Source organism: Bos taurus, chromosome 8 (genome assembly GCF_002263795.3).
Source record: "Bos taurus isolate L1 Dominette 01449 registration number 42190680 breed Hereford chromosome 8, ARS-UCD2.0, whole genome shotgun sequence".
In the NCBI taxonomy this organism is placed as follows: Eukaryota; Metazoa; Chordata; class Mammalia; order Artiodactyla; family Bovidae; genus Bos; species Bos taurus.
The window spans coordinates 60,758,288-60,902,466 of record NC_037335.1 but is presented as its reverse complement, the minus strand read 5'-3'; the positions used below and the strand labels follow the sequence as shown (position 1 = coordinate 60,902,466).

Genomic DNA, 144,179 nt, shown 5'->3' with positions numbered 1-144,179 from the left:
CAGAACACAGAGTGTGCCCAGACAGGAGAGGCCAGTACTGTACCAAGCCCAACCCCCCAGCCCCATGAGGTTTCCTGAAGCCCTGACAGCATGGCAGGGCATCCAGAAAATTCTCTCGGCTCCCAAGTAGGGCACTCAGCTTGTCTGGAAGGAGTTGGGTCAGAATTTCATGGCCAGGATGGCCCTTGGGGGTGGGTGTATTGGTTTCAGCCCAAAGAGACCCACACAGCTGTGCCAGAAGGACATGGGACATCTGGACCATGGAGATCAAGGCAACATATCAGCACCTTTCCCACCACTTAGAGTCAATCCAGAAGGTGGGACAGAGGAAACCCTGACGGGGGAGCAATCCTGAGTGTGATAGAACTCTAAAACCTCAAATCACTGAGAAGCCCCTGAAAATAAAAACTTCGGTAAGAAATCACTAGACTGATTTTACTGCATCAGGCAGAACAGGGGCATAAGAAAAAAAAAATCCCACTCAGAGGGAAAATAAAAGTACTTCTGGGTACATCTACCTTGAAATGTGTAAATTTCTTCCCACAGAACACATGCACACTCCCATCAGGCTAGAAGACCTGGCCTGAAATGCAAAATGCTATTAACAACACCCGGGGTGGTGGAGTGCCCAATTGTCTTGATGTTCTTCAGTGATTTTTTCTGAATTGCTGAGACCCCCTCAGTAGCTTCCCTGGAAATCTACAGGGTGTGATGTCAGGAGAGACTGGCCTGGTTGTCCAATCCCAGGCCCCAGGAGCAGGTGTGGTCACCCCCAAGGTCAACTCCCAGGAATGAGTTTTCCAGAAACGTTGTCTAGGCTTAACCTCTCTCTGAGCAATACCATCTCTCCTAGCACCCACCTGCCACCCTAATAATTCACATCTTATAGTAAGCGATGGGAGATATTAGCAGGGGAAGCTGGAGGAGTAAACCTACAAATGTGACCTTCATCCCTGATTCAGAGATGTTGGCTTCCAGGATCTTGGCTGGTGACCTTATGTGATCACATATCACCTCATTCCATCATGGTCAGAGGGCTTCATCAGGATCATTCTCAAAGCCCAACCTTAGGAGAGAAGTCAAATACCAGCACTGTGTAAAATATGCATGTGTGAAAGGTGAGGAATCCCAGCTCTGATCATTTTTATTCTCCCTCTGTCTCAAAAGTAGGCCACAGTGGTTCCTAAGATGAAGAGAATGCACAATAAGAGTAAAGCTCTTATGCTGAGAACTTGGACTCAGCTCTGTGCCAACAACCCATGAATAGCTACCCCTCTTACCACGAAGTGCCTGTACATCAAGTGCCTGTCCTGGTATTCCAGGACAGCCCTGGTTTACACCTGTGTCCCAGTCCAGATGACCTCAACAGTCTCCCTAATTATTATCTCCCGTTTTACAGATGAAGGTAGAGAGGCTCAGAGAAGTGAGCTAACTTCTCTCAGGTCACACAGCTAGAACACAGTGGGGCTGAGAGTTGGGCCCTGTCTATCTGACTCTGGAGGGTGCAAGTTGTTAGTGAGCTAGAGAAGAACATGGTCGGGAGAAACAGGCAGAGAAAGGACGACCAGACAGATGGGAAAGACAGGTGAAATTGCCCCCCTTTCTGCTTTATTTTTCCAACACTTCAAAATAGATATATATCCCTTTTACAAACCTCCCCATAAAAACCAAAGCCTACACCATTTCTGATGAGGATATTCCTGCAGAAAAGAAGAGTGCTCGTTAGAAGGACACTGCCTCCCTCTGCCCTGCTCAGGGAGGGTCTGGGCAGGAGCCCTGGAGGCCTGTGCATCTGGGCAGCCCCTTCTGCACCTGCTGTTTGAGGTGGGGTGGACAGAGATGTAGGAGAAGGCCCCACAGGTCAGCTTCTGGTCCCCTCCATTATCCCTTTCTGAGCCACATTTCTCATCTGTAAAATGGGTATGATAATCCAGGTCCTATCTTCCCAGAGTTCTGCCAAGTGAATCTGAGGGGACAAGCTGGGGCCCTGGGCACAGAGGCCAGACAGGCTGTCAGCATCCATCCACCCAGTGAACATTGCCCAACTCCTGTGATGTGGTCATGGGGCTCCAGGCCGAGAGCAGGCTCAGCCCACAGCTGAGGGGTCCTGTTTGGATGGAAATTCCCCGCCCCATCCTGTACTTTTCATCCCCTCATAGGACTTTCAAGTAAACTGAGCTGTAGTCCTCACCTTGGAAGAGAAGAAAACTGCAGCACTCAGCCCAGGGTGTACTGACCAGGGACCCCAGACTGAGCATGGAAAGTGGAAATGGAGCTGAAAGGAAGCCACTGACAAGGAACCCCATGGTGTAGAGATGGGGGTCAGGGTGATCCCACTTGCAGACCCTCCACAGAGCCTGGCCAAGGGTTGGGGCAGTACACACACAAGCAGACAAATCTTCTCCAGGCAACAGAACCTTTCACAGCGGGTGCCTTCCCCGCTTCTTTTTGCCCCCAAAGAAGAAGCCTGACAACTCCTGAGGAACCCTTGCACTGAAATGGTGGCGGGACAAAGAGGGGGCTCAGGGTCTCTGCTGGGGGAGGACCACATGGGACTGCTTGTCCCACAATTTCTGTAAACAGCAGGCAAGGCTGGGTAATGGACAGAGCATTGGGTTATCCAAAGACCCAACACTAGAACCCAGAAGTTGCATAACCTCTGAGCCTCAGTTTCCTCATCCAAGAAATGGAACTGTTAAAGCATGCTTTCTATCCCGGAATGTGGAGGGTTCGATAACCCACTAAGAGGTAGGGAAACTAAGGCCCATAGGAAGGGATTGACTGATTCATCTACTCACTGGCCCAGCACCTTCTCCTTTATCTCTCCTCTTTCCATGCTTTTAAAAGAGATATTCTGTTACTTTATCCCCAGAACACTATTCCAGTCATATCTGACTCTAGATATTCAAATTAATTCACACAGAAAGTCTTGGGAGCCATTTTTTGTTCCCAAAGACGGATGCTTAGTTCCTGTCCTCCCTACTCACAGATCCCTCACAGCCATTCAAGCACCAGTCTACCCTGGATCTCTCTTTCTCATCTGAGTGACCTGAGGTCAGACTTCGCAGATTCCAGAGCCACTGCAAGGGAGTGGCTCAGAAGCAGCCTGGGGCTCTTCCCCACCTAGCTTCTCAAAGGTGCATCTTTCTCCCCGCAAAGAAGCCAGGAGAACAAGGGGACGCCTCCAAGGGGACGCCATTTACAGACAACCCTGAACAGCGACAAGAGCAGGGCAATGACCTTCATAGGAATCCCTCGTAGTAACATTTCAGCCCTGGCCTGCGACAGGCTCCACTGACTCCTGGACATAAATTACTTGTTCATTATCAGGCCCCGACATGGGGAAGGATGTCGGCAGCTTGATTGTGTTTGCGTCCTGTGGCAGGCGGTTGCAATCTGGGCTGCCACTGTTCATGGTGCTGTTTTACATGGGCTGGTGCTGCTGCCTTCATTTCCAGGCAGGCTCAGGCCTCAGGCTACCCACCAGCTTTGTGCTTCAGGGAAGGAACCCTAGATTCCGGGCTGGGTGGCAGAGAGAGTGCACAAGTCCTCATGACAAGACGGCCAGGTGTAAATGTAGATGGAAATTCCGCACCGAGGTCAAGCTGCACAGAGCCTAACTGAATTCTGAGAGCTACCACTTACCGAGCCCTTGCTATAAGCCAGGTGCTGCACTACATATATTAATAAGAGTTAGAATCCTTTGGTTGCAAGTGGCAGAAACCCAGTTCCAAACAGCTTAACCCAAAAGGGAAATATGGGCATTCACTCAAAAAGTGAGACCAAAATAAAGACGCCCGACTAAGAGATTGTTGGAGCCAAGGATTCAAGTGCAATCAGGGCTCTCTCTCTCCAAGTAGGCTTTTTCTGATGAGTCAGCTGTTCCCCCAAGGCCAGAACCACAACTGCAGGGAACTTCTAGCTTACATTTTATGTCTTTACAACAGAAAGGAAAGAGGTCTTCTTTCAACTAGAGTATAAAATCCCAAGGACAGACTCTGATTAGCTCCACTAGTCTGAGCTGAGCTGCCCATGCTGGGTGTTTGCTCCCAGATCTAGGAAGGTGACCCTCTAAAGTGAAGAGCCCCCACATCCTGGCTTCAGAGCAGATCTGATGCACAGAAGCCCACAGATGCCTGGGAGGCACAGAGGCTGGGACACTAAAGCCACGGCTGTGCCTGTCATCATTCTGCAAGGTGAACGCCTCCACCCAGCAACCACCAGGGGCAGTGAGGCTAGAGGACTGCCTGATCCAATCTTGGATAAATCTGTGAGCTCCTCATCTTGAGGACCACACCTAATTCCTGGGGCCAAGCCCAGCACCTGGCACACAGGAAGAGCTCCATCACATTTGCAGAATGAATAAAGAAATACACCAAAGGACAACAGAATCAGTGAGGGAGAAAAGCAACATCAATTGAACAGCTTGGACAAGCTGATGCTCCTTGTAGATTACCTCACTTAACCCCCAGCCAGCCAAGCCCCAAACAAGATGATCCAACAGACAAAGTTCGAGTGAAGCTTCATAGCCAGTGACAGGTGGGGCTGTCTGGTCCCAGGCCTCCCCTCACCCAGAGTCTCCATGGAGAGTGCTGTGAGGAAGGTCTGACTCTCTAGTCTGGCTCGAGGGAGATGCCCAGCTGGCTCGTGGGGTGTCCCCTGGTGCTGTAGCCACCTTAGTGTCCCCTGGTCAGCAGCTGGGGGAGACTGAAGCAGGCAAGGCCCAGGTGGAGACCAGGCCAGGACGCCTCAGAGGCTGAGCCCCTCCCCACTCCCCGCATTGGCCCTCCTAGGAGAGATGCCCACCCCGCGTTGCTAGCAGAAGGCTTCAGCAGACAGAGTCCCTGGGCCAAGCAAACCCCGAGGTCCCCAAACTTTCCACTTCCATAAAGTGCTCTGATCTTGTCAAATTGCTACCAGAGGAGTCATAGCTGAGTGAGCACTTGCGAGGTTCCCGCAGCTCTCCCGAGAGCTGTCACTGTCCTCATCCATCATAATTGAAGCAGTCCACCTGCTCCGGGCCCATCTTTCAACTGCAATGATGGCTGAGATGCGATAGATGTGTCTTGTCATCACCTTGACTCTTTTTTTGGAGAATGCAAAGGTCAGAAAGGGTCCTGGGGCGGGTGAAGCCTTGATCTCAAGGTAGAGAGCTGACCGCCTCTCCCACGGAACGCCAGTCCTCACCATGGCCATCTGCTACAGCCTTCCGGCTGCCTCCCCACATCAGGTCGAGAGGAGAGCTGGAGATTCTCTTCACCCCAAGACCCCCATTTGCTGCATCTGCCTGCCATCTCTAGTTCTGCAAAGAGACAGACTCCAGCAGGCCCACAGAGTTTGGCACTGCCTTCCATGATCCCTAGACCCAAGATGACCCTAAGATTCCAACTTTTGCCTGTGCCTCCACTCAGTCCATATCCATGACCACTGGCCTTGGACCTGTTTGTCTGGTAAGAGAAATGGTTATCACTGGTTATCTGCCCTCAAGTCTGCTAATGAGCGCAGTGGGTATGAGTAGGTGCAGAGAGACTGACAGCACATTGCCCTGCCTCGGCCCCAGCCCAGCCAGAGTCTTCTTTCTGAAGCAAAGTTCTGCATTCACCGTCCTCTTGACTTGGAGGCCTCCAGGGATTCCTCTGCCTGGGGAATAAAAACCACACCCCTAGGCCTGGCACTCAAGGTACCAAAGAAGCAGACAGTTTGAGGATCAGTAGGGGCCCCTAAAAGAATCAGTACCCACTTATTTTAAGATTTCATTAAAAAGGAATTCTTTTTTTTCAGTCAGAGATATTCTAAGACACAAAGCAATGTCAAGGGAAGAATGAGCTCTCTGTCTCTAGAAGCATTCTAGTCCAGCCAAGTGGTCAGAAGTAGGTCCCGCAGCTCCCAGGTCCTTAGGCCTCACCACCTCTCATCTGGACGTGGCAGTAACTTCCTGCCCACCTCCTGCCTCCCCTCCAGCCCTTGCTCCACACACAGCCTGCCCTCTTCCCAAAGTTCCAGACTGCCCCTGATCTTGTCATTTCCCTACTGAGAACCCTTCCACATGGGCTGCACCCATTGACCACAGGGCCAGGCATATCTGGCTCCCACCAGCTTTCCCACATCATCTGCACCCCTCTCTACCACACGACCACCTTCCTGTCCCTAGGCTGTTACCTTGCTATCCCCTGTGTCACCCTTCCCCAGCTATTCCAGTCCCCTGCCTCCTGAAGCCCAGCTGGTCCCCAAGGCTGGGGTGGGGGCTGCTTCGTTCCTTTCTCCTAGCACGTTAGTCACACCTTTGTCCAGCACTGACTTCCTCTGGCCTGGGGCCTTAGCCAGTGTCACCACATCTGTGCCCCCCACAGCCCCCCGCAAGCCTGTGAACCCAGCCTGAGGCTTAGCCACCTCTACTTCCCCAGCACCTAGCATTGAGGGCAATCAATATTTTAGGAAAAATCTCATGGTAGTAATTCCACCTTAATCTTGTATAGTACTGTACTTGTAAAAGTATGTTCTATCAATTACTTCATTTTACCCTTAAATTTCTCCTCCGGTGATGGAAGACTAAATAATATTCCCATTTGATGGATGAGGAAACTGAAGTTCAGCGAGGTTAAATATTCCCCCTGAGGTCACATGACTAATCAGTATCGGGGCCTGACTCAGCCACAGGTGCTCTGAACCCCATTCTGCTGATATGTTCTGCCTTGCCAGCATTTTCTAGGCATGGTTAGAAATCCCTGAAAAACACCAAGGCATAGGAATGTTGCCTGATGACTGTGGCTTGGAAAACGTTATTCTGGTTTTTTGAAAGAGAAATAAGGAAGATGGCCCAAATCAGAAACCAGTGACCTTGACATTGACCTAGGCAAGATTGGTGGGTTGTGAGCAGCCAGAAAGCACAGGCATCAGTAGCGGGTGAGGGGTTGGGTGAGACCTCAGCATCCACATTTACCAAAGTGAAGTGCTCAAAGTCAATTACAATCAACCACAAAAATCTACAATTCTACTAGGAAGCAGAATTTGATATATTTCCTGGCCAACAACCTTTTGTCTGTACAAGTTCCCTGAGTTCTTTTCCCAACTGCTTGCTGAATGTTCAGTGCTTGTCTTAGCTGATTTCTTTTAGTCACATCTGTGTGTGTGTGTGTGTGTGTGTGTGTGTGTGTGTGTAAAATCCTCTAAATTACCTAGTACCAGCAGCCCCATCCAGGGACTCAGGTCCTGTTTCTTAATGATGATTGATGGCTTTGAAGATGCAGTGGATCAATAGGGTCTGAATTCCTAAACTCTTGACAAGTGCTGGAGAGAACACACATCTCAATGCCTACCACACAAAGCAGAAGGGGGCCCTGTCCTTCACCCTCTTCCTCCTTCCATGGTCAGATCAACAAGAAATGGAGCCTCATGGGGTCACTCAGAGAGATGGCACATCATACTATGTCCACACTGTGGCAGCAGTTCCTTCCTTCACTCAAGTACTTAACCATCTTATCTGTAAAAGATTGTACTGAGCTCTGCTCTGTGCCAGGCATCACTCCCAGCTCTTGAATGTATCCTCTCATTTTTGTCCTCGTGGCAACCCAATGAGGAACTTACAGTTATCATCTTGTTTTATAGAAGGGGGAAGCCAGGTAAGGTCTCTTGCCCAAGGTCCAAGCTAGGAAGTGTTGGAGGCATGATCCCAGGCTAGAGTCCACATCCTGGCACAGACAAAGTTTCACAGGAGGGAGAGATGACCTGGCCGTGGAAGAAGGGATGTAATGAGGGAAGATGAGGTTTGTGAGCCAGAACTCCAAGGACAAATTGGATTTAAAAAAAAAAAAGAGCATTCTAGCCAGACCCCAAACTGGAGCAAGGGCAGGGACAGCAGGCAGGAGTGCATTCCAGGAATTGAGGCAAGTAGCTGGGTTTGCAAAGAGCAGAGACTCCAAGGAGAGGGACCAAAGCAGGATGGTGCTAGGAAGGTGGATCAGGGTCAAATGAGGCAAGACTCAGGAGCGGTATTTTCCTGAGTACGGAATAGGGAGCCACAGAAGGCAAGTTTTCCACGCAGGAGAGGGTCACCATCAGGACTGTGAATCCTGAAAAGCAACCTGGAGGTGAACGCCACACCAAGACAGACTCAGAGAGCGGACCGGGCGGGCCAAGGAGAAAAAGGAGAGACTGGCACGCCTGTCGCCTGAGCCCAGGCCCGGGCATGGGCAGCGCGCGGTAGGGGTCCCTGCCCCGGGGCCGGCCGCAGCACCCAGCTCTGGAGCAGGCAGGTAGCAGGGACCCCGCGGGCAGCGGGGGAGGCCGGTGCGGGGCGGCGGGCGGGAGGCTCCCCTTCGACAGGTAAGTGATTGGATTAAGAGGCCGGTCTGACAGGATGTCCGTTCAGCCGCGGAGGCTAATCAACTTCCCCATCCTGTCTGCTAATAAATCCTGCTCCGGGGACCACTCTGCCTGATGATCTCTCCTCGGGGACCGCCGCAGACTTCTCCCGGAGAACGCTCGCGCAGTCTATTAAAGGGCCGCCTCGCGCCTGTCAGGCCCGCCGTCCCGGGGAGTCTCGGGAGGTGCCCATCACCCAGGTGCGCCCGCTCCGAGACGGCCGCCGGGACCGCGCGGCCCGCGGCCATACGAGCCATTGTTCCGCCGCCGCGGGGCTGACAGCCCGTCCGGGGCCGTGGGGGCCTCCGCTCCTTCCCGAGGGCGGCGGCCGGGACCCGCGCTCTGCCTCTGCGAGCCGCGCGTGCTTCTGGAGGGGTCCGCGTGCATAAATTAGGAGGCGGCAATTGTCGGATCTGTAATATCTATAGAGAAGACGTATAAATAAATTAAAGCTTTAATTATTTTCTTGGATTCGCCGCAGCTCAAGAGGGCTAACAGAAAGCTGTCGGGGAAGGCCTGGCTCTTTCCAGAAGCTGCTCTAGTTTTGCTTAGCTGCAGTCATTTCTTTTTTCCTTTCTTTCCCCTACCCGCCAGAAGGTACCAGGGGGGCTCAGAAACAATTTCCTTTGTTACTCAAGATAAAAAATCCAAGCCTTTGGACTTGTAGACCCAGCTGCTTCCAAAATAGGATGGGTCCCCATCCCCAACACACACACACACACACACACACACCCTACCACTAGCTTTTTTTTTCTGTGAATAGTGTCAATGGGCAGAGTTCAATTCCACATTTTCATCAGATCTGGAAGAACCTCTAAGGGCGTTATTAGATATGTGAAATACGCCAGAAATATTCACGCAATCCCCATCTGGCCCTGGGAGGAAAGAAGGGACTGGGAAAGTAATAAAGTGTGTTTATTTTTTAATATAGATGACATATTTTACATCATTAAAAAGGACAATTATTTTAAAAATTCAGCCTGCGTGCTTCAATGGTTCAGGAGGCCTGCCACCATGAAATCCATCAGAACCTCCCTCCACAACCAGGCCTGGGTCCATCCTCCAGGCCAAGTCCCATTCTTAAACACTCAAAACCACAGAGGCAACTGAGAGTCATGTAAAAAGCCCTCATCTCTGAGGCACCTTTCCAGGGGACGGGGGTCTCTGATCTCACATTTCAGAGGATCCTAAGCTCAGGCAAAGGAATTTCAAGGATGACAGAGGACAGACAGGGTTCAGAATGCCCAAACCACCATTATCTTTGCAACAAAGCAGCAGTTGCCCCATTAAGGAAGCCCTGCTGCAGGCCTTCCAGATTACATCTGACCTCTGCTGTTACTGGTCCAGGGTCACATCCTAGTGAGGGATGCAGCTGGGACTTCTACCCCCTCATCTGGGGCCAAGCCCAGGCTTCTCTCCAGGACACCCAACAGCCAGCTCCAGAAATTCTCCCTCAGCCCTTTCCCTTGGGTTCTTGTTCTACATCAAACATAGGCCAGAGGTCAGTATATTAAAGTGCATTAGTCACTCAGTTGTGTTCGACTCTGTGACACCACAGACTGTAGCCCACCAGGCTCCTCCGTTCATGGGATTTCCCAGTCAAGAATACTGGAGTGACTTCCCATTTCCTTCTCCAGGAGATCTTCTTGACCTAGGGATTGAATTTGAGTCTCCTGCATTGCAGGCAGATTCTTTACCGAATGAGGCACCAGGGAATCCCTTAAAAGCATGCATCTCTTTTGACTCAGCAAATGGATTATTCTAAGAATGTCTAGAAACACAAGCAAGTCGCCAAAAAAATTATGTGAAGATCAGTCTTAACGACGCTCATCATGGTGTTATTTATGTTTGGTTAAACCCTATGAAACTGCCATCTCTTAGGTCAAGAATAGCCAAATGTCAGAAATTTCATATTGTTTACTTTAATAATGTAACAAAATTAGAAACACTTAAATGCCCATTAATAGAGATGGTTGGCTGCATTTCAAGGCCCACTGGAAAACTACTTAGCTGTCTGAAATGGTATCACAGAACTATACTTGGTAGAACAGAAAGATTTCAGAATTATTTTTGATAAAAAATAGTTCCCTATTGTCTGATTCCTCTTCCATAAAAATGAAAAAAATAATAATGCAGAGATAAGGATAGACTGCAAGATGTTAAGGAGGGTTATCCCTTGATATTGGGATTGTACATGATTTTTATTTTCTTCTTTTTGCTTATCCATATTTTCTGATTTTTATAACAAATGTGCATTGCTTATATAATAATAATAATAATAAAAAAGAGAAACAAATGGTTTAACACACTCACACATACACACAATAATAAAATAAATTGTGTGTCTCAGATTTGAATCTGAGATGCTGACCAAAGCTGAAGCCAAAGACCCAGGTCTGGCTATGGAGGGAGGTTCTGCCCTGCCACAAATGGGACCTGAGGGTGGGCCTCTGCTCTTGTTGCAGGCTGGAGGCAGGCAGAGGAGGCCGAACAGGGTGTTGGAGAAGGGGCAGTGGACAGGGGTGGTGCCTATTGCGCTCTTAGGTCAAATGATCTGGACAGCTGCCAGCACCATGGGCACTCCCTGGCTGTCTCGGGCCTGGCCTTAGGGCAGAAGAGGAGTAGGAAACAAATGTTCAAGGATGTGTTCTACTTGAACAAAAACTGAATTTCTAGTATCTGAGCTTGGCTCCAAGAAAGGCAGAGTGGACAAAGCCAGGTGCATCCTAGATTCACCAAGTGCTCTGTCTCAATGAGGCCAGATAACATTCTGGCCATTTGCTGGGGTGTTTGCTTCCATATTTCCTAGTAACATTTGTTTTTGCCTTGCTCACATTACAGAAGAGGCAGAGGTGATTTCAGTAGAAGCAGAGAGCAATTAAACAGAACAAGGTGAGAATAAGGTGGGGACTTCCCTGGTGGTCCAGTGGCTAAGACTCCATGCTCCCAATGCAGAGGGCCTGGGTTCAATCGCTAGTCAGAGAACTAGATCCCACATGCTGCAACTAAAGATCCTGCCATGCTGCAATGCTCCCACTAAGATCTGATGCAGCCAAATAAATAAATATTGGGCGGGAGGGGGGAGGAGCAAGGGGGAAATGTTTAAAACAAAAGGACTGGGACTGATGTCTTATTTGTCAGTCATTTTTTTCTACTCCAAAAGACATTAAAAACTCCCTGGACTGAAAGAGAAGAAGATCAAAGATTAGATACTGGAGGGGTCCTTGAGAAGGGCCCAGAAGTCTGCCTCTCCCCTGGCTGAGCCCATGGTTACAGAGATAACAGAAATCTCAGGTGAGTTTGGAGAGATCTGAAAGTTGGGGAGACCTGGGCCTCTTCCCCGGAGAAGGCCAGGCAGGCACAAACCTGGGCGAGAACCCATGTTCATGTGTGGGCAGGAGGGACAGAGAGAGAAAGCTGTGGGTGGTGTGCCTGAGCAGAGAGGGTCTTAGGGAGTGTCGAGGAGCTCCCTATCATGGGAGAGAACAGCGGGATTTTCCCATGTCCCTTAGCAGCCTCTCATGTAGCTGAGATTGCAATACTCCTGGAAAGGTCTGAATTGGGAGGGAGGGATGGTGGAATCAAAGGCTGAGGGCATCAGCCACAAGGGCCGGCAGCACTGATTGTCTCAAGGGTTGACAGCTACAGTGGGTGTCTCCCAGAGCACAGACAGCCCCAGGATCATTTTGCAAAGACCCTAAGTGAACTCCCACCCAAAATTTAGACAGTTCAGCAGCTAAAGAGTAGGGAGAGAAACCCCAAACTAATGAGATCACTTGGAATTCACTGAGACTACCTTCTTGCTTTGCAGCTGAATGACAGCTCAAAAGGGAAAGCATGCCCTGTGAAGAAAGACAAAGTCTCCTTTCTTGAAAACCCAAGCCTGTGGCCTGAGACTGGTGAGAGGATAATAAGGTCCCACTGAGCATCATGTCCTATGGATCTGCACTTTCTCGGGTGTTCAGGTGGCCAGCAGAAAAGGCCAGGGTGGACAGGAGTGGAGAGATGGAGAGAGTAGGCTAACCAAGACTCAGAAAGGCCGTTGGCTGGAGAGGGACAAAGTGAAGCAAGGGGCTTCTGAAGGCACCAAATAAGCTCATGGCAGAGCCAGGTTTGGGACTCAGCTCTTTCTAACCCCAGGCTTTGCAAGTGGCCACAAGACGAACAGAGCAGAACAGGGTGGATAGATGGGAACTGTAGAGCCATCCTGGGGGACATGGCTGGGTGGGCAGACAGTCTCCCAGTCCAGGCAACTCTCAGAAGACAGCCCGTGACTGGGGTTTCTAGGACCTCAGGTGCATGCTGAGCCAGCTGTCTCCAGCCATGGTGTCCTGTTAATAACTGTGCTAACTGTTCTCACACACGTCAGTGCTAATATCCCACATAGCCTTCCAGGACCTGATTTATCAGGATGGAGGGCACGCTCTTAAAGGGTCATAGCCCACTGCGGATCTCTACTCCTTTAGCGGTAAGTGGTGGAACATATTTTCTCTGCTAACACGACTGTGTTAGAGGATAGATTATTTTAAGAATCAAGACTAAATTGAAAAAAGGCAGGCCTGATTTTCTTCCCCCAGAACCATAGGAGAGGGTCATCTATCAGCGTGACATAGTGGGCACAGTACTAAAGAGTGACTGCTAAGCTCAGGGTGGAGGACTCCGTTCCAGCACTGATTTGCCAAAGTGACCTTGGGCAAGTCACTTACCCTCACTGAACCTCAGCTTCCTCATCATCAAAGTGAGGAACCCTATTGATGATGGGGAACCATTTTATCCTGGTGCATAAAATGGTCTTACAAATATATCAGGGAAACACAAACTGGACATTTTACCAGGAAGTACATGTACACATATACATGGCTGGTAAACACTGAAGAAATGTCCAAAATTTCTAATCAACTTAGAAATATAGATTAAATCAGCTAGAGGACATTTTTGATTATCATATTTACAAATATTAAAATGTGATAAGAGCCAGCATCAGTGACTGTGGAGAGATACAGGCACTTTCAAACACTGTTGCTGAGAATATAAATCAGAACAACCTTTGTGGAGGGCAAACTTGGCTGTTAAAATGAGCTTACCCTCTGACACTGTAACTTCAAACCCAGGCATTTCTCTGGAGGAAATAATAACTATGTGAACAAAGATGTAAGAACTTTAGGAATTTTATCCCTATAATTTTATCCCAATTATAGGAATCTGCTTATAATAGTGGGGGTTGGGGACAAATTATCTAAATATCTGATCTTTAGGGATTGGGTAAAGGATGTTCCAACCATCTGATGGAACATTATGTATCCAATTTAGCTGTCAAAACAATTAGTGACATAAAATTATTCCTTGTTAAGGTATTTTTTTTTTTTAAGCAGGCTATAAGACAGAATCTAGAGTAAAATCTATGGAAGAAAAAATACTAGAAGAAAATACACCAAAATATGGACAATGGCGAGTCACTGGCAATGGGCTTCTAAGAGATTTTTATTTTCTTCCCTTTGTTTATTTGCATTGCCTACATATTCTTCAGTGGCCTTTACACTCTTAATTTTACAGCAATAAAAGTTATTTAGTAACTATCTTTACTCTGTCTCCCAAGGGATGGAATGAGGATCAAGCTGGCGATACTAAGGAACTAGGACCACATAGAGGCTCAGGATTCCACTGCCCTTCATGAAACCCCCGCACTGGGTCAGAGTTGGTCATGCTCTTCTCGGGCCTCCACTCACTTATTTGTGTTCTTCTCTTGGTACTGACCACATGCTGTCTTCTCTTAGATTATGTACACACCCATTTCTCCTTGTGATCTGAGAGGTCACTGGTGCAGAAGCCACCATGTTTTGAGTTTGTCACCTGGTCAGGGCTTGTCCTAGAATTACTACCCAGTGAATGTCTGTTGAGATAAATAAAATGGCCATCAGCGAGAGCTAGGTCACCTTGGACGCACATCCTGCTTGCTGCCTTCCAGAGGGGCCAGTTGCCCTTGCCTGTGCCAGTCCCAGGAAAGCCGTATGCAGCACCTTCCATCTCACCAACCTTCTTCCTGGAAGACTGTTCACAGCTTGCTGATCCAGTGAAACCTTACCTATAGCACCTCCTCTGTGGGCAGCAGGGGTACCAGGCCATCCCAGACACGATTTCCTTGGGACCTCGCAACAACTCAGGAGGGAGATCAAGGGCTCTCAATCCCAAGCACAGGCTCTGAGAATTAGAATGAGTTGCTCATAGAACTATTTAGAAGAGGAGCCTATGCTTCCAGACTCGAATCCAGTGCTGCAGGCCTGTGCTCAGGGTAACAGAAACCCAGACCCCAGTGGGTATTCCTAAAGTCTTCACATAGTAACAGATTCAGATCCAACACTACCCTTCACTATCTGTGTAGCTTTAGGCAGGGCCCTTTGCCTCTCAGAGCCTGTTTTCTCATTTGTAAAGTGGTGCTAATAATCTCTGTCTCAGAGGGTTATTGGGGAGTTTACATCAGAGAGGGAAGCGCCTCACACAGGATCTAGCTCAGTGTATACAAGTTGCCTCCCTGGTCAGGTGAGCCTTTGACAGAGGGCTGCCTTCAGACATGGCTGCCCAGGTGGGCTTTCTTTTGTGCTTCTCCATGGTAATGACTTTGTTCTTCATGTGCCCTGAGATCAGAAGGCACTGCCCAGGAAACTGATGGCAATGTCTCCTCCTCTACCTCTCACCCAAAAAAGGGCTCCAAATTCCTTCTACAGCTTCTTTACTGGGCATAGGTAGGGGGTGGCAATAATTAGAAAAAGAGAGTGGGAGACTGAAAGAATACATTTCTGCCACTGACTCATTGTGAACATATCACTTCTGGAGTAGAATGACTCATATCCCTCCTAAAATATCAGATCCTAATGCCAGGTAAATCTTACCTTACATGGCAAAGTAGACTTCGTAGACATGATTGAATTACAGACCTTGAGATGGACAGATTACCCTCAATAATCTGAGTGGGTCCTAAATGCAGTCACAGAGATCCTTATATGAGAGAGGCAGAGGAAATTTAACACAGATGATAAGGCAATGTGAACACGGAGGCAGAGATTGGAGTCATGTGACCACGAGCCGAGGAGTGCAAGCAGCCACCAGGAGCTGGAAGAGGCAAATGATGGATTCTCCCTTTAGAGTAGGGAGTGTGGCCTTGTGGACACCTTGATTTTGGCCCCGTGAAACTGATTTTGGACTTCTAGTTTCAAGAACTGTGAGAGAATACATTTTTGTTTGAGGCCATCAAGTTTGTGGTTAATTTGTTACAACAGACATGAAAAAACAAATGCACTTACTTGAAAAGTTCTGTGATGACAGTATAAATAAACTCCCAGGGTTTATTAGGTCAGGTCAAACAAAGCTTTCAGTTAAATAATGAAGAAAGTGACTCATTTCTGAGTGGTGGTCTGCAATAATCTGATGTCAAATGTCACCCTTTTCAATGCCAGAGGCCAGTGCAGGACTGAGCACAACCTGACACTCTAGAGTGGGTCAGGAGTTCTCAGAAGCGCTCCACGCAGCCCCAAGATCCTGCAACTGGCCAAGTTATAAACTGTGTACTCTTCTATGTAAAGGGCATTATGGTTACTTTTGTTTGAGAGAAAAAGTTCTGTTTCTCAAAGAAAGAAAAAAGAAAAGAAAAAAATCTTGGCATAGTCTCTAAGAATGTAGTTTTAGGAAGTGAAACAGCAGAAGAATGAATTATTAAAACCACCAGTCTAGTCCAATCCTTCCTATACAGACCAAGAAACCCAATGCCCAGAGAGGAGACAGGGTCTCACCCAGGGTCATGCCAGCAAGCTAGGAGAGGTGGAGAAGTGGCTGTTGTTTCATTTCTAGAATTACATTATTTAGTCTGTGCCTCTAGCACAGTCGGCAGCTGGACTAGGGGTACAGCTCACTCCTTCCGGCTTCCCACACTTACACACACTCATAACACTCACACACTACTAGATTCCTAGCACTCCATGGTGTGCCAACTTCCGTCCTCAGGAAGTCACCATTGCACTAGTTTCCTGGGCTTGCTATAACACATCACCAAAAACTGGGAGGCCTAACACAACAGAATGCATTCTTTCTTGGTTCCGGAGGCCAAAAGCCCAGAACCAAGGTGCCGGCAGGGTCATGCTCTCTCTGAAGGCTCTAGGCTTTCAGCTTCTTCTGACAATCCCTGGCACTCCTCGACTTGTGGCTGCATCACTCCATCTCTGCCTTTATCATCACAGGGCCCTCTCCCCTCTACATCTCTGTGTCTGTTTCCTTTTCTTGTGAGGACATCAGTCATTGGATTAGGGTCCACCTGTGTGATGCCATTTTGACCTGACTACATCCCCAAGGGCCCTCTACCCCATGACAGGTCTAGGCAGACATGAATCTTAGAGGGACACTATTCAACCCAGCACAGCCATTTGGGCTCTTTATCCAAACAAATGAAGAGCAGAGGGTTGAGAGCCTAGCCTTAGCCAAATTCTTAAACATCTGAAGGATTTTCTGTATACCTCTCTTTCTGCTCTGTATGGGAGTAAAAGGAGGCCCATTCTACTCTTTCTAGATTGTGCATTCAAGGGTGAAAAACGAGTTCCCAGTCCCCTCACAGAGCCCTGGCACAAAGGAGGAAGCTGGGAACATTTGTTGCGCAAATGAACAAGAAATCGAGGACACAGCCTGAAGAGTGCCATTCCTGGAGATGGAGCACTAGCCACTTCTTCTTGCTTGCTGGTGTCACAGCAGGCAGCTGAGTTGCTGAGAGTCCCCAAGATTCAGGGTTTCTGCCTGAAAGAGGCAAGAACAAGACTGGCATCTTGCAACCAGCCAGCAGGGGTCAGAGTGGTCTTATGCCTGCAGCTTCTGAGGATTGAGTTTGGCTCCACTCATCCAGCAGACTCTCAGAATCAGAACATTTCTGATTGCAAGGGCTGAGGAAATATCTAGTCCAACTCTTCTTTGTGTAGATGGAGCAACTAACACCCAGATAGGAAGGGCCTTGCCCAAGCTCACACACAGTTGGGATCCAGGTCTCCAGACTCCACTCTTTGGGTCAGTCTAGTGCTGCCTGCCTTATTGGTCTGCCTGGAATCAATCCTTAACAAGTTAATTCAACAATGAACTTTTAAAGGGATCCCTTCTTCATTGAATTTGATGTTCACAATGTATATCCTCTTTGACCTAATGATAGCTCTTCCAGAAATGGACCTTAGATATGCATAAGGATGTTCACTGTGGTGTTGTTTGTAAGAGGGAAAAATACATTTCAACAGTATAGGTCTCAGAGGAGCCTGGTGGGCTACAGTCCAAAGGGTTGCAAAGAATCAGACATGACTGAGTGACTAAGCACACTCAGTTTAATCACTGATGGCATATTTGGTTTTTGAATATTCTGAAATCATTAATGGAGAAGGCAATGACACCCCACTCCAGTACTCTTGCCTGGAAAATCCCATGGATGGAGGAGCCTGGTAGGCTGTGGTCCATGAGGTCACTAAGAGTCGGACATGACTGAGTGACTTCACTTTGACTTTTCACTTTCATGCACTGGAGAAGGAAACGGCAACCCACTCCAGTATTCTTGCCTGGAGAATCCCAGGGACGGGGGAGCCTGGTGGGCTGCCGTCTGTGGGGTCGCACAGAGTCGGACACAACTGAAGCGACTTAGCAGCAGCAGCAGCAGCAATCATTGAAAATAAATTTTAAGAAGACACAAAGAGAATGTTTATGATATATAAAACTGGGGAAATAATACCTATAGTTTGTTCCTGCTGCTGCTGCTGTTGCTAAGTCGCTTCAGTCATGTCCGACTCTGTGTGACCCCATAGACGGCAGCCCACCAGGCTCCCCCATCCATGGGATTTTCCAGGCAAGAGTACTGGAGTGGGGTGCCATTGCCTTCTCCGAGTTTGTTCCTAATATTCCAAAATTATCCTGATACCTAACCAAAAATGGTCCTTGTTTAGGGTCACAATTTAGGGCATTCTACACTCTACATTTCATAAACACACTCACACGTGAATAGATATTCCAGAAGACACGGGCATTTCTGTTGCCTGGGATCTGGTGCTTGGTGATACAAAGCGTAACCTTAAACACCGACTTGCAATTAACATCATTTAAGCCCTAGGAACTACGTCTGCATCTCCCACCCTCCATTTTTAAAACAAAAAGGGACTGAATCCCAGTGCCACAATACTGCATGGGGTGAGTTGCTGCTGGCATCAGAGACAGACACTGCTTCAAAGTGGAGGCAAGATTTGAGCAGTGGATGTGCTTAAAGAAAAGACAAATTAATTTGTCAAATACTTCCTCTCAGATAGCATGAAATGCAATCTTTTCTTGCATAACAAAGTATCATCTCCCAGTAGTGCCAAGTGTCCATTTCCTTGCTCTTCTTCTTGTAATTCGTGGTTCCAGGAGTACTCACTAATTAACACATTTGCAACAGCTGCACATAACAGCTGAGGAATGTTCTACAATAGCAAATAATTCATTTTACTCTTAAATTTGTATGCATGTAGGTCTAGATATAATATGCATGAAGCATGATGCCAATTCTTTATATTGACAACTAGATGGACCTTGGCCATTAAAAATAGCATCAAGTTTTACTATTTTGAATATTTAATTTACTCAAACATCTGAAAATTAATTAAAGTTTTCTGCTTTATTGGAATAATTTTATCTAAATTTTCAATATTTACTAATTATAATTTGAAGTTCGCCTTCTCATCTTAATAATTTTGAATATTTTAGAAGAAAACTCCTTTAGGAACATGGTTTAAACATGTGGTATATGGGACTCCAATAGTATGCTTGCCCTTGTCCCTCAAGTGTACAGATTAGGCCTGTGTTTAGAAAAAGACCCTGAGGAAAAATATTCCAGAATTTTAAAGGAGGTTGAATATAGATTGCAAGACTGCCATGATTTTTATTTTGTTCTTTTATCTTTTATTTGTATTTTCCCAAATTTTCCACAATGAAAAAATTTTACTTGTCAAGTCAGAAAAGGGGCTTCCCTGGTGGCTCAGCAGTAAAGAATCCACCTGCCAATGCAGGAGATATGGGTTCGATCCCTGGGTTGGGAAGATCCCCTGGAAAACAAAATGGCAACCTATTCCAGTATTCTTGCCTGTGAAATCCCATGGACAGAGGAGCTTGGCATGCTACAATTCATGGGGGTCACAAAAGTGTTGAACATGACTTAGCAACTAAACAACAACAAAGTTGGAAAAAACACAGTATATTTTCAAGTGATGCGTATTTACCAGACCAGCTCTCCAACTCCACCTCAACATGGAATTTCCACCCTCAACCAGGATCCGGGAAATGTTTCTAATTGTACCCCTCTACTCCCATGACCACCCCGGACTTCCAGCAGGAGGGACCCCAGGGTAGCTCTACTTCAGACCACTCAGCGTTTTCCCCCTCAGCCAACATTGGAGTCAGATAATGAGACACATAAAGGAGCTCCTGAATGCCCCGTGGACCACACTCCTGGCACAGCATTCTCAGCCCAAGGTTTCTCCAGAGCAGTTAACGCAGTGCGACTTCTGGGCCCTGAGTAGAAACCAGCACCCTCCCCAGAGTTTGCAGTGACCACACCTCCCCCCTAACAGGGCTAAAACCCCCACACCTGACCTTACAGAATTCTCCTCTGACCTTACAAGATTATCCCTGGAAGATGATCAAATGATCAAGCATACAAGGGGTGAGGGGAGATGCTATGATGGTCCTATTCTCAATTCCCCAACAGATGGAATTTCCCCATATAGGAAATTAACAATAACAGGGGAAACACGTTTCTTCAGAGAAAACAGCAATGGGATGCTCTCCCTGGTTCCCATCCAATCCCACTCTCTGGCACCTGCAATTTCCCTTGCCCACTCCCGGGCACCCTCACCACCACCCCACCACACCCCACCCCCACTCCCAGTGAACTTAAGTGAGGCTATGTTCCCTTGTCAGGCCACCTAACTTTGAGGAAATGCTTCCCAGAATTGGAAGAGGAAGCATTTACACCTTAGGGTCCAAAGGGCAAAGCTTAGAGGACCTCAGAGCTGAATCAACCCCTCTTTGCATACATGAGGCTCAAATTTCCACCAAACACTGGCCCTAAGTCGCAAAGCAATCAAGTCCCAAGGGGAACCCACGAAGTTTCTCTTCTGGCACACTGGACAGCCTAAAACTTGCCTTCACATTGTGATGTTTGAACCCTGGAGACTTCCCTGGCCACCCAGTGGTTAAGACTCTGTGAGTTCAATCCCTGATTGGGGAATTAAGACCTCGCACGCCACACAGCATGGCCAAGTAAATAAATAAATAGAATACCTGCCACATTCTTCAAGAAGATGTGTTTACATTTCAGGGTGTTTGAGAAAATTATCTCAGGATGCTTGCCCTGAGCTACAAATTGAGCAAAGGCAGAGACTACAGTGCCTAATTCACCACAGTGGCCTCAGGGGTTTCCAGCATGCTACCTGGTTCGCTGAATCTAGATGGGCCTTTCCTCATATTTTCACATCTCTGAAAGGGGGTTACAACTTGCAATCAACCAACCACAGGTCAAAAGTTTAATTGGCAGCATTTTTTTTTCCTTAATAGATCCATCATTGTGCACCAGACAACTGATGCATCTTCGATTCAAAGAAATATGGTAAATATGACAATTGTGGCCAAAACATATTTGTCAAATGAATAAATGTACCAAGCACTATGCTAAGGGTCTACACATATTTCATTCACTTTTGCTCAAAAATCCTCCTATGAAGGAAGCAATATTATTCTCAGTTGACAGGTCAGAAAACTAAAACCTAGCACAGTTAAGACACTTGCCCAAGATCACACAGTAATGGTGGGCCTGCAATCACCCCAGAAGAATGCAATTCCCTTGTCGACAAGTGGGGTGACCAAGCAGCTGGGTTGGCCCTGGTCTGAGGGGTTGCTTGGAACATGAGGATTTCAGAGCTAAAAACTAGCAAAGTCTTTGACAAACCAGGATGCTTGATCACCTTGCCACCAAGTCCAAGAGTCCTCCACCCCTCTTCCTCCATCTCCTCCAGGGCCTGACCCTAAATAGGTCCCTAGAGCCAGCAGGATTCCCACAGCTGAGTCCCCTCTGAATCAGTGGCCCCTCCATTCTTTGGTACTAGGGAAGCCACCTATGTCTCCCCTTCCCTTAGTGTCTGCTGTCAACAGGCAGAAGATCCAGATGTTCACTGGACTGCCTGGGCCGTTCCCACAGCTGATGACGGCACATCTGACTTGGTTCTTGAAGCTTCACTGAAATCAATTACCAGGCTCAGTTCAGTTCAGTTCAGTTCAGTCACTCAGTCATGTCCGACTCTTTGCGACCCCATGAATCACAGCACACCAGGCCTCCCTGTCCATCACCAACTCCCGGAGTTCACCCAGACTCACGTCCATCGAGTCAGTGATGCCATCCAGCCATCTCATCCTCTGTCATCCCCTTCTCCTCCTGCCCCCAATCCCTCCCAGCATCAGAGTCTTTTCCAATAAGTCAACTCTTCGCATGAGGTGGCCAAAGTACTGGAGTTTCAGCTTCAGCATCAATCCTTCCAATGAATATCCAGGACTGATTTCCTTTAGGATGAACTGGTTGGATCTCCTTGCTGTCCAAGGGACTCTCAAGAGTCTTCTCCAACACCACAGTTCAAAAGCATCAATTCTTCGGTGCTCAGCCTATTGTCTCCTTAATTCCCACTTCATGCTGCTATATGAATTTTGACAAGAAGCTCAGTGTTTTCAGGTTCTGAGAAGGTGATAATATTAGCACATTCAGACCCAAGAAAAAGGATCCATTCCTTTGAAAAGCCTCCTAGCCTTGCTGACCAAGGTTGCTGGAATCCATGTAAGGCCCAAGTTTGTTTAGAAGGTCAAGTTGCCCATGGGCAGAACTTCTCATTGGTGGGGGGACCCCAACCTGAGGCACTTATTATTGGATTGGCCAAAGAGTTTGTTCGGGGTTTTCCATACACTCTTAGAAAAAAACCAAAATGAACTTTTGGGCCAACCCAATACAATGCAGACTCCAGGCCTTGGCCCAGACTTGATAAATCAGCCTCCAGGGATGGAGGCCAGATATCTACATCTGAAATAAACTCCCCTGGTGGTTCTGATATATGCCAAAGTTTATGAACCACACTAGAAGATAGTATCGGAAAATCTTGTGACCTCATGTCACCTTACTCAGATTCTCATGAAGTTGGGCCCCCATTCAGGTGGGTCCAGACACTGGTGCCCCAACCACAGGGACCCTTGACCCGACCCTTGACCCTAGATCCTTCCTTCTAGGTCTGTCACTGCTGTCCCCACAGCTGGACTGGAGGTATTAAACAGCTCTGTTCCCCCTCAGGGGGTGACGGCTACAGGACCTGGGAAGACTGCAGTCACAGATCAAGTACTCATGGGCACAGCTGCCCAGAGCCGAGTGCTTCTTTGGCATCTTTGGTGCCTTCTCCCAACCAGCTTCACAGGGAACCGGACTCCCCCTCCTCTCTGCCCCAGCCACCCCTGCCTCTGCTCACCACTGTTTCCCCCTCTCCTGACCTGCTGACTCCCAGGGCTCCCCAGTGCACTTCAGGGACTCTGTTGTGGTACTGGTGGATTTTACATGAGAAATGAATATATCAATCTAGATCATCCCACCCTGACCACAACTCCAGCCATGGAGCCACTGGGTCTGGGCTTTGCCCTCAGCTATATCCTTGGGGCTCAGCCTGGCACATTGTAGGAACCAGTAAATAACTGAATAAATGGACTATGAATAAATCCCCACATGGCCCTGTGAAGCAAGAACTATTTTTATCCCCACTTTCACAACTAAGGAACTGAGGCAGAGGTGAAGAGATGTACTGCCCAATGACTTTCTGGCAGAACAGAGCCAAAACCCATTCTTTGGGTCCCAGATCCCCAAGTTCTACCTCCACTTCTGAGAGGGTTCAGGAGTAGACAGACCTGGGCTAGTTTGGCAACGGGTTTGCTGTCTGTCCTGAAACCTGGCAATGTCATTTAAAAATCTCCCCTCTTCTTTCTCCTAGATTTCAGTTTCTGCTTCTCTTTCTCCCCTCTCTCCCTTCTCAGACCTCACCTGCCCACTGTGTTCTCAGCCTAATAGAGTCACAAAGACCCAGTGATCTCTTAATGAGGGACTTCTCTTTTTTTCACATTTCTTTATTTATTTGGCTACTCTGGGTCTTAGTTGTGACATTTGGGATCTTTTTTAGTTGTGGCACATGGGACCCCCGACCAGGGATTGAACCCAGGCCCCCTGCATTGGGAGCGCAAAGTCTTACCCGCTGGACCACCAGGGAAATCCCTCTTAATGGGGAACTTCTCAAAATGAAGTCAGAGTCATGCTGAATACTGAGAAAGCCCATAATCAGGCTCAGGTGATTCACTAGCCACAGTGAGTTGGAGAAACAGAGGTAAATAAATGTTGAAAAGAACTAGTGCTTTTAAGTCTGTCCTCAATATGAAAGAAAAATAAATTTTAAAGAAACAGCTCCTGAAGATGACGAAAAAGAGTATTTGGAAAACTTAGAGAAACAGATATAATAATGATAATTGGAAACTGGCTTCCACTCTTTAAAACAAATCCTGATGAGATGCATCCTGAAGTGTAAACAGATTTGAACAATAAACTTATTGAACCATATACAATTATTTCTGGAGAGAAATGGATGAGCGGTTGGTTAGACAAATGGAAGAGGTGTGAATGATTCTTAACACTCTGATCTGGCAAAATGGTCCTTGGAAATTAATGGAACAAAAAATTATACCGGGGAAGAGAAGCATCATCAGGAGAAGGCACTAAACATAGGAACCATGAAATGAAAACGCGTTCTTATGAATAAGAGAATTAATGAAATGAATTTAAGAAAAGGTCAAGTCAGGGAGAATATCGGATGGGCTGCAGTTCCACAAAGCCCCTAAATTTACTGTGGCATTTGAAGCACAGGACTTTGGAAGTTCAAAGTCCCAGAGAAAATCATCCATTCCATGCTTTTTCTTTATACGAGGACCTCAGGTCCAGAGAGGTTAATGACTTGTCCAAAGCCACACAGCAATGAGGGTACCAGTCCTTTATGCTACACTGATGCTACATGTGGATCAAGGAAAGTCATGCTTCCATTTACTCTACACTGCAATTTAGCAACTGAAACTACACTTCAGAAGGTGCTGACAGGCATGAGACAGGCCTAGATGAGCCGGCTCAACAGTCTCCATGCAGAGAACACGCTCTCTAGAGTCAGAGAAACCTGGGTTCAAATCCTGACTTTACTACCCAACAGTTATGACCTTGCAAGTCACTCTACCTTTCCAAACCTCACTCTTCCCGTCAGTAAAATGGGGCCAACACTGCCTACTTTGCAGAATGAAATGAAATATCCCAGGAAAAGCACCTAGTACTTGGTAGGAACTCAAGAAACAGTGCTGATGTTATAGACATGACCAGAATTCATTGTCTTGAGATTCAAAAGTTCACCAAAAAGGTTGGGGGGGAACCTTTTAATGGCAATAGAAGGAAAGTAAAGCATCATGACAGATTGTCTGATTTCCGCACCCCCCCCCCAAAAAAATGAGAAATGGACTGTGTCTCAAAAGCTTGCTAACTTTCCTCAGAGAAACCAAATGGCCAAGGATTGCAGAAAAAAATACACTCAGTCAGTGTGCACCACCTGGGGAAATGCTAGCATCTCTTTATAGTTTGGTTCTTGAGATACTCTTGAGGATTTGGACTGCCCTACCCCAGCTCATACCCTGAGGGTCCCTCTGCAGAACAATGCCCCTATGACTAGTGGTGCCCACTCTGCAGGAGAGTAGGGTCATTTGTCAGGCCCTCCACCCCCATCACTGGGTGCGGCTCAGGGAAAAAGGCCAAGATGGGCCCTGAGAAGAGACTCCACTTACTATCACAGGAGAACACCAGGGAGGCACTATCCTCCCAGAGCTGTCTCAGGAGCAGTCAGGAAGGGGCTATCTGTCTAGGCCACAGGATTTTGCAGAAGTCAACTTTGAAAAATACCCACAGAGCTCCTGAGGTCTGCAGAGTCTATAGGGGACTCCACTCAGCAGCCCTGTTTGCAAGGGAAATATGTGCCTGGCTAAGAACTAACTCCTGATCTATTCCTATGAGAAACCAAGGTGTATTTAGCTAGAATTATTTTCACAAAATGCTACTATAATGAGTTTAACAGCTTATTGCCCAGTCAACTATCATGCTTTAGCTCTGTACAGATGTGAACTAAGAACTTGCAATCCGCAGGACAGACAGACTCAGGCACTCCAAGCTAAGACCATATGGCCATAGTTCTCTAGATCCTTCAGAATAAGCTGCCTGTTGTGACTGAATTAACTCAACAGCAATGACATCCAGTTCAAATTCCACCATATTCATAAAGCTTCCTAGATCCCCCATCAGAATCAGTTTCTTCCTCTAGATCCCGGGGCTCTGTGTTGACCACTGTCTTTCTGGAATTTAAGAAGACATGTCAAATGACAGCAACTGAAGTCAGGAACCATCTTTTCCTTCATCCCCAATGCCTTTAGCAGCATCTAGGTGGGTACCTGGCACATGGTCAGGCCTAAGAAGCATTCTAAGAATTAAATGAAATGAAATAATTGTGGAAAATGTAAGGCTGGGCCAAAAGGACTCAGAAGCCAAATTTTCCAATGGTGAATTAATTGTTTTTATTTCCCTTATTCTTGGTAGGGAAATTCAAGGTAGTTTATACCAAGGGACTTATAGTAAAAGGTAATGGACTCTATGTTCAGTTATGGCTGGAGAGTTGACATCCTAGCTCAGTAAGCTGCCTAAGGGAGGGCAGATAAGACTGTTCTTTGACCCAGGGTCAAACTCTGACTCTACTGCTTACTAGCTTGGGCTTCATTTTCCTTATCTGTAACTAAAAGATAACAGTGTTTGCCTTGTATGATGTAGTGAGACTTAAATGTGATAATGTGAAAAGCTCTTAGCTCACAGGAGGCCATAAGCACTATAGTCCCCTTCTCTGTTCGTGTTTTAAAGACACATGGTGGGATAGAAAAGGGTGCAGTCTTCAGAGCTTCACTGCCCTGGACTAGGTTTGAAACTTCCGTTCCCCACATGTACTTGTGTGATTTTTGAGCAAGTTATTTACCTTATGCAAGCCTCTGTTTTCTCATATGAGAAACACAGTATGTATTTTATGGGTTTGAGGGAAGGTTAAATGAGATTACTTAAATGCTGAGACTAATGCCTGGAACTTATTCAGTCCTAAACAAGTGGGTGCTGTTATGTTCTTAGGCTGCTTCAATGCATTTATCAGGCCCACAGTCAGAGCTGGACTTTGTGGTGGGCTCTGTGGATTTGATGGTCCTGGCTGAGAGGGCCCGCCGAAAGGCAAAGGAGCTAGCGAATGGCAGAAAACCTCCAATCCGGTCAGGACCACGGACAGCTCCACAGGCGCTGCAGGCTGGACAGTGGCAGTACCCCCAGAGCTTCACAGTTCCTGACGGTATGTCTTTCCAGGGGATAACTTTAAGGGAATCTATTTCCTGGTCCTCAGCTTCCATAGGAAACATTTCCTAAAACTGATCTGCCTGTGGTGGAAGCATCATGCCAGTTTTCATTTTCCATCTTCCTTTTTCTATAAAACCCCTTCTACTGTACAGACTCATGCATCTTTTCACCCTGAATCTTATTATGATGCACTGTCCATTGAGTCCCAGCTTCTGAGACATCAAATACAGGGATAAGCCAACAAATGGTGTTCTCAATGTCACCTTTAATCAAGGCTCTACAAATATCCCTCACCAGGTCCACCATATATAGTTGTGCAGGTTGTCCACTGCATAATTTCTGGAGTTGCCATCTACATCATAGTCTATGTAAATGGAGACACAGATTGAGTGGCTGTATGATGTGGTCTTCCCCGATCCATCTCATTAAAAGGAACATTTTCAGTAAAATTTAACTGTTTAATAATTATCAAAATTTGCAGTACATTCATGTTATTTTTATTGTTTGTATTACTAATACTTGAAGTAATAGTTCAGAAGAATTTTTTAATTCTTAGAAGCTTATGGTCACAAAAAATAAAAGAATTAAATTTATATACATCTTTTTGCTGCAGAGAAGTATGATAGGAAAATCAATAAAAGACTTTCAAGCATAAAAGTACATTACATTAGAATAAAATTCTGTGGAGGAAGTGGATTGGAAACATAATTTCCTACTGTTAAATAAGAGCTCATTCGTGTATTTTTTAAGAGGATGGTCATGGGTCTCAAATTGCTATGATATTTGTATTTTATTGGATACATTCAAAATTGCAATGTGAGAGTTTTATCTTACAATGTCTATATTTAAAGTATATCACACATTACATCTTTTGTAATTATTTTTAATTGTTTATTTTAAAGTATTTAAAATTGCTTCAGATATTCTAGATGTCAACTTTTAAATGCTCAAGAAAGGATATAGATTTTAAAAATTATTTTAGGGAGTATTGAGGAAAAAGTGGCTAATTCCATTGATGTTACCCCTACTTTAGACACTGGCCTGTCCCAGCAAGTGGATGCCTCCTCTGCACAGAGAACAGGTATCCCACACTGGAAGCACTAGCTCTTTGCTTTTCTTTAGGCCAAGCTCTGGTTCAGGGCCTGGGACATTACTATGTGAAAAGGATGGTCTTTGGCTACCAGACCAGGTTTACCTGGGTATCTGCTATCATTTCTTTCCTCACCACAGAACTTGGGTTTTCTTCTGTGATTCTGGGCAAGTGTTCACCTTGCTTTGGGTTCCAGCAATCTGGCTGTCAGGAAGGGGTTGATCAGACTCTCAGATTCATTGGTTTGGGACTCTGGGTTCTCTTCCACCAACGCTCCCTCACTGAGTGCCTGATACCATACCTGGTACATTGTAGGCTTACAGTTAATATGTCTACCCATGTGACAGCCTCAAATATGGAGAGATCTGCCTTTTCCCAGTAGAAAATTCCAAAACAAAGCTTTTATTAAAAATTAAAAAAAAACAAAACTTCCTATTTCGTACTGGGGTATAGCCAATTAACAATGTTGTGATAGTTTCAGGTGGACAGCAGAGGGACTTCAGCCATATTTATACATATATATTAATCCATTCACCCCCAAACTGCCCTCCCATTCAAGGCTGCCCCATAACATTGAGCAGAGTTCCATGTGCTATACAGTAGGTCCTTGTGGGTATCCATTTTAAATATAACAGTGTGTACATGGCCATCCCAAACTCCCTTACTATCCCTTCCCTGCATCCATCCCCCTACCCCAACCCCCACCAACACCCCCACCACAACCATAAGTTCATTCTCTAAGTCTGTAAGTCTGAGTCTCTTTCTGCCAAAACAAAGCTTTTGACCTATTTGTATGTATAAACTTTTAGGAATATAGATGAGCTAGAATGTTACTTATTTAATAAATTTTAAAACTTAATTTCACATACATGTAAAGTAACTTACACAAGACATATTACTATACCAATATATTAACCATAAATTGATATGTTAATTTAAAATTAGCACATTAATATAAAGCCTTACAAGTTACAAATATATTTAGAAATATTGTTTTTCCATGTTTACATTTAATTCATGAAACAATTATATTCATTCTCTTCACATACATCTTTGACATTGGTATCTTTGTCACCACTAGAACCACTTCCCAAGTCATCTGACACAGCTTTCCAGAGAACATCATCTTCACTTCCATTCAAGTCATTTAGGATACAGGCCAGTTTGCATCTTAGGATGATGCTGTCACTGGAAAGTATACTCCTAACCCCAAGTACCCATTCTCTATTCATGAGCTCTGCAAAGTAACCACTTAGAGTATATTGTCTTTTAAAGCAATCTTTAAAGGGCTTGTTTACAACATTCAACACTTGAAATTATAAGGAAAAAGGACTAAATCTACACTTAGTGTTTTTGTCTCCATTTCTGCCCGAGTGACCTTCCTAAGCATTTGGAGCACAGCACTGGTTGAAGTTATCAGGAGCTAATATGTCATCCCCAAATAGTGCTTTGTGGGTTAAAATTAAGTGTTTGAGAGAGAGCCCTGTAACAAAAGAGACTTAGTAAGGACTTGAATAGAAGGTAAATCTCTCTTTTCTGAGAGGTAATGGGTGAGTGACTGAGTGGTGGATGAATAACTGGGTTTTGGAGTCTTTGGCTAAATTCAGTACCCTCTCTCCCAGGTTTGGGCTTCATAGGGGCTGCCCCCCGCCCAGGTCCCTAGAGTTCTTAATTGGACTCTTGCCCAAGACTGACCCACCAGTACAATGGGTTCCAGTTTAGGCAGAGAGGCTGACAACAGCCTCATTTTAATCCAGACCCAAGCCCAAGAAAGGAAGCTATGTTTATCACATGATTCTTTGGTATAAACTGCGCCTTGGAGCCTTCTCCTCTGCTACCCTGTTCAGTCTCCCAGCCAGGCTGAGAGGTGGCTGTTTAGCCATGAGGACACTGAAGCTCTAGCCTTTTTAAACTACATGTATAGAGACATGAAAACTTGGCCAATAATTAATCTCCCAAGTGGTTACAAACTTAGCCCAGTGGCTCAGAGTTAGACATCCCAGATTTAAATCCTGTTCTTCCACTCCAGAGACATATGACCAGTAATGAAACACTTAATCCTTCAAGGCTTTGCTTTTCTTACCTATAAAATGGGGATAATAATGTCTGCCTCAAAGGGCTGTCATAAGAATTAAAATAATGGTACCTAGCCCAGAACCTTGTACATCTGTAAGAACCTCAAGCTTCAAGATGCAAGCTCTGAGGGCAGAGAACATAATATAAAAAGAACCAGATGCTCCTTGGGACAACACAAGTTTTCCCTGGGCAACAAGTGGCCACACTGCTTACCTTTGCATGTATGAAATGCAAAAAAGAAGATAGCAAACTGGCCACCCACCCAGACACACAGCGATTCTAGCAGGGGACTTGGTGTGTGACAACTATGTTAAAAATCATGTTTGCAACTTGATTTTCTTATTACAGAAATGATACAGTTCATTATATAATTATACAGAGGAACAAAAAGAAAATTACAATCACCTCTAATTTCCAGAGATAACATTAGTTACTATTTTGGTATCCTTCCAATTCTTTTTTGTTTGTTGGTGGTTTTTTGTTTGCTTGCTTGCTTTTCCTCTCTGAATTGCAAACAGTACATCATACCCTCCATATTATTTTGCAACTTACTTTTCTCACTTAACACCCTGTGAACAGCTTCCTATAGGTGGCGCTAGTGGTAACGAACCTGTCTGTCAATGCAGGGGACGCTAGAGACACAGGGTGGATCTCTGGTTTGGGAAGATCCCCTAAAGGAGGGCATGATATCCCACTTCAGTATTATTGTCTGGAGAATCCCATGGACAGAAGAGCCTGGCAGACTATACTCCATAGGGTCGCACAGAGTCGGATGCGACAACAGGCATGCACATCATTTTAATGATACATAACCTACTAACTGACATGCTCTAAAAAAGAACAAAAAATTTTTTGGAGGCTTTTGAGTTGTTTGTAATTTTTCCCATCACTAAGAAGTCCTCTTAGAATTTTACAATGCATAAAGCACTTACTCCCATCACTTTAAATCTTCTCATTAACTCGAAAAGAAAACAATGTGATCATAATTCTCTCCACTTGACAGGTGAGAAAACTGAAACTCACAAAGAAAAAAAAATGGCTTGCCCAAGGTCACTCAATAACTGATAAAGCAGCAGCCAGCCTGGGTCTTCTGGATCTCCAGCCTGGCCAAACTCCTGACCCTCCTCCCCACCACTCCTCCCGGCGCAGAGTAATGAATCCTCCAAAAGATATGCATCTTCTGCCTCCTCCTTTCCAGGAGCAGTGGGTTTAGGGGCACCGCTTCACCCAGACCAGAAACCTTGACCCCCTAATCCAAAGGAGCTCCTCAAATACTCTCCAGCCTCTCACCCAGCTTTTTTTTTTTTTTTATTCATTTGTCTGTTCTGAGTCTTAGTTGCAGCATGTGGATCTACTTCCCTGACCACAGATCAAACCCAGGTTCCCTGCACTGGGAGCATGGCGTCTTAGGCACTGGACCACCAGGGAAGTGCTTTACCCAGTTTTATTTTGATCATTGTATTTATCACTAGTCATTATTTTCTTGTTTATTTACTTGTCTTTTATGTAGTTCAGCGATTTTCAATAGGGCAGAGCTAACCCTCAGTGTGTGTGAAACAAGGCATGGGTTGTCTCACACCGTTATAGCATCTGAACTTCAACCAGACATCCGAGTGAGTCAAAAACCACTCAGAATTATCTAAATCTAGACTCAGGCTCCCTCTTACACCCAAAGGCTCGTATGCTTGGTTTAACTGATGCTGACTTTTCCCATGGAAAGCAAGAGATTACTTGCCTTTCTTCAACTTGGAGTCTCCTCAGTTCAGAAAATCATGTCATCAGTGGCATTCATGGTATTTGAGTCACTGTTACTATACATGTATCAGTTTGTATTTGTAGCTGTCATATTCAAAGCAATTCTAAGTATATTTACCAGTATCTTTTTTTAGTCCTTATTTCAAATTGTCAAAGAGAAAATGTCAACACTCAGTTAGACATTATCCCTTTTTTTATTCTTAAATTCAAACATTCATTATAAGTAAGTGAGCTTCATGGTGCTTTCTGGTATATCCTTATGATCAAACATTTAAATATTGAAATACATATTAGTTTGCTTCCCTAGTGGCTCAGATGGTAAAGAATCTGCCTGCACTTCAGGAGACCTAGTTTTGATCCCTGCATTGGGAAGATCCCCTGGAGAAGATTAGAAATGGCAATCCACTCCAGTATTCTTGCCTAGAGAATCCCATGGACAGAGGAGCCTGGCGGGCTACAGTCCATGGGGTCACAAAGAGTTGGACACGACTGAGCGACTACCACTTTCACTTTCACGTTAGTTTGATTAAAATTCCTTTCCTTTTATTTCTCTATTACATTATAGTGAAGTGCTATATTGATTTTTTAAATTATGTGAATAAGTAGAATGTGTTATCTGTGAATTTAATTTCAGAAGGATAAAGGAGTCATTCAAGAGATTTGAGTTCCAAAGAAGTCTTTAGGTCTGATTGTGTTGAGAACCGCTGGTGTGGTCTGTCTCCCCTACTAGAAAATCAGCTGCATGAAGGCAGGACCTGGTCTGACTGAATCCCCACACTGACTCCCGGCATCCAGAAGAGAAGGGTACTCAATAAAGACCAGCTGAATGAACAATGGAAACATTCCAGGCATTATAAAAATTTGGGGTGGGGAAGATATTTATGGGCACAGGTCAGCCTGTGACAAGTTGATTTGGTAACATTTCTGAAATTCTTTTTCCCCAAGAACCAGTCAGGGTAGGAACCCTAATCTGCCTGGATGTTGAGAAGATTCAAAGAGATCATGGATTTGCAGCCTCCTGGCACAGGGAAGGACTGAGTAATTGATTGCTGGTGTTGTTTTTGTTGTTAGATTTCCCAGACAGTAAAACCGTAATTCTCTATTCTCAGCTACCTGGCATCCTTCTCTGTTCAAAATCTGGTAGTTGTTATTAATATATTTTCCTAAGAACCTCCTCTTCCTATTCATTCCCTCCCACCTCCCCCACTGCAGGCCTGCACTACCTTCAATAATTTCGCTCTAATTGGAAATTGGGGCTGTCAGGATGCCCTTCCTCTCCCCTCCCCAGTTCCCACCTTGCTCACAGATGCAAAGGTCCCCGTGGCTCCAAGCAAAAGCCATAGACCAGGAGGACGAGGAGAGAGGCAGACTCCCCGTGGGCGCCATGGCGGGACAGACCCGGCGCCCCAGACTTCAGCTGCCATGCCGGGCCTGGACCTGCTCCCTCTGCCGACTCTCGGTGATGAAATGCCGCCGCCCCCCGGGAGCCGTCTCCAGCCTTCCACAGTGGCTCGGCGGCAGGTTTATCACACTCGCTGAGAGAAGACATAATCAATTCCCCAGCTGGCACTTTGCGCTGAATACCCACTTTTTCAGCTTGATAGCAGGACTAAATTAGTTATTTAGCAACTAGGCCCTAATTTAGAGCAAGCGAGAGCCTTGACAAGGATCATTGTTCAAGGCCATCCCCCCTTTCCCTTCAGATAGGAGGCCCACAAATCCCCAGAAGGTGATAAATAGACAATTAGAAAATAGATATATTTGGTTAGATCTACAAGGCTCCCCGGTGCTGTCAGGCTCACAATGAAGGGGGCCGGGGTAAATTGGTGGCCAATGAACGCCAGCTGCACGGCCATCCGTCCTGCAGACACTCAGCCATATGTGGCCATTTACAGGCCGTCCTGAAGAATAGATCGGACCAATAAGACCAGAGGGAACTAAAAATACTTGACAAAGTTGGCTGCTCTTCATTTAACAAGAATAAAATATCTAATGGGGTGTAATGGAGGCCATCAATCACCTACTGCCAGACCCTGCTGTAATACCACACTTTTAACTATTAATGCTACTTTTTTTTTTTTCCTCTAATAAGTGGGACAGGCACAACCACTTTGTATACAGGGTGGATGTTTGGGGAGTGGAGATGAATGGAAGATGCTGGAGAGCTGTGGCAGAGGATGAATTTCGGCTGAAAAACAGAAAGAATGGTGGGACTGGAAAGTGGTGCAGCCATTGTTGAAAACAGTAGGGTGGTTCCTCGGAAACTTAAACGTAGAATTACCACATGATCCAGCAATTCCACTCCTAGGTTTATACCCAAAAGAAGTGAAAGCAGGGACTCTAACATCTACTTGCACACCAATGCTCACAGCACCATATTTGCAATAGCCCAAAGGTGAAAGCAACCAAGGGTCCAACGAGGGATGGATGGATAAATAAAATGTAGTGTATACACACAATGGAATATTATTCAGCCTTAAAAAGGATGGAAATCCTAACACCTACTCCAACTTGGATAAACCTTGAAGACATTATGATAAATGAAGAAAACAAGACATGAAAGGGCAAATACTGTATGATTTCTTTTATATCAAGTACCTAGAATAAGCAAATTTGCAGAGATAGAAGGCAAACTGGTGGCTGCCAGGGGCCAGAGAGAGCAGGGAATGGGTAGTTGTTGATTAATGTACAGAGCTTCAGTGAGCTATGACCAAAAAGCTTATGAACTGGATAGAGGTGATCATTGTATTAATACAACATTGAATGTACTTAATGTCATGAATTTTACACCAAAATGGTTAAAATAATAAATTTTATGTGATATATATTTTACCACAATTTTTTCTAATTTCAAATAGGAAAGGCAGAGCAGGAGAAACATTCTAATTTGCTTTAAGAACAGAAAAATCTTGTGAATTCAATTAACCTAGGAGTATCTTTTAAAGTCACCCTAAAAGATTGGTCTTCTCTTGGCAAATCGTGTTTTCTTGTTGGGCGGGGGGTCTCAGTATCCTTGTCAACAGATAATAGATAACAACCCTTGACCCCTCTACTTCCCAGAGCTATGGTGACATCCAAATGAGATAAATGAGACATGAGCATTCTTTGTAAACTGTTAAGTGCTGTTGTCTAATTTGTCACCAGTACAGCTAAGAAACACTTCAGGAAACCTACTAAGGGTACTTCATCCACATGGACTGATCCATCAGTCTGAAAAATCCCATGGATGAGAAAGTCAGATCCCCACAGATGGAGACCAAACCCTGTCCTCAACCCACCATCCACTTGGGGAGGCTCCCCCTTGCCCACTGCTGGTTTCATGCATTATTCAGTCACCAGAGTCACCCTACGGTGGCCCTGATGGTGTCCTTCACAAAGTCTGAGAGTGTCTCCAGGCAGGGCAGACAAGTAACAAAAAGCAGAATGACTTTGAACACACCTGCAGAGAGCAGACGAGCCAGGTGCTGTGGCAGCGTGGGGCTGAGTGCTCTTTGCAGGGAAGCAGGAGAGGTCTGGGCATTAGAGGGGATGGTGACGGCTGCAGAACGACGGCCATCAGGTATCATGGAGACGCTTGTGGTTTGGGGTTTCCGTTCTCTTTTTGCCACCTTCTATCACCAGAATGCATATTTTGGTTTTATTGAAAAGATTCCTTCTATGTCACTTTTAAAGCACCTTTATACCTTTTAACTCATCTGATCCTTGAAACCACTGTGTGCATAAATAGATTGAATATTTCTTTCTCCTGAATCTGAGCATGCTCTGCTTGTGTCCTAGTTCACCAAGTCTGAATTCAACTCAATCCCTCTGCTCACTGTTTTATATACACTCATGAACCCAGAAGCCCTATATCCCCTTTCTTTTTACATCTGACCCATGTTCAATAATTATTAATAATTCATTTAGCAAATTATACTATTAATGTTTAGGATTCACAAGAAGCAGAAAATCAACTCAAATGAACTTAAACAAGGAAGAGGAAGTTAGTGTAAGGATTAAAGAGATTCTCATGAAGCCTAGGAATAGGAATGTGCCTAGGATCCAGGAAAAAAACCCAGAAGCTCAGTCTTGGTCATCATGCTTTTCATCTCCCTTCTCTGGTTGGTTATCTATGATTTTCTCTCTCTCTCAATTTCCATAGCAGTTTTCTATAATTCTCAGGTTCAAAGAGAAGGAAATATGGTTACCAACAGTTCCTGACCTTCACCTTTTCTGTGTTTAACCACTAGAAGGAAGAAATCTGGCCCTTCTTCCATCCCAAAGTGTAAAAGCCCCAGGAGGAGGCTTACTGGCTTAGGCACCCGCTCCTGGACCAACTGTCAGCAGGAACTACTATATGAATAGAATAAGGGGCAGGGAGCAATCCTAGAAGAAAAGGCTGGGGGATTAGTGCTAGGAAACAAAACACAAGGTTTCCATTACCAAGACTTCTATAGTCCACCATGTGGGAAGCATTCATTCATCCAAAAATAAGTCCTAAGTGTCTGATATGTGCTAGCCACTGTGGTAGGCACTGGAGACAGAGCACTGAACAAGAAACTACCCCTGTTCTCAGGGAGCTTACAGGCTATTTGGTAAGGTTGATCATACATAATCATACCTGATAATTTATTGCAACTAGGGGGTATAAAGGAAGAGGACAGGATATATTCATATAGGACATATACCAAAGTAGATTAGGAAATATAGATAGATAAAATTTTATATATGTATATATCTATACGTGTGTGTGTATGTATGTATGTGTATATATATATATATATATATATATATATATATATATATCTTCCAACCTAGTTTGATGGATGAGACATCTTCCCTGAGGAAGTGAGACTGAAGCTATGAAGGATGAATGGCAGTTGTCTGGACAGACTACTAAGTACTCTGGGAAATTTAAAGATGAAGATCCTATCTTCAAGAAACTTCAGTCTAGCAGGGGAATGTTTCCTGAAAAGCCCCACAGAATACTGGTTGCATATTAACAACTGTCTGATTTAAAAGAAAAGGTTCTATGGTCAAATATATTTTGGAAATGCTGGGTTGGACAGTTAAACTGTTGTCTTTAGTGCAGAACTTGTTAGAGATTTTTATATGCCAAGGTACCCTGAGAATCTCCAAAGAGATTCTCTTTCCCAATTAAGACAAACCTTTATGAGTAACATCTTCAAATTCAAGCAAAAGTGCTCTTTCAGAAAACTCTGTCAATTTATGGAGGGTAAGAGACCTGCCCAAGGACACACAGCTCATTAATGGTAGAATTGGATTCTACTGACCTTCCCACTGGGCCTTCCTCTCCCCTATCTTCCTTGCATGATAGAGGCTGCAAATGCAAGATAACCACTTCCTCAGCCTTCTTTTTAGCTGTGGATGGCCACATAACCCATTTAAGCTAATAAGATGATAGAAGAATTCTGCTTGAAGGCTTGTGAGAAAGATTTTGCTCCTGATGTAAGAGAAACTTAACAGGATGAGTCCTCTCACGGGCTTCCCTTCCTAATCTTGTATTCTGTTGGTAGAAGACATGGACCTCTGAGCTGCTGCAGCCCTCTTGTGTTGTTGAGGGGAGCTATCACCAATGCCATGAGAGCAGAAAAGTGTAAAGCAGGTGGGAATAGCCATGGCCCTTGATCACAATAAGTTGCTATGACCATCCACCACTCCACTTCTTGCCATGAATACCTACTTTAATGGGGGAGAATGTTATGTTACTTGCTGCCAAAAAAAAAAAATTCTTATCAATTTAATTCTCATCCCTGCTCATCCAACTTGGACTTTTAAAATATACAATGTCTCGTTGTCTAACATTATTCTGATAGAATGCCTCTTCAAATAAAAATACCCAAATTTCATAAAACATTCATATCTTTCAATATATTTCAGTCAGTATTCATAAAGGAAAAAATTTAATTAAAAATTAATCACAAAAATTCATCATGACATTATTAACAAAAGGATAAATGAGAAGTCTCCAGTTGTTTTTTTTTTTTAATATAATTGGTAGATCATCAGAATGCCATACAAAATTTTAAAAAGAAGATCAGGAGACAACAAAAAGGAGGTGTGTCTCAGATGGAGTGGCCCTAATAGACGCCTTGTCCCTCTGCACAACCATATCATATAATGTTGTAAGCATTTTTACATCCTAATATAATCATTTGTAACTTAAATTTAAACAGGCAGTTGACTGTGTTTTACTTATGTTTTAGTAAAATTTGGTTGAGAGGTTTGGGTTGCATATGACACACTGAATTTTTTTCCCACTGAAAATGATGGAAAATTAAATCCCAGTTGGTGTTTGTGTGTAAAATGTCTGATTTTCGGGAATGAATTCCTGAAAGCACAGATGTGGTAAGAAAACTGAATTTGAATTGCTTTATAAATGATTTCACTGAATTACAAATCAATACCCCTCTTGTATTAAAAATCAATATGATAATTGGTTGTATTAAGTGTTTCTGCATCTTCTGCCGAACAGTGATTACTCATTTGTTCTCCTTAAGTTTCTGCACCAGAGAGCCCCAGGCCTAGCTGTGCCTTAGATACACCTGGGGATCTTCTAAAAAATATAGGTGCACGTGTCCCACCCCAGTTGGATTAAACAGAATCTCTAGAGGCAGGGTTCATGCATCAGTATTTTTTTTAACATCCCGGATCATTATTAAGTATACTCAGTTTGAGAACCACTGCTCTAAATAACAAATTCTTCCAAGAACTTAGGAATAGGAAAACACTGATATAACAAGACTTATAAAACCTACTAGGGTCCTTTTTGTCTTGGCTACCAGGAAGCTCAAACAAATAGTAACTCTCTTGTCCCTGTTCTTACTTCAGTTAATTCTCTCCTTCCTTCAGATGTTCAGAGGCTGATTCTTTTAAGTCACTTGTATTACAATAAAATCCAAAATCTTCTGTGCTGTATCATCAGAACCCACCCACTGTAACCAATCATTCTAGCATATGACCACACAGGAACACACACACATAGCAGGGCTTAGCCTACTCCAGGAAGCCACACCTCTTGCTTTTGACTTAATCTTTTTTCCCTCTTTAGAAGTTAGATTGCCTTAAACATGTTCTACAGTGGTTAAAACCTTGACTAATCCAATTTTCTATGAATCAGTTATCAAATATTAATATCAACCTACTTTCTGTGGCTTAAAAAATATTTTACTTTGGGAACAAAATATATGGCCTCATTTATGCCTGAGTTCATCAACCAGTTAAAATTTTTTGTGTTGTTCTTTTCATCAGCTCTGACAAAATGATATGGAATTAGACACCCTGTGAACTGTTTCTTTGCTCTAATGTGTGAGCTGCGCTTCACTAGAGGGAATAAAATAATCCACTGTCATTTCTGTTTTTATCATATTCATTTTTTTGGCATAGAATTTATTCACTCTTCACTATATAGTTATTTATGTGCTACAATCTCGCATTTTTGCATTCCCCAGAGAATGCACCATTAAAACTCTTAATGTGACACCTCATATTTTTAGTAGACTAGAAAATAGTTACAATTTTAATTTAAATTGAAATGACTATGTAATAGCTGGACAAATCAGTTTGAGATCCCCAGAGCTCTTAATTGTAATTCTCCATTGTTTTCTATGCATAAATTTCTTTTCCAAAGTGTTCATTTTGAAATACTCACTCATTTTTTTTCAGCTGTTCCATGCTCATTCCAAACTCACTTATTTAATAATTTTCTATGGTTAACAACTTCACGATTAAACTTTAATGTTAAATATAAATGGTTGAAATAATAAGCTTATTAGAGTGTTTAGAAAAGAGAGAGGATTGGACATTTAAGGATTGATGAATTGAAGTACAAAGTGTAAGAATAGGAGAGAAATTCAGTCTGGCCAAGAACAAAGCAGAGACAGATTTTTTGCGGGGGGGTGTATGTATACATATATACATCATACCAAATATATATGCTGCTGCTGCTAAATCACTTCAGTCGTGTCTGACTCTTAGCGACCCCATGGACTGCAGCCCATCAGGGTCCTCCATCCATGGGATTTTCCAGGCAAGAGTACTGGAGTGGGGTGCCATTGCCTTCTCCGACAAATATATATACATCTCATATATATATATGACTCTTGAGACCCAATGGACTATAGCCTGCAGGCTCCTCCGTCCATGGGATTCTCCAGGCAAGAATACTGGAGTGGGTTGCCATTCCCTTCTCTAGAGGATCTTCTTGACCCAGGGATTGAACCTGGGTCTCTTGCATTGCAGGCAGATTCTTTACCATCCTAGCCACTAGGGAAGGGTATATATATATATATATATATATATATATGATATGAATGTCCAAGTCTGCTCCAAGGATTGGACAGAGGAGTCTTCTCTGATGGAATTCAGAGCTAGAAGCAGCTATGAGAGTATATAGCCTAACCTACTCATTTTGCATAAGAGGAACACAAAGTTGCAAAAAGAGAATGATTTTTTTTTTTCAAAATCAAATGATGTCTTAGCAAGACCAGGGTAAGAGAAGAATCAGAAGTGAACTAAAAAAGAGGGTAAGAATTCTACTAAAGGCAGTCAGATAACCTCTTTTCTAGAATCCCCACATCCACCAACACAAAAGTCAGAGCAGTAAAGGATATCACAGCCTCCCACTTGCTGTGCTGAGGATATTTCACAGCATCTGATTCTCAGTTTAAAAACACAAACAAAAGACACCACCTGTGCTCCTGTCAGATCAGATTTTATTTTCACTTGGTCTGGCAATGTTAAGAAGGTAAAAATGTCTCCAACAGAAAACCGGTGTAATGCCTCTCAAATAAGCCTTGAAAGGTCTGCTCAGCTGTTCTGAACATTATTGGAAGTAAGAACATCTATACTTGTCCCTCCATGCGTGCATCTGTGCTTAGCTGTTTCAGTCGTGTCCGACTCTTTGCAACCCCATGGGCTGTACGTTGCCCACCAGGCTCCTCTGTCCACAGGATTCTCCAGGCAAGAATACTAGAGTGGGTTACCATGCCCTCCTCCAGGAGATCTTCCCCACTCAGGAATCAAAGCTGTGTTTCCTGCATCTCCTATATTGCAGGCAGATTTTTTGCCACTGAGCCACCAGAGAAGCCCTTGCCCCTCCATGCCACACCCCAAAGCCCTAGAATACACACAGAGGACCTAATGAAGGTTGATTGCTAAGTTGTCCCTCTATTTAGTGAAGAAAATTTAAACAACCTAGACAAGAGCCTTAGATAAATTCTGACAGATATGGAATCTAACACTGACCCTGCTACTAATTGGCCATGTGACTTTGGTCAAGTTTATTGACCACACTGGGCCTCAATTTACTTATATAAAATGAGAAGACAAGTCTAAAGGCCTATCCGTTCAACTCTGATATTCTATGGTTCCAATTCTATCCCTTAATTTCATCTTCATGGTCTTTCTGTGTTTAGTCACTCAGTCATGTCTAACTCTCTGTGACTCCGTGGCCTGTAACCCGTCAGGCTCCTATGTCCCTGGAATTTTCCAGGAAAGAATACTGGAGAAGGTTGCCATTTCCTACCTACTCCAGGGGATCTTCCCAACCCAGGGGTCAAACCCAAGTCTCCTGCATCTCCTGCATTGGCAGGCACATTCTTTACCAGTAGCACAACCTGGGAAGCCCTCATGGTCTTCACTTGACATTTATTGAGTGTGTTCTATAGGCTAGACTCTCATTTGACACTGGGAATATCAAAGTGAAAAAGACACCATCTCCATTCTCCAGAGTCTCAGTCTACTGGAATGAGATGAACAATAATGTGTAAATTAATATTATCTAATAATTAATGTTATTAAATATTATTAATATGCTGGGGCAACAGATTTAAACTGAGACTATCCCAGGCAACTTGGGATGTATGGTTACTCTAAAGACGGGGATTATAGGAGAAAATAGAGTTTGTGGAGATAATAAGTTTAGGTCTAGAAATGTTTCCTTTTAAGTGCCTATGGGACATCCAAATGGAGGACAATGGAAAGTTGGACACAGAGGCTGGGAGCTGAGGAAAGAGGACTGGGCCAGAGATTTAGATGTGGGAAGCATCATGAGCCACAGGACAGATGAGAACATCTAGAAACGTGTGAAAAGCAGAAAGAGAAATGGCCAAGCCAGAAGCCTAGAACTAACATCTAACATCTAAGGGACAGACAGAGGAAGAGGCTGGAAAGAAGATTGAGGAGTGGTAGGAAAACCAGAAGAGAATATAATCAAAAGCAGGAGGGGGTTCCAGATGGAGGAAGTGGTCAACAGCGTCAGGGAGCAGGAATAAGGTAGTCATTGAATTCAGCAGTGGTGTTCAGTGGTGGTGTGCTTGGGGACTCTACCTCTGGGCAGTTTCCTCCATAGCCACACTCTAATATCCCCTTCTGACCATAGCATTTCTCTTTAAACTCATCCCATCTGCTTGGAGTCTATTTGTGGGTATGAAAAAATGGAGATGATATCCGAAGACTGTAGAATACTATTACTTAAAAGATAGAATTGCATCAAGAATTGCTATTTGTAAAGCACTTTGCAAACCAGAAATATCATACTGAAATTCTCTTTTTCTCCTACCCAACATCCTTTCTGCCTCCAAGATTCACTACTTGTCCTCATCTTCATCCTCCTTCCCTTGTGCCTTCAATCTTCATCTTCATAGGTCTTACCTGTCTAGGCTCCATCCAATTGTTGCCATCAAATCCATGAGCATGTGGTCTGGATTTCTTGCCTCTACTTCTCATCAGTGTTCCTGTGGCCCTGAGGTCAAGCTTCTGCCCCACCACACTCTTGAAGCTGCCCCTGGTTCCTCCTTGACAAATCTAACACCCTCTTTTCATTCCTTAGCATCCTTGTCCTCTCTGTAGCATCAGGCACCACTGTTTATCCCTCTTTCAAAGGTCTTCTCTCTTGACTTGAATGGCTTATTGTTTCTTCTCCCATAGAGAAGTAGTGACAGTGGCTAGATCCAGCTGCAGTTTGCCTGGGGTGAGACAGTATCACCCTGAGGCCTGGGGATATGCTGGGCCATTGAAAGAGCCATTTCTTCCTTCCTAAAGCCAGATCCTAGACTTGAACTCTCTACCAAGAAAGCCCTGGGGCTCCCATTCTGCAACATAAAAATCAGATCCTAGATTCTCCTGTCAAGAACCACATAGAATTATTGCTTCTCAGGGTTACAAGGGATTCTCAAATGATTTAGTTCAAAAGTCACCAAATGTTTATGAGCCTTCCTCCACAGTCCCAGCTGAGGGCTCAGTGGGTAAAGAAGCTGCCTGCAATGCAGGAGATGCTGGAGAGATATGGGTTCGATTCCTGGGTTGGGAAGATCCCCTGGAGGAGGGCACAACCCACTCCAGTATTCTTGCCTGCAAAGAGTCAGACACGACTGAAGCAACTGAGCACAGCACATCGTTCCAGCTGAGGGACTGTCTTGTTTCTCCTGGAGCACTCCAGGGATAGGGAACTGGCCATTTCTAGGCAAGCATCTTTCCTTCCCAAATAGTGAAGGAGAAAGGCCTCCCTCATAGCAAACCTATAAGGATTCCCCTGTAGTTCAGTTGGTAAGGAATCTGCCTGCAATGCAGAAGACCCAGGTTCGATTCCTGGATCAGGAAGATACCCCTGGAGAAGGAAATGGCAACACTCTAGTATTCTTGCCTGGGAAATCCCATGGATGGAGAAGCCTGTTGGTCTACAGTCCATGGGGTTGCAAAGAGTCAGACATGCCTGAGCAACTAAGCACAAACCTGTGCATTTGGTAGTATTCTTCTTTATACCCAATGGGTCCATCCATAAAAGTTCAAATCTCTCTTCCATAAATCTTCAGATTTCTGAAGATACCTGTTACATCTCATTCCTGTCTCCATGAAGCCTGGCCATTCCTTCCCCCATTCCTCACATCACATAGCTTCAATTCCCCTCATGACCCTGACCCACTTATCTGAAAGTAACCATTTCCAATAGTAAAGTGTGCATGTGTGTGTGTGTGTAAGTGAATAAAAGGAATTTTTTTTAGTTTTCCTTTAAGTAGTTCATTTTTGCAAACATCAGGGAACAATTTCCGAGAGGCAGCATGACATATGATGACATAGGAACAAGGTTACCCAGAGCCCAGCACATCAGACAGTCTGGAAAACCCTTAAGTGAAGAACGCTTGTCTCCATGAAACCTTGATAATTTAAAAGGGACAATGACTATCTGAAGCAGTCAAGGTCTCCATTAAATTCTGCAAAGCTAGACGACTGGAAGGGGGGGCTTCTCACGCAAGGGGACCCTTTGGTCTTTAGCGACATCATTATCTGTGGGTTATTACCATTACTACAAATACTAATACACTTTTATTAAGCACTGGCAATGACCCAGGGCAAGTGAGTTTAAGTTCATATTATATCCATTTTCATTATCGAGAGAAAAGAGGAGAATGAACAAAGGACTGTAATGTGAAATTCTAAAGTAGGAAAAATGAAAAAAGTTTAATTAAAAAAAAAACCCACAGAGTAAAGAGAAAGGCGCCAACTGTTCGTGGTCAGGAGTCATGATGGATGGTGGATCTTGTCACCCTGGACTTGTCCCCTATGATTTCTTTCCATCTCTCTCTCTAAAAAGAGCCTCCTCTCAGCTAAGGGCATGGCAGGGACAGGGCAAGGGTGGGGAGAAGGCAGTAGACTTACCTCAAGGGTCCCTGAAATTCTACAAATCAGTGTTTCCTGATTCTAATGTCTAGCCCAAAACAGAATCAAATTTAACATTTAAAATACAGTAAAACATAAAAATAAAATGAAAAGATTAAATCCTGAGGGACACTCCCTTGCCTTTTTTTTTGCACCCTTGACTCAAAGAATTCCACTCTCAGCTCTGAATATTCCACTCTCACCCTGGCCTTCTAAATGATTTACGTTTCTTAGGAAACATATCAGAAATTTCCCACTGGACTTCCCTGGAGGTCCAGTGATTAAGACTCCAGGCTTCCACTGCAGGGGGTTCCCTGGTCAGGGAACTAAGATCCCAAATGCTGTGTGACACAGCCCAAAAAAAAGGAAATTTCCCATTAACCACCAAACTTTTCTCAGTCTCCTATGGAATTACACCTTTCTGCTCTATAACTCTGTGTTTGGTAATTCAAAATATTTTTCTGTGGAAGATATTTCTCTCCATCAAGCAAATGCCTGAGGCTTTTTAGAGTGTATAAGCCAGAATGGGAATTCAGAAAAATAAGCAGATCAGCAGAATGGACATCTAAATACAGAGTCAGCATGTTGTCCGGGTCGGAGCATCCTTATGTTTACGTCACATGTTGAGGTTTTTGTAGCCACTCTGTCAGAGCTATTTTTCTTGGCTAAATTTTAATCCATCATTTCAAATTACACATCAAACCTTGGTGTCAGCTAAGAGGGACTCTGAAAGAGGTCTGTACATCTTTGTAGTCTGTGTTTCCATGTACATGTCATGTTTATAGAACCAAACCTGGAGACAGCCAGTGACTTACCCAAGGTCACACCACTGGGCCAGGTCTGCTGAGTTCTCCCACTGCCTGAGTCCTGGCATCCAGTGCTCTTCCTGCTAAAGTGCACAGTCTCATAGACAGTGGTACAAATGCCACAGCTGGGCTCAGAGAAGTCTTCACAATGCCTCAGATTTTGAATAAGAGGTCATAGCCAGGCCCTTCCATAAGAGGAACAGGTGCCTCCTGTAACACTGACTTAGATGAGGACTGGGCAGGAAGGAGATACCAAAAAGCCATTGTGAACTTCTATGCATCTGGGTGCTGCCCAGTGTAGTTTTCACTGAGACCCTTAGCACCTTGATGGCAGGATAATACATGTATTCTTTCCCACATCCCACCTAGTACCAAGTTCAAATTCAATAAATGTTGACTGAGTAGCTGAACCAAATGAAGTTAAAAGTGAGTCAATATAGGGGGACACATGTACACCACTGGCAGATTCATGCTGATGTATGACAAAAACCATCACAATATTGTAAAGCAATTATCCTCCAATTAAAATAAATTAATTCAGTTCAGTTCAGTTCAGTTGCTCAGTCATGTCTGTTGACTCAATGGACTGCAGCAAGCCAGGCCACCCTGTCCATCACCAACTCCCGGAGTTTACCCAAACTCATGTTCATTGAGTCAGTGATGCCATCCAACCATCTCATCCTGTCGTCCCCTTCTCCTCCTGCTCTCAATCTTTCCCAGCATCAGGGTCTTTTCAAATGAGTCAGCTCTTCGCATCAGGTGGCCAAAGTATTGGAGTTTCAGCTTCACCATCAGTCCTTCCAATGAACACCCAGGGCAGATCAAAAATTTCTTAAAGTGAGTCAATAATGAATATTCAACAAATGGCATGAGGTTAACTGGCTAATCATTTGGGGGTGTTAAATTTGGTAGAGGAAGGACTAGGGCTGGGCGTGTGTATCAGATCTGTTTTGGCAAGGCCACTCCACAGATTCCAGTGAGGAGGACATCGTGAAGCTTGTCTGTGGACCTTTTCGGGGGACCCTGTGCTGAGTTGTACACATAGTTTAACAATTCTTGCAATCCCTCTTCATGGAGGGCATTATTTCTTCCGTTTTACAATTGAGTACCAGAATCTCTTAGAGGCCAAGCAATCGCTCAGTCTCCCAGCTAGGCCATTAACAGAGCTTTTATAATAATGGCCACTTTAAACATCTTAAATATTTTAAAATTGCCAACAACTCTAATGCTTCCACTTAATGACACATCCTTATCAATGTGGGTGTTACTGTTGTCGTTAGCACTTCCCCACTTTCTGGCAGTAAGAGATGATCCAGACTCATCTTCCATATTTCCAGCCCCAGTCCTAGAATCAGCCAGTTCTCCAAGGAGCCCTGGTTCCTTTTATTAGAGAATAATATTAGGAGCTAAGATCTGAGCCTTAAGTCTGCTTGCTGCTACCAGGTGTCTTTGAAACTTTCTCAGCTGAAAGAAGAAATATACATACAAATATGAACTTGTGTATTTATATATAGGTTTATATATTTCTATATGTAACCATCTGTATCTATATTAAGGTAAACACTGCATAGATCATTCTAGTTTCCTTCCCTTGTTTATCTGTAAATTCTTACTCCAATGGTGAGTAATCTGGCTTCCACCACCCAAAATCCATTTACTTCAGTTCCAATATCAGAAGTATCAGAATATCACAAGTATCGAAAGTGTTAACCTGTGTTCCCATGAGAAACAACTTTATCATTGAGAGTAGAGTGCTTATGTGTGGTTCCTTTTGCACTGAATCTTACACACTTCCCTCATTTCCAAAGTTACTTAGGTCAGCACCTTTTCCTCCACTCCCTTTAAAGAGGTTGTTTCACACATCTGTAATACAGTTAGACCCTCTTGTCACAGTGTACTTTTCTTCCTGGGTTATCTCACCTTCTAAACGATTTTTTAAAAATTCATATTACAGTCATGCTATAGAATGAAGGCTTGTGTCTGTCCCTTACTCCCCAATTCATATGTTGAAACCTAATCCCCAATGCGATGCTATGTGGGGGTGGGACCTTTAGAAGGTGATTATGTCATGAGGATGGGGCCCTTGTGAATGGAATTAATGCCTTTACAAAAGTCCCCAGAGAACTCACTCACTCCTTCCTTCATGTGAGGTCACGAGAAGACATTCATCTCTGAACTAGGAAGCAAGCATCTACCAGCACCTTGATCTTGGACTTTCCAGCCTCCAGAACTGTGAGAAATAAATGTTTAAGCCAGCCAGTCTATGGTTCATGGCTACAGCAGCCTGAATAAATTTCAACAAATATTTACTCACTGTGCTGAAAGTTCGATAGATTTTGACAAATGCATATTATGTACCCACCATTAAAGTATCATACAGTAGCTTTACCACCCTAAAAACTCCCTGTGCTTCGCCTATTTGACACTCCTTCCCATCACATTGATCTTTTTAATGTCTCCAGTTTAGCCTTTTCCAGAACAACTGCAACCACATAGTAGATAGTCTCTTCAGATTGATTTCTCTCACATAGCAATCTATGTTTAATGTTCTTCCATGTCTTTTCATGGCTTGATAGCTCATTTCTTTTTATTGCTGAATAATTTTCCACTGTATGGGTGTACCACAGTTTGTTTATCCAGTCAAATATTCAAGGACATTTTTGTGGCTTCCAATTTTGGAAGCCACAAGTTATTATAAACATTTATATAATAAAGTTATTATAAACATTCACATGCAGATCTTTTTGTGAACCTAAGTTTTCAAATCAATTGGGTAAAGACTTAAGAGCACAATTACTGGGTTATATAATGAGATTATGTTTAGCTTTGTAAGAAACTATCAAAATGTCTTCCTGAGTGCATGTACCATTTTGCATTTCTACCAGCATTGAATAAGAGTTACTGTGGCTCCACATCTTTGTCAGTATTTGAAATTATCAGTTTCTGGACTTCAGCCATGCCAATAGTATCTCACTTTAATTAGAAATTCCCCAGTGACAAATGATGTTAAGCACCTTGTCATATATTTATTAGCCATTTGTTTATCTTTGATGAAGCATCTATTCAGATATTTCATTCATTTTTAAGTTATTTTTTTATGGTTGACTTATAAGGATTCTTTTATTTTTTGGGTACAAGTCTTCTACCAGAAAAGTGTTTAGCAAATGTTTTCTCCCATTCTGTAGGTCATCCTTTCATTTTGTTGATGGTGTCCCTTGAAGGAAGATTTTAATTTTGACAAAGTATCAACTTTTTCTCTTGTTGTTTGTGTATTTCATGTCATATCTAAGTAACCATTGCCTAATCCAAGATTGAAAGCAAAAGGAGAAGGGGTCAGCAGAGGATGAGATAGTTAGATATTAATAGCATCCCCAGCTCAAAGGACATGAATTGGAACAAACTCTGGGAGATGGTGGAAGACAGAGGAGCCTGACACGCTATAGTCCATGGGGTCACAAAGAGGACACAACAGAACAACTGAACAGCAACAAAACAAATCCAAGGTCATATTTAATCCTGTATTTTTAAAGCATTTTTATCATTTTAGCTTTCACATTTAAGTCACTGATACACTTTATTTCTTATAGTGTGAGGTAGGAGTCCAACTTCATCTTTACATGTGGATATCAAGTTATCTGAGCACCATTTGTTGAAAATGCTGTCCTTTCCTCATCAAATTGTCTTGACTTCTTTGTCAAAAATCAGTTGACCATTGTGATAGGCAGAATGCCCTCCAATCAAAGACATTGCAATCTAATTTCTAGAATATATGAAGATGATATATTACATGTCAAAGGAGAATAAAGCTTCCAGATAAAGTTGCCAAACAGCTGGCCCTATAATGGGAAAATAATACTGCATTGTCTGGGTAGGCCCAATGCAATCATCTTTGTTTGAAGATGGAGGATGATGGCCACAAACTGAGAATTGCAAGCAGCCTCTAGAAACTGGAAAGGGAAAGGAAGTGGATCCTACTTTTAAGAAAGGCTTTTAAATATATAATTCTACAGGCCTGTGTTACACAATAGTCATAATTATAAAAATAAGCTCTTTAAAAATGCATGGAATCACTGTGGAATCCAGAAGCTGAAAGTCATTCAATTCTTATTCCCTTAGTAGACTGTATTCTCCTTACTCGGGAAGACTTTGAACTTGTTACTTTTACTAAAGAGAATCACGTAACACACTCAACTGTAATACTTATTACACTGTAATGAAGTCTGAAATAGTGATGTTTTCCTATGTCTTAACCATTTTGGGTAAAATTGCTGCTATAAGAAAGCAATATTTTAATACATAGCCTATATATGCTTTATATTATATTTATATTTATAATATAATCATGCTTTCCTACATGGCACAATTTCAGGAGAGAGGTATTACCTCTATACTTTGGAGCCTGTCATGCCTGGTTCAAATCCAACACACTTTTAAGCTTTATACAACCTGAAGAGAGTTGTTAATTTGCCTTTCTGAGACTCAGTGTTCCCCTCTGTGAAAAGGGATACCACCTCCGTTGCAGAGTTAGTGTAAAGCTAAATGAGTTAATGTGTGTAATACATGTTACGATGATTTGAAAACACTGATCTAAATCAGGGGTCAGCAAACTTTTTCTGTAAATACTTTATGATAGTGAATACTTTCTGTTTTCTTGGTCAGACATTATAAAAACCAATCAACCCTGCCACTGAGAAACAAAATAGACAATATGAGCTATTTTATATTGGCCATGATGCCATAAAACTTTGCCAAAAAAGACTGCAGGGTGGCCCACAAGCCTGTTTGCTGACCCCTGATACAAATCATCCAGCATAGTATCTGGCACACAGTGGGCACTCAATACCCAACAGCCGTATAATCTTCACTTTGTTTCTCCCTATCACAGTCAACAGACACAATCTTTTATTGCTCCTGAGATTCAGTCACCATTCTATCATTTCTAACTTCCAAAATATTCAAAACTACCTATAATGATGCTGCAAAAGCTTCTGGGGGGTCTCTCTCTGCTGCCAACATCCAAACAACTGATTATCTTCCATGATGTTACTGGACTGCAGATGCTAAGGTAGACAGGAACTTCAGGACTGTTGGTTCAGCTCATACTTAAATCCCTTCTATGACCCATCTCACAAATAGCTGTCCAACATGTCTGAATACTTCCAATGAAAGGGCAATAGTCTAAGTGTCTTTTCTCTTGTCTAGTAGCTTGGAGTTTTTCTGAAAGCTCTTTATTGTGAGTTTAAGTTCAATATGGTTCAGGGACTTCCCTGGTGGTCCAGTGGTGAAGACTCCACACTTCCACCGCACAGAGAATGGGTTCAAGCTTTGGTCCAGGAACTAAGATCCCACATGCCACGCAGTGTGGCCAAAAAAAGGAGTTCAATGCAGTTAAACTTGATTAACATATATTGAGTCCTTACTATATTCCAGAGACTACTACATGCTGGAGACACAAAGATGAATAAAATATAACCTCTACCTCCAATTCTTCACTGGACTTTCTTAGCCTGTTATTCTCACTAAAACAAGACACATATCCTCTCCCCTTCTGAGTCCTCCAGTTTTCAAACTCCCAATTCCTTCAACAACCCTTTACAAATTCCCTCATCCTCCTTTACATTGCCTTCCTCTGGACATAAAATCACACAGGCCTTACAAGAAGCCCAGCTATGGCTGGCCGATGGAGAACAAAGCCAACCTACAACTATGTAGACTTGGTTTAGTGTCAACAATCTAAACCGTATTTGCCTCTTGAGAACTAACCCAGCCTCATTTACTTAACTACACCTATATCCCTTTAATTCTCCAAATGGTTCTATAGAATTAGAGCTAAGTGACAGATTTTTAGATGACATGGCAACTATTAACATTTTTTCTTAAAGAAAAGGAAGATTTTAGCCTAAATAGCAATCAGGGAACCTATTTTAACTTGATCCAGTCTGATGGGTAGCAGAACTAATAATAGCATTTCTAGACTAAATTGATCCCCAAAAAAAGATTTTTAATTTAAAAAAAATTTTAAAGGTAAATATACTAAAAACTCCAATTTAAGGATTGCAATTGTTAGACCAGATGTTTAAAAAAGAAAAGAAAATATAAAATATTATTTCTTATATTAAGGTTAAGCAGTGTTTTTAAAATGTGTTTATGTGATGGATCCTAAAGCAAAATGTGCTTCTTACTATGGTTCATGGTCAGAAGTTTTTGAGAATCACTGTTCTAGACCATGCCATCTGCTGTAGAAACAGAAGAGTAATCCTTCTGTCTCACAAAAATATAGAAATTGGGTTTTAGAAAATCAAAACTTCCGTTCTTCAAAAGACACCATCAATAAGTACAAAGACAACCTACACAAAAATAAAAAAATTACAAATCATGTATTTGAAAAGGGACTTCTATCTAGAACTATAGAATTCTTACAACTCAACAGTAAAAAGAAAAACAGCCCAATTAAAAATGGGCAAAGGATCTAAATAGATATTTCTCAAAAAAAAGATGTATAAATGGCCAACAGGCACATGAAAAAAATGCTCAATATCATTAGTCATTAGGGAAAAGCAAATGAAAACCACACTAGATACCACTTCATATCTCTTTGCAGGGCTAAAATAAAAAAGACAATAAGAAATGCTAGAATATAAATGTGAAAAAATTAGAACCCTCATACATTGCTGGTGGAATCATAAAATGATTAGCAATTTGTCAGTTTTACAAAATGTTAGATGACTCAGCAATTCCAATTCTAGGTATACACACAAGAGAATTGAACACCTATGTCCACACACAAACTTGTACACAAATACCCAGAGCAGCATTATTTATAATAGCTATGAAGCAGAAACAACCCAAATATCCATCAACTGATAAATGGATAAATATAATGTGATATATCCATACAATGGAATATTTTTCAGCAGTAAAACAGAAAGAAGTCCTAAAATATGCTACAACATGATGAATCTTAAAAATACTATGATGCTAAGCTGAAGGAAGCTAGACCCCAGAGGCCACATATAAGATTTCATTTATATCAAATGTCCACAGTAGTCAAGTCCATAGAGGCAGAAAGTAGATTAGCGGTTGCCAGGGGCTGTGGGGGGTGCGGGACGGGGGCAGGGGGGGTTCGGGAATTGGGAGTTACCACTAATGGTTACAAGGGTTCTCTTTCAAGTGGTGAAAAAGTTCTAAAATTAGATTGTGGTGATGGTTGCACAAATAGGAATATACTAAGAACCACTGAACTGTACACTTTAAAGGGGTAATTTTATAGGATGTGAATTGTATTTCAGTAAAGCTGCTATAAAAAATTTTAAACTCCTTGATAGCACTCCTTTATCAAAACAGTTTAGTGGAGGCTTCAAGTTCCTTCAAGTTTTCATCACTTATTTCCAGCTAAACTTATGAATCCTTATCCCCTGCTATCCTCCCTGTAGCACCTTCCGCCTGTACCCTAAACACACAAGCCATTTTATCATTCCATGCCTTTGTACATACTATTCATGCTGCCAAGAATGTCATACTGTTTTCTCTTTCTATTGAACTCATGTATCTTTTAAGACCAAATAGTTTCCTTTAAGAAGGAAGGAAAGTTTCCTTACTCCTCCAGACAAAGTTGATCATGCCCTCTATACTATAAGTACTGGTAGATTTAAGTACTGGTTGATTTATATGCATCTGCCCTTTTAACTGGAGAAGGCAATAGCACCCCACTCCAGTACTCTTGCCTGGAAGATCCCATGGACGGAGGAGCCTGGTAGGCTGCAGTCCACGGGGTCACTAGGAGTTGGACACGACTGAGCGACTTCACTTTCACTTTTCACTTTCATGCATTGGAGAAGGAAATGGCAACCCACTCCAGCATTCTTGCCTGGAGAATCCCAGGGGCAGGGGAGCCTTGTGGGCTGCCGTCTATGGGGTCCCACAGAGTCGGACACAACAGAAGTGACTTAGCAGCAGCAGCCCTTTTAATGGGCTTCCCAGGTGGCCCTAGTGGTAAAGAACCCACCTGCCAATGCAGCGACGTAAGAGATGGGGGTTCGGTCCCTGGGTCAGAAAGATCCCCTGGATCAGGGAAGGGCAACCCACTCTAGTATTCTTGCCTAGAGAATTCCATGGACAGAGAAACCTGCCGAGTTATAGTCCACAGGGTCACAAAGAGATGGACATGACTGAAGTGACTTACACATACACAACCTGCTAAGAGATGAACTTGAGTTTATTAGACAGTTTGATATTCAGTCCTAGAACCTAATGCTTATAAGCACTTAGTAAATGTTTACTGAACAAATTAATGATAAAACATTTCCTCACTATTGACTAGAAACACTATTTTTTTCTCCAACTAGTTTAACTCGTAAAATCCATACAAATATAACTTTAGTGCTGACCTTTAGAGACCAGTAAAATGAAATAAAAAGACAAATTTGAGGCCAACCTTGAGACTTATGGAAAATTACTATAAAGTAACATTTTATAGGGGTTCATAGTTCAGATACTTATCATTGTTGACTGAAAACACTTACTGAAGTCAACACTCTTTTATTCAACATATTAAATGTGTTGTTTAACTCTGGTAACCACAGCTGTGACTTAGTTAACGATCTCAATAAATCCTACTTAAATCGGAGACAGGAAAAAATTATGCAAATGAATTCTTATCTGTTTTTCTGCCCAAGGCATATTTGATAACAGATAAAACATACTCCAAATAGTCTCTACTTAACAGTCAAGAAACCATTTGAGGTTTTATTTGGATCAAAATCAAATACAAAGAAGAGGAGAAGCCTGCTATGTTCACAAATGATTTTATTTCAGAAAGAAATTACACATTAAAAAGAAGACATAGTTAAGAGCTTACAATCATGTATGGAAGTGACTCCAAGAAAGTAAACAGTTATTAAATATATAAAGCGCATGATTTAAAAAGACAGTAATAGATAATGACAGATGGGCTTGCCTTAGGTTCACCCACAAAATAGTATCTTTTGTCTAAAAACAAACAGATATTGGTCTTTGAGACAGCTCTTTAGACATGAGTTTGTACTTCCAGTGGACTTGAAAAATCAAACCAATCACACCAGGTTCCACATAGGCTGTATCACACCCATACTCATCAAGCAGGATGGAAACCATCCATCAATTAAACCTTGCAGCTAGATAGGATGTCTTCCACTAATCTCTTGTAAACCCAGGCATCACCCTTAAGCCGCTGCCTCCTGATACCCACCACATCGGGTTTTTGAAGCTGGCACACTTCTAGTTCAAACTGCATTGTCACTTTGCCAAAATCTGACTGTGTCTGACACTTCAGTGTATAGCTGTGAAAAACAAGATAAGAAGCCAGTTAGTAGGAGAATCATGAATATTCTGTATAATACAAGAGATTTCTAAGCCTCTAGGAGGCCAGTGGGGAAAATGAACCATGATTTCATATTAAGCAATGCAGTACTGCTTATAGTTTCCAGATGACCTAGCTATGCATTAGTGATGGAGTATGACTAGTGTTTTCCCAAAAGCTGAACCAGAATCTTTAAAAAAAAAAAAAAAGCTGAAAAGGCTTTATCAGAATTCTCCCTTGCTCCAAAGAAAAGTGCTTTATTCATAGCTATACAAGCCATTCATGCTTAAGAAATCTTTTGGCATCCTTTATGCAACTCTTTCAATGGTATAACCTGTGAACATCAGGCCATTTCCACAATGTTCACAACAAAAGAAAGCAGAGGGAAGATGAAGAATATTTTATTTTGTGCACTTCATCAGAACTTCTGTCTTTCATATAAATTAAGCTGAAGCCACCAACCTGTTAGTAAGAAACACGTTTTTGAGGTTTTTCTAATAGTGAATGTGAAAGTCGTTCAGTTGTGTCCAACTCTTTGCAACCCCATGGACTATATAGTCCATGGAATTCTCTAGGCCAGAATACTGGAGTGGGTAGCCTTTCCCTTCTCCAGTGGGTCGAACCCAGGTCTCCCACTTTGCAGGCAGATTCTTTACCAGCTGAGCCACAAGGGAAGCCCTATTTTCTAATAGTAATAAGAGGTTATGATCATTATAACACTTTAGGGCAGAGTTATAAAATATATCGCTCTTTTTCTTACTTGTGTCCTTTGGGGCTTGATCTATTAAAAATAAGCAGTCGATACCAGAAATGCCATAAGGTATACCCTGTAGTTAAGGTTCCTGATGGGAAGATGAAGCACAGAGCAATGCAGTCACATCAAAGATAAAACGTTGATTCTTCCTCATTGGACAAAGATAGCAATGGAATATGACAGAGATTAGTGACACCACTCCACTGAAAAGTTCGTTACTCTGCTTTGTCACAAAGAAAGTAAAAACAGGTAAAATAAAAAGAAAAATAAGGGATCAAGGCAGACCTTTGGGTGGATAAGGAAGTTCAAGGAACAGATTATTAGTTAATAGCCAGTTAGTGATCCGGCAGATTATATGCTAAAGGAAAAATAATTGAAAGCTTTCTCATATAGATTTGGTGAGAGGTTCTGCAACTGTGAATAAACCCCAAGCATGAAGAGCAAGTCAGGGTTAGATGTGTTCTAATGACATTTGAAGAAGAAAGCCAGGATTCACATAAGTAGTGCTTGCCAACACTTAGAGATAATGAAAAGTAAAATTACTGTTGCAAAAGATTCTTTCTTAAAATCTTCTCTCTGTTGACTGTTCCATTTAAATATTTTTGCTAATTTATTAGTGGCTCTTCTTCGTCATTGTTCAGTCACTAAGTCCTGTCCAACTCTTTGCGACCTCATGGACTACAGCACACCAGGCTTCCCTGTCCGTCACTATCTTCCAGAGTTTGCTAAAATTCATGTCCATTGAGTCAGTGATGCTATCCAACTATCTCATCATCTGTTGCCCCCTTCTCCTTTTGCCTTCAATCTTTCCCAGCATTGGAGCCTTTTCCAATAGGTCAGCTCTTTGCATCAGGTAGCCGAAGTATTGGAGCTTCAGCATCAGTTCTTCCAATGAATATTCAGGGTTGATTTCCTTTAGGATTGACTGGTTTGATCTCCTTGCAGTCCAAGGGACTCTCAAGAGTCTTCTCTAGCACCACAATTCGAATACATCAATTATTTGGCACTCAGCCTTCTTTAGGGTCCAACTATCACATCTGTACATGACTACTGGAAAAACCATAGCTCTGACTATGCAGACCTCTGTTGGCAAAGTGATATCTCTGCTTTTTAATACGCTGTCTAGGTTTATCATAGCTTTCCTTCCAAGGAGCAAAGAGTCTTTTAATTTCATGGCTGCAGTCATGTCCACAGTGATTCTGGAGCTCAGGAAAATAAAATCTGTCAGTTTGCATTTTTTTTCCCCTTCTATTTGCCATGAAGTGATGGGGACTGGATGCCATGATTTTAGTATTTTGAATGCTGAGTTTTAAGTCAGTTTTTTCATTCTTCTAGTTTAGTGCTTCCATTCTTCTATTAGTGCTTTAATAATGAAATTTTAGAGAGACATAACTAAGTGGAAATGCTTAGAAATATGAACATCTTAAGTAACCAGAAGAGTTCTGGCTGTCCAAACCATGAGATCATGACCCAGGAGGTTTTGATGGCAGTTCTTTCAACAGTGGGAAAGAGATAAAGTGACATACTTTCTAAAGTACTGAAAACCAATCCTATCACATAGACATCATAAAGAGGAGTATGTGTGTATATATATATCTATATATATCTCCCTGATTTGAGGTATCTCATAAATTTAGATTAGAACTTAGAAATATTATTGTTAAGCAGAACATTAAAGAAAAATAGAAAAAGCAAAAGAAAACTGGAAGAAATTTAGATTTTTCTATTTTGAAAAGTCTAACTTTGAAAGTGGTGACAATATGGTCACTTAAAAAACTTCTAAAGCCCATATAAAACAAAAAGAATAAATTATAAACAGACACTATCATAAAAGCTTTTTTGGAAAAAATGAGATGGAAGAAATACATATTTTTAATAAGAGAAGGGACTCAACCTATATTTTCTCAAAGTTCAAAAGACATCAAGTAATGGATGAAAACATGCTTCTTACCCCTTCTGTACAAAGTCAACGTGCTTCTTTGGAAGAACAGACATTATTTCATTCAAGAGTTGATCTGGATTCACTAATCTGGTTGTAGTCACATTATAGTGAGGCTTAAAAAAGAAAAAGGAGGGGTGAGAAGTAAATCCTTACATCAATACAAAGACCATCCTACCTGATTTAGAGATCCCCAACTCCTCAATATAGTACCATTTCAAGTGGAAATATTTCAAGACAAACAGAATTTATAATCAACTCTTAGTAAGCTGGACTGAGATGGTACTGGGAGAGCCTACAGAAATCATGTTTATTAGTAATCACCTCCATATCATCATTTTTATACTTGCATCTTCCTCTCCTACCAGCTTTTTAAATAAGTAAATAAATATGAAATAATGTCTATCTCTCTGAGCTCTACCTATTTCCCTCTTCTTCCATTGTGATAAAGATTCCTGCAGTGAAAACTGTGAGAAAACAAATGCCCTAGAAAATTTCACTTGTATATAGTTGGATGTGTTTCCTTAATTCTTTCTTGATTACTTAAGGAATTTTATAGAATCCCAGGAGCTGATTCTATGACAATTCTATGAAGGAATGAATATAACAGGTTTTTCTCATTCACTCACAGCATACTTCTCAGAAATAATTTCATTCCTAATTGGTAACTATCTATCCATTCATCCAACAACTATTTATTGAAGGCTTACTAGGTCCCAGGCACTGTTTTAATAGGTCCCAGAGACAGACAAGAATCCCTGCCTTCCTAGTACTATCTATATTGTCAAACAAAATTATACTTTCTGTGTCTTTAACATTTCAGTTCTTTTTATAAATAACAAAATGCTGAGGTTGGAAACGACCCCACTACCTTACTTTTCAAATGAAGAACCTATGACCCAAAGAAGAAATACAAGTTTCTTAAGATGGGGTTTCCCAAAATGTGATAAAAAATTATAATTGGACTTATAACCTAAGTGGCACATGTATACTTTTTTGGGGGTCACACTGCATAGCATGCAGGATCTTAGTTCCCTGACAAGAGTTCAAGACTGTACCCAGTGCAGCAGAAGTATGGAGTCTGAACCACTAGACCACCAGGGAAGTCCCAGATAAATATTTTTATGTATTTGTTCCAATCTGATTTAGAAAATATAATTAGCAAAAACTAATAATATATGGTTTCCTTTTAAATAAACACAAGCTTTTAAAAAGTTAGTCATCTTGATTGTGGTGGTTTCACAAGTACATTATGCATGCCAAAGTATATGAATTGTACATTTTTAATATATGCAGATTATTGCATGTCAATTATACCTCTAAATCTATTTTAATTCTGCATCACATAATGCTCACTTTGGCAGCACATATACTACAATGCATCATATAAAGAAAGTATCAGAAAAATAACAGTGTAGATTATACACTGATATGCCGATATAAAGGTGACTGTCAAATGACTGGAGTTTAGGAACCTCAGTTTCAGGTTATAAAAGGAACAAGAGGCACAGCTGTGACAAGCTCCTCTGTCTCTTGGCTTCCAACTCAGGACTTTTTTCAACAAATTGGTCTTTTCAAGATAATAACAAACTACACGCTCAAATCACAATTCAAGTGATTCCTTTTGTAAAATAAAAAAGTGATCTTATTTTATCTATTTAAAATTAAGATTTTTAAAGACTGCTTCCTAAAAGAGGGCTTAACTACATACGATTTGCTGTCTTAAAAAACTAAGGTGTTCTTCGTACCATCTTTCATCTTTGTTTTGCCCCATCTCACAGCTTGTGGGATCTTAGATCCCCAAGGGATCAAACCTATGTTCCCTGCAGTGGCAGCACTGGAGCACCAGGAAAATCCCTTTGTACCATCCTTTTAATTTTCTGTAAGTTTATAATTTTTAACTTAACAACCGGGTGGAAACATGAGGCTAATCTCCGAAAGCAAGTCCTTCAGTTATGAAAAACTTTAAACATTAGAAAGGGTTAAAGATCCAAAGTTAGATAAAGTTTCAGATGCTCGGATGTGCTAATTAGAACTGTGGTTCTGCTACACTGGGGTTAAAATGCTCAACACTGACGAAAATAATACTTGACACTGGAACACCTTATATCAATAAAGCATTTCATATGCAGTGTAGCATTTCATACAGTCTTGTTTACATATCCCTACTCTGTGAAGCTGCCAGAGACATTCTCTCCAGTTTTTACAAATAAAGACATTGAGAAAGTCAGAGATAAAATGTCTTAGCCAAGCTACACTGTATGAAGCTGAGGCTACAACCCAGGCTTCTCATTCCCATCTTGTCAGTTCTCTCCTACATTCTAGAAGCACTGGGAAATACCTAGAAAGCCAATATCACAGCAGTTCCTACTGAAAAATGCATTCGAGTTCCAAACAATTTACATAGGTGAACATTTCAAGGATGTTATCCATTAGTATTTGATAACTGCTTAGCATCTCAATAATGTATATAATTGGACAAGTTTCCTTAATCTTCTTTATTTACTATTCTCCTAGAAATGACATATGATTTTCATAATCCCAGTGTCAGGGTTTGAAATACCTCACAACTGTCTCCAACTACAGAAATCTCAGAATAAAAGGATAAAATATGCCTAATAAACAGTCATATGAAACATAAAACTCCAGTGAATTACATAAGTTCTACAAGGCAACAGACACTAACGGAGAAGTCCTATCTTCTCTCACTTTAAGATAAAACATAAATGGGATATCAGAACATTTCTCCCCCGAAGCGCCCAGCCTCCCTTCTGGGCCTGTTGCTATTCTCCTCACATTCACCACACTCAAAGTTCAAATTAACTTGCTCTGCATTCAAATATTTTGTGAGGGCCTACAAATGCACCCCTGTGTCAGGGACTCTTCTGTGTACCAGAAACAGGACAACTGAGCACAAGTTCCCACCCTTAAGACAGTTCCTCAAACATGCCCCACGCTTCCTCATCTCCATGTTGCCTCTGAGATTAATCCCCCTACCTGAACTTGAATATTTAAATTTTAGTTATTTGTCCCCCCAAAAGATAAACTATGTAATTTACCTCTGCATTAAGCCTACTGCATAGTAACATGTATACTTTAGGTGCTCAAAAAATATGTACATATTAGCTAAACAGATGAATAAGGAAATTAAAAATACTGATCAATTCATGCATTCAGTACTTTTCTTTGGAAAAAAAGAAATAGTACAATCAGCAGTCAACTTCTAAAATCCATGTTAAAGAACTTCAGTCCACCTACCTTTAGTCTTCTTGGCCCATCTTTGACAGAGCCTTTCCTTTTGCTCCTGGTAAGCACTGTGATAACCTTATCCAACCCCTTCTCAAGGCTCCCAAACACTTTGGTTCCTTTTCTTTTTGGAGTTTCCTCTACATGTACTTGGTTGAGATTGAGTTCTACTGAGCGACACCTGAGGGAAAAAAAGAAAAAAACCTCATGAGTAGGAGCTGGACTTCCACCTGTTGGCTCCTCACAGAGATGCTTTTGTCCTGCCTGATAGGTGCCAGGTATGCCCAGGCCAGGCCATCTTATTCTTCTTCAGGGAACATGAAAGCCATCTCCCACCCAAAGCAGCCATCACCTGTCCACTGAGCCAAATGCCAAAATTATTTTTTCCCCTACCTTTTTTAATGTCAAATCTGTAGAAGAGTTGAGCAAAATATATAACAACCACCCACATATCCTTCTAGATTAATACTATATTAATATTTTGTTGCATTTGCTTTATGTATATATAATAAATATATTAAAAATAAGCCATCAAAGTAACCCATCTGAAGACATCACAACCCTTTATTCTAAAACACTTCAGTACACATCAATATATCAATATTTTCCTACATAACCACAATCTCATTATGATATCAAGAAAATGAAATAATGCCATGCGTGCATGATCAATCATGTCTGACTCTTTGCTTCTGTTAGTAGACATCTGTACTCCATTGGCAGAAGTGTAGGGAAAGATGGGCCTCAGCACAGGAACCCTGGGCCCAGCCTCCCGGCCGGCTGTATTTTTTTATTTATTTATTTTCGGCTGTGCTGGGTCCGCACTGCGACACGGGCTTTTCTCTGGTTGTGGCGAGCAGGGGCAACTCTCCAGTTGCAGTGCATGGTCTCCTCACTGAGGTGGCTTCTCTTGTGGGGAGCACAGGCTCTAGGACACACAGGCTTCAGTACTTGCAGTTCCCAGGATGTGGAGCACAAGTTCAATGGTTGTGGTTCACAGGCTTAGCTGCTTTGCAGCTTGTGGGATCATCCCAGATCAGGGATCAAATCCATGTCCCTTGCACCGGCAGGGGGATGCTTTACCACTGAGTCACCAAAGAAGCCCCTGCTGTATTTTAAGTTAAGGTGTCAATGCTCCTGCTGAGGAGTCCCACAACTGCCCCCTGAGGAAGTGTCAACATCTTCAGTAATGACCACAGACTATGTTTATACAGACATTCCTACAGTCCCTGACAGAATTCACACGCTGGTTTAACTTAATTGGGTTTATCATATATGAAAAAAGGAAATCTGGTTACATATACTGAAGAACAAACGAGTCTTAAAAACTGAACACTTACCGCCTCTCAGGGCTAATGACTCCTGTTAGTAACTTCTCTGTTCCTGTTGAATTTACCGGCATTTTAATTGGGGTTTCTTTCAGGAACTGGTTTCCAGCTATTAGAAAAACAACAAATACAAACCGTATGTAGCTTACATGCTATAGTTTCAAAATTTTTATCAATAATGCATGTATCACCTCATTCACTGGCTCAGAAATATTGTAATCACTTGCCCAGTGATGTTAACGCTCTAATTCTTTAAAGAAATGTTTCCATGTGACTTATAATAAAAACAAAATCATTTTGCTTTACAAGTGTGACTCTGCTTTTTCTTCACTGTAAAACTGAGGCCATGCTTAAGATTTTGTTATAAATACCACATGACAAATCTAAATAGAACATATAAATAATACTTCATGATTAAGGATTCTCCTTTCTATAAATAAAAGTCAGTGTGTATTTATACCTTTAATTGATACATTACTGAGAGATGTTAATTCATAGCCCTTTCAACTCCTGTCAGGCAAAGAGAACAGTTCCCTGTGAAAGCTGACAAAAGTTATTAAAGAGGTTGTGAGCTTTAGTTATTTTTATAGTCCATATTCCAGAATTTGGGGTTTTATTCTAGCAGTGTATTTGTAACTGATATAGTTTGTGACAAATCTGTGTTAACAATCTGGTTACTGCTAATTAACTTTTTGTTCATGATCTAAAAGTTGTATATTGCTTAGAAATATAAGATATCAAGGTTTTAAAAAGAGATCAGAGGTTTTGTTTTATTTATGACTATATAGCATTACTCTCACTGGTCCCCCAGGAACAATAAAATAAGATTAATCAACAATACCTATGAAAACAGTTTTCATCTTTATGTACTGAGGGTATCTACTACCATATATAGTTACGCTTCAACAAACTCTCATTAAATGGATTAGACAGGATTCAGAAAAATAAAACTAATTCTTAGGTCAAAAAATGACTCAGAGGGACTGCCCTTTTGATCCAGTCACTAAGACTCCATGCTTCCAAAGCAGGTGGCTCCAGTTTGATCCCTGGTCAGGGAATTAGATCCCACATGCTGCAATGAGGACCCAGAGCAGCAAAATAATAAAAAATAAATATTAAAAATATGATTCAGAGCAAAAGTAAAATGCAAAGTGCTGATGGAGGCTATCAACTGGGGCTTCAGCCACTGCTTCTCTTGGCAGCCCTTATGTTTAAAGAAAAATAGCCAAAATTAGCTTCTGACCAATGTAATCTCTCACAGGGACAAGATATGTAAATTAATGACACTTTAAGATTATAAATTCCAAACTACCTATATTTTCAAAACTTTCAGAATTACATAAATTTTTTATTGAAAGTCAATAATAGAAGGGACTATTTTTTAAAAATAATTAAAAAAAAAAAAAAGCCCTGAATGGGTTGAGTTAAAGGTCCATTCTAGTTCCCTGCCCAACTCACAACTCACAAAGGACCTTGCAGGTATATTAAGAGAAATAAGAGAAGAGAAAGAGATACGATACAACAGCAGCAATTACTGAGATCCTACTATATGCAAATATTATCTCATTAACACTCATAAATAACCACAGGCTTTCACACATCACACCAAACTAGCCTCATGATTTTAGGGACAGTGTTGATTCAACTGGATAATGCTATCAACAGAACTTCCAGCAAATATTCTCACCAAGTGTTTCATAATATCTTTATGTATAAGAAGTAGACTCTAGAACTGGCTATCAGTTAGTCAGTTAGCAAACTGGAAACACAATGGCAGGATGTAGGCAGCCATTCACAAGGCAATGCTTCACAGTGTAGGTTCATTAAGATTTTAACATAACACACGAGTAGGTCACCATTGCTGGAAAGAAAACTAATAAAGTTTAGGTGTCATTTCTTTAAAGTGACAAAGACTAGATCACAGTAAATAAAATCCCTTCAGGCTCTCTCTAATTTATGCATTTCTTCATTCAACAGAAATGGCCCCATTACACACCAGGCACTAGGCTTCCCAGGTGGCACTAGTGGTAAAGAACCTGCCTGCCAATGCGGAGACATCAAAGACACAGGTTTGATCCCTGGGTCGGGAAGATCCCCTGGAGGAGGGCATGGCAACCAACTCCAGTATTCTTGCCTGGAGAATCCCATAGACAGAGGAGCCTGGAGGGCCACGGACCATGGGGTTGCAAAGAGTCAGGCAGACCGAAGCAACATGGCATGCATGCAGGCACCTAGTAGGCACAAGATACCAAGTATGGCTCCAGCTAGGTACTATGCCATGTCACAGTAAAGTAAGACAGAGCCTACGCTCATGACACTGTCTCATCCTGGTGAGACCTAGTACTGGAAAACTGGATTCAGTTCTAGGCACTATGTTTTAAACAGAGTGACAAAATAGAATGTGCCCAGATAAGATCAGCTATGAAAACACTGAGACGTCACCCAATGAAGAGGAAATCAAGGTAAATGAGAGAGCTGTAATATAGACACAGCTCTAGGTATCCGGAAGGGCATCAGTAGTAGAACAGGCAGAACAGGATCAGACACCAGAACTGGAGCTCCAGACCAGTAAGAAGGGCTCAGCAAAGACTTGAATGGAGTCATTCTATGTGGGGGCAGAGGGGCAAGCAAGGTCTCAGGCTACATGTACAACCTTGGGCAGATCCCTTCACTCATCTGAGTCTCAGGTTCCTCCGTTGTGAAAAGGGTAGGGGGATTAAATCAGCTATAACTTGCCTTTCACCTTTGATATTCTATGATGCTATGATTCAACTCTATAAATGTGGGAAAGAGAAAAACGTAATAACATTTGAGAAAAATCTGAAGTTGATTAATATGCTTTCATTCCAACTAATGCAAATAACATATGCTTAAAAAACAGCCTGGCTTCTCCTATAATTCCTGAGGGCAATGCTACCCATTTCTGATCTGCTATATGTTTATTTAGCACGGTAAGAAGAAGGAATTTCGAGATATTTTGCTACTGTTTAATCTAAACAGTAAATACCTTTTGAGGGTGTACTGTAATGATTTGGTGTAGTGAGTATTTCTCTTTTATACTGGTTCTTATTAACTGGAGTCTTTGGCTCAGGAAATACAAAGCACTCTTCATTCTTTACAGCAGACTTAGGAGTATATACATTTTCTTTGTTCTTTAATTTATTGGCAGATGCCCTGCATAATACTGGAGTTAATGATGTAGATTCCAGGTCATTTGATTCTGTCCAATGCTTGGCAAACTGGAAAAAAAAAAGTTACTGGATAAAGCACACTGAAGAAGAAAAGTCAATTTCTTTACAACATGCCTTAATCATTTGCAAATTACCTTGCACCATTTTTATTAAAATGAAACACTATCAAGAGGATATTATGGGTGATACCAGGAAATTTGAAAATGTATATTCAGTTCTCTTTAGTTAGAACATGTAGATCACTTTAGGCTGTTCTATTGACAGGTCATTTTCAACATGTTTCAAGCTGTATTTAATCAAACACACCCAGATTCTAGGCAATTGAGGTTGGCCACAAATAAATCCCTAAGAATTGCTTCCCATATCTAGACTGCCAGTTTGCTTCTAATATGTACCAAGAAATAAAGTTTAGTCAATGACCAGCACAAAAAAACTATGTTAAAATGTTCTAACAGAAATGTTGCATAGAAAATATGTCTTAATCCTTTTAAATTTATGGTTGAGCTTGCAAAAAAGATAGGAAAATCCTCAGAGGTCAAACGAAAAACAGGAGCATGAATGCAGAAATGTAATCAAGGCTGAAACTGTCTGCTGCCCTAAGGGCATCTACCCACTCTCTTGCATAATCTACAGCAGGAGATGAGACCTATGCAAGGTGCTAAGTTAGAGCCAAAGCTTCCAGGTAAAGCCAGGAGGGGCCAAAACGAAAATGAAAGGGTGAATAAATTTAAACCTGCCCTGTAAAGGAGTTGGCAAAAAAACCTGTCTGTCCTGGTTATGGCTCTGAAGAAGAAAAGAGAGTTTCCTTTAACAATTGTTAAGTACCCACAGGACAGTCTTCACACAGGTTTGGAGCTCACATTCATATCCCAGAAATTTCAGCCTTAGAATTTGATTTAAAATAGTTCTAGTCCTAAATGGTTGTATTCCAGGAACATGACAAAAGGAAACACAATTCCTATCTGAAAGAAAAGCTTCAATCCAGCACAACCCAAGACCTCAACCCTTAATCCAAGCCTCAAAGCATTCCCAAAGAGTTCCAAGAAAAATGAGCCTATTAAAAAAAAATCACAAATGATACAAACACCATGAGCAAAAGTCAGGAGTAAAAATAAACAAAAGGAACAGACTCAAAAAGATGTAAGATATTAAAATTATCAAGTACAGAACATAAATATGTTCATATGTTCAAAATAATAAAAAACTTAAAACATGAAAAGAAAAAAGGTAAAGCAATTTTGAAAAAGAATAAAAATCCCTAGAAATAATGCAATGATAAACATGAAAAATTCAATGGACATGTCAAACAGCAGATAGATAGAAATGAAAAAAGAACGTGAATGTGAAATAAGTCTGAAACGATCTAGAATATAGCTTAGAGAGAGAGATATGGGATACATGAGAGTTTAAAATAAATGGAAGATGAAGCTGTATGGTCTGCTGCTGCTAAGTCGCTTCAGTAGTGTCCAACTCTGTACGACCCCTTAGACGGCAGCCCACCAGGCTCCTCCATCCCTGGGATTCTCCAGGCAAGAATACTGGAGTGGGTTGCCATTTCCTTCTATGGTCTAACATATATCTATTACACGTTCCAGAGATAGAGACAATGAAAAAGCAGTAATTACTCAAGGTATTTTCTAAAATTAATTAAAGATACAAATCCTCAAATACAGGCAACACAATGAATCACAAACAAAAAGAAATCCCTATCTATATTTACCAGGTTGTACAACTCTAGAAGACACTACTCACCCAGACAGTATACCTAACAACGAGACTGCAGAACGCCAAAAGCAAAGAGAAAATCCTGAAAAAAGACAGGGAAAAGACTAACTAGAAAGCAACCTAACTGACACGGATTCAGTTCAGTAGCTCAGTCGTGTCCGACTCTTTGTGACCCCATGGATTACAGTACGCCAGGCCTCCCTGTCCCTTACCAACTCCCAGAGTTTACACAAACTCATGTGATGCCATATGATGGCATGCCAGTCAGTGATGCCATCCAACCACCTCATCCTCTGTCATCCCCTTCTCCCGCTTTCAATCTCTCCTAGCATCAGGGCCTTTTCCAATGAGTCAGTTCTTCGCATCAGGTGACCAAAGTATTGGAGTTTCAGCTTCAGCATCAGTCCTTCCAATGAATATTCAGGACTGATTTCCTTTAGGATGGACTGGTTGGATCTCCTTGCAGTCCAAGGGACTCTCAAGAGACTTCTCCAACACCACAGTTCAAAAGCATCAATTCTTCGGTGCTCAGCTTTCTTTATAGTCCAACTCTCACATCCATCCATGACTACTGGAAAACCATAGCTTTGACTAGACGGACCTTTGTTGGCAAAGTAATGTCTCTGCTTTTTAATATGCTATCTAGGTTGGTCATAGCTTTTCTTCCAAGGAGCAAGCGTCTTTTAATTTCATGGCTGCAGTCACAATCTGCAGTGATTTTGGAGTCCCCAAAAATAAAGTCTGTCATTGTTTCCATTGTTTCCCCATCTATCTGCCATGAAGTGATGGGACCAGATGTCATGATCTCAGTTTTCTGAATGTTGAGTTGTAAGTCAACGTTTTCGCTCTCCTCTTTCACTTTCATCAAGAGGCTCTTTAGTTCTTCACTTTCTGCCATAAAGGTGGTGTCGTCTGCATATCTGAGGTTACTGATATTTCTCCTGGCAATCTTGATTCCAGCTTGTGCTTCATCCAGTCCAGCATTTCTCATGATGTACTCTGCATATAAGTTAAATAAGCAGGGTGACAATATACAGCCTTGACATACTCCTTTCCCTATTTGAACCAGTCTGTTGTTCCATGTCCAGTTCTAACTGTTGCTTCTTGACCTGCATACAGATTTCTCAAGAGGCAGATCAGGTGGTCTGGTATTCCAATCTCTTGAAGAATTTTCCAGTTTGTTGTGATCCACACAGTCAAAGGCTTTGGCACAGTCAATAAAGCAGAAGTAGGTGTTTTTCTGGAACTCTCTTGCTTTTTCAATGATCCAACGGATGTTAGCAATTTGATCTCTGGTTCCTCTGCCTTTTCTAAATCCAGCTTGAACATCTGCAAGTTCATGGTTCTCCAAGCCTGGCTTGGAGAATCTTGAGCATTACTTTGCTAGCGTGTGAGATGAGTGCAATTGTGCGGTAGTTTGAGTATTCTTTGTCATTGCTCTTCTTTGGGATTGGAATGAAACTGACCTTTTCCAGTTCTGTGGCCACTGCTGAGTTTTCCAAATTTGCTGGCAAATTTGCTGACATCGATTACTCAATGGTAACCACAGAAGCAAGAAGACAGTGGAGGAGAAGGAAATAGCAACCCACTCCAATATTCTTGCCTGGGAAATCCCATGGACAGAGGAGCCTGGTGGGTGACAGTTCATGGGGTTGGACATGACTTAGCAATTAAACAATTCTTCATTAATTAAAGAAAAAAAAACTATCTCTAGGAGAACAGAGGGGGGAAAAAAAGAGAGTGGAATAATATGTTCAAAATGAAGAGTGTAAAATAACTGATAAACTAGAAATCAATATACAGAGAAACTACATTCCAAAAATGAAAGTGAAAAAAGACAATTTTAGCTAATTTAGAAAGAGTGCCATAAATTGTGACTTCCACTAAAGGAAATTTTAAAGGATACACATCAGGAAGAAAAAAAATAATTTTAGAATGAAGGATTTGAGAGATAAGAAGGGTAAGTAAATGAAGGGAAATGTGAGTCAATCAAAATAAATATCAATAGCATTACATTCTAAAAATGTAATTTATGAAGTTGAAAATGTATGGAGCCAAAAAAAATTGTACTACAGTTATGCAAAATTAACTACTGGAGGAAAATGAGTGAAAAGTCCATGGGACCATAGTATCCATTGATTTTATGCCAAAACATTTTAAAACTTAAATGAAAGGGACACGAGAAAAACAACATTCACCAAGCTGACAGGAAGAAATTGAAATACTGTGTAGTCCTATAAACACAAAAGAAATTGAATCAGTAGTTGACTAGCTTCTCACAGAAAAATTCCAGGCCCAGACAGTTACATAAGCTCCATCGTACACTCAAGGAAAATATAATTAATAGCTCTTAAATACCATTTCAGGGAATAAAAAAGACTACGTTCAAATCATTTTAAAAGACAAATTATAATCTTAATATCAATCAGATATGATTAATATAAGATGGGATGGGATGCAAGAACAGGAGAAGAAAGCCTTTCAATCTTTATTCAACATAGTTCCATAATGTTTGAATTTTTTTACAAGATGAATATACCCATGTATTACTTATGCATAACAAAACTAAAATTTTCAAAAGAAAAAAAAAGTCATTTAAGAAAGAATTGGCCAATCTCACTTAAGAACATAGAAGCAAAAATTCTAAACGAAAATTATTAGGAAACTAAACCCAGCAACATGTAAAAAAGACAGCAATACATCATGACAAACTGGGCTTATCTAAAGGATGCAAAATTGTTTTAAAATAAAATCTATTAATATAACATATACTATATTAACAAATGGAAAGAACAAAGCCAGATGATTATCTCAACAGATGAATTCTATCTAATCTTTTTTTCTGCAACTGAGATTCATAATTTTTAAGCAAACCAGGATAGATGAGAAAAGTTTCTTAGTCTGAAAAATATGGGGTGGGAGGCACAGAGAAGAGAGAGGGAAAAGGGGGATAACAAGAAAAGGGAAAGAAGAACAGAGAAAGGGAGGGTGAAGGGGAATGAAAAAGAAAAAACAAGCACCATACTTAATGGTAAAATATTAGAAGCATCATTCTACAGTTGGGAAGAACACAGAATGTCTGCTATATTGTCAGGACTACTAAGTACAGTAATAAAATGACACTAAAGGCATGAGAATTGGAAAGGAAGTAACAAAACTATCACTCACAGCTGATTTTTTATAATATGTGAAAGAATATATAAAGTATAAGAATTTAAGAGTTTATGAAAGCTGTTGAATTTAAGATCAATATACAAAAATCAATTTCATATCTATGGACCAGTATTAGACAGAAAATGTGACTTTAAAAAGCCTAACATTCCCAATAGCAATAAAAAATAAAAGTACTCAGGAATAAATCTAGTAAAAGATATATAAGATCTTTTGGGAGAAATTTATAAAATTTTATCAAAAGCAATTAACTAAAACCTAATAAATATAGCAAGGTACATTATGTCTACAGATGAGGGGTTTGGGAGTACAGACCTCAATTTTTTCCCAAATTGAATCTTAGAACCAATGTAATTTCAGTTTTTAAGTGTATGTAAAGTTATCAATTTATCAAAAATTTATCAAAATGACTCTAAAATGTACATGGAAACGCAAAGGAACAAGAAATAGCCAAGATATCCCTATAGACGCCTAAGATGGGAGGAAACTGGCCATCCAGATAAAAGAAATATTATAAAACGGAAGAGGTAAGACAGATGGTATTGGTGCAAATAAATCAATGAAACAAAACATTTCTCAGAAGCAGACACACATATAACAACTTGATATCTGACAAAAGTGCCACTGTAGATCAGACTGGACTTTATAATGGTGCTGGCACAACTGGTTATAAGAGGAAGAGTTGATTCCCTACCTCACACCATACAAGAGAATTAATTCTCCATAGAATAAAGACTTAAATGTGAAGGAAAGAGCTTTAAAACTTGAGAAGCAATATGTGTGAATGCATTTATAACTTTTGGAGAATGATTTCTTTTAAAAGATACAAAAGTTACCAACCATAAAGAAAAATACTGACAACTCATTAAAATTAATGACTCCTGCCATCAAAGCAAAAAGACAAGTGACAAACTCAGATAATATACCTGTACACCTGCAATACACAACCAACAAAGGGTTAGAATTAAACTTAGAATTTCCTCAATACCACAAGAGAAAAGAAACAATCCAATAGAAAAATAGGCAAAAGACACAAAAAGACATTTCATAAAACAGGAAAAAACACTGGCTGATCAACATATGAAAAGATACAAATCTAATCAAAAAAAGTACAAATTAAAACCACACTGAGATATCACTTCACATTCATCAGATTAGAAAATATTAAACACAAAAAGTAACAAGTATTGATAAGTCTGTGGAATAGGGACATTTAAATTATACCTCATTTTGTAAACAGGAGGGGAGGGGAGGAAAGGGAAAAAAAAGAGCAGTAAAGTGCTCCAAAATGAAAAGAATTCAACTTGGATATAATTGGCTTCCTTTCATTTATATCCCAACAATCTGTTAATATTTTCAATGGTTTAGGAATTCATGAAATTTGCAAGCACAAATTAGATCTCATGTTATATAGTCTAGACATTTTTTATAATTGAGATAACATATTTTACTTTAAATAATAAAAATAACCAACCTGTGGTGTTTGTGGAGTAGCCACACCTCTTGATGAAATGTCTTCACACCATTCATAGCTCATTAATCCAGTCACATAATTTTCATCACTTGTGATCATATCTTCTAGACTCAGATTCTTCGACTATTCAAAAACAGAAGAACTCAGAAAACAATGCCACCATGATTCAGTTTTTAAGGGTATATTACAGGCACAGGGCAAGGCCCTGGAAGCAGAAACAAATGAGAGACAGTATATAGAAGGAGCTCACATCCAAAACTGAAAACAAGAAGTCAAAAGTCTTTAATTCAAATTATTAGATAGGAGAATCTCTGACTCTCAAACAAGATGCCTTGGAATGTTCTTATGTTATACGGCTAAGTAGCTTATCATTATCAGATAATGACTACAACACCAGACAAACAACTCCTTTGCAAATCCACAAATAAGCTCTCTGACAAAGCAGAAAATGGAAGGGACTCTGAAATAGGGGTTTCTTGGTTGGAAGAACATACTGAGTAGTTAGCAATTTCTACTAGGAATAAATTCGCCTTATGAAACATCTCCTAGAGACAAGATATTTGGGATCCTATGCTAACAATACCAACAGAGTCGCTTATTTTCCTTCCTTCTTCCTCCTCAATAAACTGTCTGTGCTCAGTTGCTCAGGCATGTCTGACTCTTTGGAACCCCATGGACTGTAGCCTGCCCGGTTCCTCTGTCCATGGCATTCCCCAGGCAAGAATAGTAAAGTGGGGATCGAACCTGCATCTTCTGCAGTGGTAGGCAGATTCTTTACCACTGAGCCATCTGGGAAGCTAAATAAACTAGGAATACACTAGATATAACCTAAATTCTAAGACTATGCAGTATAGCTGGATTTTTTATTTCCTTCAACATCTATTTAGCCTGGTCAGGCAACTGTACTTGAATTTCTTACACCCCAAAAATCCCTTCTTTTCTAATTTTCTAATTCAAGGACAAATCTTCTCATATCTAAACTATTCAGGCAGACAACACAATCCCCACCACTAGTCTTTCCACCCTCTCAACCAGGGATGACAGAGTTTTCCAGGGTTGTCAATTACCATCAACTAGAACTAGTTACATGGAGTGCTAGGCTGAGAAAAATACTAAGTCTAGGCTCAGTGAGGAGAAGCACAGTATTGTATGAATGAGGGCTACAGTAGGGAGTAAAAGCACATACATATCCCTGATTGAATAATCCTATGTACAAATGGATGAATTCTGAAAATCAGTCAAGTTGGTGATTTGTCATTGTCATGGCTTGCTCAAAAATCCAGTTTCCCATTACCTATAGCATAAAGTCTAACCCTCTGATCTGGCATTTCAAGGTTCTCTACAATCTAGCTTTCAGCTACCCTTCCAGATCACCCATTCTCTCTCCCTCTCTTACTTTTCCCCCTTGAACTCTATTTTAACCAAACAAATCTAATCATTGTCAAATGAATACATCAAGCACATTTAGGAGACTGAGTTTTTGCTAATTCCATTCATCTTGCCCTAAATTCTGTGCTCCTTCTTTTCCACTTTCCTAAACTTAACAATGGATCCAGTTTGAATCACCCATAGTGATCACTCCCATGCTCCATAAAGCCCCTGCCACGCATCTCTAGTGCTTACCTGGCACCCACCATCTACTATGATGTTGTGTTATTTATACGTGTCTTGCCTTATCTTATCTGTTAGACAGCAAGCATTCTCCTTCATACAGACTGTTTTCTAAGAGCTAGCACAGGGCCTGAAAATGCTAATGATGTTGAAAATATGTGGTCTTTTTGTGGTTCTCAGATCAGATTGTATTATCATTTCACTGAAAGTGTCATCCATTGATTAATAGTTCAGAATTACTTACTTTTTTATAAAGAACACTCTAGAGAAAAAAAGAGTGATTCTATCAAGGAGGAGAATAGCAGAAAGACTATATAGCTTGCTTCAAGCCTTAGTGAGTTGCATAAAGATCAAGGAGAAAAAAAAAATTTGATTTCTACTTCATTTCTTGTCATTAAAAACTCTCTTTATTGGCTATAAAAATTGACTCAATAATATAAATGCCCAAATAATTAAATTATTGGGTAAATGCTCATTAGATGGAAGATTAAATACCTTCCCAGATCATTTTTACTTAGATACTCGACTCATATAAGCACATCAATTGAGACCAGGCCAATCCAGATATAAGAAAATCTAATGGCTCAGGAAAATGTCTAAGAGCTTTTAACTAGGCTATCATAAACTCAAAAACTTAGGGAGTTCCCAGGCAGTCCAGTGTGGTTAGGATTCTATACTTTCACTGCTGAGGGCCTGGGTTCAATCCCTGGTCAGGGAGCTAGGATCCCGCATGCCACACAGTATAGCCAAAAAATTAAAAATAAATAAAATTAAGCTGAGGTTTATTCTAAGTATGGAGGTATCTAACATCTCTCTGAAATTACTTTGATCAGAACCAAAGTTTATGTTTTTGCATCCTCCTGAACCCAAAGGTACCAACTTGAGTATCAGACTTTAAAGAGTTTGCTCTGTGAGCAGGATGAGGGATGGGATGATTCATGGAGTCAGCAGGTAAAAGATCTGCCTGGGCATGGGATATTCACCAACCCAGTATAACTCTGAGAACAGACTAGAAAAACAGCTCACCCTTTGCTGTCCACCTGAAACTGTCACAACACTGTAAATAGGCTATACTCCAATACAAAACTAAAAATTCTTTAAAAAGAAAAACAGCCCAGCAGTAAGATTATCTCACTTCAGAGATTTCTTCACACAACAGCCCCTTATACTAACACTTTCAGTTTTTAATTTGCTCAAAAGACCAACTAGGGAGAGAAGGGAGACAAGTTAGGCCTCTCAGGGACAAAAGAACCACTATACGTACAGTACATGATTGACAAGTGCCAAAAAAGAGGTCTACATGAATTGTTAAAGGAATTGCCGGGGGTGGGGATATGGGTGGATTCAACAAAAGATTATGAAAGGGGTAGCATTTGAAGATTTTTAAAACACAGCTTTGATACCTAAAGAAAAAAATATCTGGGACGTAGGAGGGAGATTCGAGAGGGAGGGGACATAGGTATACTTGCGGCTGACTCACATTGTTGTATGGCAGAAACCAACACAACATTGTAAGGCAATTATCATCCAATTAAAAAAAAAAATCACTGCACTCACATAATCATTTGGGCTATACTGGATTCCAGGCTTCCCAGGTGGCACAGTGGTAAAGAATTCGCCCGCCAATGCAGGAGATGTAAGAGATGCAGGTTCAATCCCGGGGAGAAGAAGATCCCCTGGAAGAGGCAATGGCAACCCACTCCAGTATTCTCGCCCGGGAAATCCCATGGACAAAGGAGCCTGGCGGGCTACAGTCTATAGGGTCTCAAAGACTCAAACGCAACTGAGAGGCTGAGCAAACATCCTGGATTCCACAAAGAGGGCACACTCCCTCTCTCTGAGAATAACAAAAGTACAGTTTTCTAGTGCTAAAATCATTTAAACTGCAACCTGAACTAATGGAAGGAAGATCATATTACAAAGCTCCACTTTCCATTCAGCAAAGTATTTGGAAGGCAGAATTTTAAGCCATGGGAAATACAGAGAATCACATAGAAAACAGAGACTGATGTGAGCACTTAGGAATGACACAGTGCTTCCAAATAGGTAAGGCTTCTCCACCATTCTACACATTCATGACGAAGGAAAATGAGACAAAGACTACAAAATAGAAAAAAATAGTTACAAGTCATACAAGAAATTTGAGTTGCATGAGCTATATCTACTATTCAAAACATCCTAAACCCCTAACATAAATGAGTATCAAAATATTCACTGAAACACTTCATTTAAACAAAGCATATATTATTTGTCCTATAATTTACATAAGATATAAACAAGCACACTAAAAAAGACTGGAAAGACAGTAAAATATAAACTATTTTATCTATAGATGGTAGTAGCTTTATAGATAAGTTATATTCTCCTTTAGCTTATCTGCGGCTTAAAATTATTCTACAACAATCAGGAGTTACTTTCATGGGAAAAAAGGAGGAAGGGAGAAATTTTTCTTTTAATGCCAGCCAGATATTCAAAATTTTAGCATTCAAGCTCAGACTTTCTCATTTCCCTTAACAAAAATATTTAAATCATAAAATGCCTTGCCTCCGGGTCCTTGACATCAGCAAAGTTAACCTTCCTGGTGTGTATTCACTCATGAACAGAGTAAGCACATGGCAAGAGTGGATGGCACTCACACAAGAGGTTCTAACATTCACCTTTATGTTTGTGACTGGCGTTGAGCTGGCCTGTCCATAGGAAGAAAGAAGCCTTAAACGAACCGGTCTCCCCCGAGCCTTCTTGGCTAGGAGCAGAAGGTAAGTAGCTGTGAGGTGATCATACTGCCACTGGAGAAAAGAAAATCAAGTTGTTTAGAAGACTAAATTTGCTTTTGACATCATCTTTATTTTAAATTAATATTTTTCCCCAATGTCATGACATTCAGAGTTTAGAATTTTTTTTTTAAGCTTTACAAAGCATACAATGAAAAACAGCAATCCCCTACACCACACCCACACACAATTTCCACTCCCTAAAAGGTACCACGTTTTAACACTTTCAGTTATTTCCTCTGTATTTCTAAATCAATTGATTATACAGCTTTAAATTGTGGTTTAGTGTCAGATATTGTCTCTAGCTTTCTTACTATGGAAAAAAGAAATTAGCTCTATTTCAATTCCTTCCTTTTACCCCAACACATCTCCTTCCTGTATCCTACTATCATTTTATCACAATTTTTAGTTAAATCACATTTATGTTATTATAATCACATAAATAGTCCTTACAACTAAATAAAGGTAATGTCCAAAATATTTAACTGGTACCCTGACATCAATCAGAACAGAGGCCAAAAGGTGAGTAGAGTCCTGGGGAACCCCTGCCATGCCAATTATTAAACTTTTTAATTATTGGATGAATGGGAGGTAAATTTTTTGAGATTTTGCATGTCTGGTAAATGACTATGCTGTTCACACACTTGATTCTGGTTTGGCTGAGTATGGAATTCTAGGTTGACAATAATTTTTACAGCTTTGAAGGCACTGTCCCATGGTCTTCTCACTTTTAGTACAGTTATCAAAAAATCAAGTCTTTCTGATTCCCAAACCTTTGTGTATGACCTTTTGCTTCCTGTCTCTAGAAAATCTGGACCTCCTTTTTCACCCCTAGTTTTCTGGAAGTTTACTAAATTAGGCTTTTGTGCAGATTTATTTTCATCCATTTTGCCAAGCCCTAGTTGCTTATACTTTCACTTCTGGAATATTTTTCCTCACACTGTTTCTTTGATGGTTCCTTCCCCTCCTGTTTTTTATTTTCCTGCAGCTTCTATTATGTGTATGTTGGACCTTTCTTACCCTCTCTTCTCTTTGTGCATATATTTGTCTTTAGGTTCTACCTTTGAAAGATTTCACATTAACTTCATTTTGAAATATGTCTACTGAGCTTTTCATTTCTCTGGTCATATTTTAAATCTTCAAGAGCTATCTCTTAAAATGTTCTTGTTAAGTCATCTTATTCCTATTTCGAAAAAGAAATAGCTTCTCTTATCTCAAAGAATAGTAATTATTGTTTCTTAGCCATTTTCTCCCACTTCCTGCATTATCTGATTTTTTCTGAGTATCTATACTTTTGCTTCACTCTCTCCCCGACCCCATTGTTTTGATCTTTGACTTTCATGTTAGAGGCTGTCCTCAAAGGTCTGGTGATCTCTGGCTGATATGTCTCTATTTAGAAGCAAAGAGCATACTACACAGCTAAAAGACTCTATGTGTAGTTTGGGGCAGTTCATTACCTTGGGGGCTTCTCTCTAACACAGCAGTCCCCAACCCTTCTCACCCCAGGGACTGGTTTTGCAGAAGGCAATTTTTCCCCAGATGGGGGGGTGAGGGGAGGATGGTTTCTGGATGATTCAAGGACATCACATTTATTGTGCACTTTATTTCTACTATTATTACATTGTGATACATAATGAAATAATTATACAACGCACCATAATGCAGAATCAGATTATCAGGTATTAGATTCTAATAGGTATGCAACCTAGATTCCTCACATATGCAGTTCACAGTAGACTTCACACTCCCATGAGAATCTAATGCTGCTGCTGATCTGACAGGAGGAGCTCGGGCGGTAATGCAAGCGATGGGGAGCAGCTGTAAATACAGATGAAGCTTCACTTGCTTACTCTCCAGCCCGCTGCTCACCTCCTGCTGTGTGGGCTGGTTGCTAACAGGCTATGGACCATACCAGTCTGTGGCCCAGGGGTTGGGAAGCCCTGCTTTAAGGTTAACAGGCAGGAAGTTGAACTCCCAACCATTGGTTTAATAGGTCTTTTCTCTTGGCTTTTCCCTAGAGATGAGTCTCCCAGTATTTTCCCCAACCCCACTGCAGTTAGGATAAAATCCTGATCCCAGCATTCTCAGAGTTGAATAGGGAAGGGAGTTAGAGATGGTAGTTCACTGTTCAGGAAGGGGATTGTGTGTGTCAATGCATCCATTTCAGAACGGCTCATCACCCCCACCTGAGCTGCATCTGGTACAAGAGCATGTCTTATTCAGTGTCTCTCCAGTCTTCTGCTGGAGTGGGGGAAAGGTTATCATGCAGCACAAGGTAAAGAAAGGGACCTAGCAGTCTAACTGCTCCTAACAGAGACTTCCAACCAATCTTCCTGGTTGCCAACCTGCTCACTTCCCTGACTCCAGAGGTTCCTAGGACCTCTGGTTCCTGAGCCTTTCTGGAGGTCCAGGGCCCTAACAATTTGCTTACTGCCTTTTCCCACTCCATGCACTTTGCTTTCAGTTTTCTCCAAAATGCTAGGTCAGCTGCCACTTAGCTATTTAATAACTTCTAAAATTTTATTGACATGCCTTTTATCTCCTCTTTCATTCTTTTCATTGTGAAATGTTTGCCTTTTTAGTCCTTTATTATTATTTTAGTGAGGTTTTAGGAGGTGTTGAATATAAACATGTCTGTTCAACCCTCATGAAAAACTAAAAGTTTCCAAATAATGTACTCAAGACTATGAGACTCTCTGTCCTGTAAAAGTGTTAAAATTTAAAACTAAATAGTATTTTATGCTATGTATCTCTCACAAAGGGGTCATGTCTCACATGTCATCTCTCACATGACCCAAAGAGGTCTACTATCACCTCTGATTTTATTAATAAGTTTTATCTGTTAACATTTTAGATAGCCACAATTGTAGTATATACTTGGAAACTGACATAATGGACATATCAATCTAGTGGAAGAAGTGTAACACTGTGATAAATTATCATGGAATGTTGCCTTTCATTCAGATAAGTTGGGGAGAAGAAGGATGGGAAAGGTTTCATGGAGAAGGTACTTGGAAACTGGGTGAAACTAACACTCTACTCTCCAAAAGTTATGTTAAAGATTTTATTTATTTAACTGTTTATTCATTTATTTATTTGGCCGTGCGGCATAGCTTGTAGGATCTTAGTTCCCTGACCAGGTACTGAATTCTACACCCCAGGAATGAAGTACCAAGTCATAATCACTGGATCGCCAGATAATTCCCATGTTAAAGGTTTTTTTTTTGCACTGTGATAAATGCCTTTTTGAAAGGGATGCCATAAACTGATTAGAGACAAGGTTTCAGAAATAAGTTGCCACTTGCTTGTCAACGATGGCATAACCCAGGCATTGTAAACAACACTGGGAAAATGCTGAGTTTTAGGTGGAGTTTTCTAAACATACCTCAGAGCTTAATAATCATCCTGGAAACTCTCTATTTCCCTAGGCAAAAAAAGCATCCTTTTAATAACTTTTTTGCCACAGCTACTGCATACTATTTATTATGATAATATGCACAGAGGAGTTCTGTGTTTAATAACAGATAAATCAATGCATTAGTTATGCTTTCCAGGTGATGTCAATCCTGAAGTCTAACACAACCAATGTCTCTCTTATCTTTTAAGCAGCTCCCTCTTTAGAAAGTCAAATGTCTGAGAGTAAAGCAAAAGGTTTACCTGTTATAAAGAAGGTTCTACTTCCAGGAAATGAAAAACATTTTAAAATCCCCAATTATTGTTCATGCAAACCAAATGTTAAAGGACTGCTTGGGCTGAGGACAGGCAGCTACTGGATCACAGGGTTGATAAACTGAGGAGCGGCCCAGTCTCCTTTCCCTGACCTTGCTCCTGGGGTATAGCAGTGTCGTCCTGAATTAATTCTCACAACCACACAGGATTATGAGAGACAGTGCAGGGAGAGCTCACGAAAGAGCAACTGTCCGAGAAAATCCTGAGTGCATATTTATTGAGTCTCCTTCTTGGACAAGGAAGTCATGTAGTAAGGCTTTGAAGATAAGGAAGTCTGTTCTACGTGCAGAACAACACCTGCTGAGGCTGACGTGTCAGCCAAGACATCTGTCTTAAGGGCGTGAGAAAGAGCATGTAAGGAAAGGGTAAGACAGAACAGTGTCCAGAAAACAGGGTCTTGAGAATGAACAACATTTATATTCCCGCAATGGGGCCCTCAATCTTGAAACCTCCATCACCAGAATACATGAGAGTTTACACCACAGGGGTGAGGGGAAAGGATCTGTCTTGGTCTGGAGGTCCTTGTGTGCACATGGGACCTTCAGTGAAGTTCCCCAAACAGATAACTGGCTGCTCCACAATCCAGAGCCCCTCACAGCTGGAAGACGAGGGGGAAAGTGAGGAAAGCAATGAAGAGGAAGCTCTACCACCACTGGAGGAAATCTCAAGAGGGTTAAAACAAGATGGCTCAAAATCATGACACATGAGAGATTCTCACTTCCAATACAAAAAGCAGTTTAAGAATGCTCAGGTATATAATATATAAGTGGTAGTTCCAAAAGTTGAATGTTTGTGAATAATATTGTTTCTCTCTCTTTACACCAAGATCAGCAGCTCCATACCCAGCATGGATCACATTAAACTGATCTCTGTCCTGTCTAGCCAGCCTGAAATGCAACAGCAGAGTGCCCAAGACACCAGGAAAAAAAAAATGTTAACAAACCATGGCTGATCTCAAACCTAGTTTTCCCAAGGCTCTTTAAACTGGAAAGTACCTAGAATCAATGTGAATTCTCTGAGACTTCCCGGACCAGGATTTCTCAACTTCAACACTATTGATAATTGACCTGGGTAATTTGTGGCCAGGGCCTATTTTGTGTACTATAGGATATTTAGCAACATCCCTGGCCTCTACCCACCAAGTAATATTGGCATATACACACACCCTAGTTGTGACAACCAAAAATGTCCCTGGAAGGGCAAAATCACTCCCAGTTGAGAACCACTGACTCAGACCAATCCTTCACGATGAATCACTTGGGTTCTACTAAGATGCAGATTCTGATTCATTCAGTAGGTCTGAGGTACACAAAGTGATGCTGCTGGTCATAGATCACACTTTGAAGAGCAAGAACCTAGAGTAGTACCTCCCAACCCCTGTCTACATACTGCAATCATTTGGGAAGGCTTTAAAAATTCTGATGCTTAGGCCACACCCCAGATCAATGAAATAATAATCTCTGGGGTTGGGATTTAGGCATCAGGATCAAAGTTCCTAGGTGATTCCAATGTTCAGCCAAGGTTTTGAAGAGGTTGTCTACTCATCCCTAGGACTAGAAAATAAGTACAAACAGGTATTTAAGAATGAAGGGAAAGTACTCAAGAAGAAAACTATTACTCTCCTCACACATTCTTGATGTTTGTCATGCCCAGCTTTCAAGACAACTGAGATATTTAGAGAGATGTAATACCAGAAAACCATCTCTATCATGCTTCATTATATTGTTTCATAATTCCTATTTCCATTTCAGTTTCAAGTTTGAAAATTATATGTATACACCACATAAAGGACACTATTTTAAAGACTTTTTACCCAAAGATTATTGAAGTTTTGAGTGTGTTACTTTTCAGATTCAGGTTTTAAAGTTTGTGAATCTCCTGCCAAAGTTTTTCTGCATAAAACAACAGGATACATAGGATTTGCTTTGAAATGTCTTAGCTAAAAAGGACAGATGGAGGACAGTGCTGGGATACAGATAAAACTGGCAAAATGGTTCATCACAGCACTGTTTATAATAGCCAGGACATGGAAGCAACCAAGATGCCCACCAGCAGATGAATGGATAAGAAAGCTGTGGTACATATACACAATGGAGTATTACTCAGCCATTAAAAAGAATACATTTGAATCAGTTCTAATCAGGTGGATGAAACTGGAGCCTATTATACAGAGTGAAGTAAGCCAGAAAGAAAAACACCAATACAGTATACTAACGCATATATATGGAATTTAGAAAGATGGTAACAATAACCCTGTGTACGAGACAGCAAAAGAGACACTGATGTATAGATCAGTCTTATGGACTCTGTGGGAGAGGGAGAGGGTGGGGAGATTTGGGAGAATGGCATTGAAACATGTATAATATCATGTATGAAACGAGTCACCAGTCCAGGTTCGATGCACGATACTGGATGCTTGGGGCTGGTGCACTGGGACAACCCAGAGGGAGGGTGTGGGGAGGGAGGAGGGAGGGGGGTTCAGGATGGGGAGCACAGGTATACCTGTGGCGGATTCATTTTGATGTTTGGCAAAACTAATACAATACTGTAAAGTTTAAAAATAAAATAAAATTTAAAAAAAAAAAAAAAAAACTGGCAAAATGTTAATACCTGTTAATTAAAGCTAGAAGATGAGTACATGGAAAATCATTGTTATTATACTAGTCCCTCTATAGATATTTGAAAATTTCTATAATAACAATTGAAAAAGCAATTTCTTGAATCCAAAATATGGCTTTCTATTAAAGATCATCCCAAAGAAAAAGTCATGATTATATGAAACTCGTCTATGTGAAAACTTCAAATTTTCACTGTAAAAGACGAAGGCCCTGGGACTTCCCTGGTGGTCCAGTGGCTAGGACTCCTGCTCCTAATGCAGGGGCCTGGGTTCAATCCCTGGTCAGGGAACTGGATCCCACATGCACAACTAAGAGTCCGCATGCTGCAACTAAGACCTGGTGTAGCCAAATAAATACTTAAAAAAAAAAAGAAGGAACTGACATATCCAGCAGCAGTTCCCAATTCTTGCCATTTCCTTTCATTCCATTGAAAAAGTAAATTATCACTGTTTTCCAGATATGTTCCATTTGTCTGAAATTGTCTTTCAAAAGACTTACTGTGTCATTCAAAAGAATTCTTTTGTATCTCCTCACTGAAAAAACTTGTGGCTTAGCAAAGCTTTGGTTAGTTCTTTAAAAAAAAAATCTGCTTAAGGCCTTTACCTTTCAAGTTAGAAAAGAGGAAAAAGCAAACACAACTCATAGGTGATGAAAGACACGGTAGTGAACCAGGAGGTAAGCTGGGTGCAATCCCTGCCCATCATGTCAGACTGTACTCAGAGACAGCCTCTGTTTCCAGGAGAAACTACATATAGGATCTAGTGATTAGGCATCTAAAATGGCTAAAAATGACCCAACACCAGGAATCACATGCATCTGGTTCATAAGGTTGGGGGTGATGTCATGCTAAATGGGATGCTTTCAGGTGAAATGAAAACCGCTTTGTGTTCACCTCATTGCTACAGCAGAATCACACTTCTGTGTTAAAGAATTTAAAGGTGTCAGAATTGGAACTCTGAAAATTCTCTGGATTCGTCTGATCTGTTTCTTAATTTTTTTTCCCATCGTAATTCTCTTTGTTCAACCTCATTTCTAAAGAGGATATCTAGCAGATATCAGAAAAGAGTTGAAAATATACACAAACATAAACTAAGTGCAATACAGTATTTTCACCCAGGATAAAATCTTAGGCCTGAAAAACGCTATACTATTTTTAATGTACTGATAAAAAAAAAGATGAAACAAAAGATAATACTTTCAAATTCATGCTGTATTTCTTACCAGTGAAATTAAATCCTCCATAGTTTGCCTGTTATTTCTGTGATGTACAGAAAGTTCCGTTACACAATCTTCATCAAGGTGAATAAGCTAGAAAACAAATTTTATTGATTTTATTAACATTAATAAAATATATATGGTTTTGAAACCTTTAAATTATCATAATTACGTTATAAAATCAAACGCCAACATGTAAAAACAACATGAGTTTGTCAAACTCTTAGTTAAGAATAAACATCCTCCACAATTTTGAGAGATATAAGCAGATAACAATAAGCAGTTCAAGAAGGTGATGAGCTCTCTTTCCTAGCTTTTCACATCCCCATCATCATCTGATTGACTGCTACAATTCTGCTGTGCAGCCCAGGGACTCTATTCTCCTCCCCTACTGCAAGACAGGGATCGACATTTGCATCAAAGAGCAGCCACCTAGGCATCGAAAACTAGGGGCTGCACAAGAGACTGGGTAAAGAGTGGGTCAGACTTGTAGCATATAGTCTCCCAGGTTATGTTTGGGTTCAGCACAATCCAAGGAGCCCTTCTGATGGTGCCACAGATGCTGCACAATCGTCATTATGATGAAGGCACTGGCAAAGCACAATTGTTAAAAGGAAGAAGTAATACTGCCTCCAAACATTATTTTGATTAAGGACAGAAATGATCCAAGTAGCCTGACCCCTGCAGAATGAGACCTCACCAGAGATGGGACCAGAAATAGGTTCTCAGAACCAAACAAGGATCACTGAGAATGAAAAGGCAGGTAGGGTCTGGCCTGTCCCTGCAACAGGAGTTCAGAAAATCACACAGGAAGAGAATTATAAGGAATGTAATTATAAAGTCACATTTCCAATGTAAGAGTTCACTTCACAACAGTCCCAGTAAGTGAGGTTTCACTTTCTACTTAGTCTTCATCTCTAGAACAGCTGGGATGGTTAGCTTCTTCCTCCTCGCCTAAGATTTGTCTCCTTCTGATTCCTACCCACTGTGAATTGCTACAATCCAACAGCTGACAGGCTTTAGAAGTAGATGACCTTGGTTTTAATCATTATATCACAAAAGAACTATGTGATCTTGAGCATGTCATTACACCACCCTTAGTCTCAGTTTCATCACCTGTAAAATAGAGATGGCACCTGCCATGTAACACATGCAAGCTATGTGGAATACTACACGAAGAGGCCCTCAAAAAATGGTTAACTGTTTTTACTAACAGTCTTAATTTTATTTCCTCTTTGGTATAAAAGTCTTTCATAAATTTGAATATTCCTATTATCAACAACCTTTCTTCTCCAAGCATTCTCTTTTCCAGTCCCCTTAACAACTGTTTCAATGATTAACTCCTCCCAACCATTTTGGTCCTTTCTTTTGATCACATAGTTCATGCTGTCACTGACCCTCAAGATCCAAGAGAGGTTTGCCCAGCAGAAGGCAGAGCACTATCATGACCTTCCCTTGTTCTGGACACCATAGTTGTCACAACAGACTCAAGGGAAAATCATGCTGCCACCATGAAACTACAGGGACAGTACAAACAATGACCTGTATGACTGGCTGGTACCTCACGGGCCATGGAGAATGCAGAGACCACAAAGGTTTATACTGATGGTTCTAGAAAAGTCAACCACAAAGGTTTATACTGATGGTTCTAGGAAAGTCAACCACAAAGGTTTATACTGATGGTTCTAGGAAAGTCAACAATGCCATAAGTAAGTTTTCCTTGTGATGCTTTGACCTTAGCAGTTCCCCTAACTGTAGATTCCCACTTCAGGAAGAACTCAGACTCAGAAGCCGGGACACTTTACAACTCAGCTGGGTATCTTCTTGTTGATACCACTGCTCAAGCATGAAAGACAAGATTTCTGGGGTTCCCACCATGATCTTAAGTTACTCTCATAAAAACAAAAACCTCTCCCCCATAGCCTCTTGCTCTGTACTTTTACCACAGGGTACGTGGAGGAAAGGAAGGAAGAGTAGGAAGGAGATGCGATCTTCTTTGCTGGGCTCTTGAACTGGAAAGAATGAAAAGAGTGGGACAAGACACCAAAGTCTGAAAAATATGGTTTCTCAAGCTGGGTTTTTCAAAAAGGTTCACTACTTTAAGTACTCTGAATTCTCAGCCACACACACTCCAGTTAAACTAAGTACAAAAATGTGTACCAAAAGCCAGCCAATTATTTTGGATTATCCGTGCCTACTACATTTCCTGTTCAGTAGGGCAGAAAATGGAACTGAATATAACTTCTATTTGATACAATACTTGAGTACTACAGCTACATGTGAAAATGATAGGGGAACATGCATACAGTTAGAGAACAGCATCTCTACCTTAAATATCCAAGTAAATCTGAATTATTTTTTATAGCTCACCCTTGATGAAAGACAATATTGAGGCAGACAAGCGAATACTTCAAAAAGCAATAATCCCTTATGGCTCTCCTGTATATAACTCATTTGATCCCTGCAATAGCTCAGTAAGGCAGATGTAACAGATGAATGACATTACTTTTAAAGCTCTCTATAAATGACAAAACATAATCCAAACATACAGAAGAAGCTGACATTAGAATACCCACATTAGAGGTGAGAAAATGCAGACTCAGAAAAATTTATGCCATTTGCCCAAGATGGGCATTTTTCACCCTAGCTTAGGGTTCTTCCTACCACACCACAATGCCACCTTTCTGAGACTCTGTTCCAATAGCTATTCCAACAGAAACCAGACAAGTAACGCTCATCACAGAGGCTACCGCTACACAGAATACAGGACCTGAGTTTCAACTGTTGACCTGTCAGATCCATTATGTTCTGGAGCCCTTCTGTTTGGGTTAAGATCCTGGTTCTACATTACTAGTTATTTGACCTTGGGCAAGTTATCTCATGATTCTGTGTTCAACTGCTTCATTTGCAAATGGGGACAATAACAGTACCCACTTCAGAGGGTTTGTATGAGGGTTAAATGAATTAAAAGAGTTAAAAACATAAAGCCCTTAAGGGTAGTATCCTAAGGGCTCTATTATTATACTATAGTACTATAACAGCACACTTTTCTATTACAGTAAGTATTCAATATATATGAGCAATTATTATACTAATATGTAAGGGAAATCATATACATTTTCAGAACACTCAAAACCTCAAAACTATGTATCTTACTTTATACAATGCCCCAATTTAAAATAATCTTCGTGCTGTTGAAATCAGAGATTTTCTTCATTTTGGCATCTATTCTATTGCAAACAGTAGCATATCCTCCCCTGTTAAGGATCACTGCCGAGAAGACATGCAGAGCCCTCCCACACATGGAGAAATGATGACCCCCAATGGCTGAACACAGGCATTGGCACCACACATGGTCACCATCCCACAAGGGGCACAGCATAGCTCCCCGGCCCTGCTGCCACACTGCTAGGAGAGCATACGTTCTGCTGTTTGTAGGCTCTCAGTTATTAGCATTAAGCTGCTGCTCTAATTGTGTTTGCTCAGTAGATACTAAAGATGTCTTAAAGGGTGAAAGGAAAGAGGGAGAAGAGACATTTCAGAGACTGACAATCACAGGAGAATCAGGAGGGATTTCAGATCAGGCTGTGTGGTCCTAATAGGGGACAGACTAGTGAGAAGGGGTTAAAAACAAACAGCCTATTTTTCCAAGTATTTATATTTATTGGTGTGATTCTTCCAGAAAGCAAATACCCTACAGCTGTATCAGGTCTACAATGTGGCGTGTCTCCAAACTACTCTGTTGATCCATGCACAAACTCCACATCACTGTAGACATTTCAGATTACCAAAAACATCCCCAATTATCTGACAAGGCTATTAAAACACTTCTCCTTTAAAGCATTAAAGTGTTTTTCTAACTATACACCTGTGTGAGGCTACCTTTTCTTCATATGCTTTAACCAAAACAATGTTATCAAAACAGAGTGTAGATGCAGATGAATACCCAAGTGTCTTCTATTAAGCTAGACTTTAAAGAAATTTTCAAAGACATAAAGCAGTGCCACTCTTCTCACTATATTTATTTCTTAAATAGTTATGTTTAACTTATTGATTTCCTTGTCTATGAAAAGGGGATAAGAATTGTACCAATTTTGATGCCTACGCCTTCCATACTGGCTCTGGGTTTTGCCTTGTGGCTTGCTTTGGCCAGACAGTAAGTACAATGAAAGCAGAGGCTTGAAAAATGCTTGAGTGTTAGGGCTTGCCCACTTTCTTGCTTCTTTTGGAATCCAGCCACCATATCAAGAAGCCCAGAGTAGCCTGTGGACACAATGTGACCCAACAAATACCCAGCATAAACAGATGGGGGTTTTTTTTGGCCATGCTATGTCACATGTGGCATCTTAGTTCCTTGACCAGGGATCAAAACCATGCTTCCTGCAATAGAAGCATAGAGTCTTAACCACTGAAGCACCAGGGGAGTCCCAACAGCTGGTCTTTTGAGTGAATCTTACACAATCCAGCCATGTTAGAGTCACCAGTTGACTGCAGCCACACGAGTGACCTCAGGTAAGACCCACACAAGAACAGCCCAGCTGAGCCCCAAATTACTGATCCACAGAAAATGTAAATTATTATGGTTTTAAATCACTAAATTTGTTTTTTTTAATGTAGCAATAGTTTATTAATATACAAAATGTGGCTACCTCTTACATAAAATAAACTGTAAAGATTTACTAAGTAATACAGGGAACTATCAGTCAATATCTTATAATAGTCTATAATGGAAAATAATTTGAAATATATATATATATGCATAACTGAATCACTTTGCTATATATCTAAAACTAACAATATTTTAAATTAACTATAATTTTTTCAATTACACATATTCTTTAGTAAAGCTCACATTTTTATCAAGTTCAAACTTCCATTTGTTAAAAAATATTTTTAAAACAGTAATGTAGGAATGTTTGTTAATATAATTGCTTAAACTTGCATAGCACTCTGTGTTAAAGCTTCTTCCTATATATATATTAAACCAGTTCTCAGGGTGTGGTGTGGTCTACAGACCCTGGAGGATCTCCAATCAAAACAACATAACAAAACAGACAATGCAGAAGCAGGTGAGATCCAAGTGCCTTCATTTAAGCTAAACTTTAAAGAAACTTGCAAAGATGTAAAACAATGCTATTCTTCCCACCACATTTATTTTTCAAATAGTCTTTTTTCATAAAAATATTTATTTGTGATAAACTGTAACAGGTATAGTACTGTTACTTTTAAGTGAATCAAATAAATATTTTAATACATTAATATTAAGAGCATAAAGGGGGCCTCAGACTTAAAAGTATGAGAACCACTGCAACCTCGTAACTACTCTGGGAATTAGACAAAGAATAGGTTTAACCTACTTTTTACAGACGAATATACAGGTTTGGAAAAGTTAAGTAACCCGCCCAAGATTCTCAATCCTGACTATGTGAGAGACACCTGGGAGTTTTTTAAAATATCTACTAATCGTTGTGGGAGGGGGCACAGGCACTTTTTAAGGTCCTTGTGATTCTCATGTGCTGGCCTGGTTAGGCATCACTGTCCAAGAGATTAACAGGTGAATGTATAGTTCAGTTACAGTCTCCCAAACAGCAATCTGACGAATAAGTCTACAAAATATATTTTCTTTTATACTTAGAACACATCACTGTACATCCTAAATCCACACAAAGTTTTTTATTTGTTTGTTTTTTAATTCGACTTACAGGAGCATTGCTTTGCCACTCAACAGGACAGTTGTAATCGTGCATGATCCAGGGGTGGTTCAAGAGATTTCTCATAGCAATCCGTTTCTTTGGGTCCACCTAGTGGCCATTGAGAGGTAGCTGGAGATTAACATTTCAAATAGAGAGCATAGAACACCTTTTTCTCCTGAGAACTGAAAATTCATCAGAACAGATGTAAACTTTTATCATCACAAAAATGCTGTCAAAGACCTTAAAATGGCCTTGGAATAAATTCTTTTAAAAAGGGAATAGAAGCAAGAGAACTATAGCAACCAACACGGCTTAGAAGATAAATGTTTAACAAACATGAACTTCATTGGTATGGACATTATTCATGAAGTTCAGATGTAATAGTCTTTTGCTGGAAAACCTATTCACAGGAAATATTCACCAATTTAATATTCAAGCAGCCACAATGCAGGGCATTCACACTGAATATGCAATCTCTACCTCCGGTGAGCTTACAATCACATAGAACAAGTTGAAAAGCATACCTTTCTTTTCCATTTGTAATTTTCAAATGTGAGGAAAGGAAAATTAATCAACACAGATTAAGTTTTGGGGAGTTTAGAAGAAAGGATGAGGTGTTTTCAATCTCATTATGGAGATTTGGTGGTCTGGCCTACTTAATCAAGGTGGGTGAGCTTGAAGTAAATTTTGAATAAAAAGTAGAGATGGCTTAATAGATGGAAAACTGAAATACATAATAATGAAAAACATACTGCACTAATAAGGTACTCATATTTTCAAAGTGTTTCCTATTAATCTCATTTTATCCACATAACACTATGTAGCCGTGAGGCCAAGCTCAGAATCCCCATTTTCAGGTCAGAACCAGGTTAGGTGGCATGCCTACTGATCGGGAGGGAGGATAACTAGCCTTCAGCACTCCTATCTTTCACCTTCTGAGGTCATTACACCAAATCAGTGATTCTTAAATGTGGCCCCCCAGACCAGCAGCATCAGTGTCATCTGGGAGCTTGTTAGAAATGCAAACTCTTAGTCCTACCCCAGATCTATAGAATCAGACACTTTCCATTTGAAGCCCAGTAATCTGGGTTTTAATAAGCCCATCTGGCAATTCTGGTACATGCTAAAGTTTGTGAACCACAGCACTAAATCAAGGGCCCACTCAGCTGTACATCAGCTCATTCAAGCATTTATTCCATATCCACTATATATCTAGCATACAAAGAATGGGAGCAAGAACTCAGAAAACAGTGGAGCAAGAGCTGATTAAACTGACAATTCTCAAGAAAAGGGAAGAAAAACCAAATCACCAAAGACATATATTAGCTGTCTTTAAAAAAAAAATACAGGTCTTCCCTGGAGGTGCAGAGGTTAAAACTCCACACTTCTACTACAGGGGATGGGGGTTCGATCCCTAATCAGGGAAGATCCCACATGCCACGTGGTATGGCCAAAAAAAAAAAAAAAAAAAAATTGCATTTGCAAAGAAAGCACTAGTAGAGAATATCTGCAGAATAGATATAATGAATAGAATTTTTTAAAGGTGATGTATAAATGTAGTAGCACCACAGACATCTTAAAATCAAATAGCTGCAATAGACTTCTATTATTTAAAAATAAATAACAAAGATTACCTGTAGCATTTGCTGAAGAAGTAGAACGCTACTGGGAGACAGCCACTTTGGAACGTCATATTGCCCTTTCTACAAAAAAACAAGAAAAGCATTAAAGAGACTTAGGTTCAATCAGCCTTAACAAAAATTTCTACAGTTAACAACATGCTAGAGATTTACTTCCAAGCTTGAAGACTTCACCCAACTTTAAGACATGGCAAACATATATCTTACAGGCCTTTGGAATCTACAGTATTATTAGTGGCCAGAAGTATACACTGTAGTCAATGTTCATATTGCTAAAGCAAATTTTAGTTTATAATCCCAGAAGAATTGTCAGTTGACAAAATTAGGTCACAGAAAAGCATATTTGGTAATTGGACACAGGCTGTGGCTACAAACAGGTCACATATCATCTACGAGGCAGAATTCACTATCACTGAAGAACTGCCACTGCATAAAGCCACCCCTTTAAGGAATGGAAGAGACTCAGGAGGCAAATGTTTATAACCTGTTAGACATTACAGTCACTAAGTCATCAACCAAAACAAGACTGGGGCTTGCTAAAGACTAACACATGTAGAACAGGACCTCTTCACACAGTCTGTCACACACGCCCCCTTTCCCAATTCAAAGGAAATGACAGAATCATCTCTCTTAGCAGAGAACAAACTGTTTAATGATGCTAGGACAACAGGTTAATTGCATGAGAAAATTAAGATTGAACTGTAATTCATAATATACATCAAAATTAATTCCACCCAGATTAAAGAGTTAAATGCAAATACAAAACCATGAGAATACTGAAAGCATCGGTGATTCGTTTTTAGAACCTGTCTAGACATGACAGCAATACCAAAAACTATAAAGATTAACAGATGACAAAATTAAAAGCTGACATTTCTGTACAGCAAAACACAACTAACAAAGTTAATTAACAACAAATTGAGTAGGGGAAAAGCCTTTCCACCTAAATGACAAAAGACTAATCTACTTTATCATGTAAAGAGCTCTCACAGATCACCACCAATCCTCTTCTTCCAACATTGCCCCTTCACAGCAAATGGCAACTCCTCAGGTCAGAAACCTTGGATCATGGGCTTCCTTGGGGGTCCAGTGGCTAAGACTTCACACTCCCAATGCAAGAGGCCTGGGTTCAATCCCCATCAGGGAACTAGATCCCACAGGCTGCAATTAAGAGTTTGCACGCCACTACTAAAGATCCTGCTGGCTGCAACTAAAGAACTTCAATGCCACAGTGAAGATCAAAGATCCTGAGTGTGGCAGCTAAGACCCAGCACAGCCAAATAAATAAACAAATATTTTACAAAAACAAGAAGAAACCTTGGACCATCTTTAACACCTCTTTCCTTCACACTTCACATCCAAACCATCAGCAAATCTACCGGTTCTCTGTTTATCCAGAAACCCCTGACTACCTGCCCCACGCCTCCAGGCTCTTTCATCTGATATACTGCAAGAGGCTCCCAGCTAGTATTCCAGAGCCCTTCACTGCTCCCCACAGTCTAGTTTCTACTTATCAGCACCAATGTTCTTTCAAAACATTTGGTCAGGTCATGTCACTTCACTATCCAAAACTCTTCAAAGGCTCTCTATCTCACTCAGAATGAAATCCAAATTCCTTACTCTGGCTCCAGGCCCAACTCCTTGCTACCTCTCAAATTCACCTCCTCACTCTCTCCCTCACTCACCAAACTATGATCATGCCACAGGTCAAACACAGGCCTGCCTTAGGTCCTTTGCACACTTTGTTCCCGCCACTATTATGCTTTCCTCAATATCAGCAGAGCTTGTACCTTAACCTTCTTCAGGTCTCCCCTTAAATACCAGTGTTACCAACGAGGTCTCCCCAAACCACCCTTATAAATAGCATCCTCATGCACCATCATCTCCACCACCCTTTCAAGGCACCTTCTGTACAGTCCTTATCTCCACTTGTCATACTACATATTTGTTTATTTTCTACATATTTATTTGTTTATATGTCATACTACATATTTATTTATTTTGTGTGCACACACACACACCCAGCATATTCATTGTTTAAATATGTCATACTACATGTTTGTTTATAAACACACATTTATTTGTTTATAAATATGTCATACTACATATTTGTTTATACATTAGAAAATATTCTAATGTATTCTATTTACATTAGAATATAAACTCTTTAAAAAATCACAGGGATTTTGTCTGTACTGTTTACCTAGAACATTGTCTGGCCCTAACATAAAAGGTACTCAATTAATATTTGTTGAATAAATGAAGAAATAGGATAAAAGCATATATTCCAAAAGAAAATGGACAAAGAATATTCATAATTCCAAAAACAAGAGTTTTTAAATGGTCAATAAACACGATAACATGTTCAACTAATCTAGTAATAAAAAAGTAATTAATTTAAACAAAAATATGATCTAAATGGATAAACTTCAAAAAAAATTATCCAATGTTAGAGTTCAGGGGCAAGAGCACTTATATATACAATGAGTATAAACATTTCTGAAGAGTACTGTGGAAATATGTATAAAAAGCATTCAAGATCAAATATCTTTGATCCAGCAATTACACTCCTAGCAATTTATCCTAAGCAAATAATTTGGCATAAACAAGTTATTACTGTTATGAATAGTAATATTCATCACACAATTGTTTGTGATAACTATGGGGACTAAGGAACATGGTCTGAGAGAATCCAGAGGGTCCCCAAAACTAACCAAAGACAAAATTACCTGAATAAGGATCCTGAATTAGAAATCTATTACAGGTCCAGGGAGATGAGGGTGTTAGGTAGTTAGAATAGGAAAAAGTAGTCCAGAATGGTGGTGGCTAAAGGACAAAGGGAAAAGCCCGGGAAAATAGAACAAAGGAAGGTCCAAGGACGGGAGAAACAAACAGCCCTCCAGGCTAGCCCAATTTACACAGGGCAGGCTCAGGGGGAGGAGAAAAAACATTGAAAAAGAGGAGCCAAAATTGAGCCGTGCTGGCCTCTCTTCTCTTCGCATCTTTTGGGTCGGCCCACCCTCATGCCTGGAAAATCCCATGGATGGAGGAGCCTGGTGGGCTGCAGTCCATGGGGTCGCTGAGAGTCGAACACGACTGAACGACTTCACTTTCACTTTTCACTTTCATGCATTGGAGAAGGCAATGGCAACCCACTCCAGTGTTCTTGCCTGGAGAATCCCAAGGACGGGGGAGCCTGGTGGGCTGCCGTCTATGGGGTCGCACAAAGTGGGACACGACTGAAGCAACTTAGCAGCAGCAGCAGCCCTCATGCCTCGAGGATGTATTTTCCTTTGCTTGCCAAATAAAACTGAGCTGTAACACTGGTCCCTCCGTTGCTTCAAATTTTTGCTGCGGTGAGACAGAACCAAGGAAATTACAAACTCCCCGGACAAGGGCAAGCGCACACACGCGTATGCATGTACGTACATGCACATGCGCGCACACACACACCCAGCAATAACTGAACCAGGCTGGAACCGTAGAGGCAGGCAGGTGGAGAAGCCATCAACTAGCAGCAGCACTGCATTCTCTGTCACAGGAACCAGTCCAGCTTAAAGGTGAGGGGAGAAATGGACAGTACAGATCACTCAGAATCTGAGACCTACATGACAGGCCGGACTTTGATTATGTTAAAGAAACAGTCAAAGTTTCAAAGAAATGTTATCAAGCAATTTATTTAAAAAGAAAAGGTGCTAATGTTAAAGCAACTCAACCTCTTACTCAGCCTCTCTGATGAGAGCAGACAGGTTGACCTACAAAGTGTTTCCTAGGAAGGGCATGAGCTTTCATTTTACAAATGACATTTAATGTTATTAAATTTTTCATTCTCCTTTATCTAAAGCACTCACTACTACCCGGAGATCCCATGCCTATTATGCCTTGCCAGGGCACCTAAACACATGCCAATGTCAGTGCTGACAGTTTGTTTCTGAACTGTAATGAGAAGCCTCTAATTCATTTTTCCTTACCACCCTTCATTCACCAAGCACTGAAGGCTCAGTGCTGCCTAGGCTCGGGCTTATCCCTGGGAAGGGGGGATTTTTAGATGCTTCAACCACCTTGCTGGGACTCAGCATCAAGTCACAAGCAGGACAGGCCGTGACTTGGCTGGCCCCACTCTCTTATCTCAGCTTTTCCTTATTCCTGCATCCAGATGTCTCTCATGATCCAAACCCTGGGTACCTGACACATTCTCTTTCTTGGCAAACTGATTGTTTGCCTGGTAGCTTAAATACCATAGCTTGCTCTTACCAGGGTCCCATAGAAAACAGAGACAGCCTGGGGTTAGGACTCTACCATCTACTTACACTGATCAGAGCCATGATCTGAGTCTCCAATCACAACCTGCACAGCCTCAAGCGTCCTTTGTCTTGCTCACAGGTCAGAACCTCCATGTACTCCAGAGGGTCTCTGCTCATGCTGACTGGATGCAGAGCCATCTACTGCTTACTCTCTGGATACCAACTGCACAGGGTTGAACAGTGTCCCCCCAAAACTTAGGTCCACCTGAAACCTGTGAACGCACCCTTATTTGGAAAGAGGGGCTTTTGCACAAGTAATCAAGTTAAGATGTACTGGGTTAGGCTGGGCCCTAAATCCAAAATAACTGGGGGGTATTCTTATAAGAAGGGGGCACTTACATGCAGAGACACAAACACACAGGAGAGAAGGCCGCATGAAAACAGAGGCAGAGACTGGAGTGACACGCCTGTAAACCAAGGACTGCCAAGGATTGCAGGCAAACACAAGAAGCCAGCGAGAGGCAAAAGAGGAGTTTCTCCAGATCCTTCAGAGAGACCGTGGCCTGCTGACACCTTGGTTTTAGACTTCTAGTCTCCAGAACTGAAAGAATAAATATCTGCCATTTTAAGCCACCATCTTGTAGTACTTTGTGACAACTGTAGAAAACTAACAGACCATCTCTAAGGGTTTAACTTACTTGCATTACCTCTCTCCTATCATCACCTACCCACCCAAGGACAATTCTGGTTCCAGATTCCAGCACTTTCTGGCCTGTTCCAACACACAAATAACAGTTCCTAACCAGAACTATAAATGTTATGCCATTTAATCCCAAAACTACCATCCAAAACACAAGTACTCTTAACTAAAAATAGCAGAATTCTACAGAAATCAGATATAAAAATTAATTTTCAGACCAAAGAACTGAATAACAAGAGCCACCAGGCTGATTCCAAGTTTCCCTTTGCCTCTTATTTCTCATCCCTTTGATCAACCTAACTTGAATTCATGAAGTCTCTTTTAATAGATCCCCTGTGCTGTGCTATAAGCTAGTACTTATAGAAGCAATACTACCCACAGGTAGGCAGGGAGGACAAGTGAATGAGATGTATGGTGCTTGGTGCACTGGAAACAGGCAGAGCCTGCAGTCATACTCTGTATTTGAATCCCAGTCTACGTCTTATCTGCTCCTTGAACCTGTACAAGTTATGTCATTTTTCTGACCCTGTTTCCTAAGAGTAAGCTCTGGAGACAAACTGTCTATATCCAAATGTAGGACCTACCACTTACTAGCTGTGTGGATGGGCTATGTAACCTCGCTGTGCCTCAGTTTCCTCATCTGGAAAAGAAATACAATAATAGTATCAACTCCATAAACTGCTGCTAGCAGTCAATGATTTAATACATAAAAAGCACTTAGCACAGAGTTAGGCACAGAATTAAGAACTCAGTATCTGCTGCTGCTGCTGCTAAGTTGCTTCAGTCATGTCCCACTCTGTGCGACCCCATAGACAGAAGCCCACCAGACTCCCCTGTCCCTGGGATTCTCCAGGCAAGAACACTGGAGTGGGTTGCCATTTCCTTCTCCAATGCATGAAAGTGAAAAGTGAAAGTGAAGTCTCTCAGCCATGTCCGACTCTTAGCAACCCCATGGACTGCAGCCTACCAGGCTCCTCCGTCCATGGGATTTTCCAGGCAAGAGTACTGGAGTGGGTTGCCATTGCCTTCTAGTTTGTACTATTAAGGCTGCCTTCACTACTATTACTACTGTTACTGTCTGTGAAACAAGTACAGTGATGCTACTTACAGGGCATTACTGTATGTGGGATTATTCCACTAAAAGGAATAAAAGAGGATGTATGGGAAAGCACTTGGCAAAGTGGCTTGCACAAGAGGCAATAAATGTTTATTCAATCTGAAATAAAAATAAGTGGGAGATAGGGCTACAAAGTGCAGAGAGATAGGGCAGACCAAAGATGGCATGGCGGCCAAAGCCATATGTGCCAGGGTGCTAAATATTCAGTACAGTAAAAACGGCTAGAGTCATTCTGAGGATGCACCTGCCCTCTCAGTAGTGCTTTGCCCCATCACAGCTGCCTCAGGATCTCAGGATTACTTGGTAAGAACAAATCAGCTAGTCAAGTCCTGCTCACATCACCCACCCACTTTCCTTATTTGGACAGAACAGCTCTGTAGAGCACCATCAACAAAGGAAGCACGAAGCCGGTGCCCCAGCACCGTGACCTAACATTCCCAGCTTCATCCTCTAACTGAAATAGAGTCCAGAGCTGAGTTCTGCTGCCAGGCTTACCCCAACCACTCATTTGTACACAGGACTCAAAAACACACGAAGCACTTGTATACATATTTTACCCTGTGCGGTGGGCAGGGATTACCAACCACATCACACAGGTGAGGAAACTGTGTCTCAGCCAGGGAAATCAAATACTTATTCAATGTTATAAGGCACTGGTTCTCAACCGAGGGTGATTTTGTCCCCCAGGGGACATCTGGCAGTGTCAGGAGACATTTTTGATTGTCATGATTTGGAGGCCGCTCCTGGCATCTAGTGGGTAAAGGCCAGGGATACTGCTAAACACCCCACAATGCACAGGACAGTCCCCCACTACAAAGAATTATACAGTTCAAAATGTCAGTGGTGCCAAAGTTGAGAAACACTGTGACAGAGCAATAAAGGGGCAGAGATAGTAAAGAAAGATTTAATACTCATTGTACAGTACTGTGCTGGAAAGTCTAAGGATACCTAGAAGTAGGGAGAAAGGTTCCATCTTTAAGTACTGAAAGTATGTATCTATAAATGGTCAAACAGCAAAGGCCTTAAAGGAACAATTTCGCCGGGGAAGAGCACCTCCACAAAAGGCCCTGTGTCAACCAAGCCTGTGCCCCTTAACCTTGGTTTATATCCAGTCTTTGGAGAATTCTTGTTTACTAAAGAGCTGACCTTGCAAATGAGAGCAAGAAACAGGTAATAGAGGGTGAAACCAATTGGGAGGAAGGAAAAAAGATCTGTGTGCTAGTAAGCAAGATAATCCTGGGAATATCGGTGAGCTTGGAATCGTTCATTTTCCATACAGTACTAAGAAAGGCAGGTGATCTCTCCAACACATAATAGCCCTGGAGTCAGCTCTGTAATTCTAAAGTATTATCTCATAAAGAGATAACTTGCTCATTTCCTAAAATTATAAACCATACTTGTTAGAAAGCAATTTTACTTTCAAGCTACTCAACTTTCATTTACTAAATTAGTTATATTTCCTTAATGTTTGTGTACCCAGACCTGGAGTACAGTCATGCTTGTCTTTGAATGCAGTGATAGGGAATGAACAGAGATGACATTAATAAGATTAACACTCAGTCTATTAGTAACCATGCTGGAAACTGCAGTTTAGCATTTTGGTTAAAATAGTCAAAAAACACAAAAGCTAAACAAAGTCTGCCTTTTAAACAAGAGTTACATACAGTGTGTCAAATACTGCTGGGTTTTCAATCAAACCAAGGACTGAGGGAAGTGCTATTCCCAACTGAGGAATTTTAGAACATTCTAGGCAAAGATACATACTGCATGCAAGTGATACGACACCTTAATTAGATTCAACCAGCAGACTGTATTACACTGTGACTCGGAACAATAGTTCTGAGCCAAGATTACAATAAATTTCAAAATCTATAATGTGTGAAATTAAATTCCACAATAATGCATAAAAGTCCTAATTTGAATCAATTTTCAACTTGCAAATACATGAAAAACTAAAAAATGAAATTCAGAGTAAGAGAAACAAAGAATATACAGTATTAGTAAATAATATTAATTTAAATATTAGTATTAGTATTAATTTAATATTAGTAAATAATATTAATTAGGAAGGCTAAATCTCTATTGAACAAGAATTAGATATTTTCTACTCATTGCATGGCAGAAATATTTTATTTACCCCAAATATCAAAACTTGGATCTAACATCTACTATTAGGATATAACACTTTTATGTTATCTTAAAGTAAGCCCTCTCTCCCAAAGGATTCACCCAGAATCCACTAGTGCATTCAATAAATAAATAAAAGTAGAGAACATTGAAATTTGTATGTTAGTACTAAATTTGTAGGTGTTAGATCCAAGTTTTGACTGTGTGGATCACAAAAAACTATTGAAAATTCTTAAAGAGATGGGAATATCAGACCACCTGACCTGCCTCCTGTAAAACCTGTACGCAGGTCAAGAAGCAACAGTTAGAACTGGATATGGAACAACAGACTGGTTCAAAATTGGGAAAGGAGTATGTAAAGGCTGTATATTGTCACTTTATTTATTTAACTTATATGCAGACTACATCATGTGAAACGCCAGGCTGGATGAAGCACAAGTTGGAATCAAGACTGCAGGGAGATATTTCAATAACCTCAGATATGCAGATGACACACTTATGACAGAAAGCAAAGAGGAACTGAAGAGCCTCTTGATGAAGGTGAAAGAGGAGAGCAAAAACACTGGCTTAAAATAAAACTCAACCTTCAAAAAAACTAAGACCATGGCATCTGGTCCCATCACTTCATGGCAAATAGATGGGGAAACGATGGAAACAGTGATGGACTTTTATTTTCTTGGGCTCCACAATCACTGTAGATGGGGACTGCACCTATGAAATTAAAAACAGCCTGCTCCTTGGAAGAAAAGCAACGACAAACCTAGACAGAGTATTAAAAAACAGAGACATTACTTCGCCAACAAAGGTCTGTATAGTCAAAGCTATGGTTTTTCCAGTAGTCATGTACGGATGTGAGAGCTGGACAACAAAAAAGGCTTAGCACCAAAGAGTTGATACCTTCGAACTGTGGTGCTGGAGAAGACTCTTAAGAGTCCCTTGGACTGAAGGAGATTAAACCAGTCAATCCTAAAGGAAATCAACCCTGAATATTCATTGGAAGGACTGATGTTGAAGCTGAAACTGCAGTACTCTGGCCACCTGATGCAAAGAGCTGACTCACTGGAAAAGACCCTGATGCTGGGAAAGATTGAGGGCAGGAGGAGAAGGGGATGACGGAGGATGAGATGGTTGGATGGCATCACCGACTTCAACGGACATGAGTTTGAGCAAACTTTGGGAGTTGGTAAAGGACAGAGAAGCCTGGCATGCTGTAGTCCATGGGGTCGCAAAAGAGTGAGACATGACTGAGCAACTGAACAACAACTGACCCCTAACTCTAAGGAATTTTCTTATAGATATATGCACAATGTACAAAATGACTACTTAGAAACTACTTAAATATCCATTAATCTAGGATTGTTTAGATAAATTAAGGTATATAATTTATCTTTAAAATTTTTTTAATTTATATTTCAGATAAATTAATGTACATAATTTAAATTAAGGTACATAAATTAAGGCTGGTTTAGATAAAGTACAATACACTGAAATTCTATGAAGTGAATTCTATGAATATATGGAATTTAGAAATATGGTAATGATGACCCTATATGAGAGACAGCAAAAGAGACACAGATGTAAAGAACATAATTTTGGACTCTGTGGGAGAAGGCGAGGGTGGGATGATTTGAGAGAATAGCATTGAAACATGTATATTATCATATGTGAAATAGATCGCCAGCCCAGGTTCAATGCATGAGACAGGGTGCTCAGGGCTGGTGCACTGGGATGACTCTGAGAGATGGGATGGGGAGGGAGGTGGGAGGGTGGGTCAGGATGGGAAACACATGTACACCCATGGCTGATTCATGTGAATGTATGGCAAAAACCACCACAATATTGTAAAGTAATTAGCCTCCAATTAAAATTATTTTTAAAAAGAAAAAAAAATTCTATGAAAAGTTCTGACTGGGTATGAAATGGTATGATTTCCAACACATACCATTAGAAGATAAGACAGAGAACAGTGTTTGTGGTATGCTACCATCTGTACGACAAAACTGGGAAAGGGGTAGCATAAAGAGATAAAATAAAAGACTCCTTATATAGTATAATCTATAAAAAATACATAAAAATCTGATATACACTTTGTAAGGGGTTAAATAAACAACATTATGCCAATAAACTAAAAAATTTAGACAAAATAGACACATTCGTTATGCTCAAAACTGAACTCCTTATCATCCGTGCTCTACCAGGAATCTTCTCCATCTCAGTTGATGGCAATTCCAACTTTCTAGTTGCTCAGGTTACTCCCCTCATCCCATCCATCAGCAAATTACACTAGCAATACCTTCAAAAGACAACAGATTAGTCTAAACATATATCCTGACTATGGAGGTGGCTACATGAATCTCTCTGTGTTAAAATCTGTAGAATTGTTACACATAAAATTTTTGTTTTACTCTGTGTTCATTTAAAAATAACTAAAAAAAAAAAAAAGACACCTAGAATCCAACCACTTCTCACTACCTCAATGGCTACCATCTTGTCTGAAAATCACTACCACATTCCCCTCACTCATCTCCCTGGCTCTCCTCTTTGCTCCTTATAGCCTATCTCCACACAGTAGCCACTGTGGTCTTGATAAAATCTGAACAAGACCATGTCTGTTTTCTGCTCAGAACCCTCTGGTGGTTCCCTATCTCACTTAAGAGAAAAAGCCAGAATCTTTGAAAGCTACAGAGCCCAAGGCAGTTGGAGCTCCGAGCCTCTGAGACTTCGTTTCTGTGGCTCTCCTACTTTACTCCACTCAGGTGGCACGGGCCCTCTGCTCTCCCTTGACTCCCCAGGCATCCTTCTACCTACTAGCCTTTGCTCTGCTTTCTCGACTGAAATATTCTCTGCCTGATGACCACCTGACTAACATTCTCACCTCCTTCTAACCAAACCTTGATTAAATCTCACCTCTGACTACCTTATTTAATATTTAATAATGCAACCAGGATCATGGCATCTGGTCCCATCACTTCATGGCAAATAGATGGGGAAACAATGGAAACAGTGGCTGACTTTATTTTTGGGGGTTACAAAATCACTGCAGATGGTAATTGCAGCCATGAAATTAAAAGACGCTTACTCTTTGGAAGGAAAGTTCTGACCAACCTAGACAGCATATTAAAAACCAGAGACTACTTTGTCATCAAAGGTCTGTGTAGTCAGATCAGATCAGATCAGATCAGTCGCTCAGTCATGTCTGACTCTTTGCGACACCATGAATTGCAGCATGCCAGGCCTCCCTGTCCATCACCAACTCCCGGAGTTCACCCAGACTCACGTCCATCGAGTCAGTGATGCCACCCAGCCATCTCATCCTCTGTCGTCCCCTTTCCCTCTTGCCCCCAATCCCTCCCAGCATCAGAGTCTTTTCCAATGAGTCAACTCTTCGCATGAGGTGGCCAAAGTACTGGAGTTTCAGTTTTAGCATCATTCCTTCCAAAGAAATCCCAGGGCTGATCTCCTTCAGAATGGACTGGTTGGATCTCCTTGCAGTCCAAGGGACTCTCAAGACTCTTCTCCAACACCACAGTTCAAAAGCATCAATTCTTTGGCGCTCAGCCTTCTTCACAGTCCAACTCTCACATCCATACATGACCAAAGGAAAAACCATAGCCTTGACTAGATGGACCTTTGTTGGCAAAGTAATGTCTCTGCTTTTGAATATGCTATCTAGGTTGGTCATTGACTTTCCTTCCAAGGAGTAAGCATCTTTTAATTTCATGGCTGCAGCCACCATCTGCAGTGTTTTGGAGCCCAGAAAAATAAAGTCTGACACTGTTTCCACTGTTTCCCCATCTATTTCCCATGAAGTGATGGGACCGGATGCCATGATCTTCGTTTTCTGAATGTTGAGCTTTAAGCCAACTTTTTCACTCTCCACTTTCACTTTCATCAAGAGGCTTTTGAGTTCCTCTTCACTTTCTGCCATAAGGGTGGTGTCATCTGCATATCTGAAGTTATTGAGATTTCTCTCGGCAATCTTGATTCTAGCTTGTGTTTCTTCCAGTCCAGCATTTCTCATGATGTACTCTGCATATAAGTTAAATAAACAGGGTGACAATATACAGCCTTGACGTACTCCTTTTCCTATTTGGAACCAGTCTGTTGTTCCATGTCCAGTTCTAACTCTTGCTTCCTGACCTGCATACAAATTTCTCAAGAGGCAGGTCAGGTGGTCTGGTATTCCCATCTCTTTCAGAATTTTCCACAGTTTATTGTGATCCACACAGTCAAAGGCTTTGGCATAGTCAACAAAGCAGAAATAGATGTTTTTCTGGAACTCTCTTGCTTTTTCCATGATCCAGCAGATGTTGGCAATCTGATGTCTGGTTCCTCTGCCTTTTCTAAAACCAGCTTGAACATCAGGAAGTTCATGGTTCACATATTGCTGAAGCCTGGCTTGGAGAATTTTGAGCATTACTTGACTAGCGTGTGAGATGAGTGCAATTGTGCAGTAGTTTGAGCATTCTTTGGCATTGCCTTTCTTTGGGATTGGAATGAAAACTGACCTTTTCCAGTCCTGTGGCCACTGCTGAGTCTTCCAAATTTGCTGGCATATTGAGTGCAGCACTTTCACAGCATCATCTTTCAGGATTTGGAATAGCTCAACTGGAATTCCATCACCTCCACTAGCTTTGTTTGTAGTGATGCTTTCTAAGGCCCACTTGACTTCACATTCCAGGATGTCTGGCTCTAGGTGAGTGATCACACCATCGTGATTATCTGGGTCGTGAAGATCTTTTTTGTACAGTTCTTCTGTGTATTCTTGCCATCTCTTCTTAATATCTTCTGCTTCTGTTAGGTCCATACCATTTCTGTCCTTTATCGAGCCCATCTTTGCATGAAATGTTCCCTTGGTATCTCTGATTTTCTTGAAGATATCTCTAGTCTTTCCCATTCTGTTGTTTTCCTCTATTTCTTTGCATTGATCGCTGAAGAAGGCTTTCTTATCTCCTCTTGCTATTCTTTGGAACTCTGCATTCAGATGTTTATATCTTTCTTTTTCTCCTTTGCTTTTCACTTCTCTTCTTTTCACAGCTATTTGTAAGGCCTCCCCAGACAGCCATTTTGCTTTTTTGCATTTCTTTTCCATGGGGATGGTCTTGATCCCTGTCTCCTGTACAATGTCACGAACCTCATTCCATAGTTCATCAGGCACTCTATCTATCAGATCTAGGCCCTTAAATCTATTTCTCACTTCCACTGTATAATCATAAGGGATTTGATTTAGGTCATACCTGAATAGTCTAGTGGTTTTCCCTACTTTCTTCAATTTAAGTCTGAATTTGGCAATAAGGAGTTCATGGTCTGAGCCACAGTCAGCTTCTGGTCTTGTTTTTGCTGACTGTATAGAGCTTTTCCATCTTTGGCTGCAAAGAATATAATCAATCTGATTTCGGTGTTGACCATCTGGTGATGTCCAGGTATAGAGTCTTCTCTTGTGTTGTTGAAAGAGGGTGTTTGTTATGACCAGTGCGTCTAGTCAAGGCTATGGTTTTTCCAGTAGTCATGGATGGATGTAAGAGTTGGACTACAAAGAAAGGTGAGTGCAGAAGAATTGATTCTTTTGAACTGTGGTGTTAGAGAAGACTCTTGAGAGTCCCTGGGACTGCAAGGAGATCCAACCAGTCCATCCTAAAGGAGATCAGTCCTGGGTGTTCATTGGAAGGACTGATGTTGAAGCTGAAACTCCAATACTTTGGCCACCTGATGCAAAGAGCTGACTCATTTGAAAAGACCCTGATGCTGGGAAAGATTGAGGGCAGGAGGAGAAGGGGATGACAGAGGATGAGATGGTTGGACAGCATCACCAACTCAATGGATATGGGTTTGGGTAGACTCTGGCAGTTGGTGATGGACAGGGAGGCCTGGCGTGCTGCGGTTCATGGGGTCACAAAGAGTCGGACACGACTGAGCAACTGAACTGAACTGAATGCAACCAGCCCTCTGTTTCCCTTCACACCTCTCCATCTATTCTCCTGATTCCTCTTTACCCTGCTCAATTTTTTCTTCTTTCTAAAGCACATGAAAGGGAAAGTGAAGTGGCTCACTCGTGTCCGACTCTTTGTGACTCCATGGACTGTAGCCTACCAGGCTTCTCCATCCATGGGATTTTCCAGGCAAGAGTACTGGAGTGGGTTGCTATTTCCTTCTCCAGGGGATCGTCTCGCTCCAGGGATTGAACCTGGGTCTCCCACATTGTAGGCAGATGCTTTTACTGTCTGAGCCACCAGGGAACTTGATCATCTTTTAATATAATTTATTTATTATACCTATTATCTCTTTCTACCACTATCAGTATTTTTTTCCCTGCCACTGTAATATAAACTCCATGGGGGCAGGGACCTTCCATCTGTTTTACTCACATATAATGATATATCGAAGGCTGAGCGCCGAAGAATTGATGCTTTTGAACTGTGGTGTTGGAGAAGACTCTTGAGAGTCCCTTGGACTGTAAGGAGATCCAACCAGTCCATTCTGAAGGAGATCAGCCCTGGGATTTCTTTGGAAGGAATGATGCTAAAACTGAAACTCCAGTACTTTGGCCACCTCATGCGAAGAGTTGATTCATTGGAAAAGACTCTGATGCTGGGAGGGATTGGGGGCAAGAGGGAAAGGGGACGACAGAGGATGAGATGGCTGGGTGGCATCACTGACTCGATGGACGTGAGTCTGGGTGAACTCCGGGAGTTGGTGATGGACAGGGAGGCCTGGCGTGCTGCGATTCACGGGGTCGCAAAGAGTCAGACATGACTGAGCGACTGAACCGAACCGAATGACATATCCCAAGCATCTAGAAAAGTGCCTGGCACAGACAGGTGTTCAGAAACTGTTTAAGATTTAAGAATTTCATCCTAATGAGTAAGCAGTGAGGACGCTGAGATAATGGAAAGCAAGTTCACCTAGGATGATGCCTACAGCTTACACTCTGGCTTGAGTAAAACGGGAAAGAAGCCACTGGAGAGCTTTCAGTAAAGTAAAGGGATCTAACTATTTTTAAATCTTCCCATAAAGAAGTCACTGTTGGACACGGATTTTCAAGCATATTCCATAACACCCAAAAATTCCAAGCTTAAACTGCCTCTCCACACTCACACACACACACACAAACAGTAAAAGGAAGAATAGTCCCCAATTAACTTTATGTGGCTAGTAAAATCTTGAAGCCAAAAAAACCCAAAAGAGTTCTAGAAAGGAAAACTACCTATTCATCCCTGAACAAATTTTAAGTCCTAGACAAAATATTGGCAAACCAAATTTAGAAATGTATGTCAGTCATAATAGCTAACATTTATTGAGCATTACACTAAATGAACTAACACATTTAATCCTGACAACCCTGTGCTGTGAATACTATCCCCTATTTTACAGATGAAAAAGCTGACATACAGAGAGGCTGAGTAATTTGCCGAAGTCCACAGGCAGAAAGTAGAGATCCTAGATTTCTAAAATATCAATAGGATTCTGATTTAACTTCTCTGGGGGTTGGACCTGATGTTTTTTAAAGCACCCCAAGTGATGCTGTTGTGCTACCAGGGTTGTAAACCAGTGCACTAAGTCCACAGCTAAGGCTTCCCCCACCCTGAGAGTGATTACGTGGACACAGCCAGGGAGAGAGATGTTTTAGTGAAAATTTAAATATGAAACAAGAAAATATTGCTGTTATTTTTGGTGAAGAAAATCAATTTTGTATAGTTTATTTCAACCTAAATAAAATGTGAATTTTGGGTAAAATAAATAAATAAATATGAAACAAGAAGCAGAGAGGAGAACTCTAGGACCCTGTGTCCCCACACTGGCTTTCTAAAATTCTAGAAGGTTTAAGATTTCATGCTATTAACACCTAACAGATCCATTTTTCTTCATGTTTGGAGAAATTTGTCTGTCAGTTTATTTCTTTAGCATGGAGTACCCCCAACCCCTAAAAAGAGTATGGTAAAACATATTAGCAGCTTATAATACTAAAGTTATTTTCGGAACAAAAAACAGAGTGCTACTTTAAAGAAAAAGTAGCAAAAAATGGGAATAACTCAAGAGGTCAACCAAATATTTTTCAAAAGTATAACTGGGAAATTGTCCGTGAGCTGCCCAAAGACCAAGCCTTCCCACGTGTGTTAACTAAAGCCGAAGCTACAAAGGGATCTCAACACTGTTCTCCTTGTATCCTACTGTTAACCAGGGCGCTGTGGCTCTGTGAGGCCAGGGACTGCTGTCCCAGGCAGCATTGCGAGTAGAGACAAGGCAGTAACTGCTACCCTGCAAAGTTTAGAGGAGGCTTCGTGAGAAGGGATGGCGAGAAACACGTGCTGTCTTGGCTACCCTGGCAGGCTCCAGCCCACTGCCCCATCCATCCCCCTCTCCAGGGAGAAGCACACGTGCTCACAGTTTCCCAAAACATGAGCAGCAGCTACTGCTAACACCACTTCTCTTTAACCCTGCAGAATCAGAGCTCCTTAGCCTTCAAGAAACCGGAACTACTACAACTCCATCACTTCCCAAAACTACTCTTGTAGCTTTGGCACTGATTTTTAAAGCGTTTTCCAGGGTGGGATACAGGAAAAACTATTAAGCCAAATAAATAACTCTGTGACTGGACTCTGTGCCCTTAGCCTCGGTTGTTCTATAGAGCAGGCAATGAGCCAACTGCCTCTGCCACTTGCAACCCTGTGTGCTACTTCCCAGAAACAGGAGCTGATGTAGGCAGCCCCTCTACAAAAGGGAGTTACAGACCTAACGGTTCAGACACAGAAAACTTGTGATCATTTCTGCCCATGCCACTCCCATTATGCCTTTGCTGATACTGTCCACCAGACACGCTCTCTCCCACATGCCTTTCTCAAGTGCTTCTTACCTTTCAAAGCCCAGCTCAAACCTCACTTCCTATAAGATGTTCTCCCAAATCCCACATCCACTCCTGCATTAACTTCACTTATACCTGTTATAAAATGGCATCCCTCACCCTTTCCCCTTTTTATTTTCACTTTATTCTTTTGAGTGTTTTATTTTGCATTGGGGTATAGCCGATTAACAATGTTGTGACAGTTTCAGGTGAACGGTGAAGGGACTCAGCCACATATACACGTTAAGGAGTTTGGGATGGTCATGTACACCCTGCTATATTTAAAATGGATAACCAACAAGGACCTACTGTACAGCACAGGGAATTCTGCTCAATGTTATATGGCAGCCTGGATGGAAGGGGTTTGAAGGGAAAATGGATACATGTATATGTATGCTTTTCCCCTTTTCAGATAGCCATATATCTGTCTCCAGCAAGAAATCTGGCCCTGGGGGAAAATGACCAAGTTTCATAGATCTTTGTTCATGCTTTTCAGTATCTCAAAGAAGACCATCAGGAAATATTTGTTAAACAGAACGGAATTCCAGCTGCACTGAGAAGCTGCTCTGCTGGTCTGACCTTGGTTTGCTATGGACACAATGTGGTGCTCTTCCTCTTTACCTGTCTTCTTTTGTTAGCGTGCTTTGAATATAACTCATTAAAAAAGAATTCTACTACTTTCCTTCCCATGTGATTTCTTATTTTTTAAATTGAATATAGTTCATATAACATAAAATTCACTTTTAAAGTATACACTTCAGTGGTCCTTCATAATTCACCAAGTTGTGTAATCATCACCACTTCTATAATGTTTTCATCAACCCAAAAAGAAACCCTTTACCCTTAAGTAGTCACCCTCCACTGCCCCATAATCTCAGATCTACTATCTCTAACATATACGATTTTAACAAAACTTACAACACTCTTCATTGTGGTTGTATTATACCTTAAAGCCAATTTTACCTTCAAAAAAAAGGCTTCTCTCGGTTTAACATAACTCAAAAGAAAAATGTGATTTAACACAGCAACTTACTAAGGCATCATTTCAGGATACAAAATAAAAATTCTTACCAGGAAAATCAGCTTACATGTTTACTTTCCCATTTGTTTTTGTTTTGTTAAGCTTCTTATTGAAGAAGTATAATATACATATAGAAAAGGACATCTATCATAGGGTATATCTTGATAAGTTTTCAAAAACTGAATACATAAGTATAATCAGCATTCAGATCAAAAACCAAACATGTCTCTCGGTCACTGCTGCTGCTGATGCTGCTGCTAAGTCACTTCAGTCGTGCCCGATTCTGTGCGATCCCATAGACGGCAGCCCACCAGGCTCCTCCATCCCTGGGATTCTCCAGGCAAGAACACTGGAGTGGGTTGCCATTTCCTTCTCCAATACATGAAAGTGAAAAGTGAAAGTGAAGTCGCTCAGTCGTGTCCGACTCGTAGCGACCCCATAGACGGCAGCCCACCAGGCTCCTCCGTCCATGGGATTTTCCAGGCAAGAGTACTGGAGTAGGGTGCCATTGCCTCCTCCGTCACTATCCACCTCCAAAGAGTAACCACTATCCTTACTTCTAACAGCATAGATTACTTCTGCCTGTTTCTGTACTTTTATAAATAGAAGCATATAGTTTGCAGTATAATAAACTCTCACAATGAAATTCTATGCCTTGTAATACTCACCATAATCTTTTTGTACAAAGCCATGACATTATCGTCATCAAATGGTAGAAAGCCACACATAAGTACATATAAGAGTATGCCCATGCTCCAAACATCTGCCTGAGGAGAAAAAAATCAAAAGACAAAAAATCAGAACACATTTCAAAATAGCAGTACACAGAATCTTTACAGAGCTGGAAAAGAACTCAGAGATCATCCAGTTCAACCAGCTCATTCTATAGTGTGAAGCCCAGAAAAGGAAGGCTCATCCAAAGTCACCCAGCCAACGGCAGGCCACCCAGGCAGGTCTCTTGACTTCCAGTTCAGTGCACTCCCCGCCAATGCTTAATAGAAAATCTTTTCCAGTTGGCTGGATTGGGCATGATAAGGAAGAAGATGAGGCTAAGTCTCTGATTCTGAAAGAGAAAACTATAGTGCTACTGAGGGTTTATTACATATGAGGATTATGTAAACAGGCATGAGAAAATCAAAACAAGTTTTAAAATTTACTACTGATAACCTGCAAATGTGACTAAGCTGCACTGTAAAGTCCTCTCTATGTAGAGAAACCTTAGTAAAGTTCAACAAATGACTTTTCAAGGATCAAGGCTAGAAATTAGCCTGCCAGTACAAATAGCCCTACAAATCTCAAAATCCCAGAAATGAGTTAACCTTTACGTAAGATAGCCATTCGACCACTGGCTGAGAAGTCACAGTTCCCACCCTCATTTGAGCCTTGGAAAAACTTTAATTTTTATACTAAATAACACCAATCTCACACCTAGTCCTGCCTACCAAATCACATCATATTATTAGGACTCAACAAGGAAACCCTGGGTGAACAGTGTACTTTCAAGTGAACAACTGATTCTTCTTCCAAGTTGTAGGAGGTCAAAAATTAACCATTTATGCCTGAAAGATGTCAAATGCTTCATCTATAAATTGAGTCTTGGTGGCATGGCATACCTGACTGGGATGTTAAAATTAAGGTAAAGAGGCTATGCAGGAGAGGCACAGGTGGGAAAACTGTATTAGGTACTATACTATGAGCAGAAGTGGAGAAAGCGCTGAAGCTCTACTGGGTGGGGGAGCGGGAGAGAGACAGCTGTTCTGCCGGGTGGTAACAGTGCTAAGGAGAAAAATCAAGCAAGCTAAGAGGACAGGAAAGAAGATTCTTTCTTGTGGCAGAGGGAGCAACAGGCATAGAGGTGGAACAGCAGAGGCCAGTGGGGCTGGAGCAGAGTGACCAGGAAGAAAGAAAAAGGAAAGGAAGAGATCAAGCCCTGAGCCTTTGGAGTGGAAGCACTGACCCCAAGACCCTAGACTACCAGAGAACTAACCCTTGGGAGTATCAAATAGTGAGAACTCACACAAAGGAAACCACTTGAATATAAGAATACAAAACTTGGCATCACCCAACCGCCAGTAGCACATCTAAACAACAAGCAAAACAAAAATACAAACCCAGTCATCAGCAGACAGGATTACCACCTCACTCAGCCTTGCCCATCAGAGAAAAAACAAACGAAAAAACTCAGCACAAATCTCACCCTATACGAGGCTAAACAAACCAGTGGACCAACCTTAGGAGGGCAGAAACCAAAAGGAAGAAAGAATTCAACCTCGAAGCCTGGGAAAAAGAGACCTCAAACACAGTAGGTTCAAATAAATAATGAAAAGGCAGAGAAATACTATACAAATGAAGGAACAAACCAGAAACATGTAAGTCCAAATAAATGAAGAGGAACTAGGCAAATTCCCTGAAAAAGAATTCAGAATGATAGTAAAGATGATCAAAAACCTTGAAAACAAAATGGAGAAAATGCAAGACTCAATCAACCAAGACCTAGAAGAATTAAAGAAAAAACATACAGAGACAAACAACACAATTACTATAATTAAAAATACTCTAGAAGGAATCAATAGCAGAATATCTGAAGCATAAGAATGAATCAGTGAACTGGAAGACAAAATGGTGGAAATAACTTCTGAAGAGCAGAATAAAGTAAAAAGAATGAAAAGAACTGAGGATAGTCTCAGAGACCTCTATGACAATATCAAACGCACCAACATTTGAATTATAGGGGTCCCAGAAGAAGAAGAGAAAAAGAAAGGGTATGAGAAATTTTTTGAACAGATTATAGTTGAACATTTCCCCAGCATAGAAAAGGAAATAGTCAATCAAGTCCAAGAGGTGCAAAGAGTCCCATACAGATAAACCCAAGGAGAAACACACCAAGACATATACTAATCTAACAAAGACTAAACACAAAGAAAGAGGCTACACAGGAAAGAGTGGGATAATATGGCCTCCTCAAATGCCATAAGAAGAGGTCAACAGAGAGACTTCCTCTAAGAAATTACAAAAGGAATTAGAGATGTTTATCATGGAACATTCCATAAAGCATGATCTGAACTATGAGCAACAGAATAATCTAAATTACTTATTTAAGAAAGAAGATTCCTAAACCCCTACCTTAGAAAACAAAACTAAAATCTCTAAATATACTGCCCTGAGTTCTGCATATTTTAACAAGTGCCCCCAGACAATGCCTTGGTACACTGTCCTTAAGAAATTATCCTGCTGCTGCTGCTGCTGCTAAGTCGCTTCAGTCGTGTCAGACTCTGTGCGACCCCATACATGGCAGCCCACCAGGCTCCGCCATCCCTGGGATTCTCCAGGCAAGAACACTGGAGTGGGTTGCCTTTTCCTTCTCCAATGCATGAAAGAGAAAAGTGAAAGTGAAGTCGCTCAGTTGTGTCCAACTCTAGAAACCCCATGGACTGCAGCCTACCAGGCTCCTCCATCCATGGGATTTTCTAGGCAAGAGTACTGGAGTGGGGTGCCATTGCCTTCTCCGAGAAATTATCCTAGAAGGATGGAAAACTGAACTAAAATGGATAAGAAAACAAGATCCTATGGGAAAACCTTGATGCATTCAAACCAGCAGAGCCTCATCACCAGACCTCTAGGAATCTTGTGAGCGTCAGGCATGTGATTACCACTCCTTCTAGGAGACTAGAAAAAGTACAGGTGTGAGGTAAAGCCTCACTCAGTTCAAATCTTGACCCACAGTTGCTAGTTGTGATCCTGCAAAGGCACTTAATTTCTGAGCCCCAGTATCTTCATCATCTTTATCTTTTGAAACAGAGTAACAGTATTCACTCCAAAGGATTTTTGTGCAGATTAAATGAAAATTATAAAAAGGATCTACCATGTGGAATCTTTGTGCATTATTACAGGAATGTAAAATGCTGCTGCCACTATGGAAAATGGTATGGCAGTTCCTCAAAAAATTAAAAATAGAACTACCATATGATCTAGCAAGTCCACATTAGGGTATATATCTGAAAGAACTGAAAGCAAGGTCTCAAAGAGATATTTGTGTCTACCAGCATTATTCACAATAACCACAAGATAAAAGTAATCCTAGTGTCTATGGATAAATGCATAAATAAAATATGGTGTATACATGCAATGGTATATTACTCAGACTTAAAAAGGACGGAAATTCTGATACATGCTCCACAATATGGATGAACCTTGAAGATATTACACTAATAAAATAAAGCAGTCACGCAAAAAAACAAATATTGTATGAGTCCATAATACAAGGTACGTAGCCTAGTCAAACTCACACAAAAAGTAAAAGGATAGCTGCCAGGGGAGCAGGGAGTGGGGAATGGAGTTACTATTTAATAGGTATAGTCTTCGTTTTGCAAGATTAAAAGAGCTCTGGAGATTGACTGCACAATAATATGAATGTACCTAACACTACTGAACTGCACATTGAAAAATAGTTCAAATAGGAACTGTATCCTTATAAATGGTTAAGATGGCAAATATTATGTCATGTGTATTTTACCACAATTGAAAGAAAAAAAAAAAAAGATCTAGCATGATTCCAGGACTACGATAAATATTCAGTAACAGTCTGTCCATTTCCTTATGATGCCCTGAGAAGGCCACAATATCACCTCTGTGGTATTTCTGCCAAAAATGCATAACCCAAAACTAATCAAACAAATTCAACTTGATGGCCATTTTATAAAATAACCGGCTTCCCCCAAAATTTCAAGGTCATGAAGATGAAGAAAGCCTAAGGAAGTCTTCCAGATTAAAGAACCAAGAAATGCAGCAGTGCAACGCATGATCCTGAATGGAATCCCGGACTGGAGGGAAAATATAGCTGTAAAAGACATGACTGGTACAATCAACACCATCTGAACATGAATCGTGGGTTAAATAAATTGTACCAATGTTAAACTCTCTGATTTTGATAACTAAGGTGAATTTATTTTGATAACTAAAAGAGGGACACCTTGGGAATTTCCCAGCAGTCCAGCGGTTAGGATTCAGCGCTTTCACTTCTGCAGCCCAGGTTCAATCAATCCCTGGTGAGTGAACTAAGATCATCCCACAAGCCACGCAGCATGGCCAAAAAAATAATAAATAAATAAAAGAGCCCTCGCTTTTAGGAAACATATACATAGCATTTAATGATAAAGGGGTATGATGTCTCCAACTTACTCTCAATTGGTTCAAAACATAATTCACATGTATATAAACACAGAGAATACTAAAATAGGGAAAAATGTAAACAGTTGTAAACTTGACAAAATATATATGGAAGTTTCTCATTCCATATTTGTAACTATTCTGTAAGTTTGAGAATATATCCAAATAAAAGGTCACCAAAAACAAGTTAGTCCTCATCTTCTCATGTTACAAATTAAGTAAACTGGCATATCTCAAAGTTTCTCCCACATAACACCAGTTCCAAAAGATGCTCCACATAAAAAGTGGATTCTGTAGGCGCATAAAACGGAGACCAGCTGCTCTCTGTGATGGTCTCTTCCCAGAGGACATTGTGCAGGAACATATTAAGATTCAGAAACATCCTGAACTAAAGAAAACTGTCTAACCCAGTATTTCCAGAGCTTTTGACAACTAAACCTTTTCCATTTTACGACAATATCAGCAAAATCAGTACTCCAAAGAGTGTAAGGGGCTAACTAGCATGCGGTAGCCAGTAGTTAAGCGGCTATGCCCAGGGCTTTCTGAGCCTGGGCCTCTTACACAGGACTGCAGGCCTCAGATAGCTGGCTGTGGATAAAGTACAGCCAGCTATCTGAGGTCTTCTCTGTGCTAAACACCATCTCTGCAAACTAAGCCTATAATCCTGGCCTCATACTCTACCTGGCTGGACTAATCAGTCTAAATTATGGCACTATTAAACACAAAACACCAGAAATACATCTTTGTTTCACAAGAATACTATGTATTGTATTTATTGCAAGCTGTTCATTTCCCTTATTATTGTACATATCTCACTCTCTGACTAGACAACTCTTTGATTAACAAGTTTATTTCTTACCTCGTTACATCCTCAGCACACAGTGCCTGACTCACTACACATCACCAGTAAACATATATTGACCATATATTGAATTAATCACTGAATAATTACCTCTGATCCCAGATATGATTTGCCTTGAATTAATTCAGGTGCTGCATAAGCAAGACTCCCACAGCAGGTCTGCAGGTGATAATCCTTGTTACCCTGCCAATAAGATAAAAATGAAACACTTATTAACTACAGCCCTTAAGAGAATTAAAACCCTGATAAACATTCTTCCAATATAAGCAAAGAGATGCTAGATAAGAGTTACCCCAAATGATAAGAGACATTCTGCCGCCAACTCAATACTCTGCTCATGTGCGTGTGTGCACGTGTGGCTTCCTCTTCTCTGGATTTCCAACACCACCAAGACCTGGCATGAAAAAAATCCTTCTCCCCTTAGCTCAGTCAAGTCAAGTTCACACTTCCCTAGGCATCCAGAATAATCAGTTTAGCATACATCCAAGCACTCAAGTCCTCCCACTCCCAAATACTCAAGAAAAAATACTCTCTATAGAACCCTGTTTCCAATAGCAAATCTTTACAAATACATAAGTTTCTTTTCCCCAAGATGGAAGACAGCAAACACTACACAAAACAAACCCTTGGGACTTTGGTTTATAGTTATAGTTTATAGTCTATATGGTTTATAGTCTATATAGTTTATAGTCTATATGGTTTATAGTCTATAGTTATAGACTTGGTTATAACACAGATCATGACCTCAGCCTCCAGATCTGTTCAAATAAGGATCCTCTGGTCTCCCACAGAAATATGGAGACATAATGCAAATGATATCACTGCCTAAAACTTCTACAGAGTTCCACAAATGGCAAATGACTTATGAAATTGTAAGATTTCATTTACAACTGTAACAGCACACCCAGAGGTTAGCTCCTCAGCAGAAAGCTGAGGCCACCTTCTCCCAGTCAAGTTTTGCTTTGTGAGATGGAGTCTGTGTGGGTTGAATCCGTGGCAGCCATAAATAAAGGCTGCCAGAGTCTGTCACAAACATTCTCCACTGCCTCCTGTAATGAACATGACTTAAACCAGCTTAAGGGCTCAAAGTAAGCTTTATCTTTATTGCTTGTCGATCAGAAAAATGCATTCTTGCATTTGGTTCCCAGACACAAGACTCGACTGACAATCTCTGAAGAGCCAAGGGAAGGACAGGAAAATCAGAAAGAATCAGACATTCAGCCAAAGGGGCAAAATCTGCCTCCCTTTGCACCCAGGTAATTCTGATTGGGGCAGGAAATAATCATGGGACTCCAAGGGGCTGAGACAAGTCTGAAATTTCAACATTCTTAATGAGGGTAGACAGTTCATTTTAGCTGTAAGTACCATCATTAGAGGACTCAAGAGGAAGCCTCCAACAGCAGCCACACAGGAGAAAGTTCAAAGTCACCTCAAAGAGAAGGAATGCTGGAGAACACCAGTACTTAACTATGGAGTGCAAATTAAGGAAATAATTCACGGTATAAATTTTAAAGTACATATGGACTTTTTCCTTCTTCTTTTTATAAGGAAAGGGGACTGTCTCTCAAAATGTAACTAATTGTTACTTATATAACCATTTGGATAATAAAGAAGAGATTTTCACTAGATTTCCTGAAATGCATATCTAAACAAAGAAAGGCATCATCTAACAGGAACATACTCCAACTGCAAACACGTGGTCAATTCAGCATTCATACTGTGATGGCTTCCCGACACTCCAGTCCTGCAAATTCCCTCACAGCATACCCATGGGGTTTTCAGCAGGACCAACCCTGGACCTAGAGCAGTGGTTTTCAACCTTGACTACATATTAAAATCATCAAGAGAACTTATAAAAAGCGTGAAATTTACCATTCTTCTCAATGGATGCAACCAGGCTCACTAAATACTAAATGGAAGTTAGTGTAAGATAACAGGCAAGAGGTGCACTGGCAAAGGAAATAAACTCATTTTTATCTCTGCACTTACCTTGGGTTTTGCACAGAGACCAAAGTCAATCAGCTTTAATTTATGATATTCATCAAACAACAAATTTTCCTGAAAAAAAAAAAAAAAAAGACATTTTCATAACTATATACAGTCTTCCTTATATTACATCCCACCTCTAGCTATTCCTAAAAGCACTTTAAGGTTGGGTACAGGGTAAAAAAATCAATTGAGAAAAAAAAAGAATGAAGTGACAAGAATAGAAGGAAAGAGAAGAGGAGAGGAATGTTGATAACTATCCTGCTTCCCCTCAAGTCACATTAGCATAAACCAATTTCTCCTTGGTACTCTGAGGTTCAACTACAAGCACTTTGATATGTGCCAAAGGCAAGTTTGAACAGAAAGAGTGAACGCGAATCAAAGAGTTGGATAAAAACAAAGGGAAAAGGACAGAAACCTCCATATCTTGTTAGGGAAATTCTAGATCTCAAACCCTAGTACCAAATTACATTGAAATTCATGTTCACCAACATGCATATTAGCCAAAGCCTACACACTTAAGAGTATCAAATTTTTATTCTGCCCTTGAAAAGCAGAGTCTGCCCATTTCATTGAACTGTTCACTTCTGAAGCATAATGGAATTAAAATTAAAGGAAGATGATGTCAGGAAAAGAGTATCAAGAGGAAGATACTCAAAGACAATATTCTCAAAGAAAACACTCAAAACTCTTCTTTCCTAGGAATAAAACCTGAGGTTTATATTCTGCATCTGATTACAAAGACATTTATAATGTCACACAAAATTGACAAAGAAATAGAATGCCAATAATAAGTCCATCCAGAAGAGCCCAGCAGGAGTCAAAAGTCAAAAAGGAAAAAGAAAGATACATTAGGAATGGAACAAAAAAATAAGCAAAAGCCCAGATAAATTCTAAACAGAAAGAACATTTGGAAACTGACTGATGGCAGGTAAGTGATGTCAAGTTCTCAGGTGAGCACCCGTAATGCAGTCACTTACTGGTTTGAGGTCCCTGTGAGCGTAGCCCTGGCTGTGCACATAAGCAACTGCAGACACTATCTGACGGAAGACAATGCGGGTCTCCTCCTCTGACAGGCGATCGTGGGAAATTATGTAGTCAAACAGCTCTCCTCCAGGGCAATACTGCAAGAGCAGCAGAGTCACATAAATATCATTATTACTTGCAAAAATCAGAGGAGTTTAAAATAAAAAATCATACTTATAAGCAAAGGAATGAACTAATTTAGGTATATTCAAAAATACACTCTCAGTATTTCAGCTTTTGGGATACTTTTGGTCTTGAACTATTTTTTTTAATTTATTTATTTATTATTTTTTAGTTGCAGTGGGTCTTTGTTGCTTCACGCAGGTTTTCTCCAGGAACAAATTCTAACCTATTCTGTCCACTAAAGCACACCATCGCACGAGGAGGGTATTACAAAGGATATATTTACAACGTGTCTCCAGTTTATTATACATGTCTTCTTGGTCTACATTGTTACAGATCGAACTTAAACAGGTAAGCCACTTAGCATTTAATCTTGCAAGTGAAATGAACTTAATACCTCTCTCATAACTATCATAAAATGAAAGAGAATGGCCTGAATAAACGTTTGTGTCCCCCCAAAAATTTCTACGTGGAAACTCTAAGCCCTGAAGATGGTGATTTTAGAAGGTGGAACCTTTGGGAGGTGATTAGGACATGAGGGCAGAGTCCTCGTGAATGAAATCAGTGCTCTCATAAAAGAGGCTAGAGAGATCCCTAGCCTTTTCCATCATGTAAGCACATAGCAATAAGGTTATCAGCTATGAACCAGAAAAAGGACCCTCACCCGACCATGCTGGTGCCTTGATCTTGGGATTCCCAGCCTCCAGAACTGTGAGAAGTAAGTTGCTGTTGTTCATAAGCTACTCAGTCTGTGATACTTTTTATAGCAGCCCAAACAGACTAAGACAGTGACAAATAACTTTAGGTCTCTGGAACTTACTACTGACCTCGAGAACCATGAATATTTTGTTGGCTGTCTCTATCACATGGTAGAGTTGACATATATGTTGATGTCTCAGGTTCTTCAAGGCATCAATTTCTGTTTTGACCCGAGGCAAATCACTCTGTGACAAAACATTTTATTAAATGAGCAATAAACTTATTTGGAAAATATTCCAAGCCCCAATATCAACAACTCTAATACTAAGTAGCAAAAGCAGTCAATGGCCTCAAAACAATTTGCTCAACAATACAGAAATAGAGAACAGAAACTTATTTCTGTGTACATTTTCAAAAGGCCCTGAGGATTTTACAAAAGAAAAGTCCAATCTGAGGCAAGAGTACAACATCCAGAAAAAATAAAATAATCTCACTCCCTTTAGAAGGTTAGCATTCCAAACAAGGAAACTGACAGGAACACTATCCAGCATGCATGTCTAGGCTACCACTTCAGTCTCTACAATGTCCATTAAGAAGCATGATGAAACCTATGGCTGATCCATGTTAATGTTTGATAGAAACCAATGCAATACTGTAAAGCAATTATCCTTCAATCAAAAATTAATTTTTTAAAAAAGCCTGCTGAGCTAAAAATTGGTGAATGTAGTAAAAGGTATTCACTATCTCAGTCTTCCAACTTTTCAAGGAGCTTGAAATTTTTCAAAATAAGAAGTTGGCTGGGAGGTGGATAGACAAGTTGAAAAAATTTTGAAGTTCACAGTAAAGATAAAAATCCAGATATCCATGTAGTAAACAAGTAATATTTTATTATAAAAAGGGACTCAGTCTAATGATCAGTGGTTTAAGATCCAATTAACTTAATATCAGGCCATGCAACCTGATATTAGATCTTAACCAAGAAGTTGTAACTTTAACTATGCTGATATGATGATCTTTTTTTCTTCTTTTTTGGGTGGATGTGGGAATCTGATGATTAAAACCCTGAAAGTAATCAAAATAATTTTAAAGTCCTAGGAAGTAACTAAAATAAGCATAATAACAATAGGAAATACAAAAACCAGTTTAGAATTAATGAATTAATATCATCATATTGATGCTTTAGAATAAGTTTTGAGTACTAGTATGTTATATCTTAATAATAACAATTCACATTTTATCTGCTATTAAGGTATTTGCTGGGTCAAGTAAATAAGGTACACTAAAGTTATAACTGAAGTTTAAATTGCTTAAGGGAATTAAATTAATCAATTTTGTAACCAATGTTTAAATGATCAGGAAAAATCATTCTTAATATCTTTTTATTAGTTTAATAAACATAATATTGAGCACTGAAAACAAAAATACTGAGGGAGAGCTGAATTATCAGTTGACAGGTTATTTAAAATAATTCTGATACAGATCACTTTGTGATTTTGGCATATATTTCAGAAGGAGTTCAGAGAATTGAGTGATACTGCTGCTGCTGCTGCTGCTGCTGCTAAATCGCTTCAGTCGTGTCCAACTCTGTGTGACCTCTGAGACGGCAGCCCACCAGGCTCCCCCGTCCCTGGGATTCTCTAGGCAAGAACACTGGAGTAGATTGCCATTTCCTTCTCCAACTGTAACACAACATTCTCTTCAACTTATTTATATATGTTAATCAGCACTTACATCCTTAAAAATAAAGTAACAAGTCATATTAAACTCTGCCAGTCTCCTCTATCCATGGAATTTTTCAGGCAAGAGTACTGGAGTGGGTTGCCATTTCCTTCTCCAGGGGATCTTCCCAACCCAGGGATCGAACTTGCATCTCCTGGGTCTCCTGCATTGGCAGGCAGATTATCTGCCTGCCAATATTCTTTATCTGAGACATTCTTTATCTCAGTGGAGCCACCAGGGAAGCCCTTTTAAAACTACAGATTTATACATAACTGGCTGTGGAAATGTTATTTTAATAAAAGAGCAATAACTAGAACATTAGAAAAAATTCAGGTTATAATTCACAAAACTGATCTATAAATATTTTTAAAATAATGTTAAACTTACCCCTAGTGCATTTTTATCCATGATTTTTATAGCTACCATTTCTCCAGTGAGGATATGGCAGGCAAGTTTGACCTTTGCAAAGCCACCTAAGTATAGGAAAATGTATTATAAAGAGACAAGCAAACTAACTTAAATATCATCAGCAGAGCAAACTGAGAACTCAAGCACAAATACCTTTCCAAGTACTTTATAAAGCTCTCTTGAGCTATATTTTCCTGAAATTTGTGGCCCTTTTTTTCATATTGCTTCCAAAGCATTAGCCATGATCCCAACCTCTCCTTATCCAATGACTGGCTAAAGATTCCCTTTTGCCATTATAGGATATCTTTAATTTTGCAATTAGGAAGAAGTAGAAATTTATTTTATAATTCTTTAGAAATTTGTTTTATAATTAACATTGCAATTAAACCTTTTAATTAACATTGTCAAAAGACAATATAAAGTTGCAGAGACAAAAGACAAATAATATGAAACTTCCATTCAGTTTTAAAACTGAAAAAATAAGCAATTATATTTCAAAATTGGCTCAAAACCTGGGTAAATATCTACATTCAGGTATCTGAAAGAAACAAACATAGTACCTCTAAAAAGAAGTTCCCAGAAGTCCCTCTCATGGTGCTCCCCATCTCAGTAAATGGCAAACTCATCTTCCCAGATCAGGCCAAAAGCCTGGAAGCCATCTTTAGCCCTTCCCTTTTGTCTCACACCCCATACCCAACCCATCAACACAGCCCACTGGCTTCATCTTCAAAAATTTTATTAAAGTTTATCTTAGGGGAAAGGAGGCAGGCACTGAATGGAAACGTTCTATGTCCTGATTTGAACATATGCGCATATGTGAGCCAAAACGCCACCAAATGTATTACACTTTGCTTATTTTACTATGTATTATGCCTCAATAAATTATACTTATATGTACATATATGTGTGTCTGTATATAGAAGCCCACCGCTTTCTATACACAGAATCCCACTACCTTCAATCCTATCACCATCCATGTCACCATCATCTCCGGGATCACTCACCTAAATTACTGCAGTAACTTCCTAACATCTATCTGCTTCTGCCTTTGCCCTCTCCCAGCCATTTTTTTCACAATCAAGTAGCCAGAGTGATCCTTAAAACCAAAAGGTCGGATCACTCCTTGGCTCAGAACTCTCTAGTGACTTTTATTCTTAATAAAATAAACTATAAGACCTTTCCTACAACTCACCTCTCTCTTGCTCCACTTTTTCTTACTAAAATCCATTCAAAAATTTTCAAACTATATAAGTTAGGCTAAAAAGCTCATGGTTTGGCAGAAACCAACACAATATTGTAAAGCAATTATCCTTCAACCAAAAATAAGTAAATTTTTTTTCATTTTTAGAGTCTTTACTGAATTTTTTATAATATATTGCTTCTGTTTTATTTTTTATTGAAGGATAATTGTTTTACAGAATTTTGCTGTTTGCTGGAGAGGGTGTGGAGAAAAAGGAACACTCTTGCACTGTTGGTAGGAATGTAAATTGATATAGCCATTACGGAAGATGGTATGGAGATTCCTTAAAAATAAGTAAATTCCAAAAAAAGAAGAATAGCTCATGGCTGCCCCATTTCACTCTACTCTCAAATGGATGACCTATTTGCTTCAAGAAAAAATTAATTACCTGTCCCAATAGTTTCATATAATTCATAGTATTTGAGAAGTTCATCATAATCTTTCATAGTCCTCCTGGAAGTTTACTCAAAACTATAAAAAGAACCTGTAAGACAAAGAACAGTACACCATCAAAAAGGGAACTACTAAGAGATTATCTCCTTCACTCTTTTAACTACAAATATAAATAAGTCTCAGGCATATAAATCATATTGAGAAAACTGATTAGCCATAGGAAAAAACAAGACAAGACAAAACTAGCTTCCTCTCACTCCATACATAAAAATCAATTCCAGAGCAAATAAAGACAAATCTTTATTTGAAAGATTTGAAAGGTAAATCTTTAAAAACTTATAATAGAATACTGTTATCATTTCAGGATAGAGAAGGGTCCTTTAAATAGACAAAGAAACCATTAATCATAAAAATAATCAGACTGGGATGTTCTCATCAAAACTGGAACAATGTTTCCCACGGGGCCTGTCCATAACCATGTAAGGAATGTTTCTATGTGAAGCAGTTAAAATTATTTTCTTTTAACATTAATTTTTATTTATTTGGCTGCTCTGGGTCTTAGTTGCTTGCAGGATCTTTAGTTGTTGCAGCATGCCAATTCTTAGTTGCAGCATGTGGGATCTAGTTTCCTGACCAGGGATCAAACCCAGGCCCCCTGCATTGGTAGCACAGTCTTAACCACTGGACCACCAGCGAAGTCCCTGAAGCAGTTAAAATGATAATGTTCTTTTATTTGATAGACTGCTGCTTTCTCATCAATGACACCCTTAGTACTACCTCATTGCTCCCACTTTCTTCTTCCTCAGATAGACAAAAGCTGAAATGCTCCTGCTCTTTGATAGAACCCATTCCAAAAGTGGTCGTTTCCCGAGCACAAAGCCCAAACCATATAAGCCCCTTTCAACTCACTCTTATTGAGATGCCCAAGACCCTAGGGAGCAGGGTTCCTCTTGCTGCAGCAAGCTAAAGACACCTAATGTTTTTAAATTACAGATGTGTTCCTAATGGTTTGTGGTTCAAAAAGTTAGTTGGTTAAGTAGCTCAGTCATGTCCGACTCTTTGCGACCCTGTGGACTGTAGCCTACCAGGCTCCTCCATCCATGGGATTCTCCAGGCAAGAATACTGGAGTGGGTTGCCATTTCCTTCTCCAAGGGATCTTTCTGACCCAGGGATCGAACCCAGGTCTCCCACATTGCAGGCAGACGCTTTAACCTCTGAGCCACCGGGGAAGCCTACTTCTACCCATTTCCCTTGTTTTCTACAGAACTGGTCTAACTGTAAACAGTATTATACTTAAGAAACCCTCCAACCGGCCACCGTTCGCCATCTTCCAATGGATACCATGGCCATGCAGTATCACATAGGAAGACCATGTGTGTATTCTTTAAGCCCTGGGGATCAAATCTATCCCAGTTTTTCAGGATATAGTTCAAAGGAGTGAGGCTGAAATTGTCAGCTCCCATCTTGTCCTGAAGAATCCCGGACAAGCCCCCAAGATGAAAGGTTGTTGCTGAACCATGCAAAGACACCGGGATTCTTGGCCTCCAGAGGAGAAGAATTCAATCAGGGGCCAGAGACAAGGCTTGATCGCTCAGAGCTTCTGTGTAATAAAGTTTTATTAAAGTATAAAGGAGATAGAGAAAGCTTCTGACATAGACATCACAAGGGGGTAGAAAGAGTACCATGAGTCATTTTACTTGGAGATAAAAGGTAGGTTATTTAGCAAGTAAAAAGCCTTCAAAAATTTGGTCAGTGAAATGAACCCTAGAGTGGAAGTTTTGGAGGGAAAAATATCAAAACTCAAGAAAACAATCAGCCTAAAAAATGGTTTTAGTAGCCATGTCAAAGTTGAAATAGCAAGAAAGATAAAGATAATGGAAAAAAGACCAAGATCCAATAAACAATATTAGTCATTTTCTAGGAAGAACTGGCATTGGACCAACTTAATAAGCAGGCTGAACTTTTAATCTAGCTGAATCTGCACAAATAGCATAGGCAAACAAAAGAAGGAAAGTCAGGTCCTGATGCTAATAGAAAGCTGGTGAGATAAAATGAAATATTTCCGCTTCCACTTGAGTGGCAAAAGTTGTTCTAGGCAAGGAGACAGTACAGAGGACATATTTATTCTTCCTGGGCACCTGAGATACAGGATGAGAAATATCCTTAACAGCAGTACTAATTTAGAAACCTTTTAAAGGGCATTTGTCACAGGAACAAACTGGGAATAAAGTGGAACCACACCCCCAAAGACAGGAATTACGGGACTAAGAATTTTTAAAACAGGTTAAAATAGCAGTAAAATATAGAGGTCAATACAAGGCTAAGAAATCCTTGGGATCCTAATGAGGGAGAAGAGAGTGAGAAGGATATTGGAAATGGAGGGATGTCAGGCTATAAATCTGTTTAGAAAGTTGTCTGATATAAAAGTAGGCTATCACATGCCTTACAGAGCAGAGCCCCAACTAATGGAATATTGGGGTATTCAGAACTCAGGGGTTAAAGAGGAAACACAAACAGATATTACAAAGTTTAAAAACCATGAAATGGAAAAAGTTCCCCAGTGGCCTAGTGGTAAGGATTCCAGCCTTCCACTGCTGTGGACCAGGTTCAATCTCTGATGGGCAACTGAGATTCTGCAAGCCAAGTGGCCCAGCCAAAAAACAGACTAACAAAAGACCATGTGATGAAAATAGACAAAGGAAAAGAAACAGGTCTTAGGAAATATAAGACTGTAATTGCCACCATGCACATGCCTAAATCCCATACCAAAGACTGGGCTGTTTTAAATTGCCACACTCAGAAAAAGAAAGCAATTGGTATGATGTTGGAATTGATTTTCCCAGATAAGGGATGTAAGAGCATCTTAATCAATGTCTTGATGGATTTTTCCCCAATGAGTTTTGAACTTTCAGGTTATGGCCTCCAGTCAACTAGCAGAGACCTGCATCAGTGTAAGACTGAATCACATACCTCCCCTTTTTTTCTTCCTTCCATTTTCTTATCTACTCCCTTCCCTCTAAACATACCATGTCTTCAGAGAAGTAAAACTAATGTGGGCCTAAATTATATCTATTTAATTCAGGTAACATTATTTTTGCTACTGTATAAGAAAACTAGTATTTATACTGCAAACTGCTATAATGATAGCAGATTTTACTTGGCTTGTGGAAGTAGAATTGGTTCTAAATATTCTTAAGTCTCCTGTTTATCCTCTAGAGTTGGGAAATATAGAATAAGGACATGTGACTGGAGTTATCCAGCTGCTGCTAAAAGAGGTATATGATTAGTTAAATGTGGAAGGGAACCTCCCATCTGTGGATAAAGAAGGAAACTAGACCCCAATCAGACACCTGATTGTCCTTCTGAATGTGACTAAATAGAACTGGAGCTATATCAAACTGTGGTCCTGAACTTTTCTGAGGAAACAAGGAATTGCCTAGATAGTGGGAGGAAGTTTATCAGTAAATTTTATAGGATAGCAACAAATTGGGGGCATTGTCTTACCAGCATAGTCTTCTTTGGGCAATGCTACTTCCTGCTGTGTAGTACATTTACGTTATCTAGTGAGCTTGGTAAGACACTGATGCTGAGGATATTTCAAATGAGAAGCAGCATACAGAATGTCTTACAATGTGACCTTGTAATACATTTAATTAACATCCAGTTCTGCTCCCTTGCAGAGGCTTCTGGGAGCACCAACAGAGACATTCATTCCCAAAGGCAGTAAGAGATTGATCTGATCATCTCCTTGGTCCACAGCAGATATACTGAAAGGATAGATCCACTGGTGAGACAAGCCCATGAAGGTGCAGTGAGGGCGTTTCTGATTTATCCCACACAGCACAGAAATAGAAACCAAAATATGAACAAAAAAGTGAGGAACACTAGTCTTAGCAAAACTCCAGGCACCTGTGATGCTGCCCTACCTTCCCCCTTTCCCTTTCCATTACCAAAGAGAAACAGCGATGGTGAAGCTCAATAGTTACTCATCCTAGGAATGAGAGAGGCCGGATCACTCCCCTGGGACGCCCTCCGTTGAAGTCTCCCTTTCCCTACTGGTCTTTCGGTGAGGGCCACTTCTTTTACTGCTATAGCATTCGGTGTATACTCTCCTTTTAGTGTAAGTCTCTTAAGCCACTACTTTGAGAAGGTGAAGGAAGAGGAAGCCTTTGGACTCTGAAAGAGGGGTGATAAGACATAACACATTTCCTTTTTCACTGAACTGCCCCAGTAAATTGAGTTGTACGAACAGAAACAACTTGAAATTCTTCTTTGAATGTGTTTCTCGGAGACGGCCAAGGTCGTGCAAACGTGGAATGGGAATTCACATCTATCCCTGCCTCCTAGGTGGCAAGCGCTTCCACTGCACACCTCATCGATAACCCGGAGGCGGGTACGATCACTATCCCCACTTACAGCGGAGAAAAACGCGGGTCGGAAAGGTTAATTATCTCATCCAGGGAGCCTAACTCTTAAGACTGGGGCTCCAGGAAGTTCCGCAAAACTCCGGTGAGCCAGCAGCACACTGGGCCCAAGCCGCTGTCCCCCGCACTGCGCACTGCCGGGACCTCGGCCCTCACCCACGCCGGACAGACTGACCTGAGGGCGGAGGGCTGGGAGGGACTGAACCCGGGCGAAAGACAGACGCACTGGACTGCAATCCCGAAGAAAGCGACGAGTGCAGAAAGTTCCTAAGAATCTTTGGGATGGTCAGGTTCTGGCCGCTTCCGCCCGCCAAGGGAATCAAACCTCGCGCGCCGGAAGGGGCGGGGGTGCGGCGGGGGCGGGGCTCATCGGGGACGGTGCGGTCCCTGCGAGGCGGGGCGGGGTCGCTCGCCGGCCGACAGGGGACTTCAAGTCTCGGTAGTCAACCTGGAGTGTGACTGAGGGCACGGGAAGATTTGCCTGGTGGCGTGGACGTACAGAGTTTCCACATATTTAAACTTTCTTAAGTTCTCTTTCCTAAAATTAATCTGCAGAGAAGTCACTAGTAGTGAAGGTTCTCATTTTCGTCCTCCTCTTGCCTCATGGCCCTTCTGTCATCCAGCGAAAAACAAGTATACCTCTGCCCTCTCCACATCTTACTATAAACTGTGTTGTCACGAAGAATGAAATCCCCAGGAGCCATTAGATAACTCAAGGTACCAGAGACACCAACCTAGCATCACTGTAAAGTCTTTCTAATACATTTTACCGTTTGGTCATTATTTATGTGACTTTCACCCGATATATGAATTACAATTGTAATGATAACTCGATCCTGACATTAAAAAAAAATTATAGCAAGAGGAAAGAAAAAGTATTAAGTGTAAATTTACACACATGTTTTTAGGGGTTTCCCTGGTGGCTCAGACGGTAAAGAATCCGTCTGCAATGCGGGAGACCTGGGTTCGATCCCTGGGTTGGAAAGATCCCCTGGAGCAGGGTATGGCAACCCACTCCAGTATTCTTGCTTGCCAAATCCCATGGACAGAGGAGCCTGGTGGGCTGCAGTCCACAGGGTCACAAAGAGTCGGACACGGAGTGACTAACAGCACAGCATATTACAGTAAAGGATTTTCAAGCAAAAAAAAAAAAAAAAAACACTAAGATAACATGTGTGGAACTGAAATATGAGTTAAAGGGAAAAGAGGGAAAATAAGCAAGTTAAAAAAGAAATCATATATTTTGTTTATTTTTTTAAATAATAGTATGTATCAAATAATCTGGTATTTCCAATCTTGGATATCTTCAAAGGAGTTACTGCTTCACTTTCTGAGGTTTATAGTGAACAGTTGTTCTAAAATACATAAATACAATTAATCCAAAAATTAAAATTTCTGTGGACTATGCAAAATCATGAGGAGAGCATGCGCTTTTCTGTGTTTACAGCCTCACCCCAGCCATTATGACAATACAGTTGAAACCTAAAGGGCTAGGTTTTAAAGATGACACAGCTCTAAAAAGTTTGGAAGCCTTGTAAAGGCAGCTTTATGCAACTTTCACCAGGAATTAGGGTTAGCAAGATCGCAGCGATTCAGCGCTGCTAAGAGGGCACGGAGGGTCCTGGTCATCCAGCCAAGAGCCAGAACAGACATTTCTATGGTCCAGCAAACATAGAGCGGTTCCTCTCTTCCCCACCTGCGCATGAGCAGTAGTCGCAGACTTGGAAAGATGGCGGAGGAGGAGCTAAGAGAGAAGATCCCTTTGGTTCTAGAAAACCTCCTGAAAAAGTGGGAGTTTTATCAGGTCCTCGGAGCCATCCAGGCAAAGCTTTTGCAAAAGAAGGAACAGAGGAATGGGAAAGAGGTCAAATTTTAGCGACTAAAATGGTTCCTGCATGATTCCTAGCCGAAAACTGTGTGACAGGGTGCACCGACCACAGACAACTGAAAGTGAAACCTCTTGGCCTGAAAGTGCCAGGTAAACATTCTTTGGCCTTTGTTGTAGTCATCTAGAGGATTAATGGGGTGAGCTTACTGGTGCGGTGGACCATTGAAAGACAGCCTGAGTAAGATTTTCAGTGATGTCTTTGTGAAAGTATAAAACCATAAAAACACTTCCTATTGTGGAACCTCATGTGGCCTGGGGATTTCTAAATCTGAAGTCTGTTCGGAAACTCATCTATGGAAGTGAACACATCAGTCAGCTGAACCAGCAGCTGAACTAAACCCAGAATATCTGAAAGCACAGTGCATTTGGAAGCATGTGTTTTTGTTTTCTGAAATTGTTACCCAGTATCTTCAGAGTTTATTTTCTCCTCTATCTTCAGAATCTGGAAGGGGAAAGTTCAGGGAAAAGATGGTGATATTGGCACCACAGTTCCAAGGAAAAATTCCTGTGTGTTTTCTGAGTTGGTCACTTTCCACCTCTGAGACCAGCCAAAGACTCATGCCATGGAGGAGGGATGCTTTGTCACATCTTCTGTCCTGGGGTTAATGAATGAATACCTAAGCATGGATACAAGACAGCAGTGGGCCAACCCCAGGGGGCGTACTTGAACCTATAAGAATGCCATGGTAGATTACTGAGTCCCTGTGCCATCTATGACTCAGGAAAATGCCCACCATTTCGTTCTGCTGGGCTTCAAGATGGAATTTTCTGGTTTTCCTGATGGTTTCTTAAAACCCAAGTCAGGAAAGAGTGAGTCATTTTCTTGGTTTGGCATGGATGAAATTAGCACCAGTTGGTCTTTCAGGCCCCAGACAAGCAGCACAACTGGACCCTTTTCTTGTATATTCTAGAATCCAGAAGTATTGCCCTCTACCCTGCAGGTCGACCAACACTCGTGGAGATGTTAGACCTAAAAAGGGGGTCTGATCGTGCTTGTGTTTGTCATTGGTGTCCATCCCTAAACAGGCCTTGCCTCTGTTCCTGTCACTCAGTTGCTTCAACTTGCCATCTAAGTAGGTGGCAAGGGTGTACCAGGCCAAGCTTAAGAGCTGAAAACATGCTTAACTACTGTGTCCCCTGGTCCTTTAAGATTAGCTCTGCTGCAGTTTGGGTTCATGGAGCCCTCAAACGTTTTAGTACAAAGTCATACTGCTAGCTACCTGACAGGTCAATAAATGGAGAGATGAGTTGCTGGGACAAGGAATGGGGACTTTATTCAGAAAGCCAATAAACCAAGAAGATGGTGAGCTTGTACCCCCCAAAAATTGTCTTGCCTGAGTTAGAATTCAGGTTTCTTTTATACTGATAGGCAAGGCAGTAAAGTCAAGTATTTCTGGGTTCCCATCAGCCTCCAGAGGGGCTGTGTTAGTTGTTCACAGGTGGGCCTGGTCAGCAAACAAAGGTTGGAGGTATTAACAGTGCCTTAAAATGTGTCCGATTATAAGGTAATTATGTTGGTTGCCCAAGAGTTAACCTGCCAGGATTACATGTTATAGATGTTACTCTTATACTGTGAAGCATTGTGAAATCAGATTACTTTAAAAATGATGTATCAAAAAGTCATGGGAAAAGAGCAGTTGCAAGCGTGAAAGTACAGGGTTTATATCCTGGATCTTATACTAAATATGAGAATGTTCCCATTCTTAACTGTAAAATGGGGTTAATATAGTCTAACCTGTCTGCGTCATATGGTTACGAGTACTAAGGAAAATAACCATTTTTAACTTAAATTTCTACATAAGTAAAGGAGGTTATAATTAAAAGTATGGTGTGAAAAATTAGATATCTACTTAAAAGTTTTTCAAAATCATATTGAGTGTGCATATTCAAAAGCATTTGAGTGTTGCTGAATTAAGGAGAGTAATTATGCTGCAAGAGGAAAGGGTTCGGTGCAGGGAGGCAGGGCCTGAGCTGTGGGACCTGGCCTGAAAGAAGTGTCTGCCCCTCTGTCAACCTGTTTCCTCAAATGGACAGTAAGGAGATTGGATATGATTTTGCTGCTCCCTGTTTCTTGAGCCACTAAACGGGTGGGTCAGGCTATTTGGAGTATAACATCTCTACCAATAATAATACCATTAGCAGCAATAATAAAACCCTCTACAATTTTTTGAATGATTAATATGCATGTATATGCATTATCTCTATAACCAAATGCCTGTCCCTCCCACATGGGGTAATTCATGCTGTTCATTCTATAATCAGTCACCAGAGTCTGCCCTATGCCTCACCCTGTTCAGGGCAATGCCTGAGGAAAGAAGAAAAGACAGATGGCTTCTGCACAAGGAAGCTCAAACACAGAATTGCCAGATTCATAGAGCAACCACCTCTAACAAAAGACCAGACAGAAACACTAACTATTAATACAAGTGCACTCATTCATGCTGGTTCAAACTCAAAATGGGGAGCAATTATTTCTAACCAAGGGACTGAAATATTTTGTACTGGAGTTAGGCCTTGGGGGAAAAAATAGAAAACTTTGAGGAGGGAAGAGTATTCCCCAGGTGGGGAATTCTGTGTGCAGAAGCACAGAGGCAAGAAAACACAAGTCTCCTATAAGAAAGTTATGTTGGATGGAGTTCAGGAAACGGGTGTGGCAGGAGAGGAAGAGCCAGTAATCAGGGAACTCTTGGTGAAGGGCCGGCCTTGTGTGCCATGCTTGAGTCTGGAGGGGTGCTAACCAGGAAAGAGAGATGAGCAGTTGTACATTTCAGAGAAAGCCCAGGCAGCCACTCTGCCCACATTAGAGTATCCGTGCCTGGAGGCACGGCAAGAGCTGTGCTTCCCTGGTGGTGGAATGAATGCCTGATTCTCAGCACCATTTGTGGCTGAGTCATCAGTGGGGACTTCAATGGAAGCAAGGTCCATTCATTACAGTGCTGTTTCTCTTCTGAAGTGGTTGAGGTTAGCACACCTCAGGCTACAAATCATGCCTTGATTCTTATATCCAATCCAAGAGAAAATGGAAAACCACACAAAATTCAGTTTGGGGCCATCATTCTGCTGGAAGAGGAGATAGCTCCAAAAAACCTATTAAAAATACTTCAGGAATTTAAATGTGAAAACTACTTTGGGATTTTGTTAAATTTCCTAATTTTGATAAATTGTGGGTGTATATGAGAATGTCTTTGTTCATAGGAAAGCATGGTGGGAAGATGATGGTGGTGACAGGACAAAATGTAGAATTAGTGAATCTGGGGAAAGGGTATATGGGAATTCCTTGCTCTGTTCTATTCTTGCAACTTTCTAATAACTTTGAAATTATTTAAAAATTATAAGTGACCCCAAAATGTCAACAGTGCTTCTTTTTTTTCTTATTATATATTTATTTATTTGGCTGCACCAGGTCCTAGTTGCAGCACTCCAGATCTTCAATCTTCATCTGCAACATGCAGGATTTTTTTTTTCATGCAGGATCTTTTAGTTGGCATGCAGGATCTTTAGTCACAGCATGCAAACTCTTAGTTGCAGCATATAGGATCTAGTTTCCTGACCAAGGATCAAACCTGGGCCCCCCCTGCATTGGCAGCACAGGGTCTTAGCCACTGGACCACCAGGGAAATCCCAGGAATATGTTTCTTAATTCTGTTTATCCCTTAGCACTTACCACAGGGTCTTAAAATTACTGTAATTAAAAATGTTTTATCACTTTCTTTTAATATTAAAAAAAGATTTAATGTACATACTTATTGATTGATTTGGCTGCATTGGGTCTCCATTGCTGCACATAGGCTTTCTCTAGTTGCGGCAAGTGGGAGTTACTCTTCTTTGTGGTGCTCCAGCTTCTCAATGGGGTGGCTTCTCTTGTAGAACCCGAGCTCTAGAGCACAGGCTTTAGTAGCTGTGGTGCATGGGCTTAGTTGCTTTGTGGCATGTGGGATCTTCCTGGACCGGGGATCGAACTTGTGTCCCCTGCATTGGCAGGCGAATTCTTAACCACTGGACTACCAAGGAAGTCCCTACAATTTTTTTAGCTCTTGAATTCCATTCTCTGCTAGACAGTGTACTATAGGTTGTATATACATTATTTCTAATCCTGCAGAATGAAGTGAAGTTACGAAGTGAAGTTGCTCAGTTGTGTCCGACTCTTTGCAACCCCATGGACTGTAGGCTACCAGGCTTCTCAGACCATGGGATTTTCCAGGCAAGAGTACCAGAGTGGGTTGCCATTTCCTTCTCCAGGGGATCTTCCTGACCTAGGGATCGAACCTGGGTGTCCCGCATTATAGGCAGGTGCTTTACCCTCTGAGCCACCAGGGAAGCCCAATCCTACAGAATAGGTATTCTTATTCCCATTTTACAAATGAGGACACTAAGGTTCAAGAAGTTTAGATATCTGATAGGAAAGAGTCAGGAATCCAAAGCCCAGGATTTTTCGGCTATAATTCTCAGTTAATTTTTGCTGAATGAAATTTGAGAGAAGTTTGAACGTCAGGTGCCATACAAATACAAGAGACTTTATGAATTACTGAGAATGATAATGAACACTCTGACCTAAAGAGCACCTTCGTCAATAGGCAAAGTATTGGTGGGATACTACGTAACCAGTTTTTCAAAAGAATTCGTTAAGTATATTGCCATTAGGGTCACTAGATAAAATTGCAACATACTGGAGACATATTTACACTTTAAAAAATCCATTATTTATCCAGAATTCAAATTTAACTGAGCATTTTGTATTTTTATTTGCTCTATCTGGCAACCCTAAGTGCCATGAAATGATGTCTGTTTTTTAAGTAAACAAAATAAGCTGCTTACTTAAACAAATTGTACAGTGCCATTTGTATTTAGAGAAATGTGTAAGTATAGAAAAATGTCTGGAAAGTTATACGTTATAGTGTTAATGTTCTCTCCAAAAAATGGAATTAGGGTAAGGTATGGAAAACAGACTTAGATTTTACTTTCCATACTACTCTATTGAGGCTTGCTGTATTGCATGTATTTTAATTGAAATCTTTATTGAGATAACTGTAGATTCCTACGCAGTAGTAAGAAATAATGCAGAGTTCTCTTGTATGCTTTGCTCCATTTCTCTCTAAATTGGAAAAAAAATCCCTCTTTTTTTCTAGACTGCTACTTATTCTGAACACTTGACACCTATTGATTATCTACAATTCAATTCCATTCTGACACTCTCTACGTGAAATTAGAATTAGCATAAGAGCTTAGTCCCATAAAACTGGTCCCACTTCAGATGCCAGTCCGGAGTTGAGGCCTTCTGTATTTCTGACCAAACAGTTGTAAAGGAGGGGTTCCCATGACCCCCTTCTTGAGTTGGATAATCTGATAAAGCAGCTCGCAGAACTCAGAAAATACTTTATCTACTACATTACTGACTTATTATTAAAGGATACAACTCAGGAACAGCCAGACAGAAGAGATACATGGAGCACAATCTGTGGGAAGAGACACGGAGCTTCCACGGCCCCTCCAGGACCATCAGCCTCCTGGCACCTTGATGTGTTCAGCAGCTTCTGTGAATGCTTCAGCTAGGGTTTTTGATAGAGGCTTTTCTATGTAGATATGATTGATTAAATTATTGACCACTAATGATTAGCCCAACCTCCAGCTTCTTGTCCCTTCCCTGGGTGTTAGGAGAGTGGGGTTCAAACCCAACCCTCTTATCACATGGTTGATTTTCCAAGAGGAAACCAGTCCCCCATCCTTAAGAGCTTTTTAGGTGCCTCCAGCCACAAGTCATCTCATTAACATACAAAAATACACTTACCACTTCAGAGATTACAAGGCTATTAAGAGCTGTGTGCCAGGAAAAGAGGAAGTGAGGAAAGCAGACACCGAATATATATTTCTTATTATGTCACACACATTGCCACACACACTGGTAACGCACAGTGGTATGTCACACACAGTGGTAACATTTTGCAAAACAAATTCATCCAAGCTGTCACATGTATCAGTGGTACATTCCTTTTTATTGCCAGGTAGCATTCCATGATTGGATGTGCCACAATCTATTTAACCATTCACCTGTTGAAGGACATCCGGGATGATCACAGTTTGGGGCTATTAGCTCCCTGGTGGCTCGGTGGTAAAGAGTAGCTCCCTGGTGGCTCAGTGGTAAAGACTAGCTCCCTGGTAGCTCAGTGGTAAAGAATCTGCCTACCAGTGTAGGAGATACAGGTTTGATCCTTGGTCCAGGAAGATCCCACATGCCACAGTACAACTAAGCCCATGCACCACAACTGTTGAAGCCTGTGCACCTAGAGCCCATGATCTGCAACAAGAGAAGCCACTGCAATGAGAAGTCTGTGCACTGCACAGTAACCCCCGATGACCACAACTAGAGAAAAGCCTGAGAAGCAACAAGACCCAGCACAGCCAAAAATAAAATTATTTTTTAAATAATTTTATTAAAAAAAAAATTATAGGGGCTTCCCAGGTGGCGCTAATGATAAAGAACCTGTATGCCAGGGCAGGAGACGTAAGAGACATGGTTCAGTCCCTAGGTCAGGAAGATCCCTTGGAGGAGGGCATGGCAACGCACTCCAGTATTCTTGCCTAGAGAATCCCACGGACAGAGGAGCCTGGTGGGCTACAGTCCATAGGGTCATGACTGAAGCGACTTAGTACATGTTTAAAAAAAAATTTTTTTAATGTTTATGAATAATCTTCTGTATGAAATAACAGAAAAATCCCTGTATGTGAACAGTGGTTTCAGAGCTAGATTATCCTCTCTGAATAGTCTGCACTCCCAGAACCTGGGAACCTGGGCAGGAACTCTTGCTCTGATTGGAATGAATAGGATTTATGAAAATCACCAAAATTTAGAAATCTTGCCCACTCAAGGCATTAAATTGTGTGTGTTGCCAACAAAATAAAGATAATTTCCTCAAATCTTTACCAGGAGAACAGAAACCAGCCAACTAAGACGGTCACAATGATCAGAGAAACACTAATCCAGGAAATGTAAGTAGTCAGTGACAAAAGTGGGAGAGGAGAAACAAAAGTAAAAATAAATGAATGAGACTTAATTAAAATCTTTGCACAGCAAAAAAAAAAAAAAAAATCTATCAACAAAGCAAAAAGACAGCTTACTGAATGGGGGAAAATATTTGTAAATGATATGATCAATAAAGGGTTAAGATCCAAAATATATAAATTACTCATACAACTCAGTATCAAAAAAACAACCTGATTAAAAACATAGGCAGAACACTTGAATAGACATTTTTTTCAAAGAAGACATACAGATGGTCAATAAGCACGTGAAAAAATGTTCAACATTGGTAATCATCAGAGAAATGCAAATCAAAACCACAGTGAGATATCACCTCACACCTGTCGGAATGGCTATCTGCCAAAAAACCCACAAATAGCAAATGTTGGTGAGGATGCAGAGAAAAGGAAACCCTTGTATACTGTTGGTGGGAATGTAACTTGGTGCAGCCATTGTGGAAAACAGTATGGAGACTCCTCAAAAACTCAAAGTAGAACTACATATGATCTAGCATTTCCACTCCTGGGTATATATCCAAAGAAAATTAAAACATTACTTCAAAAAGATACATGAACCCCAGTGTTCATAGCAGCATTATTTACCATAGCCAATATATGGAAGCAACCTAGATGTCCATCAACAGATGAATGGATAAAGATGTGATATATATAATATATATATGGTAGAATATTACTGAGCCATAAAAAAGAATGAAAAGTTGCCATTTGCAACAACATAATGGACCTAGAGAGTATTATACTTAGTGAAATAAGTCAGACAGAGAAGGGCAAATACTGTATGACATCGCTTGTATATGGAATCTAAAAAATAAAATCAGTGAATATAACAAGAAGCAAACTCACAGATAAAAAGAGCAAACTAGTGGTTACCAGTGAGGAGATGGAAGATAGGGGTAGGGGATTAAGAGGTATTGGCTACAAGGGTATATTGTATAGCAACATGGAATATAGCTAATATTTTCTAATAACGTTAAGTTTTGAATTTAAATCTCCATTCTGCCAAAGTAGCAGAAACATAGTCTTTTAGAATCCACCCTTCAGTTTCTCCCCATCCCATCAAGATGATGGAGGTGAGCATTTGACCTTTGGTCACTATGACAGCCATGACAGCCTTGGTCATCATAGTGACAGCCATGCCAAGTGACTTTCACTACTGTTCTCCTTCCTGAGAGCCAGGACCTTCACCCCAGAAGCTCTTTTCCCTTTTGTGCCATCTAACAGTACGGGAATCAGGCTGCTCCCTCCTCCCAGGCTTCAGCTTTGCCTCTTGGGGCTCTGTCCAGAAGGCAGGTCTTGTCTCTTGGAATGCCACCAAGATCTGAGTCATCAGGACTTCCCCTTTGTCTTTTCTTTCTTCCAGCCTTAGGGAAACCTCTTCTCTGTTTGAGGGAGAGGTTTGCAAAGCCTTGCTGTCTCCTGCAGAGGTTTTATCAATTCTTGAAGTCTTCTTTATGGAAAGGCACACATTTTTGGACACAAAAGCAAGAGACTCCTTTGATTTTTCTTTCATATCTATCACATTCCTTCCCTAGAGACATAAACAACAAAAAAGGGCAGCACTTTGAGTGAAGGAGGGTGTTGGGGGGATGAGTTGAGGGGAGAATAGTAAACCACATGGAGAAAGGAATATTGTTAAACATCACAAAAACGTTCAGTTCAGTTGCTCAGTTGTGTCCGACTCTTTGCAACCCCATGGACTTCAGCATTCCAGGCTTCCCTGTCTATCACCAGCTCCCAGAGCTTACTCAAACTCACGTCCGTCGCATCGGTGATGCCATCCAACCATCTCATCCTCTGTCACCCCCTTCTCTTCCCACCTCTGATCTTTCCCAGCATCAGGGTCTTTTCAATGAGTAGGTTCTTTGCATCAGGTAGCCAAAGTATTGGAGTTTCAGCTTCAGCATCAGTCCTTCCAGTGAATATTCAGGACTGATTTCCTGTAGGATTGACTGGTTGGATCTCCTTGCTGTCCAAGGAACTCTCAAGAGTCTTCTCCAACACCACAGTTCAAAAGCATCAATTCTTCGGCGCTACAACTCTCACATCCACACATGACTACTGGAAAAACCATAGGTTTGACCAGATGGACCTTTATTGGTAAAGTAATGTCTCTGCTTTTTAATATGCTGTCTAGGTTGGCCATAGCTTTTCTTCCAAGGAGCAGGAATCTTTTAATTTCATGGCTGTAGTCACCATCTGCAGAGTTGGCTCGTAACAATTCAATACATAAATCATAATGGAAGAGAATATAAAAAGAATATATATACATGTGTATATCTGAAGTCACTTTGCTGTACAATAGAAATTAACATTGTAAAACAACTGTACTTCAATTTTTAAAATAATTTTTTGAAAAACCTCAGTGCATTTTAAATGACATGTAAATGAATGAACATCTACACCTACCAAGGAAAGAGTGATCTTGCATTGTCTCCCAACTCCAGTTCAGCTGCAGCACTATGTGTGCCTGCGATCCTGGCCATCAGAAGAACAGATCATCCGGAGGGTCATCTTCAGTAACCAGAGCCCACAGAGCAGCCTTCTCAAAATAGCTTTAACTCTCCACTCAGAAACTATTCATGCCAGCCAAGATTCCCAGAATCCCTGAAACTGGGCTGTAGTATGGAAAGCCCAACCTGTTCATTCTGAGGAATATTTCCAGGTTCAGGTGAGGCAGCAGATCCAAGGGCAGAAAGATTCGGGTCAGTACACTGGGACCAGATGGGCTGCAGCTGAGGCACTTTGGCCTGTCTTCTTGGCCTCTATTGTGCACTCAGTCCTCTGCAACAGTCATTGTGGACCCCTCCTTGTCATGAGCTCATCACAGCAGAGCTTCCTTCACTCTGCCTCCTCTGGGATGTATGTAGATCTGAACTGAAGGACAGAGAGAAGGGCTGTGACTAAGAAACGTCCATGGCTGCAGTAAGAAGGCTCATTGACAGTCTTTCTAAACCTCCAATCCCGTAGTCATGATACTCACCCTGCCTTTGAGAAGGCCATGCAGAGCCGTCAGGGGATCCTAGTGAGCTCGCATACCATCAACCTCCAAGTCCAGAAGGGGCTGCACCAGGCCTGGAGCCTTCCGAATCAGGGCCTGGACTCTAAGATTCTGCAGTAGGCCAGGCATGTGCCGAGTGCTTGCTGTGTACAGAGACGGGGGTGAAAGTGAAACTGCTCACTCATTAACACACTCAACAAATACTGCAGAGAACACATAAATGATTTCATTTCAGATTGTGACATTTGCTGACTAAGAAGACTAAGTAGGGAGAGGGAATAGAAAGTGATGCAAAGAGAGAATTGCTCTTTTGTTTTTATTGAGATATAGTTGATTTACAATGTTAGTTTCAGGTGTTCAACATAGTGATTTAGTATTTTCACAGATTATACTCCATTAAAAGTTATTATAAGATAACGGCTATAATTCCCTGTGCTATACAGAATATCCTTGTTGCTCATCTGTTTTGTACATAGTAGTTTGTGTCTCTTCATCTCACATCCCTATCTTGCCCCTCCCTCCTTCCTGCTCTCCACTGGTAGTCACTGGTTTATTTTCTATATCTTGAGCCTGTTTCTGTTTTGCCATATACAGCAGCACTGTTTGCTATAGCCAAGGAATGGAAGCAACCCAAGCGTCCATCAACAGACAAATGGATAAAGAAGATATGGTGGGGACTTACCTGGTGGTCTAGTGGTTAAGATTCCTAGCTTCCAGTACTAGGGGTGCAGGTGTGATCCGTGGTCAGGAAACTAAGATCCTACATGCCTCACAGTGTGGCCGAAAAAAAAAGATGTGCTATATGCATATACAATTGAATATTAGCTGTAAAGTAATAATGAAATTCTGCCATTTGCAGCAGTGTGGATAGACCTAGAGAATATTATACTTAGTGAAATAAGTCAGAGAAACACTGTGTGGTATCACATGTGGAATCTAAAAAATAAAAGAGACAAATGTGTGTAGCAAAACAGAGAGCTGCTGCTTTTGATAAGGCCATCCAGAAAGTCCCCTCTAAGGAGATGACAAGAGAGTGGAGGTGAGAAGGGGAAGAAATAGAGCCATATGAAGATGGGAAAGAACATTCCACACAGGGGGAACAACAGAGACAGGCTCCGAGCAGGACCACGCTCAGCATGTTCAAAGGCCCGTGTGGCTAGAGAGAACAAGAGCAGAGAGGCTGGCAGTTAGGTAGTGAGGTGGGGCCACCAGATTGCATAAGGCCCTGAAGTCCAGTGAAGTACTTCAGACTTCACTGCAAGTGTGATGTAAAGTCATGCTTGGAGAGTGATATGACCTGATTTACAATTTTTAAAAATCAGAAGGCAGCTGTGCAGGCAATCAACTGGATATATTTTGAATATATCCAGTGTCCCAAAAGCTTTTCACCATCCATTACTGTTGCTCAGATCCAAGCCACTATCATCCACTTGGACAGCAGTAGTGGTCTTTCTTGATAGGTCTTACTGCTTAAACTCTTACCCCTTCCAGTTGATCGCCTGCACAGCTGCCTTCTGATTTTGGGACGCTGGCTATATTTTGAAGGACTTCCCTGGTGGCTCAGACAATAAAGTGTCTGCCTACAATTTGGGAGACCCGGGTTCAGTCCCTGGGTTGGGAAGATCTCCTGGAGAAGGAAATGGCAACCCACTCCAGTATTCCTGGAAAATCCTATGGACAGAGGACCCTGGTAGGCTATAGTCCATGGGATCGAAAAGAGTCTGACACGACTGAGTGACTTCACTTTCACTTTCTATATTTTGAAAGAGGAAACTTTTTGAAGAATGAGGAAACAAGAAGAATCAAGGATAACTCCAAGGTTTTTGAGCTGAGCAACTGGGTGAATCGTGATACCATCAACTGAGATGGTTATATATAGGGGCGGGGTGGGAGGAGGTCTGGAATCAAGAATTCTATCTGAGGCTTGTTAATTTTAGAACGACAAGTAGGCAGCTAGATATGTGATTCTGGAGCTCGGGAGATAGGTTGAGACTACACACAGGCTGGAGAGTCATTGTGCAGAGGTGGTATTTAAGCTCCAGAGCTAGATGAGATGAGTAGGAAGACAGTGGAGATGGAGAAGAGGCTTGTGGATTGTACACCAGGACATGCCACCACGATGTGGTCAGAAAGACAAGAAGTGGCTGAGAAGGTACGAGGACAAGCATATGGTGACTGGGAAGCCTGGGGAGGAAGTGCGTCAAGGAGTGCATCAAAAGCTGCTGGGAGATAAAAATAAGATGGGAATGGAGAGTTAACCTTCCTTAGGGAAGGTGGAAATGGTGGTAACCTTTCAGAGAAGCGCTAGGGAGCTTGCCTCACTGAAGGAACCGAGAAGAAAATGAAAGGTGAGGATGTCAATGAGTATGAGAGAGTCCCAGCAGGAAGCACAGGCCTGCCAGCTGGGGGGTTGTAATGAAGATGCTCTTTACTGAGGTAGGTGGAGTAAGCATATTAAAGGGGAAGCTGAGACCCAGCAAATAGAATAGTGAGAAGCTGAAGCCTAAGAGCAGGAGAAGAAGATTGTATTAGCTGAAGTTGGGTGAAAAGCCGTGGAAGAGGGGCCACGTGGTGCAGAAGTTGTAGTTGAGGGGATCAGCCCTTGGAAACCGTGAGGTGGGGGAGAAGCACAAAGTATAAATTGGGGTGAATTCAATTGGAAGCCAGCAGGAAAGGCAGCCTGGGGATAAAATCCACAGAAACCAGCTTCCTGGGGCAGGGATGGGAGGAGAGAGAATGGAGGAGAGGTTGGGAGGGGAGCTGGAAAAGAATTAGCAGAGCTGTAAGTTGGGGAAGGGAGAGGACAGCAAGTACAGGTGACTTCAGCACAAACCAAAAGAGAATGTGGCAAGGTACATAAATGTTAAAGAGAACAGTGTAGACATCAAATCCCAGCCTCACCACTGTTTTGCTACTGACACAATGATGGACTTTCCTGGCCGTTGTGAAAATTAAATGAGATCGTAGATGTAAGGTTCTTGGGTTCAATGAAGTGTAGCTATTATGACATGCTATAAACATGCTACAAAGATAAAGCATTAATATCATGTTTAAAAGTGTCATGTTTAAAAATCCCAGTGATTTAATGTAGGTTCAAAAGGAGGAAATCATGTCCTGCCTCTGGGATCTCTGCCGAAAAGTGTCTCTTGTTCTGCGGCTATGCGTGCTGCTACCGCCTGGTGGCAGCATGCCCCAATCATGGTTTCATTATTTGAAGAGCCGACTCCTTTTGAAAGGTTTGGAACAGAAGGACAGCCAGACATTATGGATCTCCTGATGAAGCTCACAGCGCCACCTCTGAAGCAGCCTTGCCAAAAAAGCAAACCTGAGTCCAAATCAGGCTCTAGATCCAACTCCCAATTCACAGAAAATACAGGAAAGAAAGAGCCATGTTAATCAACCTCATGAGGATGCAGAGCAGCAAAACCGGAGTATGTAAATATCTATGGGACAAACACCTTGGTTTCTTTAAAGGAAAAAAAAAGTGAGGAAAGAGCAAGACTGGAAGAGGAATCTTCCAATTAAAAGAGACTGAAGAGACAAACTTAACATGTCACAGTAAAGAAGCACTAAGGGAGATATGAATGCTGAGTGGATTTCGGGTGATATTAAGTAATCACTGTTAATTTTTTTTGGGGGGGAGAGTATTGATTTGGTAGTTATATTTTTTCAAAGGGAGTATTTTAGTATCTCTTTTTAGAAGATACATAATGAAATATAGGTGTAATGATAGAATGTCTGTATATACTTCAGAATAATCTGTAGAGGGCAAGGGGAAGAAGAGATGGATGAGGAAGTGAAAACAAAATTGGCCATGAGTTAATTGCTATTGAAGTTAAGCAGAATACCTGGGGGTTCATTATATCCTTGTGTTATGGGCTGTATATCTGTGTCTCCCCAATATTCTTATGTTGAAGCCCTAAGCTTTATGATGTAATAATATGATGAAGTATTAGCGGATCATGAGGATGGAGCTCCTATGATGGCATTAGTGCTCTTACAAGAACAGGAAGAAACACCAGATCTCCCTCTAGTGAGGGTACAGAAAGAAGGCAGCCGTCTGCAAACCAGGAAGAGGGCCCTCACCAGAGCCTGACGATGCTGGTGCCCTGATCTGACAGACTAGCCTCCAAAACTATGAGAAATAAGTGTCTGTTGTTTACGCCACCCAGTCTATGGTGTTTCATTAGGGCAGTGCAAACATACGGTAGTTGCGGTCAGCAACATGTCAGTCAACAGGGAAGCTTTGTAAAATGCAGAGTCTCAGGCCCCACTCCAGATCGCTGAGTCAGAATTGCAGTTTAACAAGCTCTCCAGGTGAACCATAGGGACACTTAATGCTTAAGAAGCATCAAATTACATTCTTCTTTCTACTTGTATGTGTTTGAGATTTCCAGGTAAAAATATAACAACTAAGAAATTATAAAAAGAAAATGTGTACTGTATAGCAAGTATTACATCAAAGATGCTCATTAAATATTTGTTGGGGTGAGCCAGATGCTGCTCAGATAACAAATGTTTCTAATTTTCTTATAAAAAATAAATATGTCACAATTTCAGTGTGTTATGGTTAAAAATACAGCACATATCAGTATATTTAACCTTTGCAAAAAACCTCTAAAGTAACCTTTTTGCTATAGATTTCAGCGGTGAGTTAAAATAAAATTTAGAGAGAGCAAGTGATTCATCCAAGATCTCACAGGTTCTAAGTGGGAAAAACCAGGACTTCTAACTCCAAAACCCTTTCTCTTTCTACCACTACACCATAATTCTAGGAATTGAAATGTTTCCCGGGCTTTTGTAGTTTGTTTTTATATAATTTGATTTGGGTTTTGGTCTTTTATATGTCTGTTTTTGAAGTTTTTTTCTTATAATAGGGCTTGTTGGACCACAGTTATTTTTACTCCCCCCTATGCTTGCTTTCTCCTGACACTCTGCTGGGAATATAATGCAGCTCCGGCTTTTCAATCTTTCTTTATTCAAGAGACAATTACCTCAATCCTTAAATTTATCTCATTCACAGGATCTTGAAATTTTAGGATTAAAATGACTAAGTTATGAGAATAACATCAATGTTTCATGAATTTCTCTGTGTGTTGAAATCCCCTGGGGAACTTTAAAAATTCCAGATGGAATTAGTCTCTGAGGGAAGGACCCAAGCATAAGTTCCCCAGACAATCCCAGTGGGCAGTCTAGTTTGAGAACCAGTGACCTAGCTATTCTCATTGGAAGCAGTGCTACCTAAGAAACATTTCAGAAATTTGTGGAGAAATTTTGACTGCCAAAATATTAAAAATGGCTAAAATTTAAAATAAGTGATGGTGAGGATACAGAGAAAATGGATCACTCACTCATACATTGCTGGTGAGAATGTAAAATGATGCAGCTGCTTTGAAAAATAGTTGGACAGTGTCTTTTAAAATCAAAAATGGACTTAACATGTGACCCAGCAATTTCACTCT

At 41.1% G+C, this 144,179-nt stretch overlaps 1 protein-coding gene across 3 annotated transcripts; it reads right to left on the bottom strand.

The window, feature by feature from the left end:
• Positions 1-54,047: 54,047 nt before the first annotated feature.
• MELK (maternal embryonic leucine zipper kinase) lies at positions 54,048-142,562 on the bottom strand. 3 transcript variants are annotated; one of them, XM_024995723.2, is made up of 20 exons: positions 139,400-142,562; positions 138,700-138,860; positions 138,126-138,593; positions 122,367-122,462; positions 120,718-120,803; positions 118,740-118,856; positions 117,744-117,887; positions 116,767-116,835; positions 114,868-114,960; positions 109,418-109,516; positions 90,696-90,764; positions 89,071-89,169; positions 83,375-83,461; positions 75,693-75,821; positions 71,425-71,547; positions 64,871-65,102; positions 61,876-61,972; positions 60,548-60,716; positions 57,302-57,405; positions 54,048-54,576 (listed from the first exon to the last, which is right to left on the bottom strand). In XM_024995723.2, exons 4-20 carry the CDS (start codon positions 122,422-122,424, stop codon positions 54,399-54,401), a joined length of 1,953 nt encoding a protein of 650 aa, XP_024851491.1. In that variant the 5' UTR covers positions 122,425-122,462; positions 138,126-138,593; positions 138,700-138,860; positions 139,400-142,562; the 3' UTR covers positions 54,048-54,398.
• Between the last annotated feature and the right edge of the window lie 1,617 nt (positions 142,563-144,179).

Excerpts from the sequence above, each read along its gene's own strand:
- MELK (XM_024995723.2), bottom strand. The coding sequence starts at position 122,424 with ATGAAAGATTATGATGAACTTCTCAAATACTATGAATTATATGAAACT. Across the intron at positions 109,517-114,867 it reads AATCATATCTGGGATCAGAG|GCAGATGTTTGGAGCATGGG; the intron begins GTAATTATTCAG and ends TTTTCTCCTCAG. Across the intron at positions 71,548-75,692 it reads CGCCAGTCACAAACATAAAG|TCGAAGAATCTGAGTCTAGA; the intron begins GTGAATGTTAGA and ends GTTTTTGAATAG.